This window comes from Aegilops tauschii, chromosome 2 (genome assembly GCF_002575655.3).
Source record: "Aegilops tauschii subsp. strangulata cultivar AL8/78 chromosome 2, Aet v6.0, whole genome shotgun sequence".
Taxonomy (NCBI): Eukaryota; Viridiplantae; Streptophyta; class Magnoliopsida; order Poales; family Poaceae; genus Aegilops; species Aegilops tauschii.
In genome coordinates this window covers 93715170-93859348 of record NC_053036.3, presented here as the reverse complement: position 1 = coordinate 93859348, position 144179 = coordinate 93715170, and positions in this window count along the sequence as shown.

Here is a 144179-nt window from a genome sequence, read left to right as displayed (position 1 = left end):
ACAGAGGAAAGCCCGTGCGGACCAAAAAGAACCTGAACCGAATGCAGTGCAAATCTTCAAGGATTGCCACACCAGCAAGATGAAGGGCATGAGCACACCAGTTCAAGCCGCTGTTGTAAGTCCTTACTCCTCCTGCCTTGAACTGATTGGTACTGTGATGTGTTCATTTAACTACTTGGTTTGCAGCCAATGTCAGTTACTCTGTTCACTTTTATTCACAGTTGTCTTAACGTATCATTTCACCTTACATGGTTTAAAAGAGATGAATGATATTCTTTTGGTCTTGATCTGTAATCTAGTTGTTATGTTCACGTGCGCACACAATGATAAAATAGCCTGTTTGTTTCATATCTGTTTGCCCATGATATGAATGATGTCATACTATGTTCATCCTACGTTAAACCATGTCTCTTTATCCTTAGATGTCAACGAATGTGAGGAAATAGATAATACAGTGGGCATGCTACATGGACATATGTTCCGAAAGTGATTTTATTATGTAGTTGGCACTACAATACATGTTAATGTATTACAGTAGTTCACCAAAATAAGTTATGTATAAACGTTTAACCTACTTTGTTTGTTTTTGTCTCATTAGTAACTTATCTGGTACACTAATCTACAAGTTCAAACTTTTAGGAAGCTATGGAACAAATGATTGAACAGCCACAACCACCTGAAGGTGACAAGGCTACTACATGCACAATGTCACCTCTTGCTGTAGTGCATCAGTATCTCTCCACTAACAGTGCAAAAAGCACCTTCCTGCGTAATTCTGGGTTGGTTGTCAAGGTAACCTCGTCCAAATCGCCTACTGAACAAAATCTTCCTGCTAGACAGAGTGATATATCTGTGCTCCAGACACAAGTCCAATCCCTAATGGACGTTGTTTCAGAAACAAGAATAGTGGTTGAGAAATGTCGTCAAGATATGAATGGTTTTGAAACCAGACTATCTGACATTCTCTTCGTTGTTCAAGAGCAATGGCGGAAAAAGGTGGAGATCGTGCTGCTCCATCAGATTCTACAGCCCGAAACATTAGCACTCAGGTCAAATGATCTGTGCTTCTATACATCTGATGGTGCTTTTATCTGGAAGGACTGTAAACTTTATGCCAACAGGCCTTTTGTTGTATGGTTGGAATTTATTTTGTTGTGATACAACATTTATGATGCTGCCTCAGGCTGCAGTAATTACAATGCTATTTTTGTATAGTGTAGGTTTATCTTAGTAATGTATTCGGCCGAAAGCTTCGTAGGAGCCCAACATGCCAACATTCGTCGGGCCCATTCCAATTGGGCTAAAAACGATTACGGGCCGAAATTGGCATGTAGCCCACTAAAAATATCTGGGCCTAAATCAGCATAAGCTTTCATATTTTTCTGGTAGGCCTGTGCCCAAAGTGGGCCTTTAACAGGCCTAAACATAATTTGGGCCCTCAGTAAAAATAGGCCATTTACAGGTGTAAATATCTCGAGCCCATAAAAAACATGGGCCTTTAATAGACCGAAAGTGAGATTGGGCCCTGATTGTGCCAAATAACCCACTGGACTTAGTAGGCCGAAATGGTGGCCCATTTACGATGTGGATCTTTGACAGGCCAAAATTCAGACGGGCCGTAAATGCGCCGACCTAATACACGGGCCTTTAACAGGCCGGAACTTCGGTCGGGCTAGATAATCGTCATTTTTATATGGGCCGTTAATGGGCCCGATATGACGTTGGGCCACATATGGCCCATGGTTTACGTCCGGCGTTAACAGGCCGAAAATGACAACAGGCCGAAAGTGGCCCAAAGCTATAGTGGGCCTCTAACAGGCTGAATGTTAGACATGGCCGAATATGACCCAAATCCTTCACGGTCGTTTATGGGCCGAAAGTTTTGATGGCCTGTAAATGGGCCCAAATGAAGCCGAACCTTTAACAGGCCGGAAATACACCGGGCCGTAATTCGACCCAATTACTTAGCGGACTGTTAACGGGCCAGAAGTGACCATGGGCCGCGTTGATGACAAGTTTAGGACAGGCTGTTGACGGGCCGATTTGACAGAGAATGTTGGGCCTTTAGCTGGGCCGGCCCATTATGGTCTGTAGAATCTTGTGGGCCTTTAGCTGGGCCGGCCCATTGTGGTCCGCAAAATCTTGTGGGCCTTTAGCTGGGCCGGCCCATTATGGTCTGCAAAATCGTGTGGGCCTTTAGCTGGGCCGGCCCATTATGGTCCGCTAAATTTTGTGGGCCTTTAGTTGGGCCGACCCATTATGGTCCGCTAAATCTTATGGGCCTTCGGTTGGGCCGGCCCATTTAAACTTTGTGGGCCACTTTTGGGCCGGTCCATGTGTCAACATATCATAGGCCCATCTCGACCGTTGGATGAGTGATACCTGTGCCAACGCGGAGCTGACGCGTGGATCCATCAGCCAATGAGAATTTTACACATGGAAAATCGGCATTGGTCGTGGCTGTTAACGGGTTATCGGATCCAAAATCCGACCCGATAGCTTAACGACGTTCCGTTACGGTGGATGCCACGTGTCGGTCACCCTTGACGAAAGCACTTCTGTGACGCGTGATTTATCGTCATGGAAGTGGACACTTCCATGATGATAATTTTGGCAATGTCATGGAACACTTCTACGACAGCACAGGTATGACTATCTTGATTCTGTCATAAATTTGTCATGGATGTACATGCATGACAGAAAACGCGACCTACTGTGACAAACACGTATCATCACGGAAGTGTATTTTTTTTGTAGTGTTGAAAAAAAATCTTATCAAGCGTCTTTGATCTATCTTTATAGATCTTGATGCTCAATCTGTAAGCAGCTTCACCGAGGTCTTTCTTTGAAGAACTCCTTTCAAATACTCCTTTATGCTTTCCAAAAAATTCTACATCATTTCCGATCAACAATATGTCATTCACATATACTTATCAGAAAGGCTGTAGTGCTCCCACTCACTTTCTTGTAAATACAGGCTTCACCGCAAGTCTGTATAAAACTATATGCTTGATCAACTCATCAAAGCGTATATTCCAACTCCGAGATGCTTGCACCAGTCCATAGATGGATCGCTGGAGCTTGCACATTTTGTTAGCACCTTTAGGATTGACAAAACCTTCTGGTTGCATCATATACAACTCTTCTTTAATAAATCCATTAAGGAATCCAGTTTTTTTTATCAATTTGCTAGATTTCATAAAATGCGACAATTGCTAACATGATTCGGACAGACTTAAGCATAGATACGAGTGAGAAACTCTCATCGTAGTCAACACCTTGAACTTGTCAAAAACCTTTTTGCGACAATTTGAGCTTTGTAGATAGTAACACTACTATCAGCGTCCGTCTTCCTCTTGAAGATCCATTTATTTTCTATGGCTTGCCGATCATCGGGCAAGTCAACCAAAGTCCACACTTTGTTCTCATAAATGGATCCCATCTCAGATTTCATGGCCTCAAGCCATTTCGTGGAATCTGGGCTCATCAGCGCTTCCTCATAGTTCGTAGGTTTGTCATGGTCAAGTAACATGACCTCCAGAATAGGATTATCGTACCACTCTGGTGCGGATCTCACTCTGGTTGACCTACGAGGTTCGGTAGTAACTTGATCTGAAGTTACATGATCATCATCATTAGCTTCCTCACTAATTGGTGTAGGAGTCACATGAACAGATTTCTGTGATGAACTACTTTCTAATAACGGAGCAGGTACAGTTACCTCATCAAGTTCTACTATCCTCCCACTCACTTCTTTCGAGAGAAACTCCTTCTCTAGAAAGATTCCATTCTTAGCAACAAAGATCTTGCCTTTGGATCTGTGATAGAAGGTGTACCCAACAGTCTCCTTTGGGTATCCTATGAAGATACAATTCTCCGATTTGGGTTTGAGCTTATCAGGATGAAATTTTTTCATATAAGCATCACAACCCCAAACTTTAAGAAACGACAACTTTGGTTTCTTGCCAAACCACAGTTCATAAGGTGTCATCTCAACGGATTTAGATGGTGCCCTATTTAACGTGAATGCAGCTGTCTCTAATGCATAACCCCAAAAACGATAGTGGTAGATTGGTAAGAAACATCATAGATCGCACCATATCTAATAAAGTACGGTTACGACGTTCGGACACACCATTACGCTGTGGTGTTTCTGGTGGCGTGAGTTTGTGAAAATATTCCAGGAGAGGAATTAAAAAAACAATCTTAGTGATAAATAAGAGATGCTAAGTCTCTAATCATAGTAAGAGTAGCTCAGATGGCATGGCTGTTACGATTGTATAATGTGGAAAGACGGAAAGCTAATCCGTATAATGCTTGGTCTTTCTAAAGAAATCTACCTACACGGTATCAAATAAATAGAGTTTAAATCATCCCAAGACATGGATCTAATTATCATTATTTATTTGATATTCCTAGATCATGCGTATGTTTCTTTGTGAGGACGTCACTACCTATATCTGAGAGTATCTCTTCCAATTACAGAGATTGCGGATACTGACTTCTAAGACATGGCAGCAGAGCCCCCATTTTTCTCCTTATTGTTATACTTGGTTACATTTATGATGTAAATTTTTTCATAGGAAATAAAGAAATATTGAATGCGACACTACGTCTATCACAGGACAAACCTTATATGACTCAAAATTCACATTCCACGAAGTAATTTCAAGCGCCACATCATTCCATATGCAGCTGGTAGTAATTGTTATAGTAGATCAGACCAGAGTAAATACCATTTCCAGATATGGAGCTTAATGGACTTGTTGTCGATGGGCATCATCCTGTCTTCCGACTCGACGACCTTTATGAGTTAGTGCCAGGCTGCGATGAACCGCAGTAGCAGGCATGACTTGTCATTTGCCAGAAGCTTCATAGCCATCTAATTTCACCATCGATGTCCCCAAACCCGAGAGCGCCCAGAAGCTGCATGGAACCATTCATTTCCAGAATGTGTGACAAAGATTTACAATATACTCAGCAAACAAGTTCAAGCTTAACTAAGGTTGTGCCTTTAGATTAGCATTTTCAATATATTGTGAATAAATTAGAATAGGACATTATAATGGATACAACAGACTCATGCAAAAAGAGGGAGAAGGGGAACCTATAAGCTGAAATATGTATAATGAAATGCTAAAAATCAAAGAATTGATAAAAAAATGATCAGATGCTTTGGCCTGGACGGGTTTTTGAAACCATACAGAAAACACTCTATCTAGGAAAATTGGTACTACAGAATCAAGGAAAATTGGTACTACAGAATCTATAAAATCATTTCAATGAAAATAAAAAAACTGCTAGAGGCATCAAATTATCATCGCATTGGCATCTCACTAAGACATGGCATCTCAGCTTTTAGTCTACAAGGAAATCAAGATTGAGACCTGTAGGTCATCAGTAGTCACTTCGACAAATCTCCCATGGATGCCATCGTCCTTCTCGTTGGTGTGGCGGAGGTTGTGCCTCTCCTGCTGAGAACCAAGTGGCAGAAGCTTAAGTTGGGAACAACACTGTCAAGAGCACAGCAGCGGTAAGAGAAACGGGGAAGGAGAAGCTGCAGGAGAGAGCCGAGTCGACATCGCCAGGACGTACCTCGAGGATGAAGCTGCTAGACGACGTCCTCCCTGATGACGAAACGATGCAGAGGGCAGCTGCCTGCTCGCCGACAAACTCCATGGTGAACCAAAGCTCAGCATTGTGTCAGAGGCGAGTACATTATCATTCACTAATACACCATACAACGCGCAAAAATGGAACTACCTATATATTGCTGATTAACAAAGTAACAGGACGTAGCTGTAGCGACCCGACCTCAAACGGTCAAGTCTCTGTGCTTCCGTGTCATCCCTGGATCAGTAATGCTGACACACACAGTACTCGAAGGATTTATAACAGAGTAGCAGTCACACACTTATTACATTGAATGTCTCAAAAGAGAACTTATTACAATAAATATGGCTTAAGGCCATTTAAAACGATAACAACGGAAGGCTTGGAAGATAAGTGAGTCCATCAACTCCAACGACATAGCTGAGATGCACAACAACGACCTATCGCACCTTTACTCGTCGTCTGAAAAGTCTGCAACATAATACGTTGCAGCCCGAAAACGGGTCAGCACATGGAATATGCTGGTAATATAACACACTAGAGCAATGCGTAAATAAAGGCTATCACTACATGCATATTTGGCTGGTGGTAAGGCTCTATGGTTATATTGTTTTGCGAAAAGCCAACTTTTTCCTACAACAAAGGAATATATTTTATTTAACTATCATGGTAGTTGAAACATCATTGCGAAGGTTCCTCCAACTCAATCCCAATTAAAGTAATCATTAACCCAACCAATTAAATTAGAGTGATGAGATACATATGATAATCCAAGTACTAGATACTCAAGATGTCCATAACCGGGGACACGGCTAACCATGATTAGTTTGTACACTCTGTAGAGGTTTGCGCACTTTTCCCCACAAGACTCGATCTCCTTCATTGGATTTCTCGCACTTCATGATGTTTGAGAAACGGATGACCGAGACACAGTCTTTCAGAAGCATTAACTCTAACCCCGGGTAGACAGTACCAACCTACATCCCTCTACATCTGCTAGCCTACCACTGGAAGAGGTCATGCAACTTACTCCACTATGCTAGAGCCCATAATAGCTTGTGGCTGCACACGGAAGTTTCTAGCCTGAAATATCTCAGAGCCCTTTGAGCCTGGGTGGCGGACCGTAGGATTATCACACGAGTACTCCGGGATATCCTAGGACAACATTGGATTCTCCAGGTGCCCAAACAAGCAATCCACCCAGATGTGTATTAAAGTTGCCACCTTAAGTTGAACCATTAAATAATCATCTCACATCTGTCATAGATTCACTCACCCAAACCACGTCTACGAGCATAGCATAACAATATAAGCATAACGTAGAAGTAACTCCCAAGGGTTTGATAATAAATAGGGCAATAGGTTCTACCTCATTAACTACTTCCCAATACCCACAAGTTAATCACATCCTAATCATGCAGTGTTTGAGGATTGTAACTAATGCATAAAAACTGGGTATAAAGGGATATGATCAAAGTGTTACTTGCCTTGCTGACGATCCGCAAAACCTAGAGACTCGTAGTAGCACGCTTCGCACTCCGGGAATTCTATCGCAAAAAAACAATAGCATACATAAGCAATCAAGCAAGGATGCACAGGTAAAACTCAAATAAGAAGATCTAACTAGAAAGTTCAACATAAGAACTCCGGTTTGCAAAAAGAATCAAATCAAACGGAGCAACGAAACTCAAACCGCGGATGAAACAAGATCCGATTACTAATCTGGACTAAAGTTAAATTTTACAATACCAAAATCTTGTTCAAGTTGGTTAAACAGAAAGAGAACTTCGAGACAAAGATCTAGGCGCTTGAATCGCCTGATTGCGATAAACGAGCGAAAAGTTATACTAGAACGAAGATTAGGGCAGAACTCGCGATTGAAAATAATCGCGGAAAACCCTGGAAAAAGAAAAACTGACGAAAAACGTTCGCTGTCTGTGACTAACGGGTGAACGGTGTTCGTTAAAATGAACGTACGGATGAACGTCTGCAAAATAACTAAACCAAAAAAACCGAACGAACCGATCTAAAAAAAAGATCTAGGGTTTGAAATAAACCGAACGGTTTTCTAGAAAAAAAAACGACGAACGGCGCGGCGGCGGCGGCGCGGCGCGGCGCGACGGCGGCTGTTGGCGGCGGCGCTAGGGTTTCGGGGGCGGGCGGCTGGGCCTCGGGGGTCGCGGGCTCGGCTTATAAAGCCGGACGGGCTAAGTGTCCTAGCCGGACACGACCCGGTAAGGTGGTTCACCTTCTTTAAAAAAAACGTGTCGCAGAAAAACGAAGAAAAGAAATACTAAACGGATTCCAAAAATCCTGAAATAGATTTTCCCCATCCTCTAAAAATCTACCGGACAAGGTGAACATTTATTTAGGACTCTAATGCAATTTTGAAAAACGCATATTTTCCTAATTCAAATAAAATAGCAATAAAATCCAATAAAAATGTTTATTTGTTTTTAAATATTTTTCCTCCAATATTTCATTATTTTGGGGAAGTCATATTATCCCCTCTCATATATTTTGGTATGAAATATTTTCGGAGAGAAAAAATAATTAAAACAAATGACCCTTGTTCCAATATTTGATAAAATTCAAATATGAAAATGGTGAAATCCCCCAACTCTCTCCGAGGGTCCTTGAGTTGCTTAGAATTTCAAGGATCACGAAACAAAATGCAATAAAATATGATATGCATGTATGACCTATGTATGACATTCCAAATTGAAAATTTTCGATGTTACAATAGCAAAACAAAATCAAATGTTTCTCATGCTCGTTATTTCACTGATGGATATATCACCAGGTTGTCATTTCCTAATCAAATACAAATAGACAATGTAAATAAAAGCAGAACCTCACTATGATTTCTTACATATCCCAAAGGCCTAATCATAAAAAAGAACACTATGACGGCAAACCGCTCGAACACACTCTCCAGCAAAGGCAGTTGATGAGGTATGTACTGCAGAATAAAATGTGTAACGATCATAAGCCTTCAGAAATTGTAAGTAAATGTCACACATCAGCTATGTAGGACTGATCATGCATGCACCTGGGAAAGAGCTACCAACAGTATGATCTCTGGAAGTACAATTTTGATACATTTCGCGACCTACATAGCAAATCCATACTGCTATGTGATTGTTTTCCCCACTGCTGTCAACTATAGCCAGACAGAATTCAGAAGTGCAGATTTGTGTATGCACAAGATAAAAAGTCTTACACCTGGGAATCCAACCTAGAGCGCGACGAGCGGCGCGGCCGGAACCGACGGCCGTAAGCCGCGACGGTCCCCTGTCACACAGTCCCAAGAGGCCCCGAACACGGGCCTCGAAGCCGGCAGCATCACGGCGCGGCACAGCGCCGGCGGGAGGGCTGGCCCCGCAACACGGAGGGATCCAACGTTGGGAGCATGGGTCTGCGCCAATGTCCAGGCCTCCTCATTCACACAGTTGACAACAACTAAAAAGACACAGGAACATGGAATGAAAATCTTGAAAATCAATTGTTTTTTCAGGAATGAGCTGATCAAAATGACAATGTCTCGGAAGTCAATAGTTGTCAGATGGTATCATCGCAGCAACAAAACTAAAAATGACAACCAAGAACAAACAGACATGAGATAGTGACTCTTTGGCACAACATATCAGTTGGACGCAGATAACATGTATATGGCCACAAAAATTCAAAAGAGGAAAGGAAGCAAATTACACAACATCATGTCAACAATCGTACCTCACTCCAGGCTTAACCACACAAAATTCTAGTGGAATTGCTATGATTATTCGTAGGTTCAATAATTGACTGGACACTGTTCTTCGATTGAGCTGATCCAAAACTGTGGCTAACCGCCTAGGCCCACGCCACCAAATCAGAGCAGTAGTACTACTAATGCCAAAGATAGCATAGTTGAAAGACAAAAACTAAAGACATAAATATATTTATCAATGTGACGCAGACTAATTATCATATTGTTCAATGGACACAAATAAGTTAATTCTCAAGTATATTTATCAAACAAATTATCATGCTATTCAATGGACCAAATAAGTTCGAACCAACCACTGCAGATTACAGAAACCTTGATGATAATTAGAAACATTTTTTTCTTTTTGCGGGGAATCAACACTAATGAATTGTTAAACTGGTTGTTTCTGTCGATGGAATCAGAAGAAGGAAGATTCTGGCAGCACTTAATTTTGGCATTGCCGGAGTTAACAGAATTGGATATCTTTTTATGGATGGGATGGAAGGGACTAGAATATTAATGAAGTCCTAAAAACCAAAAGCCCAGGTTCCTTTTCTTTTCAGCAAACCACAAGCATCCAAATATATGTATACCAGAAAAGGGTAGCACACAAACTTTAGGGTACTGAATCAACATCTAGTCAGTTATAACATATGTTGCCCAGGTCAGGTTTATCATTCCTCCAAAATGTGAATGAAAGAACAACTGAAGCAATTAAGGAATAACCAGAAAAATGCCAATGCACACCGTACAAAGGGACGAACACATGCGATATGAAATAAACAGAAACAAGAACAACCATATAACAAGCAACTAGAAATAAAGCAGGGCACAACTTACCCTGTGAACTGAACAACACCACCAGTCAGCAGCTCCAACAACACAGCGGACTCGGAGACCTCATTGTAAACTGAAACAAGATGTGAAATAGAAGTAAGAACCAGGAAACAAAACAAGGCAAACTAATAAACAGAGCTAGCCATATGTAGAAGCAATCAACCCTGCAATTGAGAAGTGCAGATAATCACTAAAGCAGAGAAGTAACATAACAAACATATCTCAGAGTACCAAACCAAAACAAGTAGAGCAGATGGACATAGCAAGCTTGAAGTGCATCCAAGAGCACATGCTCAACACTCAAAAGCATAGAATGAAGTCCTACAACATGGACACCAGAACTGATGGATCTCATACCCAAAAACCAACAACAGACACACCCCAACAAGCCCTTTCACCTAGTGGAACCACTACTTTAATTAGGGTCACCACCACTTTAATGATAAAATCACCTAGCGGAACCAGAATTTGACCAAAGCCTCACACTTTTAACCAAACTTAAACTAAATATTCGTATCTGACCATATGGTACATTCTGCAGCCGAAATAAAACAAAATAGTCCAAGCATCAATTATATCGTGACAAAATCAGCATGTAAATTAGCACTAAGGATAGCTGATGAGACCATTTCCAACAACAGGGCCCACCCACAGTCCATCTCATACCCTTAAAAGAGATAGAAGTATACCTGTAATGTGGTCGTGGTGAACCTCAAAGATAAAGAATCGGTAACCAATTACCCTTGCAAGCTCGTGATCAGCAATCTCTTTGGAAGCTGCATAACATGACCGTGTGAACCATGTAAAAACAAAGGAGCAGATGAAGATCATGTTTATATTTTTATATCCAACATACAAACAAACATCCCTCTTACTTGGAACCTAGCTAGACCACTAATTCCAAACAAGCTAGCCTTTCATGCACAAAAGAACAAGACTACCAGCATTCCATGCACAAAGAAACAACAACTACAGGTCTTACCAGGATCCAGGCAAGGAACAAAGGCATAGAGGTACACTCCACAAAACAAGCAAATAGAATAATACTCTTGCCTTTACCAGAATCAAGACAAGAAAAAAGGCCATCATTGGCCAGCCCGCACACCAGTCATATCACCATACAACCGTGCACCTAACCCTGGAACCGAAGAGGAGTGGAAAGGAGGAGGAGAAAAGGGGTTGACTTGCAGAACCAATTCACCCCCTGTCGATGCTGTCATTGGTGATGGCCGCTGCTGCCGTCCGAGGCTAGGGTTCGCTGCTGGACGCGTGCGAGCACCTGTGTACCAAAAGCAGCAGCAACATGAGGGGAGGGGAAGGGCCAAAAACAGTAGTAGCATGAGGGGAGGGGAGGGGCCAAGAGCACCTTGACCAGCAGCAGCAATGCTAGGGTTAGGGTTGGAGCAGGGGGAAAGGGCGGCGTCTCGAGCAGGCCATGGCGTGAGAACACTCAGAGGCCGAGGTCGGACGACGGCGCCGACGGATCTGCAAGCCCTTGGCCGCCGCCGAACCAGCTCGCTCTCCCTCTTTTCTTCCCTTCCCTTCTGATGACGGGAGGGGGGAGGTTGCGGGCGACGTGGCGCGAGGGAGACGAGGAGAGAGGTCCACCGCGGCATGGTCTGAGGGGCGTCGGCGATGTGGGCGGGGCGGCGAGGTCTGAGGGAGGGAGAGGGGGAGGAGAGGGTGGGGCGAGCGGGGGCATCCAAACGGGGCGGCGAGGACTGAGGGAGGGAGAGGGAGAGGAGAGGGCGGGGCGATGCGGGCGGGGCGGCGGCGATGCGGGCGGGAGAGGGAGAGGAGAGGGAGGGGTGATGCGGGCGGGGCAGCGAGGACGAGGGAGGGGGCGCGAGTGCGGGTTGGGGAGCGGCTAGGTCGTCTCCACGCGGGTGGTCAAGTTTTATACACCTGGAGGCGAAATGATGAAAATGCCCTCGACGGGGCAACGAATTTACATGCGGTGGCAGAAACGAGAGGTAACTATTCATTCCTACTGTCGCACGGGTTCGATCCTACGGCCTGCGTCCTCCCGAGGCTCGATCCGACGGCCTAGATCTCATCAAGCAAACAAGATGGACGGTCGGATCTTCCAAATCGCTGAGGAGGCTTGTAGGAACTTTCATCTCTTATTTCTGGAATCTGTCTTGGCTGTAATTTCCCTTCAAAACAAAAATATATGCAACCAGTGTGCAATTACATGCCGCTAATCTTTCTGGTCACTGAAGAGGTAAATAAAACACGTGTTGAAAACATGATGTGGACGGAGAGATCCTGCGAATACACCATTGACTATTGTCGTGTTTGTAGGGTGTGGCTTTTCGAAGAATCAAGGGCGTGTTTGGTGAGGAACAAATTGAAATGAAATGCCATGGTTACATTCTATCGGAATGGGCCGGTTTCGTTTCTGTGTTTGGTTGAGGACGATAGGTGGAATGGAATGGTGATGTTTCGGTGTTTGTTCTAAAGACGGAATGTAATAAGTTTGGTTTCAATCTGCAATTTATCATAGATCTATAGTGAATTGAGGATGACACGGACACTTGTTAGTATGATTATATAACCACCTCCTTTTGCACCACAACATATTTTGCAAGTTAAAAAGAATAACTAGGTAAGTATAAGCACTAAAGTCGGGGTTAATGTAACGAACTACTCCATTTGTCTCGTAATGTAAGGCGTTGTTACATCTCATGAGATGAAGGGAGTAGTTGGCTCGTTGTCATTGAGTTGTATATTAGAGGAAGAACAGAAAGTGTGAAAGATCGTGGATGTCGCCTAAAGAGGGGTGAATAGGCGCTTTAAAATAATTACGGTTTAGGCTTGAACAAATGCGGAATAAAACTAGCATTTAATTTGTCAAGCACAAAACCTAAATCAACAAGGCTCACCTATGTGCACCAACAAAATTATGCTAAGCACGGTAAACAACTAAGTGATAGCAAGATATATAACATGTCATACTATGGCTATCACAAAGTAAAGTACATAAGTAAAGGGCTCGGGTACGAGATAACTGAGGCACGCGGAGACGACGATGTATCCCGAAGTTCACACCCTTGTGGATGCTAGAGCGGTGTGGAGGCACAATGCTCCCCAAGAAGCCACTAGGGCCACCATAATCTCCACACACTCTCGCACAATGTAAGATGCCGTGATTCCACTAAGGAACTCTTGAGGGCGGTCACCGAACCCATACAAATGGCAACCCTTGGGGGCGGTCACTGAACCTGTACACTTTGGCAACCCTTGGGGGCGGTCACCGGAACCTGTACAAATTGCTCGGGGCGATCTCCATAACCTAATTGGAGACCCCGATGCTTGCCCGGAGCTTTACACCACAATGATTGAGCTCCGAAGCACCACCAACCGTCTAGGGCGCCCAAGCACCCAAGAGGAACAAGCTCTAGGGTACCAAGCACTCAAGAGTAATAAGCTTCTCAACTTTTCACTTCCACGTATCACTGTGGAGAACTCAAACCGATGCAACTAATGCAATGGCAAGGGCACACAAAGTGCCCAAGTCCCTCACTCCCAAATCCGACCAAAGCAATGAAAGCTATGGAGGAAAATGAGAGGAAGAACAAGAAGGAGAACACCAAGAACTCAAGGATCTAGATCCAAGTGGTTCCCCTCACATAGAGGAGAAAAGTGATTGGTGGAAATGTGGATCTAGATATCCTCTCTCTTTTCCCCCAAAAACTAGCAAGAATCCATGGAGGGATTGAGAGATAGCAAGCTCCAAGAGGTCAACAATGGTGGGGGGGGGAACTTGCATAGATTTCTTAGGTTGGAGGAGGAAGAAGGGGGTATAAATACCCCAAAAAAATATGACCGTTGTACCCCGGGCACCCGGACAACCCAGAGAAAAAGCCACTAAACTCCGGGCACTCGGGGGGGAAACCCCGGGCACCCGGACGAACAAGGGAAGCACGGGACAGGGGGGCTGGGCACCCGAAGGGGGCCGAGAGGAGGAGGCGGAGGAGCCCGGGCACCCGGGGTGATCAGAGGAGGTGAGGGAGCGCCCCGGATGACCTCGGGCACCCGGGGGGCGAGACTCCGGGCACCCGGACCGGCCAGAGAGGTCATTAAGGAGGGGCTCGGGTGACCCGGGCACCCGCACTAGGGAGAGAGAAGCGGGAACCGGTAAAATTGAAACAACCACAACTTTTGCAAACGAACTCCGAATTTGATGAAACCAAGTTTGTTGGAAAGCTAAAGACAAGGGCTAACACAATCTTGATAGAAATATCAAGAAATAGCAGTTGAGAAAATACCGAAAATAAAATGGTGAGAACTCTTTCTCAAATAAGACCGGTAAAACTCAAACACCGAAAACGCAAAAGAAGATGCATAGGAAATCAGGTTTCGATGAACTAGAGCTTGTCACAAGATAACCACAAGCTCTAAAACCTCACAAAGAGAATATATAAACAAGAACCAACAAATATGATGATGCCAATAATGCAATGGTTTGAGCTCTCACCGAACGATATGATCAAGCTACTCACTCGAGAGCCCCCCTTGATAGTACGACTATCGATCCTATAATCCGGTCTCCCAACTAACACCATGAGACCGGTAAAATAGAAAACCTATCAACGACAAACCTTTTCCTTGCACATAGTCCACTTGAGCTAGATGATGAAGGTCTTGGCTCCCTCAAGTTGGACCACCTTTCTTGATTGCATTGGCTCGATGAAGACTAGTAGATTGCTCCCCCATACTCCACTATGGGTGAGCCAGTCTTCGGAATATCTTCACAAGTCCATTGTCACCACAATGGACGCCAAGCTTAAAGCATGATCTCTTCGTGATGCTCCACTCTTCGAGATGCTCCACTTGAACTTGCACACCGCAATCTTGATGACGATCACCACTTGATGTCATCCTCCATGGGTCGTATGAGATCTTCCTCTTGACGCAAGCCCATGGAAACATACCATACCATGGGATCACTTAATCCCTTTCGGTACATCTTCTACGCTTTGCGTGTTGATCAACTTGATTCACACTTGACTTAGTCTTGATCAACCTTGTATCATGTCTTCTACTCGACCAATCTTTGGATAATTCCTTGAATAGCACCTTGGTCAACACATAAACTCCTTGAAACCAACACATGAACTTCAAGAAAAACCTATGGACAAATTCTTCAAATATAACTCAAGGCTCCATAGGGAACGTCATAAGTTACCAAAACTGAACATGGGGGCACCACATGTTCTTTCAATCTCCCCCATTTTGGTAATTGATGACAATCACTTTCAAGAGAGTTTATATAAGGAATTATGCATCACCATGCAATGCAACAACCAATAATGCATGCCTATGAGATGCAAAAGTTTACGACCAAAACCAAAGCAAGAAGAAATAACTCTCTAAACTTCTCCACAAAACTCTCTGAAACTTCTCCCCCATTGGCATCGATTGCCAAAATGGGCGAAAAGCTTAGAAGGCCAATATAAAATGCGTTCCTCAATAGATTGTGTGTTTCTCAAAAGGAGTGGAATGAAATACACATATCCAAAGATAAATACTAGGAGGAAGACAAACTATATTGAGGATCCAAAGATTGCTAAAGGATGATATGTCACAAAGACATAACAAAGAGAGAAACAAGCAATCAAAAGATACCAATTGAACCAACTAGGCCAATGATCCTACGAGCCACATGAATAAAAGATATTATGATATGAGCATAGGAGTGTTCTAAAGAAACTAGAGAAGATCCCCATGATTTGTGCATAAATAAGAATTTTTTAATTTGGATACAAAGTGCACAAAATAAGATCATCACTCCTCCAAAATCAATAGAACCTCACAACAAGTGCAAGCGGGCATGTAGGAAACTAAGCCTATTACTTGCAACAAACAAATGGTTGACCAACATATAAAAGAGGCAACTTAGAAATAGGCTCAACCAAAATGATGTGTGTGAGTCATGCCAAAGCACTTGAGAAGACTAATATAAGGATGAGCATTAAGCATCAACATAGTCTTGAATAAATAAGATACAAGGTGCAAGACATGTACTTCCCACACACATCAAGTGTAACATCCCAATTTTCAATTTGGATGTTATACATAGGTCATCATATGCATATCATATTTTATTTGCATTTTGGTTGTGATCCTAGAAATCTTAAGCAACTCAAGGACCCAAGGAGAGAGTTGGAGGTTTCACAAATTTTCATATTTGAATTTAATTCAAATTGAAAAGAGGATCAATTTGATTTTAATATTTTCTCTCCAATTATTTCTAATAACAAAAATAAAAGAGAGACGATAAAATGACTTCTTCAAATAGAGGAGAAATATTGGAGAATAAATTTAAAATCAAATTATTTTATTTGTATTTTATTTGCTATTTTATTTGAATTAGAAAAAATATGCATTTTTGAAAATTGCATTTTTAGTCCAGAAAAATGTTCATCTTGTCCTAAATATTAGGTTTGGACGGTGAAAATTGTTTCTGGATTTTTTAATATTTTATTAGGATTTTTGTTCGCGGCGAAATTTATTTTTTAAAAAAATTCCTGGGCCGGCCGAGCCGAGCCGGGCCTTGGCCCAGCTAGCGCCGCCGCCTTCCCTCGCCGTCCCGCCGCCGGACTCCAGGAGGAGTCCGAGCCGGACTCGCCGCCCCTAGGCTTTATAAGTCGACCCCCCGGCCCCCTCCTCCTCACCTCGAGCCGCCGCCACCGCCAAGCAGTAGCAGCAGCCAGCAGCCGCCGCCGCGCCGCTGCCGCTGCCGCTGCCGCCGCCGCCTGCGCCGTCCGCGCCGCCACCCTGCCCCGCGCCGCCCACACCGCTGCCGGAGTAGACGACGTTGCCACCGTCGGTTTTCGAGAACCGAACCGCCCGCCTTTTTTTTCTAATCTTGGTTTATTTCATTAGATCGGTTTTATTTTTAGGGTTCGCTAATTAGCGAACGTTCACCCGATCATATATGTTAACGAACGAATTTCGTTCGTTAGTCTCTGTTAGCGAACGTTCGTTCGTTATATTTTTTTATTTTTGGTTTTTTTTTGGCTAGGGACCTATCCATGAATAATTTTCTTACAGATTAGTCCCTGATTTTCAAACCCTCGTTACTTTTTGCTCGTTTGTCCAAATCCAGTGAAACCAACGCCAAAATCTTCGTCTCGATCCCCTCTGGTCAGATAATCAACTTGAACATGGTTTTGACAATTTAATATTTGGTTTCAAGCAGATTTGAATTTGAACTTCTTTTGATCGTAGTTTGAGTTTCGTAACTCCAATTTAATTGATTCTTTTTGCAAATCGATGCTCTTCACTTGGACTTTCAGTTGAGATCTTTTTGTTTGAGTTTTACCTTTGCATATTATGCTTGAGTGCTTATGTATGCTATTGTTTGTTCATGATATAGTTTCCGGAGTGCGAGGCTTGCTACTACGAATCTCTAGGGTTTTCCGATCGCCAGCAAGGCAAGTAAACTTTGATCATATCCCTTTACTACCCAGTTTTTGTGCATTAGTTTCAACCCTCAAACATTGCATGAGTAGGATTTATAACATGCGGGTATTGGGAAGTAGTTGATGAGGTAGAACCTATTGTCTTATATTCAAACCCTGGGGAGTTACTACGTTATGCTTATACCGCTATGCTATGCTCGTAGACGTGGTTTGGTTTGAGTGATTCATGACAGAAGTGAGTATTATTATTAATTAAGTTATAACTTAAGGTGGCTACTTTAATACACATCTGGGTGGATTGTTTGTGGGCACCTGGGGAATCCAGTGTTGTCCAAGGAAATCCAGGGGAACCCGTGTGATCATCCTGTGGTTCGCCACCCAGGCTCAAAGGGATCATAAGATTATTCATGCTAGAAACTCCCGTGTGCAGCCACAAGCCATTATGGGCTCTGGTATAGTTGAGTATGTTGTGTGACCTCTTTCAGTGGTAGACTAGCAGATGTAGGGGATGTAGGTGGTACGGTCTACCCGTCGAAAGAGTTAACGCTTTTGAAAGACTGTGTCTCGGTCATCTGTTTCTCAAACATCATGTAGTGCGAGAAATACAACGGAGGAGATCAAGTCTTGTGGGGAAAAGTGTGCAAACCTCTGCAGAGTGTACAAACTAACCATGATTAGCCGTGTCCCCAGTTATGGACATCTTGAGTATCTAGTACTTGAAATTATTGATTTGATCTCATCACTTTACCTAATTAATTTGTGGGGTTTTTAATTATTATTGCGGAATTGAGATGGGGTTACCATTCTCAATGTTTTCAACAAACTTTGTAGTTAAATAAAATATATTCCTTTGTTGTAGGGAAAAACTTGCTTTACGCAAATGATAACCATAGAGCCTCCACCAGCCATATATGCATGTTGTGATAGCTGTTATCTGTTCATTGCTCTATAGTGTTATTTTGCCAGCATATTCCATGTGCTGACCTACACAGGCTGCAACATATTATGTTGCAGAGTTTTCAGACGAAGAGTAAGGTGCGCTAGGTCGTTGTCATGCACTCAGTTTTGCCGTGGAGTTGGATGGACTCTTCTACCTTCGAAGCTTCCGCTGTTATCTTATTTAGATGGCTTTTAGCCATATTATTATAATAAGCTCTCCTTTGAGACATTCGATGTAATAAGTGTGTGATTGAACTCTGTTATAAATCCTCGAGTACTGTGCGTGTCAGCATTACCGATCCAGGGATGACACTTAAGCACATAGACTTGAAATTCCGAGGTCGGGTCGCTACATCAAGCAAAGGCTCACAAGCACACTCAATATGCAAAAAGAATAACCAACGCTCGTGACAACCCATGGTGAAGAAATAAAATGATAGCATTGTCAAGAGGAGGGATACCAATCAAATGGCAAAAGCCTCATCGAGACAAGCAAGAGAAAACAAGTATCTTCACCACACAAGAGTGCATCAATATGTAATGAGATAAGACCCGCACATAAGGCACACACTTTCACGGAGCCACCAAAGAAATAATACAAGAAGGAAAAGGTGGACGTGAAAGAAAGGGATATCAACTAGATATGCAACTTCTCTCAAGTGTATAAGATTCTGGGTAGATGAAGATCATGATGATATCAATCCACAAAGAAGGATGTAAACACGACAAAAAGGAAAGAATAAGATATCCCAAGGAAGTCATAATATACCAATAAGATATTTGCTTGAAAGCATAGCACATGGCTAGATATGGTCTTATTGTATATAAATGAATTGTAACCACACAAACATCAAAGACATCACAACTAGCAATAAGAGATCATTGTTGGGGTGCTTTGAGAAAGGAAACAAGTATCACAAGAAAGAATGAATTACATGCCATGATATAACCTACACAAGGTTGATGCAAGAAATGTGTGCATGAAGTAGATGATGATACTTGTTACCGAGATAGCATTGGAAGGATGTAGTAGATACCAATTGAAGGTAGATAGCAGTTCATTGATCATCCTAGCTTGACTCCAATAAGCACATGGTGACAACACCTTCCTTGTGAGTGAGCCGAGCATCCAATGCATCTCCAATTGCTCCTAGAACAACAACACAAACTAAATGGTACCCAAACTCATTGGGACCAAAGAGTTAGAAACACCAATACATAGGACAAACTCCATATAAATATGTGCACATAGATATGAAAATAAATTTCATGCACATCTCATTCAGTTTGAGACTTGGTGGAGTTCCCCTTATATATTGGGTTAAATAAACAAAGCATGCCAAAGAAAATACATGAAGTAAATATGCATGCTAAAGACTTTCAAGAACCAATACCAAATGGAAAAAAATACCAAGTGAAAATGAGATACCAATGAAGAAAGTCATCACTTGGAAGATATCAATTAAAAGATACATCAAGGAATGAGATATCCATTGATACATGCAAAATGAAAGGTATCGAACTCCCAAAAGAGAGGATGGTTCCGAACAAACCAAGCCCTCTACAAAGTTTCATGATGGCACAAGTACCAAAAAGAAATGGCATGTCTTCCACCAAATCACACTTGATAAGGATCACAAGATGAGTGTTCTATAGAAAATAGGATAGCTCCCCCAAGAGTTGTGCAATATAGAGAATTTGCATTTGAATAGAAAATGCACATGGAGGGATCACCACTTTCACTGTATCTAGAAAACACTAGACAAGATCAAGAAATCAATAAGATCCACAAGTGTACGGACGGCAATGGGAGTTAACACAATCCTTGGCAGGAGATAAGGCAAATAAAAGCAAGAGCCAATCTTAAGATGGTCAACAGTATCTACCACATAAATTATTACCAATTGTCAAGAGAAGAAGTATTTGGAATAATTCCCGGTGGTAGATTGCAAAGGTATCCAACATCATCTTCACACCAAACACAACAACAAATTGCAACTTGTAGAGCTAACGTGCCACCTAGGAACAAGATAATTTACAATACCAATTCAATGTGACAATATCTCAAATGTACACATTTTCTAGGCTTGTAGTATGCACATAGCACATTACTCCCCCATAATGTGATACCAAAGAAAACTTAACAAGAGGCAATAAGAATCCAACAAGAGATAATTAATGGACTATTTAGAATTTGAATTTCTCATGAGAAGACATACCACATAGAGACTAGATAATCTTGTAATATCGCTACTAGGTGGTATTCCTCATGTACACACATTTATAGGATCATGAAGTGCACAAAGCACGTCACTCCCTCAAAATGGGATGTTCCATTAATCTCTCACAAGATCCAACTAAGATACAACAAGATGCAAAAAGGCTCAACACAACTCTCACACGTATATGATGTGACCATCATACACACTTGATTACTCAAGTTAAGCAAATTGGAAGCACAACATATACAAACACATGCAAGGTACAAAACCAAAACATGCAAGGGGGCAAGTAACTTTCAATGTAAACAATTTAAGTACAAGTTACCGCAAGGAGGCACATTAGATATAAGATAGAAACCCAATTGACTTGGCTTGAGACAATATGAATGATGAAGACCCCTTAATCTTCATGATGTAGCCAAGTTTCCAATGCCCTCCAACAACACCTATTGATCAAGTTCGAGCTTGTTGGTCCCCAACCAAGTTGGGTCCTAAGAGATTAGTCACAATAGACTTGGCTACCCAAATGGTTCTTTTCTTAACACCACTTTGAGTTCCAACAAATTTGGAAAACATATTGCCAACCTTATCCTTCCCAAGAGAAAAGACATCATCAATTAGAATAGGGTTGGATAAGGTACCATTCGTGCATGAAGAAGCGACATGACCTTTCTCACGACATAGGTAGCAACGTCTACTCTTCACTTTCTTCTCACTTGATTTCTCAACTTGAGAAGTATTAGCTTGAGTCTTCTTGGGAAGAGGCCTTTCTTCAACTTGAGGTTGAGCGTGAGAGTGAACTTGCGATCGCTTTCCTTGTTTCTTGTCACTAATGAGCTTCTTCTTCAATGGGCAAGATCTAACATGATGCCCTTCAATTTTGCACTTCAAGCAAACAATATTGGCCGAATTCTTGACTTGTTCTTGGCCCTTCTTCTTGTTCATCTTGGACTTCTTCTTATTGGAGTTGAATCCAAGTCCACCTTTGTCATTGGGGGATTTTTGCACACTCAAGATATTGTTGAGTGTGACTTCCCTTCATGACACTTTTGCAAGTCAATCTTCAAAGAAGTGACTTGGGCCTTAAGCTCTTTGATTTCCTCTACATGGTTAGTCTCAACAAAAGTACTAGACGAAGTATAAGCTTCAACATTAGAGCAACAAGGCAAGGAAAGTAATTCATCACAAGATGTAGCAACATTATGAGTGGATGAATTACGAGGACTAGCACATGGCAATATGGCATTTAGACTTGAAATAGCGCTAGTATCAACATGAGGCTCACTAGATGTTACCTTAGTCATCATAGCCTCATGAGCTATCTTTAGCACATTATGGGATACTAGAAGATCATCATGAGAGCTTGTGAGCTTTACATGACTTTCTTCCAATTTCTCATAATTGATAAATAGCAACTCAAGTTGAGCCGCTCAACATTCTCCTTCAAAATGGATGCTTCACAAGAAATAGAGTTAGTAGCACAAGCATCATCATTAACAACAAGAGGAGAAGGCAACTTGGCAAGCTCTTTTGAATATGAAGCTTTAAGTTGTGCATGAGACTCGGTGAGTCCGATGAGCTCAATCTTAATGACCCTTGAGCCATTTTCGAGGTGCCCAAAGTCCTCAAGGAGTTTAGCATGCGCAAATTCAAGCTTCTCACTTTTAGTTTCAAAATCATTGGCCACCTCAAGAGCTCTATCATGAGATTCCCTCACTCTAGATAATTCTAGATCAAAAGTCTCCTCAAGATATTCCTTGGTGGTTTGTTCAAGTTCAAGAGCTTGAGATAGGTCCGCAATCTCATTAGCGTAATCACGCTCATGACCTTCCATTTTCTCAATGGTTACCTCATGCTCCTCGAGATGAGATTCCAACTCCTCAATGTATTTCTTGCCCTCAATGGCAATAGACATGATTTCCATGAAGTCGCAACAAGCAATTTTATTCTTATGAAGAGCTTTAAAAATCATTCCCCCTTTAATTTCTGAGGAGGCAACATTATCATTATCTTCATCAATATTCTCATCCTCATTAGCATCAACATCATCATCAAGAGATATGTTGGGATTTAAAGTAGGAGATACCTTCAAAGCCTTTGCCATAAGGCAAAAGTGAGAAGAAATAGATGATGATGTAAGATCCCTTGAAGCACCAATCAAGACCACATCTTGTTCCATGGAGTGTTGGGTTTCCTCTACATTGTTAGCACAACAACTAGAGGAAATAGAGGCATTTTTATCAATGCAACAAGACATAGCAAGCATACCATCATGTGATTTAGTCAAACAATTTATACATGATATGCAAGGACTATCAACACAAGCATGTGAAATATGTAGGGTGCTCGAGGTGTCAACGTCCAAAGATGAAGCATTGCAATAAGATAGTGATGAAGAATCATCAACAATATGCACACTATCATCATTGTAATGACCAACAGTACTCACCGTATCTTTACCTTGTGGCAATACACATGTAGGTGAAGTAGAAGAAATTGAGAAGACAACACGGCCTGAGGTGGAGGGAGAACCATCATCCCCACAAAACTTGGACACACCATATTTATCTTGAAGCTTTGTACACAACTCATGAGCATCCCGGAACGACATGAGTTGAAATATAACTACATTGCTCAAAGCATCGAAAAGCACATTAGAAGCCTGAGCATTGAGATAAGAGTTTTTCTCATCCTCTAAATATAATCTTTGGAGGAGAAAACCCATATCTACAATTCACTCTAAATTTGGGTCCATGACCCTAAAGAGATTAAGCATGCGAATTACCCAAACATCAAAATTTGTACCATCAAAACTAAGAGTGTCAGAGAATCCTAATCCCCTAGTCGACATCCTTACTCTCTAGGCGGTTAAACCTAATAAAAAGAGACGAGGCTCTAATACCAACTGAAAGATCGTGGATGTCGCCTAGAGGGGGTGAATAGGCGCTTTAAAATAATTACGGTTTAGGCTTGAACAAATGGGGAATAAAACTAGCGTTTAATTTGTCAAGCACAAAACCTAAATCAACTAGGCTCACCTATGTGCACCAGCAAATTATACTAAGCAAGATAAACAACTAGGTGATAGCAAGATATATAACATGTCATACTATGGCTATCACAAAGTAAAGTGCATAAGTAAAGGGCTCGGATACGAGATAACCGAGGCACACGGAGACAATGATGTATCCCGAAGTTCACACCCTTGTGGATGCTAATCTCCGTTTGGAGCGGTGTGGAGGCACAATGCTCCCCAAGAAGCCACTAGGGCCACCGTAATCTCCTCATGCGCTCGCACAATGCAAGATGCTGTGATTCCACTAAGGGACTCTTGAGGGCGGTCACCGAACCCGTACAAATGGCAACCCTTGGGGGTGGTCACCGAACCCGTACAAATGGTAACCCTTGGGGGCGGTCACCGAACCCGTACACTTTGGCAACCCTTGGGGGCGGTCACCGGAACCCGTACAAATTGCTCGGGGCGATCTCCACAACCTAATTGGAGACCCCGACGCTTGCCCGGAGCTTTACACCACAATGATTGAGCTCTGAAGCACCACCAACCGTCTAGGGCGCCCAAGCACCAAAGAGGAACAAGATCTAGGGTACCAAGCACCCAAGAGTAATAAGCTTCTCAACTTTTCGCTTCCACGTATCACTGTGGAGAACTCAAACCGATGCAACTAATGCAATGGCAAGGGCACACGGAGTGCCCAAGTCCCTCACTCCCAAATCCCACCAAAGCAATGAAAGCTATGGAGGAAAATGAGAGGAAGAACAAGAAGGAGAACACCAAGAACTCCAAGATCTAGATCCAAGTGGTTCCCCTCACATAGAGGAGAAAGTGATTGGTGGAAATGTGGATCTAAATCTCCTCTCTCTTTCCCCCCCAAAACTAGCAAGAATCCATGGACGGATTGAGAGATAGCAAGCTCCAAGAGGTCAACAATGGTGGGGGGAAAACTTGCTCGGATTTCTTAGGTTGGAGGAGGAAGAAGGGGGTATAAATACCCCAAGAAAAATATGACCGTTGTACCTCGGGCACCCGGACAACCCAGAGAAAAAGCCACTAAACTCCGGGCACCCGGGGGGGGACCCGAGGCACCAGGACGAACAAAGGAAGCACAGCGGCAGGGGGGCGGGCACCCGGGGGTCCCAACCCCGGGCACCCGGAGGGGGCCGAGATGAGGAGGCGGAGGAGCCCGGGCACCCGGGTCCAAGACCCCGGGCTCCCGGGGTGATCAGAGGAGGTGAGGGAGCGCCCCGGATGACCCCGGGCACCCGGGGGGCGAGACCCCGGGCACCCGGACCGGCCAGAGAGGTCACTAAGGAGGGGCTCGAGTGACCCTCGGGCACCCGCACTAGGCAGAGAGAAGCGGGAACCGGTAAAATTGAAACGGCCACAACTTTTGCAAACGAACTCCGAATTTGATGAAACCAAGTTTGTTGGAAAGCTAAAGATAAGGCCTAACACAATCTTGATAGAAATATCAAGAAATAGCAGTTGAGAAAATACCCAAAATAAAATGGTGAGAACTCTTTCTCAAATAAGACCGGTAAAACTCAAACACCGAAAACGCAAAAGAAGATGCATAGGAAATCGGTTTTCGATGAACTAGAGCTTGTCACAAAGATAACCACAAGCTCTAAAACCTCACAAAGAGAATATCCAAACAAGAACCAACAAATATGATGATGCCAAGAATGCAATGGTTTTAGCTCTCACCGAACGATACAATCAAGCTACTCACTCGAGAGCCCCCCTTGATAGTACGACTATCGATCCTATAATCGGGTCTCCCAACTAACACCATGAGACCGGTAAAATAGAAAACCTATCAACGACAAACCTTTTCCTTGCACATAGTCCACTTGAGCTAGATGATGACGGTCTTGACTCCCTCAAGTTGGACCACCTTTCTTGATTGCATTGGCTCGATGAAGACTAGTAGATTGCTCCCGATACTGCACTATGGGTGAGCCAGTCTTCGGAATATCTTCACAAGTCCATTGACACCACAATGGACATCAAGCTTAAAGCATGATCTCTTCGTCATGCTCCACTCTTCGAGATGCTCCACTTGAACTTGCACACCGCAATCTTGATGACGATCACCACTTGATGTCATCCTCCATGGGTTGTATCAGATCTTCCTCTTGACTCAAGCCGATGGAAACATACCATACCATGGGACCACTTGATCCCTTTCGGTACATCTTCTACGCTTTGCGTGTTGATCAACTTGATTCGCACTTGACTTAGTCTTGATCAACCTTGTATCATGTCTTCTATATGACCAATCTTTGGATAATTCCTTGAATAGCACCTTGGTCAACACATAAACTCCTTGAAACCAACACATGGACTTCAAGAAAAACCTATGGACAAATCCTTCAAATATAACTCAAGGCAACCATTAGTCCATAGAGAACGTCATCAATTACCAAAACCAAACATGGGGGCACCGCATGTTCTTTCAAAGTGGCTGATGCGGATTGTAATATTGAGGAAGAACCGGGAAAAACATTGTGCTCATGCTTGCCACTGAGGTCAGCTTTCCATCACGCCAAGCAAGTAAGGTCGCTATTGCCCCTCCAAGAGATTAGGCCGTTGCCGCCCTCCAGCGGATCCGACGCCCCCAATAGGCATGGTAGCAGCTGAGGAGAATTCCCAATATCTTCCATGCTAGGTAAATCATAGGTGGTTCCCAAACCTAAAATAAAGTTTATTCCCTTTCCACCATTCGTTCACAATCCATGGCTAGCCGTATCCACAAGCGTCTTCCATACCAACACTTTCCAAGGGATTTATTATGAACAACATAAATAAAAAAAATTCATTCTAGGAATGGGCATCCCTATTACCTGCCACATTCTTGTGCAATGACAAGTGAATAAACACTCATCTTGAGAATAACCTACCTAGCATGGAAAAAATTGGACACCCCTACCACTTCATGAGCGGTACGGGCACACAAAAAGGAAATTCATTTTGAAAATTAGAGTTGGTACATACAAATTTACTTGGAATGGCATGAAAATACCGCATATAGGTAGGTATGGTGGACTCATTTGGCACAACTTGGTTTAGGATTTGGATGCACAAGCAATATTCCCGCTTAGTACAAGTGAAGGCTAGATAATAGATTGAGAAGCAACCAACCAAAAAAGAAAACGATCATAAACAAGCATTGAACATAACTAACATTGAATAATGCACCACAAGTAGGATGTAACTTCATTGCATAACTATTGACTTTCGTGCTTGCACAGGGAATCACAAACCTTAAACCAATATTCTTACTAAAGCATAATTACTCACCAACATGACTCACATATTACTATCTCCATATCTCAAAACTATTGCAGGGAATCAAGTTTATAATATCCAATGATCTTCATGAAAGTTTTTATTATATCCCTCTTGAATATCTATCACTTTGGGACCAAATTCACATTTTGTGCAAATTATCATTGCAAATAACAAGCTCTCAAAAAGATTTAAGTGAAGCACAAGAGCATAAATATTTCTTAAAAAAATTCATATCTCAAAATAATATAAGTGAATCATGAGAGAACATTTCTTAAAAAAAACTAACTCTGAAAATAATCTAAGTGAAGCATGAGAGTATATTTCTTCAAAAAAAATCTAACTCTCAAAATGATCTAAGTGAAGCATGATAGCATATTTCTTCAAAATTTAATAACTCTCAAAATAACCTAAGTGAAGCATGAGAGCATTTCTTCAAAAATTAAACCACCACAGTGCTAAAAAAGATATAAGTGAAGTACTAGAGCAATTCCATAGCTAAAACAATTTAAGTGAAGCACATAGAGCAATTCTAACAAATCATAGCATCATTATGGCTCTCTCAAATAGGTGTGTTCAGCAAGGATGATTGTGACAAACTAAAAAGCAAAACAAGCAAATACATATAATACAAGACACTCCAAGAAAAACTCATGATATGTGATGAATAAAAATATAACTCCAAGTAAAATTACCAATGGTCGTTGGAAGAAAGAGGGGATGCCTTCTGAAGCATCCCCAAGCTTAGTTGCTTGGTACTCCTTGAATATTACCTTGGGGTGCCATGGGCATCCCCAAGCTTAGGCTCTTTTCACTTCTTATTCCTTCATCCATCGTGATCTCACCCAAAACTTGAAAACTTCAATCACACAAAACTTAACAAAACCTTTGTGAGATCCGTTAGTATCATAAAGCAAATCACCACTTTAAGTATTGTTGCAAACCCATTCATATTTTGTTATTGCATTATAACCACTGTATTCTAACTTTACCATGGCTTATACCCCTGATACAATCCATAGAATCAAAATAAGCACACAATGCAACGAAAACAGAATCAGTGAAAAACAGAACAATCTGTAGTAATCTGTACGTTAACCATACTTCTGTAACTCCAAAAATTCTGAAAATTAGGACAACATAGGCAATTTGTATATCAATCATGTGTAAAAAATCAGAATTTTATCACGCTCCAGTGAGTTTTAACAATTCTGCTACTAGACGCAAAAGTTCATTTTTTCCAACAGGATCAAATCAACTATCACCCAACATGATTCTAAAGGCTTTACTTGGCACAAACCTAATTAAAACATAAAAACACAATCATAGCATTAGCATAATTGTGTAAACACACAAGAACATAAATAAAAAGTGAAAAATTATTTTATTCATTGGGTTGCCTCCCAACAAGCGTTATTGTTTTATGCCCCTAGCTAGGCATAATGCATAGATTCAAGTATTGTCCTCTTTAGTTTCCAACTCCTCAATCATACATCCATAATTACTTAAGGATCTAGCATGCATATTTTCAATGATCACACTCCTAGGGATAAATTTAAAGAATTCACTCTTGCAAGTAGGTCTCTTTATCAACTCAGCAAAGTCGGGGTGAACACTAATCATTTTAAGATCTTCATTGTTGCTGCTAGAAATGGCACCTTTGTTCTTAGTAACATGGGTAGACTTGCAGTTTTTACTAGGAGGAGTCTTTTGAATAGTTTTAACAAAAGAACAAGCCAAGCTCAAGTTACTAAAAATTTCTTCCAACTTATCAATTCGAGAGGGGCTCTCTTCTACCCTCTCATTAACTACGGGTCTTCCCTCTTATAATGTTTTAAGAGTATCCCCTATCCTTGACCCAATTTGAGTAGCATGATTATGGATCTTTTTATCCAAATTTTCAATATGCTCTACGATGAGCATTTTCTTTTCGGTAGCATCTAGCCGTTGCATAACATGCTCAAGAGTTAAAATTGTTTCATTGATAATGATAGGTGGTGATCCCACTAAACTTCCCATAGCATTCATAGCATCAAAAGTGGGACAATTCAAGAAATTCCCCCCAGTAATAGTATCAAGAACGAATCTATACGAAGTAGTAATGCCCACATAAAAATTGCGAAGAAGGATCATGGTGGATTGCTTATGAACAGATCTATTATGAGCATTGCAAATTCTATACCAAGCATCCTTTAAATTCTCTCCCCTCTTTGCTTAAAAGTGAGAACTTCATTTTCAGGGGTGAGCGAGACAAGGGAGGAACTAGCCATAACGTCAAGGCAAAAAAAGAAACGACCAAGAAAAAGGTGGACAAAAATATTTTTGTATTTTTGTAAAAAACTTTTTAGAAGTGGGGGAGATGAAAACGAGAGGCAAATGGCAAATAAAGTAATTGCAAGGAGATGAGAGTTTATGCATAGGTACTTGATAGATGTTGATGATGTCTCCCTGGCAACGGCGCTAGAAATTCTTCCTGATTGCTTGTAATCTACGTTGGTAATTCTCCGAAGAGGAGAGGATGATGCAACATAACAAAGGTAAGTGTTTCCCTCAGTTATGAAACCAAGATTATGAATCCAGTAGGAGAACCAAGCAACACTATGTAAACAACACCTGCAGCCAAACAACAAATACTTGCAACCCAACGCGTGAAGGGGTTGTCAATCCCTCAACGGTATTGAGATAGATTAAATTGTATGAGATTTGATAAATAGATCTAAATAAAACACAAAATAAAATAAATAAAAGAAAATTGTAGCAAGGTATTTTTGGTTTTAATATGATAGGAAATAGACCCAGGGGCCATAGTTTTCACTAGAGGCTTCTCGAGAAAGTAGCATATGGTGGGTTAACAAATTACTGTCGGGCAATTGATAGAAAATCAAATAATTATGACGATATCCAAGGCAATGATCATGTATATTGGCATCACGTCCAAGATTAGTAGGCCGAAACGATTCTGCATCTACTACTATTACTCCACACATCGACCGCTATCCAGTATGCATCTAGTGTATTAAGTTAATGAAAAAAAGAAGTAAATCAATAACAACGATGACATGATGTAGACAATAAACTCATGTATGAATGAACCCCATCTTGTTACCCTTAATAGCAACGATACATGCATGTCATGTCTCTTTCTGTCACTGAGATTGAGCACCGCAAGATCGAACCCATCATAAAGCACCTCTTTCCATGGCAAGATAAATCAATCTAGTTGGACAAACCAAACCAATAAATAAAATAAGAAATACGAGGCTATAACAACCATGCATAAAAAGAGTTCAACAGAGACTCAAATAATATTCATGGATAGAACTGGTCATAAACTCACAATTCATCGGATCCCAACAAACACACCGCAAAAAAGAGTTACATCAAATAGATCTCCACAAACATCATGGAGAACATTGTATTGAAGATCAAAAAGAGAGAAGAAGCCATCTAGCTACTAACTACGGACCGGTAGGTCTGTGGTAAACTACTCACGCGTCATCGGAGGGGCAACAAGGATGATGAAGAACCCCTCCGTGATCGTTGCCCCCTCCGGCAGAGTGCTGGAAAAGGCCTCTAGATTTGATCTCATGGTTCTGGAACTTGCGGCGGCGGAGGCAAAAGTATTTCTTCGACTCTCCTAGAGTTTTTGGGATTTTAGAGTATTTATAGAGGCTCAGGTAGGTTAAGGGGGTGCTCGTGGGCCCCACTACCCACTAGGGCGCGTCGGAGGCCCCTGGCATGCCCTGGTGCCTAGTGGGCCCCATGAGCGTTCCCTCGTGCCCTCTAGAAGCTTCCTGGGTGTATTCCTGCCATAAAAAATCTCCAAAAGTTTTGTGGCATTTGGACTTCGTTTGGTATTGATATTCTGTAAAGTAAAGAACAAGCAAAAACAGCAACTAGCATTGGGCACTATGTCAATAGGTTAGTCTAAAAAAATGATATAAAGTTGCTAGTAAATGTATATAAAACATCCAAGATTGATCATATAACAACATGGAAGAATAAAAAATTATAGATACGTTGGAGACGTATCATGTCGCTAAGCAAAATTGATTTGTGCAATGTTCGGCTTCGCCTCGCAGTAGCAGATGAGGCTGCCACCGGCAGCCACTGTGAAGGAAATATGCCCTAGAGGCAATAATAAAGTTGTTATTTATATTTCCTTATATCATGATAAATGTTTATTATTCATGCTAGAATTGTATTAACCGGAAACGTAGTACATGTGTGAATACATAGACAAACGGAGTGTCCCTAGTATGCCTCTACTTGACTAGCTCGTTAATCAAAGATGGTTAAGTTTCCTAACTATAGACATGCGTTGTCATTTGATGAACAGGATCACATCATGAGAATGATGTGATGGACAAGATCCATCCGTTAGCTTAGCATAATGATCGTTTAGTATGTTGCTATTGCTTTCTTCATGACTTATACATGTTCCTCTGACTATGAGATTATGCAACTCCCGAATACCAGAGGAACACCTTGTGTGCTATCAAACGTCACAACGTAACTGGGTGATTATAAAGATGCTCTACAGGTGTCTCCGAAGGTGTTTGTTGAGTTGGCATAGATCAAGATCAGGATTTGTCACTCCATGTATTGGAGAGGTATCTCTGGGCCCTCTCGGTAATACACATCACTATAAGCCTTGCAAGCAATGTGACTAATGAGTTAGTTGCGGGATGATGCATTACGGAACGAGGAAAGAGACTTGCCGGTAACGAGATTGAATTAGGTATGAGGATACCGACGATCGAATCTCGGGCAAGTAACATACCGATGACAAAGGGAACAACGTATGTTGTTATACGGTTTGACCGATAAAGATCTTTGTAGAATATGTAGGAGCCAATATGAGCATCTAGGTTCTGCTATTGGTTATTGACCGGAGATATGTCTCGGTCATGTCTACATAGTTCTCAAACCCGTAGGGTCCGCACGCTTAATGTTTGATGACGATTTGTACTATGAGTTATGTGATTTGATGACCGAAGTTTGTTCGGAGTCCCGGATGAGATCACGGACATGACGAGGAGTCTCGAAATGGTCGAGAGGTAAAGATCGATATATTGGAAGGTTATATTCGGACACCGGAATGGTTCCCGAGTGATTCGGATATTTTTCGGAGTAGCGGGAGGTTACCGGAACCCCCCGGGGAAGTATTGGGCCTTAATGGGCTTTAGTGGAAAGGAGAGAAGGGCCACAAGGGGAGGCAGCGCCCCCCCATGGCAAGTCCGAATTGGACTAGGGAGGGGGCGGCGCCCCCCTCTTTCCTCCTCCCTCTCTTCCTCCTTCCCTCTCTCCCCCTCTTGGAAAAAGGAAGGGGACTCCAACTAGGATTGGGAATCCTAGTTGGACTCCCCTATGGCGTGCTCCCCCCTTGGCCGGCCTCCTCGTCCCCCCTCCTTTATATACGTGGGGAGGGGGCATGCCAAAGCACAACAGACAATCTCTTAGCCGTGTGCAGTGCCCCCCTCCACAGTTTAACACCTCGGTCATATCGTCGTAGTGCTTAGGCGAAGCCCTGCGCCGGTAACTTCAACATCACCGTCGCCACGCCGTCAGTGGAACTCTCCCTCGTCCTAACCTGGTTCAAGAGCCCGAGGGACGTCATCGTGCTGAACGTGTGCTGAACACGGAGGTGCCGTACGTTCGGTACTTGGATCGGTTGGATCGTGAAGACGTTCGACTACATCAACCGCGTTACTAAACGCTTGCGCTTTCGGTCTACGAGGGTACGTGGACACACTCTCCCCGCTCGTTGCTATGCTTCTCCTAGATAGATCTTGCGTGATCGTAGGAATTTTTTTGAAATACTACGTTCCCCAATAGTGGCATCCGAGCCAGGTCTATGCGTAGATGTTATATGCATGAGTAGAACACAAAGAGTTCTGGGCGATAATAGTCATACTGCTTACCACCAACGTCTTACTTTGATTCGGCGATATTGTTGGATGAAGCGGCCCAGACCGACATTACATGACTGCGTTCATGAGACCGGTTCTACTGACATGCTTCGCACACAGGTGGCTAGCGGGTGTCAGTTTCTCCAACTTTAGTTGAATCGAGTTTGACTATGGCAGGTCCTTGTTAAATGTTAAAACATCACACTTGACGAAAAATCGTTGTGGTTTTGATGCGTAGGTAAGAACGGTTCTTGCTAGAAGCCCGTAGCAGCCACGTAAAACTTGCAACAACAAAGTAGAGGACATCTAATTTGTTTTTGCAGGGCATGTTGTGATGTGATATGGTCAAGACGTGATGATATATAAATTGTTGTATGAGATGATCATGTTTTGTAACCATTATCGACAACTGGCAGGAGCCTTATGGTTGTCGCTTTATTGTATGAAATGCAATCACCATGTAATTGCTTTACTTTATCACTAAGCGGTAGCGATAGTTGTAGAAGCAATAGTTGGCGAGATGACAACGATGCTACGATGGAGATCAAGGTGTCATGGCGGTGACGATGGAGATCATGACGGTGCTTTGGAGATGGAGATCAAAGGCACAAGATGATGATGGCCATATCATGTCACATATTTTGATTGCATGTGATGTTTATCCTTTATGCATCTTATTTTGCTTAGTATGGCGGTAGCATTATAAGATGATCCCTCACTAAATTTCAAGGTATAAGTGTTCTTCCTGAGTATGCACCGTTGCTACAGTTCGTCGTGCCAAGACACCACGTGATGATCGGGTGTGATAAGCTCTACGTTCACATACAACGAGTGCAAGCTAGTTTTGCACAAGCAGAATACTTGGGTTAAACTTGACGAGCCTAGCATATGCAGATATGGCCTTGGAACATTGAGATCGAATGTGAATCATATAGTAGATATGATCAACATAGTGATGTTCACCATTGAAAACTACTCCATCTCAAGTGATGATCGGACATGGTTTAGTTGATATGGATCACATGATCATTTAGATGACTAGAGGGATGTCTATCTAAGTGGGAGTTCTTAAGTAATATGATTAATTGAACTTTAATTTATCATGAACTTAGTACGTGATAGTTTTTTGCATGTCTATGTTGTTGTAGATCAATGGCCCGTGATACCGTTCCTTTGAATTTTAATGCGTTCCTAGAGAAAGCTAAGTCGAAAGATGATGGTAGCAATTACACAGACTGGGTCTGTAACTTGAGGATTATCCTCATTGTTGCACAGAAGAATTACATCCTGGAAGCACCACTAGGTGTACCACCTGCGCCAGCAACTGCAGACATTGTAAATGCCTGGCAGTCGCGTGTTGATGACTACTCGATAGTTCGGTGTGCCATGCTTTACGACTTAGAATCGGGACTTCAAAGACGTTTTGAATGTCATGGAGCATATGAGATGTTCGAGGAGTTGAAGTTAATATTTCAAGGAAATGCCCGAGTTGAGAGATATGAAGTCTCCAATAAGTTCTATAGCTGCAAGATGGAGGAGAATAGTTCTGTCAGTGAACATATACTCAGAATGTCTGGGTACCACAACCACTTGACTCAACTGGGAGTTAATCTTCCTGATGATAGTGTCATTGATAGAGTTCTTCAATCACTGCCACCAAGCTACAAAAGCTTCGTGATGAACTATAATATGCAAGGAATGGATAAGACAATTCCCGAGCTCTTCGCGATGCTAAAGGCTGCGGAGGTAGAAATCAAGAAGGAGCATCAAGTGTTGATGGTTAACAAGACCACTAGTTTCAAGAAAAAGGGCAAAGGGAAGAAGGGGAACTTCAAGAAGAACGACAAGAATGTTGCTGCTCAAGTGAAGAAGCCCAAGTCTAGACCTAAGCCTGAGACTGAGTGCTTCTACTGCAAAGGGACTGGTCACTGGAAGCGGAACTGCCCCAAGTATTTGGCGGATAAGAAGGATGGCAAAGTGATAGGTATATTTGATATACATGTTATTGATGTGTACCTTACTAATGCTCGTAGTAGTGTTTGGGTATTTGATACTGGTTCTGTTGCTCATATTTGCAACTCGAAACAGGGGCTATGGATTAAACGAAGATTGGCTAAGGACGAGGTAACGCGTGGGAAATGGTTCCAAAGTCGATGTGATCGTCGTCGGCACGCTACCTCTACATTAACCTTCGGGATTAGTTTTAGACCTGAATAATTGTTATTTGGTGCCGACGTTAAGCATGAACATTATATCTGGATCTTGTTTGATGCGAGACAGTTATTCATTTAAATCAGAGAATAATGGTTGTTCTATTTATATGAGTGATACCTTTTATGGTCATGCACCTTTGATGAGTGGTCTATTTTTGTTGAATCTCGATTGTAGTGATACACATATTCATAATATTGAAGCCAAAAGATGCAAGGTTAATAATGATAGTGCAACTTATTTGTAGCGCTGCCGTTTAGGTCATATTGGTGTAAAGCGCATGAAGAAACTCCATGCTGATGGACTTTTGGAATCACTTGATTATGAATCACTTGATACTTGCGAACCATGCCTCTTGGGCAAGGTGACTAAAACTCCATTCTCCGGAACAATAGAGCGAGCAACAGACTTGTTGGAAATAATACATACTGATGTATGCGGTCCGATGAGTGTTGAGGCTCGCGGTGGGTATCGTTATTTTCTGACCTTCACAGATGACTTGAGCAGATATGGGTATATCTACTTGATGAAACATAAGTCTGAAACATTTGAAAAGTTCAAAGAATTTCAGAGTGAAGTGGAAAATCATCGTAACAAGAAAATAAAGTTTCTAGAATCTGATCGTGGAGGTGAATATTTTAGTTATGAGTTTGGTCTTCATTTGAAATAATGTGGAATAGTTTTGCAACTCACGCCACCTGGAGAACCACAGCGTAATGGTCTGTCCGAACGTCGTAACCGTATTTTATTAGATATGGTGCGATCTATGATGTCTCTTATCGATTTACCACTATCATTTTGGGTTATGCTTTAGAGACGGCTGCATTCACGTTAAATAGGGCACCATCTAAATCCGTTGAGACGACATCATATGAACTGTGGTTTGGCAAGAAACCTAAGCTGTCGTTTCAAAGTTTGGGGCTGCGTTGCTTATGTGAAAAAACTTCAACCTGATAAGCTCAAACCCAAATCGGAGAAATGTGTCTTCATAGGATACCCAAAGGAGACTGTTGGGTACACCTTCTATCACAGATCCGAAGGCAAGATATTCGTTGCTAAGAATGGATCCTTTCTAGAGAAGGAGTTTCTCTCGAAAGAAGTGAGTGGGAGGAAAGTAGAACTTGATGAAGTAATTGTACCTGCTCCCGAATTGGAAAGTAGTCCATCACAGAAATCAGTTCCAGTGATTCCTACACGAATTAGTGAGGAAGCTAATGATGATGATCATGAAACTTCAGATCAAGTTACTACCGAACCTCGTAGGTCAACCAGAGTAAGATCCGCACCAGAGTGGTACGGTAATCCTGTTCTGGAGATCATGTTACTTGACCATGATGAACCTACGAACTATGAGGAAGCGATGATGAGCCTAGATTCTGCGAAATGGCTTGAGGCCATGAAATCTGAGATGGGATCCATGTATGAGAACAAAGTATGGACTTTGGTTGACTTGCCCGATGATCGGCAAGCCATAGAGAATAAATGGATCTTCAAGAAGAAGACTGACGCTGACGGTAATGTTACTGTCAAGCTTGACTTGTTGCGAAAGGTTTTCAACAAGTTCATGGAGTTGACTATGATGAGACCTTCTCACCCGTAGCGATGCTTAAGTCTGTCCGAATCATGTTAGCAATTGCCGCATTTTATGATTACGAAATTGGCAAATGGATGTCAAAACTGCATTCCTTAATGGATATCTTAAAGAAGAGTTGTATATGATGCAACCAGAAGGTTTTGTCGATCCAAAAGGTGCTAACAAAGTGTGCAAGCTCCAGCGATCCATTTATGGACTGGTGCAAGCCTCTCGGAGTTGGAATATACGCTTCGATAGTGTGATCAAGGCATATGGTTTTATACAAACTTTTTGAGAAGCCTGTATTTACAAGAAAGTGAGTGAGAGCTCTGTAGCATTTCTGATATTATATGTAGATGACATGTCGTGGATTTGTCACGGCAGATGTCCTAGTGTGAGGACTTAGTCGTGAGGCCAACACATCTATGTGGTAGCTTGAGAGGGGTTGATTGGGATGAGAGACGCGAGGCGGATCAACACACAAGACAAGGGTTTAGACAGCTTCGAGCCCCGGGAAACATCATCCGGTAATAACCCTACATGCTGTTTGTGGCTAGGTCTCATTATCATCACCAGGGAGTCGCTGGTAAACCGGCTCTTTGTGTCTAGCCCTAGAGATTGTTTCTTCTTGCCTCTCCCTCTTTGGGGAGCCCTGCCCCTCCTTATATAAGTTGAAGGGGCGGGTTAGATGTGGAGTCCTATTAGGATTAGGACTAGTCTACCTTCTAATACAAACCGGATACAAGTCCTGGTCTTAACTCCTTATAAGGTAAATATTCCTCATGCCTTTCCTCTTAAACCGGCCCACCATTACCATAAACCGGCCTTCTAGGCCTTGGGCCTTGTCATCCGTCTGACCCGCCCGTCGGGTCACCAGTGAATCATAATGACTAGGCGGGTTGCTTGTAAACCGCCAGGTCAGGGCGGGTCGCCGGTGAATCGCCAAGTATCAGCCGGGTCTCAAGTAAGCAGCTAAGTCCGGCCGGGTTATACTTCCGGCCGGTTTACGCCGCGGGGTATATCCCCAACATGACATATTGTTGATCGGAAATGATATAGAATTTCTGGATAGCATAAAAGGATACTTGAATAAGAATTTTTCAATGAAAGACCTCGGTGAAGCTGCTTATATATTGGGCATCAAGATCTATAGAGATAGATGAAGACGCTTAATTGGACTGTCACAAAGCACATACCTTGATAAAGTTTTGAAGAAGTTCAAAATGGATCAGTCAAAGAAAGGGTTCTTGCCTGTGTTACAAGGTGTGAAGTTGAGTCAGACTCAATGCTCGACCACTGCAGAAGATAGAGAGAAAATGAGAGTCATTCCCTATGCCTCAGCCATAGGTTCTATCATGTATGCAATGCTGTGTACCAGACCTGATGTGTGCCTTGCTATAAGTTTAGCAGGGAGGTACTAAAGGAATCCAGGAGTGGATCACTGGACAACGGTCAAGAACATCCTGAAATACTTGAAAAGGACTAAGGATATGTTTCTCGTTTATGGAGGTGACAAAGAGCTCATCGTAAATGGTTACGTTGATGTAAGCTTTGACATTGATCCGGATGACTCTAAGTCACAAACCGGATACATATTTATATTGAATGGTGGAGCTGTTAGTTGGTGTAGTTCCAAGCAAAGCGTTGTGGTGGGATCTACGTGTGAAGCGGAGTACATAGCTGCTTCGGAAGCAGCAAATGAAGGAGTGTGGATGAAGGATTTCATATCCTATCTAGGTGTTATACCTAGTGCATCGGGTCCAATGAAAATCTTTTGTGACAATACTGGAGCAATAGCCTTGGCGAGGAAATATAGATTTCACAAGAGAACCAAACACATCAAGAGACACTTCAATTCCATCCGCGATCAAGTCAAGGAGGGATACATCGAGATTTGCAAAATACATACGGATCTGAATGTTGCAAACCTATTGACTAAGCCTCTTCCACGAGCAAAACATGATCAGCACCAAGACTCCATGGGTGTTAGAATCATTACTGTGTAATCTAGATTACTGACTCTAGTGCAAGTGGGAGACTAAAGGAAGTATGCCCTAGAGGCAATAATAAAGTTGTTATTTATATTTCCTTATATCATGATAAATGTTTATTATTCATGCTAGAATTGTATTAACCGGAAACTTAGTACATGTGTGAATACATAGACAAACAGAGTGTCACTAGTATGCCTCTACTTGACTAGCTCGTTGAATCAAAGATGGTTAAGTTTCCTAGCCATAGACATGAATTGTCATTTGATTAACGGGATCACATCATTAGAGAATGATGTGATTGACTTGACCCATTCCGTTAGCTTAGCACTTGATCGTTTAGTATATTGCTATTGCTTTCTTCATGACTTATACATGTTCCTCTGACTATGAGATTATGCAACTCCCGAATACCGAAGGAACACCTTGTGTGCTATCAAATGTCACAACGTAACTGGGTGATTATAAAGATGCTCTACAGGTGTCTCTGAACGTGTTTGTTGAGTTGGCATAGATCAAGATTAGGATTTGTCACTTCGTGTATCGGAGAGGTATCTCAGGGCCCTCTCGGTAATGCACATCACTATAAGCCTTGCAAGCAATGTGACTAATGAGTTAGTTGCGGGATCATGCATTACGGAATGAGTAAAGAGACTTGCCGGTAATGAGATTGAATTAGGTATAAGGATACCGACGATCAAATCTCGGGCAAGTAACATACCGATGACAAAGATAACAACGTATGTTGTTATGCGATTTGACCGATAAAGATCTTCGTAGAATATGTGGGAGCCAATATGAGAATCCAGGTTCCGCTATTGGTTATTGACCGGAGATATGTCTCGGTCATGTCTACACAGTTCTCGAACCCGTAGGGTCGGCAAGCTTAACGTTCGATGACGATTTGTATTATGAGTTATGTGATTTGATGACCGAAGTTTGTTCGGAGTCCCGGATGAGATCACGGACATGACGAGGAGTCTCGAAATGGTCGAGAGGTAAAGATCGATATATTGGAAGGTTATATGTGGACACCAGAATGGTTCCTGAGTGATTCAGATATTTTTCGGAGTAGCGGGAGGTTACCGGAATCCCCCGGGGAAGTATTGGGCCTTAATTGGCTTTAGTGGAAAGGAGAGAAGGGCCACAAGGGGAGGCAGCGCCCCCCATGGCAAGTCCAAATTGGACTAGGGAGGGGGTGGCGCCCCCCTCTTTCCTTCTCCCTCTCTTCCTCCTTCCCTCTCTCCCCTCTTGGAAAAAGGAAGGGGACTCCAACTAGGATTGGGAATCCTAGTTGGACTCCCCTATGGCGCGTGCCCCCCTTGGCTGGCCTCCTCCTCCCCCTCCTTTATATACATGGGGAGGGGGGCATGCTACCTCTTGAGCATGCGTTGGTTTTCCCTTGAAGAGGAAAGGGTGATGCAGCAAACTAGCGCAAGTATTTCCCTCAATTTTTGAGAACCAAGGTATCAATCCAGTAGGAGATTACACGCAAATCTCCTAGTACCTGCACAAACAATCAAGAACCTTGCAACCAACGCGATAAAGGGGTTGTAATCCCTTCACGGCCACTTGCAAAAGTGAGATCTAATAAAGATAATAAGATAAATATTTTTGGTATTTTTGTTGTATAGATTGAAATGTAAAGATTGCAAAATAGTAAAACGAGATGTGATGTAAATAAAAGAGATGCAATATAATAAGAAAGAGACCCCGGGGCCATAGGTTTCACTAGTGGCTTCTCTCAAGATAGCATATATTACGGTGGGTGAACAAATTACTGCCGAGAAATTGATAGAAAAGCGCATAGTTATGAGAATATCTAGGCATGATCATGAACATAGGCATCACGTCCGTGTCAAGTAGACCGAAACGATTCTGCATCTACTACTATTACTCCACACATCGACCGCTATCCAGCATGCATCTGGAGTATTAAGTTCATAAGAACAGAGTAACACATTAAGCAAGATGACCTGATGTAGAGGGATAAACTCAAGCAATATGATATAAACCCCATCTTTTTATCCTCGATGGCAACAATACAATACGTGTCGGTTCCCTTTCTGTCACTGGGATCGAGCACCGCAAGATTGAACCCAAAGCTAAGCACTTCTCCCATTGCAAGAAAGATCAATCTAGTAGGCCAAACTAAACCGATAATTCGAAGAGACTTGCAAAGATATCAAATCACGCATATAAGAATTCAGAGAAGAATCAAATATTGTTCATAGAAAATCTTGATCATAAACCCACAATTCATCGGATCTCAACAAACACACCGCAAAAAGTATTACATTGAATAGATCTCCAAGAACATCGAGGAGAACTTTGTATTGAGAACCAAAGAGAGAGAAGAAGCCATCTAGCTAATAACTATGGACCCGAAGGTCTGTGGTAAACTACTCACACATCATCGGAGAGGCTATGGTGTTGATGTAGAAGCCCTCCATGATCGAATCCCCCTCCGGCAGATCGCCGGAAAAGGCTGCAAGATGGGATCTCACGGGTACAGAAGGTTGCGGCGGTGGAAAAGTGGTTTTTGGCTCCCCTGGATGTTTTTAGGGTATAAGAGTATATATAGGCGAAAGAAGTAGGTCGGTGGAGCCACGAGGGGCCCACTAGGGTGGGGGCGCGCCTACCCCCTGGGCGCGCCCTCCTGCCTCATGGCCGCCTCGTTGCGTCTCTGACTTCCACTCCAAGTCTCCTGGATTGCGTTTGTTCCAAGAAAGATCCGCGCGAAGGTTTCGTTCCGTTTGGATTCCGTTTGATATTCCTGTTCTGCGAAACACTAAAATAGGCAAAAAACAGCAACTGACATTGGGCCTCCGGTTAATAGGTTAGTCCCAAAATTAATATAAAAGAGCATATTAAAGCCCATTAAACATCCAAAACAGATAATATAGTAGCATGGAACAATAAAAAATTATAGATACGTTGGAGACGTATCAGCATCCCCAAGCTTAATTCCTGCTCGTCCTCGAGTAGGTAAATGATAAAAACAGAATTTTTGATGTGGAATGCTACCTAGCATATTTATTAATGTAATTCTCTTTATTGTGGCATGAATGTTCAGATCCGAAAGATTCAAGACAAAAGTTTAATATTGACATAAAAATAATAATACTTCAAGCATACTAATAAAGCAATCATGTCTTCTCAAAATAACATGGCCAAAGAAAGTTATCCCTACAAAATCATATAGTCTGGCTATGCTCTATCTTCATCACACAAAATATTTAAATCATGCACAACCCCGATTACAAGCCAAGCAATTGTTTCATACTTTTGATGCTCTCAAACTTTTCAACTTTCACGCAATACATGAGCATGAGCCATGGACATAGCACATACCTTGGGTTGCCTATGGGCACTACAAGGCCGACTGTAACTGACCTCATGCCTCTCGTTGCGTCGGTCGAACGAAAGCTCTCTTCGGCGGCCGCCTTACTGGATCTCGGGTTAAAACTCACATTGGTAAACTCGGTGATCACTTCTCTTATGATATATGCCATGTGCTCCATCAAGATCCCGCCAAAAGTCCTTGATCATCTTGACAAAGTCCGGAGATATTGCCTCTGGGCCAAGAGCTCGGATGATGGCACAAAGGCTGTCCCCCTGGCTGCATGGGAGCTGGTTTGCCGCCCCAAAAACAAAGGAGGGCTGGGAGTGATCGATCTCAAGATTCAAAATCAAGGCTTGCTCCTAAAGATGATGCACAAATTCTACAATCGCATGGACTTGCCCTGGATCAAACTAGTCTGGTCGGCATACTATGTGGACTCGAAACCGCATGCAACCGACCCATGTGGCTCGTTCTGGTGGCGTGATGTCATGCAGCCGGCGCCGATCTATCGTGGGATCACAACGGTGGAAGTGGGTGATGGAAGCACGGCTCTTTTTTGGAAGGACATGTGGCACAGTAACATTCTATCTGACAGTCACCCCCGGTTATACTCGTTTGCCAAGGATGAGGACGTGACAGTACGCGAGCTACTAACTGCGCCTGCCCTAGGCCAAAACTTCAATCTCCCGCTATCAATCCAGGCCAGGGGCGAACTCATGATCTCCAAACTAGCTTGGCCGAGGTGGAGTTGACAGACTCCAGGGATGCTTGGAAATGTGTTTGGGGCTCTGAGGGCTTTTAGTCCAGTAAATTCTACCTCCACTTCTTTCGTGACAAAGTGGCGGACAAGAGCTTCGAGTGGATCTGGAAATCCAAGTGCACCAACAAATGGAAGGTCTTTGCGTGGCTCCTGCTAGCTGACAGGCTAAACACACGCAACTTATTGAAAAGGAAAGGTATGAAACTCAGGGATGATGATTACACCTGCTTACTGTGCTCTAACCGTCTAGAGGAAACGGTTGAACATCTCTTTTTCGAATGTGAGTTCAGTAAAATGTGCTGGGGGAGTTGAGAATCACGTGGCCAGCAGGTGGCAATAGACTACAGCTTGTGCATGCGGCGAGGGACGTGTGGACACGACCCATGTTCATGGAAATCTTCATCGTGGCGGCCTGGAGAATCTGGAAGGAACCTAACAACAAAAATTTCAGAGGGATCGCTCCTACGAGGAGTGGATGGCGCCAGAGATTCCAAGGTAATTTTGGAATGATGAAGCACCGTGTGAAAGAAGCCCCGTGGCCTTTTATTGAGCAGGTGGTCGGTTCGATTTAACCTATCGTGTGGTGTTCTTCTATAACAGTTGTACCTCTCCTATACCCTTGCTGTATAGGGATCATTCTTACTCCTTAGGCCCATGTAAACTTTCTTATGTAACCTTGTGTGTGCTGGTCTAATATAAAAGTCAGTGAGGGGGTGCCCTCACTGTCCATTTGCCCTAAAAAAATGGTGGTTGTGGAGAAGACAAAAAGGAGAAGATAGTCTCACATCAACTAGGCGTATCAATGGGCTATGGAGATGCCCATCAATAGATATCAATGTGAGTGAGTAGGATTGCCATGCAACGGATGCACTAGAGCTATAAGTGTATGAAAGCTCAACAAGAAACTAAGTGGGTGTGCATCCAACTCGCTTGCTCAGGAAGACCTAAGGCAATTTGAGGAAGCCCATCATTGGAATATACAAGCCAAGTTCTTATAATGAAAATTTCCCACTAGTATATGAAAGTGACAACATAGGAGACTCTCTATCATGAAGATCATGGTGCTACTTTGAAGCACAAGTGTGGTAAAAGGATAGTAGCATTATCCCTTCTCTCTTTTTCTCTCGTTTTTTATTTATTTTATTTGGGCCTTTCTCCTTTTTTTATGGCCCCTTTTATTTTTTTATTTTTCGTCTGGAGTCTCATCCCGACTTATGGGGGAATCATAGTCTCCATCATCCTTTCCTCACTGGGACAATGCTCTAATAATGATGATCATCACACTTTTATTTACTTACAACTCAAGAATTACAACTCGATACTTAGAACAAAATATGACTCTATGTGAATGCCTCCGGCGGTGTACCGGGATGTGCAATGAATCAAGAGTGACATGTATGAAAGAATTATGAAGGTGGCTTTGCCACAAATACGATGTGAACTACATGATCATGCAAAGCAATATGACAATGATGGAGCGTGTCATAATAAACGGAACGGTGGAAAGTTGCATGGCAATATATCTTGGAATGGCTATGGAAATGCCATAATAGGTAGGTATGGTGGCTGTTTTGAGGAAGGTATATGGTGGGTGTATGATACCGGCGAAAGGTGCGCGGTATTAGAGAGGCTATCAATGATGGAAGGGTGAGAGTGTGTATAATCCATGGACTCAACATTAGTCATGAAGAACTCACATACTTATTGCAAAAATCTATTAGTTATCGAAACAAAGTACTACGCGCATGATCCTAGGGGGATAGATTGGTAGGAAAAGACCATCGCTCATCCCTGACCGCCACTCATAAGGAAGACAATCAATAAACAAATCATGCTCCGACTTCATCACATAACGGTTCACCATACGTGCATGATACGGGAATCATACGTGCATGATACGGGAATCACAAACTTTAACACAATTATTTCTCAATTCACAGCTACTCAACTAGAATGACTCTAATATCACCATCTTCATATCTCAAAACAATCATAAAGAATCAAACTTCTCATAGTATTCAATGCACTTTATATGATAGTTTTTATTATACCCATCTTGGATGCCCATCATATTAGGACTAATTTTATAGCCAAAGAAGATTACCATGCTGTTCTAAAAGACTCTCAAAATAATATAAGTGAAGCATTAGAGATCAATAATTTCTATAAAATAAAATCACCACCATGCTCTAAAAAGATATAAGTGAAGCACTAGAGCAAAATTATCTAGCACAAAAGATATAAGTGAAGCACATAGAGTATTCTAATAAATTCCGATTCATGTGTGTCTCTCCCAAAAGGTGTGTACAGCAAGGATGATTGTGGTACACTAAAAAGCAAAGACTCGAATCATACAAGACGCTCCAAGCAAAACACATATCATGTGGTGAATACAAATATAGCCTCAAGTAAAGTTACCGATAGACGAAGACGAAAGAGGGGATGCCTTCCAGGGCATCCCCAAGCTTAGGCTTTTAGTTGTCATTGAATTTTACCTTGGGGTGCCTTGGGCATCCCCAAGCTTAGGCACTTGTTACTTCTTATTCCAAAATCCATCAAATCTTTACCCAAAAACTTGAAAACTTCACAACACAAAACTTAAACAGAAAATCTCATGAGCTCCGTTAGTTTAAGAAAACAAGCCACCACTTTAAGATAATGTAATGAACTCATTATTTATTTATATTGGTGTTAAACCTACTGTATTCCAACTTCTCTATTGTTCATACCCCCCGATACTAGCCATAGATTCATCAAAATAAGCAAACAACACACGAAAAACAGAATCTGTCAAAAACAGAACAGTCTGTAGTAATCTGTATCAAACGTATACTTCTGGAACTCCAATTTTTTTGAAATAAATTGGTGTACGTGAGGAATTTATCTATTAATCATCTGCAAAAAGAATCAACCTAAAAGAACTCTCCAGTAAAAAATGGCATCTAATCTCGTGAGCGCAAAAGTTTCTGTGTTTTACAGCAAGATTGCAAAGACTTCAGCCATGTCTTCCCAAAGGTTCTACTTGGCACAAACACTAATTAAAACATAAAACCACATCTAAACACAGGCTAGATGAATTATTTATTACTAAACAGGAATAAAAAGCAAATAACAAAAATAAAATTGGGTTGCCTCCCAACAAACGCTATCGTTTAACGCCCTTAGCTAGGCATTGATAGTTTCGATGATGCTCACATGAAAGACAAGAATTGAAGCACAAAGAGAGCATCATATAGCATATGAAAAACACATATAAGTCTAACATACTTCCTATGCATAGGAATCTTATAAGAAAATAAATTATCAAGACAAGCAAAAACTAGCATATGCAAGAAAGAAGTGAGAAACATAACAATCTCAACATAACGAGAGGTAATTTAGTAACATGAAAATTTCTACAACCATATTTTCCTCTCTCATAATAATTACATGTGGTATAATATTCAAATTCAACAATATAGCTCTCACATAAATTTTTCTCTACATGATCCACATGCATGCAAATTTGACACTCTTCCAAAATAGTGGGAATATCATTAACTAAAGTCACGACCTCTCCAAACCCACTTATATCAAAAACTTCATAAGATTGAACATTATCAAAATATGTGGGATCTAAAGTTGACACTCTTCAAACCCACTTTAAGTATTATTGCAAACATTATTATCAATCTCATATTCATCATGGGGCTTAAATAAATTTTCAAGATTGTAAGAAGAATCACCCCAATCATGATCATTGCGACAAGTAGTGGACATAGCAAAACTAGCATCCCCAAGCTTAAGGTTTTGCATATCATTAACACAATTGACATTAATATAATTTATAATAATATCATTGCAATCATGCTTTTCATTCAAAGACCTATCGTGAATCACTTCATAAAGTACTTCATCACAATTTTCAGATTCACGGATTTCAAGCAAAACTCCATAAAGATAATCTAGTGCACTCAACTCACTAGCAATTGGTTCATCATAATTGGACCCTTTAAAAAGATTAGCAAGTGGATGGGGATCCATAAACTCTTAGCAAGCGAAGATGCAAGCAAAAATAAGGCACATGGTAACACAAGATCGAAAGGAGGAAGGGCGAAGAAAAGGCAAATGTTTTTTGAAAATCGTTTTAGAAGTGGGGGAGAGGAAAACGAGAGGCGAATTGCAAATAATGTAATGCGAGGGAGAAGAGTTTATGATGGGTACTTGGTATGTCTTGACTTGAGCGTAGATCTCCCCGGCAACGGTGCCAGAAATCGGCACGTTGACGGGAGATCAAATCTTGACTTGACTTGGTGTAAACCTCCCCGGCAACGGCGCTAGAAACCCTTCTTCACTACAAAAAAATACACTTCCGTGATGATACGTGTTTGTCACAGTAGGTCACGTTTTTTGTCATGCATGTACATCCATGACAAATTTATGACAGAATCAAGATAGTCATACCTGTGCTGTCGTAGAAGTGTTCCATGACATTACCAAAATTATCATCACGGAAGTGTCCACTTCCATGACGATAAATCGCGCGTCACAGAAGTACTTTCGTCAAGGGTGACCGACATGTGGCATCCACCGTAACGGAACGCCGTTAAGCTATCGGGTCGGGTTTTGGATCCGATAACCCGTTAACAGCCCCGACCAATGGGGATTTTCCACGTGTAAAATCATCATTGGCTAGAGGAAACACGTGTCGGCTCATCGTTGGGATAGATGTCATCCACTCACTGGACAGAAGGCGCCTATGATACGTCGACACGTGGCACGGCCCAACAGTGGCCCATTCCTGTGAAAAGGCCGGCCCGTTTGACTTGGTCAAAAGCTGGCGGGCCGGCCCATGGAAAGCCTGTTAATGGCCTGTTCACATATAGCCCATTTACAGCCCGCTAACCCAAGGTCCGTTACGCCCTATCCGAATTAGGCCCAGTAGCGTCATCTGGGCCATCCTATATGTTTCCAGCCCGTTTTCACTTCTGCCCATGTATAGCCCATGACGTCTTTCGGCCCATATGAGGCCCTTTGTAACTCTTGGCCCATTAGCGACCCGTGCTGAAATTGGCCCGTAATGAACAGTGTATTACTTTGCACCCATTAACGGCCCATGGTGAAACTGGCCCGTAATGAACAGTGTATCACTTTATACCCATTAACGGCCCATTATTCCGTTAGGCCGTTTCCAGCCCAAGTTAACTTTCGGCCTTCTGAGGGCCCATTTATTCTTGGGCTCATTTGCAGCATTCGGTTACTTACGGCCCATTACTGTCATTTTCTGCTTGTGGGCCAAATTCAGCCCGTCGTTACAGTCGGCCCGTTTGTGGACCGTTAGTCTGTTGGGCCATTTTCATAGCATCACCAAATACGGCCTATTAACGGCCCGTTATGGTCAGCCCATAAAACGTACGATTTCCATTAAAGGCCCGTCTACGGCCCATTAAAGGCCCGTACAAGACCCATAAATGAGTCGGCGGCCCATGGATCCTACGAGACGTAGAAGGCCCATGGATCCTACGAGACGTAGAAGGCCCATGGATCCTACGAGACGTAGAAGGCCCATGGATCCTACGAGACGTACAAGGCCCATGGATCCTACGAGACGTAGAAGGCCCATGGATCCTACGAGACGTACAAGGCCCATGGATCCTACGAGACATAGAAGGCCCATGGATCTGACGGCCCGTGAAGGGCCATGGTCGGGCGAGTTGGCCCCCGTTTGAACGATATAGCATATTCAAAGAATTATCCTACTCAATACTATCTCCTCTAAAAAGCATACACTATACAACAAAGAGATCAAGGCATAGAAAGGTAGAATAATCCTACACTATACAATAAAGAAATTACAGCAGATTATACCCACTGGGCATTATGGTTCGGCACAGGTGATAATAAAGCATACACAAATAGCAAATTACATACACTGGGCAAATACAGCTCATACATCATGGACGCGCATCAACTTAACTCCACTTGAACTATAATCTCTTCAGAAAATAGGATTGGCCGGATTCAGATAGCACAAATTTCAGTCTGCAAAATCTCCAATTCCTTCATGGTTACCTCAGTGTCTTGTTTCATTTTTTTGACTCCTGCATCTAATACCTGCATGTCCAGTCTCAACTTGTTGATTATACGTTGACAATCATGTACACGTTGTCTTGCCACCTCTAGTTGATGCTCGAGAACATCAGCACATTCCAATTCCAATCCATAATCATTCCATAACGTCCATGCCGCACTGCTCGCAGATCTTTGTGTTGATGTCACTTCATCCTGAAATGTTTCTGTAAGTACACATGACTAGGGAAAAAATATAGTTACAACAGTCAAGCGAACAAGACACTATTTTGTACTACATGGCAAAACAGGACTAACAATAATGTTACACGTCACTTAAAAAAAATGTTACACGTCATGAAGCATAAGCAGGTGATATTTTAAAATTATAAAAAAATAGTTTGTGCAGCCTGCATACAGAAATCCCTCTTAGCTCACCAGAGGAGCATGATGTTGGGGCCCAATCGAAAACACAGACAAGTTACAAATTTAGACAGCACATTGCGTATAAGTAAGCAAGCAGTTGGCCATTCTGTGCCTCAATTAAAGTCTTAGGGAGCATAATGAACAGCAGAGGGTTTCATACAAACATACTACAACAGGCAAAACTATGCAATCATTAGCGTAGTATAAACTAGATTGTGAGCCTCATGCAATAATAGTTGGTTAATAAACTTCAAAGCTTCAGGCACACTTCGGCAGAGTAATTAAATGGTAAGGCCTTTAATTATGTCAACTAATAGTGATACAAGTACCGAACATCAGGCATGATTATTTGGGCATCTCATTAACTGAGGACAAATAAAGCAATTGAAAAGAGAAAATTAACTATGCCTGAAACAAACAAGGAATTGAACTGTTGAGTTGCATACAGTGACTTACCTTAGCAGGTTGAAGAGGCTCAGCGCAGCTCCCACTTCTCTTCCAAGGCTCCTTCCTAACATCTTGTACTTGGAAATCCTCAATCTTATCTTCATTGCACCCCCTCTGCAAGGTGACACAAACTAGTTACTCGTCTCCTTGGAAGATAAATATGCATACTTTCCAGTCTGTGAACACAAAAGGATGAGATTATAACAAAACAACACCACATAATGAAACATGCCGCATCTCTTGCACTTGCACACAATGAAATGAGCATTTACTATGTCTGCACTATGTAAAAACTAGGCATACCTTCGAACTGGATCTCCAGGTACTCTTGGAGAGCCTACTGTAGTGTACAGCCAAACCTTTATGTCACCTATGAGTTAGACAAGGCCCCACTACAGCAGCCCTTAGTGTTTAAATCATTGACAAGCTCTGTTAGAGTGTTAGGTCAAGAACAGCAAGTAATCAAAGCAAACAGTCCTAGTATGGCTGGCTGATGCAGACAAGCAATTGAACAGATGTCTGAGCAAATCTTACATATCAAGAAAAGAAGCAAAGAAGGAGGCTTAAAGACCATCACTTGACTGACCAGATTTAAGGGGCATTTAAACATCATGTGCAACGTATGAACTAACATAAACATTGCATATTCCAGATTCTACAATGGAATGCACATGTATTAGGTTATGCCATGTATGATGATGCCTAAATGTACAGATAGCAGGCATGAGTGATTCATCATTGCACGCACAATTGAATTGCAGGTTAAGGGCCAGTTCGATTCTGCCTTTTCAGGGCATATTGTCAAAATAAGCCATAAAAGATGTAAAGAAGTCATTTTTGAGTTATGGGCTTGGGCTTAACTAATTTTGCTTTGGAGGGGGGTGTTTCGGGTAGAACCTCACTAAAAATTGAAGGGAAGGGGAATAGTGAAATGACTCTGTTGTCTGCCTATATTACACTCAAAATGCAACAGCTGACACCCGTGTCACACCTGACCCTCAAGTAAAAACAAACACGCAAGCATTCATTGCCCTGCCCGCTTGCATCTCCTCTCCCCTTTCCCTCTACCTCGATCCCCTGCCTGCAACACTAGGGTTCCTCCAGCGAGCCGTCGCCACTGGTCCCATCTGGCCTGGTCCTCGACAATGCTATGTCCAGCTAGGCTACATGGCCGGCGGGTAGGGGCAAATCTCCCTAGCTGCTCCTCCCTCTGGCGCTGCCCCTCATTCTCATGGTCTCCAGCAGCTGCTCCACTGTGGTTCGTCCAACGCACTACTCCGGCGGGCGCTGCACAACTATGGCTGATGCCACACTGCGGCAGAAGGCACCTTATTCCCCCTCCCCTCCTCCCAGGCCATGGCCTTGAGGTGCTGTTGAAGGATGAGCTCATCCAACAAGGTGAGAATCTCCTCTGATTTTTTGCCAAATTTTCATTCTGATCCACTATACGATGAATTGCTATGAGCTGCTTCTGCGGCTGCTATATGATGCATTGCTATGAGCTGCTCCTGCTGCTGCTATATGATGAATTGCTATGAGCTGCTGCTGCTGTATGATGAGTTGCTATGAGCTGCTGCTGCTGCTATATGATGAATTGCTATGAGCTGCTGCTGCTGCTGCTATATGATGAGTTGCTACAAGCTGCTCCTGCTGCTGCTATATGATGAATTGCTATGAGCTGCTCCTGCTGCTGCTATATGATGAATTGCTATGAGCTACTCCTGCTGCTGCTATATGATGAATTGCTATGAGCTGCTGCTGGTATATGATGAATTGCAGACTGCTGCTGCTGTATGATGAGTTGCTATGAGCTGCTGCTGCTGCTATATGATGCTTTCAGGTGGTGCTGCTATACGATAATAACCAGCCACTTGGACCATCGAATTTCAATAAATAATTGTTCTTCATTTAAATGTGGGTCATGCGTTCTTCGTTTAAATTAGGCAATGGGATCTCTATGGAAAACATTGACCAAAGTAGATTATGCCAAGTAGATGGTATCTTTGTATTTGCATTTTGAGCAAATAGTGATGGTCTGTTTTCCTATCATATTAATTACTGCACTGGGTTCAATTTGTGATGTTTGCAAGTCAAATTAATTTCCATATGGGCAGCAAAATGAAAAAAATATAATGCAATTTAGACTTTCCACTGATCATACCAAAGATAAGCTGAAAACGCAATGAAAAGAACTGGTTGGCTTATTACATGGAGCTTATACTCACAGGTGCTTATTTTCTTAGGATAACTCGTAATAACTGTCCCTAAGAAACTTGGCTAACAGAACTGGCATACAAATAACATGTCACGATGATTGCAATGGAGGAGTGACGTACCATAGCACACTGTATAGGTTCACCGCTGCCTCTCCTTTTTTTGCGACGTTCCATGAAATTACCACATACATCTTGTACTTTTTCATTGTGTAACCCTATCTGCAAGTTGACACGGCTAATTTCAGACATCTCTACATGATACTACATTGCATATCCCTTGCGCATATTTAAACCACCAATTAACGATTGTGTGCGTACCATAAACTAGCCATGACTCTGTATGTTGGACTAGCAGGCACTCTAAGGGAGCCTAATGTAGTGCACTGGAATTCCTACATGCCACCTACGATTTTGTGTAATGTACTGCCCCTGTTCCTAAATATATGTCTTTGTAGAGATTCCAGTATGGACCACATACATTTGTATATAGATGCATTTTCGAGTGTAGATTCACTCATTTTGCTCTGTATGTAGCCTATAGTGGAATCTCTAGAAAGACTTATATTTAGGAATGGAGGTACGAGGTAGTATCATGTATGACATCTACATATCTAATTTAGCAGCCAGTAGTAGAAATCATTGTCTGCATAAAGGGATTACTGGTCGAAAATCCTAGCAAAGCACACTGGCAGGCACAGAACAATACAAGAGAGAGAGAGAGACGCGCTTACAAGATCATAGCAATGCCTCAGTCCAGGATCTTGGTTGGCCAAGCTATTAGATCCAGAAGAAACATCGTCCTTGTAGTTTTTGCCAGCTGCATAACAGGTAACAGCGACCGGTTAGTATATTTGAAGTACATCGGGCAAGTGATGATGGACGGGTTTAAAGGTGACAAGTACCTAGGCCGTGGCGGGTGCTTGGCATCTCTCCAGACGGTGGGAATCAGGTTAGAAACATCGAGGGTGATGACGCTGCGCTGGCTGTCGGGCTCCGGTAAGGAGATCTAGAACCGTCGAGTAGGGTGTTTGTGGAGCGGCTCCGGTAGGGTGGACTACGGTGTGGGCGAAGCGGATCTGTGGCCGTGGACGAGGGCGTAGGTGAAGCTGCTCCGGTGGTCGGGTTAAGGATGGTGTCGATGACGCGGATCTGCGACCGTGGACGGGGCGTCAGAAGCTGCTCCGGTGGTTGGGTTAAGGATGGTGTCGACGATGCGGATCTGCGGCCGTGGACGGGGCATCAGAAGCTGCTCTGGTGGTTGGGTTAAGGATGGTGTCGATGATGCGGATCTGCGGCCGTGGATGGGGTGTCAGAAGCTGCTCCGGTGGTTGGGTTAAGGGTGGTGTCAACGATGCGGATCTGCGGCCGTGGACGGGGCGTCAGAAGCTACTCTGGTAGGTTGAATGAGGGTGCGAGGAAGCGGATCTGAGGCCGTGGACTTGTGAGTTGGCAAAGCGGCCCCGGTAGGGTTGAGAATGGTATAGGCGAAGCTACTCCGGTAGTGTTGACGATGGTGTCGGCGAAGCGGCTCCGGTAGGGTTGAGGAAGGTGTCGGCGAAGCGGCTCCGGTAGGGTTGAGGAAGGTGTCGGCGAAGAGGATCAGAGGCCGTCGACGGGGGCGTCGGTGGGGCGGCTCCGGGGGGTGTGGACGAAGCGTCTCCAGTGGGGAGTACGAATCAGCCGCTGCAGATGCGCGGCGGTTGACGAGAGTATCGGCGAAGCAGATCCGGCGCCGTGGACAAGGCCGACACTGAATGGGCTATGGTACAGTGGTGGATGAGCAGTCTACTTGTTTCTAGGGGAGGTGGGAGGGGTAGATGCGGCCGCAGAAGCAGATCCGGCGAGGTGGACGCCGCTGGTAGTGAATGGGCTATGGTACGCGGGTGGATGAGCAGTCTAGGGTTTCGAGAGGGCAGGGGAGAAAGGGCGATGAAGTACGGACGGCGTGATGTAAGATGCTCTAGTGCTGTGGAGTTAGTCGTTTTTGCGGGAGGGGGAGAGGAAATGGGGGTGCCGTGTAGTGGGGGAACCGGAAGTTACCAAAGTAGCCCCGACCTGTCATGTAGATGAGGGCGGTATTGTAACTGTTGGTCTCCGTGCACCAAGGACAAAAGGGGGATTTCGCATGCTAAAGACTAAGGTGGCGGAAATTTTAGAAGGAGGCGGGAGATTTTGCCGCCCGCGGGATCGTTCGTATCCAGTTTCAACTAATTTTTGGACCGTGCTAGCGGGAAGGTCATGCTAGACTGTGTACACGGGGCACGCGTCAGCAGTTAATAACTGGTGTGAAGTCCACCCTAGAAAAAAAGACAATAACTCGGGATGATGCGCCGATAACTTGGACGTTCACACGGGCGCGGCCAATCGTACGGGTGTAGTGGCGCGTTCACAAAAAAAGGGATCAAACGCTCAGCCTATGTATTTCTCGTGTAAATAGATAATTTAGTGCCATTGGTTATTTACTTTAAACATAATGCATTGACGTGTTAGTGTAGAGGCGCACAAAAAGAAATGGATGTTGTAGTCAGCTACTTAAAAGTGTTACCTCATATGATTACATAGCCTCCATTTCATAAATTGCGTACCCGTTGAATTCATATATGAATATTACATATATTACTTCAAAATAGAAACTTAAATCATCCAAGACTGATGAATTTGAATGTAAGAGTAACAATGGTGCATATACATGATGGCTACATTGGTTGTTTGAAGAAACATCACTGTAACTTTGGCATGGACAACTGAAAAGGTTTATTTAAATAGAAAAAAATGTGATATGTGAGTGTCCAATCTTTATAGCGTTAAATCGATATTGTACCTTTGGCCACGATACGAAGTAGATATTGACTTATGTTCAAGCGATGCACGTCCACGATCGCTAGATAGTGATACGTGAATGAATTGTGCAATCTCTCTCACACGCATACATATCTCATTTCCCTGTGGGCATCGGAATCACACACGCGCACTTCATGTATTTCTCTCCCTCCGCCAGGGTTAAATTCGTCTTTCTACCCCGTCCTACAAGTCTCTCACACAGAAACACACACGCTCTCTATGTCTAACACGCCCACCCCTTTAATTCCGCCCACCCACAGCCACTAATGTCTCAAAGTATAATAATGTCTCTCACACATATGCTATATACCTATCCCTTAATATAGCTAGATATGTGTCACACAAACTCCTTCTCCCTACTAGCAAGATGCCCATGCGTTGCACGGAACATCAAGATGCATTTGTATGAGAAGTTTATCTTGTGGGAGAAAAGGATGAACGAGGGAATGCCTTATTTGCAAATGCGGAGAGGGGTGTGGGTATCTTTTTGAAAAATTGCCATAGTTTCCTTCCTGTCCATCGGATATAAATCAGATGGCCTATATTGCAGGATGGCAGGAACAACATCATCACCAACTCTGTTTTTTTATAAGAGTAGAGATATGTGAGTGTCACTGCCCCCCCCACACACACCCACACTTCCCAACACCGAAGGAGTAGGGTGACACCTCGATCTTGATACTAATCTATCGACTGGCTTCTCTCTCAAACATACACACACACACACTACCCGGCACCGAAGGAGTAGGGTGGCACATCGATCTTGATAATAATCTATCTACTCCTCTTTCAAACACACACACACACACACATGCTAGTTGTGCCTCTGTGCCTACCACGCACACTCTCGATACGTCTTTCTCTCCCTCCCCCCCAACAATGACAGCAGAAGGGTGACAACTCGATCTGATCATAATCTGTCAATTGGTTTCTCTCTCAAACATTGTGTCTCGATGCCTCGCTTGGTAGCCCCCTCGATATGTAGACTTCTCGCGCGCGCACAGCTGTAGTGACGATGACGCTGAACCCAGTGTGCCTTGTTTTTACCGGCCTCATGTGATAGTTTTCACCCTATTTTCTGTTAATTAACAAGGCAACCTTTTCTTTGTTACTACTAGTGAATCTGAAATCATTCGGGGTAGACATAAAATATATCACTTCAACCCAATTATCGCAGCAACTATTTTAAAAGAAATTAGCTAGCTGCCCGTGCGTTGCACGGAACATCAAGATGCATTTGTATGAGTAGTTTATCTTGTGAGAGAAAAGGTTGAACGAGGGAAGGCCTTATTTGCGAACGTGGAGAGACGTGTGGGTATATTTTTGCAAAATTGCCATAGTTTTTTCCTATCTATTAGATATAAATCCGACGGCCTATATTGCAGGATGGCACGCACACCATCATCACCAACTCTGTTTTCTACTCCCTCCGTCCGAAAATACTTGTCATCAAAATGGATAAAAAGAGATGTATCTGAAAGTAAAATACGTCTAGATACATTTCCTTTTATCCATTTTGATGACAAGTATTTCCAGACGAAGGGAGTATTTGTCTTTTTAGAGATTTCAACAAGTGACTATGACCGGACCTTACCAACATACTCAAAAAATTAGTCCATAATTTTGATGTTACCCTCTTTTCTTGGCGGTGCAGTGCCATCTGGATACCTCATAAATAAATCAAGGACAAATCTGACCCCTTCCTGAAAAGACATATGGAGCAAAATGAGTGAATCTACACTCTAAAATATGTCTACATACACATCCGTATGTGGTAGTCCATTTGAAATCTGAAAAAGACAAATATTTAGGAACGAATGGAGTATATATAAGAGTAGACATGGAGATATATCTCCAGCATGGTCTACAACAAAAATGTGCTGGGCTGGTTAGCGCCGGATGCTCGCAACGCGATGACATGAGTTCGAATTCTGTATTTTAACTTTATATTTTTATATTATATATTACTCTACTTATTTAATATATACTTCTTTCGCTACTGTACTGACAGTGGAACCCACAGAGTACTTAGAATACAAGATTAAAGATGGACTTGTTTCTTTTTAACTTTCTGTATGAAGCTGTAGCCACCCTGCAAGTCACGTGTACACTGTACATGCAATTAACTTTTTATAGAGGGACAATCATACATGCAATTAACCCAAATGGATTGGATGTCACTCTATTATTTCCAGCATAAAGAGCATCTCCAACGGTAGCCGGCAAATTTCCTCCCGCTTCCTTAAGCGGAGGACGACATCAAATGCCAGCGGCAAACATTTTTACAACTCTAACCAACTAGATGAAATTCGTGCAAACACGGACTGATTTCATATAAGCATGAAGGATTTCGTATAAAAAAGCCGGATCTTCATATAAACATGATGGATTTCATTACATTTACATGAACTAAGAGGTGCCAATCCGGCTCTCTTGTATAATTAATACTCCCTCCGTCCGGAAATACTTGTCCTAGAAATGGATGTATCTAGACTTATCTTAGTTCTAAATGGCCGCCCGCGGATCCCTTTGTCTTCCTCATGTCCGTCAGACACTTGCGGGGTCGATAAAGGTCCTCGGAAGAGACGAAGCAGCAAAGAAACCACCTGAATCCGCGGTCGTCGCCTCGGCGGTGGCCTTCATGGGTCCCAAGTGGCGGCGGCCTCCCGTGTTCTACTTCTCATCAATGATGGTGGCGGACACGGAGAAGCTGGCCACCGACTCGTCGCTCTCCACGCACCCGGCTTCTGTCTCTACCTGCATGGCATTGCCACAGGCACGGGAGGCGCGGCCACCGCAGACACTGGTGGCGCGGTACGACGCGACAGCGACGGCGCCCGTACCAGCGTGCTAGCCGCCGTGCCGGCGTGGAGCAACTCGCCACTCCTCATTGAGCTGAACTGGAGCGGCAAGTTGCTGAACCACGCGCCTGCTTGGGGCGGCTACTGGCTCCGTCGGGCTAAGCGAGGTTGGTGAAGCACCGAGCGGCCTCGCCCGTATCCGGAGGGCTCGGCGGGCCACCCAGCCGGGTAATATGCTGGAGAACGGCTCATCGGAAGCCATCGGAAGAGTGGAGAAAATGGTGAAGGAGGAGATGGGGGAGCGGTGGAGGGGTGCGATTCTTGCCCGCTGTCTATCTGGCCTCGTGTAAATAGAGGGCGGACGGTAGGAGCTTGGCCGACGTCTGGCCTTGTTTAAAATGAGGGCGGACGGGAGGAGCTCGGCCGGTGTTGCGTTTAATTCTGGCCCGCTCATGAACGGACGTGTGGTAGGAGTAGGATTCTCGGTTTGCATGCGGGTTTAACGGAGGGGTTTAATGGAGGCGCCGGGCGTGCAGCGGGCGGCGCAGTACTATTCAATTTGACAGCGGTAATGAGCCGTCAAATCACAAAGGCCCTCGCCTCTCGTGAAACCGACCGAGCTAGACTGCCCCGCCCTCTAGCCTTTTAAAAAATCTATATACTCCACTTTTGTACAGTTGTAGTATCGATGGATTGCGCCATGGAGCAAAACTTGAAATTAAAAAAAAAGGTGGTACATATAGAGAGCGCTCGTCGCCAAATTATGCATATAGTACTATTAAAAAGGCTTGTCACAATAATGGTGTCCAGCACAAGTGCACAACCCACCCCTCAAATAAAACTAAGCACCCTGGAATTCTTTGACAAAACTAAGCACCCTGAAATTCTTTGACAACTAAACTACTGGCTATATGATGTTGGCCATATATATTGTACGTGTATAATGTGAAGAAACGAGTGGTAGTACTATACCAACTAAAAGATGAAATGTAAGAAATACTAGTATGTACGTACTGAAGAGTTAAAGTAACAAGAAGAAACATAACATAGTTCTGCTGGGGGCTCAGCACAACACACCCCTCAAATTAAATTAAGCACACCTGAAATTAAACTTTGCAACTATTCCGGTAGACACTGCATTAGAACCACCATGAGCAACGACACTGCCACCTTACTCGGAGTCCTCATCCACGTCCTCGACTTCGTCCTTGTCCCTCTTCCTCTTGGCCGATACTTCTTTGCTTGAACCGCACAGTTGGCTGTTGCTCTTCATCCAACCCTTGTAGATATTGAAGCAAAGGTAGCCATCCATTGCAGCGTAGTGGATGTGGTCTATATCTAGTACATTCCGCTGCCATGCATGACGATGAAACGTGTATGGAGGTTTCTCCAGTTTACCGTACGAAGGATGAACCATGGCTCCTGCCAGGGTCAGCATTGAAGGCTGACGAGAGCACACCAGCCGATTCTTCTGGAGGTCGAAGGTGTTGCCTACAATGAGGCCTATCCGACGCAGGACTTCTTTGTCGTTACCAAAGTCTACAGTAACGAATTTGACTAGGTTGCTCTCGAGGAAGTCCTTAAAATCCTGGCACTCAACGTCGGCATGGCATATGTGGTAGACCAAGCATAAGTCATGCACACAAACCTGGATCACGGGCTTCTTCCTCTCTTCGTCCTTTAGATCCTTCTCTCGTCCCAGGACTGTGGTGTACTCAACATCTAGCCCAGCGACCCACTCATCCTCTGAGTCTTCGAACATGCGTCTGAAGCGAGAAAGGCATCCTTTCACCGTCGCGGAAGAACGGGTGTAGATGACGTCGAACTCATCGCCGGTGATGATTCTAACCTTGTACTCACCGCCGATCGGGGAGATTTGGGACGCCATGGATTTGGGAGGAGGGTTAGGATTAGTGGAACTGCCGTAATGTGAATGGACGGGACGACTAGGAGCGAACCGCCGTAGTATTGAAGGACGTGCGGGGACGAGTAGGAGTGAACTGCCAGCGTGCGAACGACAGGGTAGTGGCTTTCCATTCTCCCATGATACGGGCTTCCGAGAGCCCTTGGATCTGAGATCGAACGGTTGCATGGCATGATTCTAGACCTATGGGTGAATATCCTATCCTGGAGGGTTATTCTGCAAATTTTCAGCAACTTAGCATGCGACCGTTTGATCTCAGATCCAAGGGCTGCCAGCAGCCCGTATCGTGGTCGCGCCTACCACGACCGTCGCGTCGCTCGTGCGGTCGCGCCCTTGGAGATTTAACACGGTGCGTTAGGCTATCTGATGTTGGCATGTCATACATAGTCATCACTTAGTCACTCATACTACAACAAGGTTTTGGCTATAAGGTTGGCTATAAGTGTATTTTTTTACTTCTCTCTATCTCTTTCTTCGTACTCCCTCCGTCCCATAATATAAGAACGTTTTTGACACTAGTGTAGTGCCAAAAATGTTCTTATATTATGGGACACAGGGAGTACTAGTATTTATTGCATTTGCCAAGGAGTGACCTCTTCCAATGAAATGGTGTTGCTAAGTTTGCTTCATTTAATTAGCTACAGACTCAAAATTGTCTTTTCACCTAGGTACACGTGCTTAGCACCGTTTCTTCCTTGGGTCACCAAACTAGTCTCTCTCTTCTTGATTAACTTGCCACATCAGACTTTATGCCTATGTGGCAAGCTTAAGCACCTGTAGGAGCAAGTAAGTACAATAGTGCACTTTACATGGCATTTTTGCATATGTGGAGGAAAGAGAGGCAAGGAAAAAGTGGAGAAGTGGGCTCTCATGCAAGAGCCAGCCTCTACTACATGGTGGAGCATTGAGAGAGGCACCTGTATGGAGGTGGTCAGGAATCGGGAGACTCACGCCGGTCGTAGCGCCGCAGTTAAAATGATAATGGCAAGTCAAATCACGGGGCCCCACCTGTCCAGCAGTAACTCGCTGTCAAATCACACAGCCCTACGTTTGCAGCAGCCTACTCCCTCATCTTCTCGCATCTCTGTCGAACCGACTAGGCGGAACTGCCCCGCCTACCGCCCAGGAAAAGCCCGCGCAGTATACTCCCTCCGTCTAGGTGACCAAGGTGGAGAGGAAACGAGAGAACTTAATGTTTAGTATTTGCTAAGGCTGGTTGTAATGGTACTAGCCTTAGCAATTTTGATGAGGTGTCATATAATTAAATGAAGAAAGAGAGAGAGTTGAGTACTATGTGTCATACATGGCAATAAATAAAGTACTACATGATACTAATATATGATACATGGCGCAGGAGTACTAAGTATTATTAATATAGTTTTGCTAGAACTCATCTAGATGAGATATTATTTGGTCTCATTCATCTTTTATAGCCATTGGATGTGATGCTATATAAGATGCGTGTGTGCTGACGTGGGTTGTATTTGTTCTTGTGCAACGAACTTACCACTGCATGTCATGTTTGATAGTCTCAAGTCATTAAAAGCATACAAGCCCCACATCTCTTCTTGGTTGATTCCTCTATTTATGTTAAAAAAAAAGAAACAACATGAGAGTTAATGCACCACACCTATGTGTTTACTATTTGGTTTTCGTAAGATGACTTAATACTCACCTAGACGGAGGGAGTATTCGATTTGACAGCGGGCGGCGCAGTTCCCGATACGGCTTTAATGCAGACGAGGGAGGGAGTAGCGGTTCCCGATATGTTGAACGGCCAATGCATCCTCCTTCAATTAATGCATGAGGGAAGTAATGGGAGGAGGTCCGGGAAAAGAGGCTGCACGATGTGAATGCAACGCAGTTTGCCCTCATTGCCCTCATATAAAGACGCCCCTCCATTCCAATGCATCTACCACATCGTACGCACCTAAGCATTTGCCTAAGCACCTACACTAAGCGCAAAAGAGCTCACTCCAGACCCATGGCGGCGATGCGCATGAGCGGCCAAAGGCTGCGCCAGATGGTCCACGACGCCGGCCTGCGGCATGGCGCCGAGGATCGTCTCCAGACGGTGTTGGAGACCAGCTGGTGGATGGCCGCCGTCGATGCCAACTACGACTCTCAGTTGGACCAGATGATCGTTGCCACCAGCAACAAGTTCACCGTCCTCAAGAAGCTCGCGGACGACATCGCCGTAATCCTCCAGCCCACGCGCCCGGGCTCCTCATTGCCTGCCACCCTAATCGGCCTCCATGGCCGGAACCTCTTTCAAGCACTGGTGGCCCTGCGACTGCCCGCCGACGCCACGAAGAATGTCCACCTGGAGGTCACACTCGCCGCGAGGCGCCTCGCCCTGCAAGAATTCGTCGACCTACACATCCACGTGTACGAGCAAATCGTGTACATAGGTATCTACAAGGCCAGTGAGGACGCTACGACGTTGGCCTTCCTCAACCGGCTGGAAGCCTTGGATGCCTTTGCTGAGAAGCACCTCGACCTCGCCACAAAAGCCGCCGCTCCTTAGCCGCCGGTCGGTGGCCCGACGCACTAAGTTGAGGAGGAGGAGGTCGTACGTTCGTGGATCCATCTTTCTTCTTGCCTTCTGTAACCACCACTGCGATCGCATCATCGTGGCCTTAATTCTTATTGTGTTGTTGCATTCTCGTTCTAGTCAATACCGACATGTGCGATCCCTTTGCTTAATTATATGCATCACTGTAACTAGTACTCCATCCGTCAATTTATAAGTTGTGCTTACCTTTTCCATCAACTTCGTGCAACACGCGGGCATCTTGCTAGAAACACTAGAATATGTCTATATAATCCGTATGTGATAGTCCATTTGAAATCTCAAAAAAGACAAATATTTAGGTACGGAGGGAGTAATATATTAGGAGTATATCAAAACAATAGTGATTTCTTTCAAGTTTGTGAACAAATACGACTATTCTACTACTTTGGACCCGTCGCAACGCACGGGCACATTGCTGGTAAAAGGAAAAGGCCTGCCGCGTTCGCGTCGCACCCCCACACGCCCGGGAATCGGGAGTACAACACGGCCCGTCCGGCACGACACATAGCTTAGGGAAGGCGTGTTGCCTAGCATTTTCACTTTCATGTGGGACCGCCGTTGAGCAAACCGACACCCCGCCCGCCGCCGGGTTGGAAAACAGAAACGAGGGGAAGATCTAGCTGTAGCACGAAAGCCAAGAAATTTGGTGTCAGACGGGGCTCGTTGATAGAGTAGGAGCATTCCGTACTAGTACTACTCCTACTAGTACCAAGTTTGTACTCCTAATACTATATTACTAGTACTACCACTATACAACTAGTAGGTACGTGCACGGCACAACATCGTAGGAACAAAAAACGGGAAGATCTTGTTTTGGGTGATTTATCTTTTTTTCAATCAACGTAGTATGAATAATACGATGTGGGGGGCACCCATGAAGCTTATGTGGCTTGGTTGCATGGCTACAGAAGGTTAGAGAAAAATAATTAGATAATGTGTTTAGAGTGCACTCCACTAAATAGATATACTTTGGATCCATTGCAACGGACCGGCACATCTATATCTATACCCCCTATATAGTGTGTGAAGAACTTTGAAAGTTGGTCGTTGGATGAAGCCAATCCGATGGTACAAAGATGGCAAATCCGAGCACTACTGGCCGTTGGATATCATCCACCAGATTCTGCCACATGTATAATCTAGAAGACTCCATGGTCGAACTTAATTTATGACTAACTTTGCCACAACTAAGCTTAGGCAAAGTTATTAGTTCTTCAAAATGAGAGCCACAAGTTGGCAAGCCTAAGGGAATCTTGCCACATTTTTTGTGTGTATGTCATGTGGGGCCTTAGTGTGGCTTGCCTAAGGTGTGGCTTGAACCAAAGACTCACCTAAGTTAATCAAACTTGCCTAACCTTACATTCCACCAGATTTTGCCACATGTTAGAATCCAGAAAGCTCCACATGTAGAAGCATAATGCACAAACCACCAGAATCTCATGCGTGCAATGCACGTGTACCTTACTAGTACTAGTTGGTAGTAGTAAGAAACAAATTCCAGTTTTGGCAGGAGCTCGTACTGCGGGAGCACCACAAGGCCTGCCGCGGGAGTTACATTTCCCTCTCGGGGCCCATGGGACCGAAATTCAGTGGCTTAGTGCCCGGCCTGTGAGTCAATGACATGCAGACCTTAAATGCGGCTGGCCCACATGTCATTCTCATGGTGGTGGCGTGGTTCGCGACGCACTCGTTCGAGATGAACCGGCCGGTGGTGGCGTGGCCGTGGCGAGGGTGCCACAGCTGGGCGTCGGGGCGTTACGAGGTGTAGATGGCCACACCGGCGGGTACTACCTGTAGTACATAAGTACTCCAGCTGAGGATTGATGCCCGGGACGAAATGTGTCACAGCCGCTGGATGAAAATTCGATGGTGCGGGAGTACGGATCGGAGCACAACAGCGGAGCAGGCAAACCGCGTCCAATCGGGTGTGTCTGTGGTAGAAAGTTGATGGTCGCCGCAGTTCAGCTGGCCCGCATGTCATGCACACAAAGGCAGAGGAGCGGTGGGGCCAAGAGGGATGAGGGGCACGTCGGGGGGATGAGGATCCCCTGACACGAACAATCCTACCATTCTGTCACTGACATGTGGGACCCATAAGCGTGGGTCCCACCTGTCAGTGAAGGAAAGGCAGGGCAAGGCAGTGATAGCCACGTCAGAGGATCCATGTCCACGTCGGGGGACGTCATGCCGTGGGTTGGAGCAGCGTCGTGGGAATCGCGTGTGGGTGTGGCAGTGGTAAAAACAAGAAACGTGATGGTCGCCGTGGTTCAACTTCCATGGACAAGCTGTCATGTCTGCTGACACATGTATATCAAAACTAGAGTGTTTATATTTGTCGTGGGATTCTCACGGGGGGCTTGCGAGTCGACAGATGCCACAAGGGCTTAGTGTGAGGGTAAGACTGCTGCTGATAGGCCCGGGAGCGGGTATGCGAGTAGCACGCGCTAGTTTACCCAGGTTCGGGGCTCTCCGGAGAGATAATACCCCTACTCCTGCATGTATGAATATCTGTAGTATATCTGGTACAGAGTGCTCCTAGAGTTGTATCTGAGATCAGTGCCAAGTGCATCTGATCTGGTATATGCATGCGTATGGCCGGCTCTAGTGGCCATGTATGGCCATGGCTTGTGGCCATGAGTGGACTTGTGGCCACGTGAATGTGGCGTGAGTCCCCCCCCCCCCCTGATGGATGGATAGAGCTAGCTATATATAGTGTGAAGTAGCTTAGGATGTAAGCTAGGTAATGGCATGGGCAAGGTATGGTGGGGTGTCACACTTGTTCCCTGGGTCACTTCACAAATAGTGCCCAGGGACAAGTGACACTATACATGATGGCGTCGTGGTACAGCTGTCTCGTCCGCGGTATGGCCGTCTCGTCTGGGTCTTGTCGGTGTCGGGTCGGGCTGCAGTCGGCAGCCGGCTGGTCGGCGCAGTCAGTAGCCGGCAGCCGACCGGGTAGAGCAGTCGGACGGGGAGCCGGCAGGAGCAGCCGGGCAGTCGGACTGAGGGGCTTTGCTAGCCCCGATGTCTTGAATTGTTGTCTCGCCGTCTTCGGGGTATCCGTGGCCAATTACTCCGACAGTAGCCCCCAAGCCTCCGGGCAACTTGGAAAAGTTGGGCGGAGGTTTTTTGGCGGGTGTTCATGGACATGATCATGCAAAAAGACAAAGTTAGTCCACGCAGATATATCAAATGATTGCTTTTAGCATTGCAAGTTTTATGCGGAGGGTGCCGACTCGGTTTCGTCCGAGCCCCCTTCAATCTTTTTCGTGTTCCCTCCGCTCTTTGGCTTGTGCTCTCGCTTGCCGGACAGCCACTCTGCGGTCTGTGGCTGAGAGTGGGCCGCGGAGTGGAGTGTATAATATTCAGACTCTGGGAGCGAATTTAACCGAGCAGATACTCATAAAGCGAACGACCGGGTCGCCCAAACCGTTTTTCTTCCCGGACGTTTTTCGCGTGGGTGGCCTCTAGCGTTCACTCTTGCTAGCCGGACAGCCGCTCTGTGGTCTATGACTAAGAGTGGGCCTTTGGTACCGCACACGCTACTAAGCCGTCTGTGGGAACAAACGTCTCAGGCCAAGCGGCCAGCCCCCGGGCCAACTCTGGCTGGCGCCGGGGCGAACAGTGCTGCAACTGTAATAAAATGCAGAGATATCCCCCGAGCATCGCTCGGGGTTATCTGTGCTCTCGCGGTGAAAAAATATGCGGGTGAGGAGCTCACATTGATTTTCGTGTAGCCGAGGCGGAGGCCATCGAAGACAGCCGGCGCGGCTCGGCGCTCGCGGAGCGCATCGGCGCACCCGCTGGGTGTAGCCCTCGAGCCTCTAGGCGCTCGAGGAGGGTCCAGCCGGTCGGGCCTGACCGGCCAGGCGGCAAGCAGAACGCAGCCGAGCCGGCCTGGCACAGCCGGCCAGGTGGCGAGGCGTCTGGCAGCGCCCTTTTTCTTCTTTCTTCTCTTGTTTTTGTTTCTTGCAATCTTCCGTGGGGGCGCGCCAGCGCACCCATTGGGTGTAGCCCCCGAGATTCGGGCCGACTGCTGAGCAGTCGGGCCGGATCTCCCGGCAACCACTTTGTCTTCTTCCTCGCGGGGGCGCGTCAGCGCACCCGCTGGGTGTAGCCCCCGAGATTCGGGCCGACTGCTGAGCAATCGGGCCGGATCTCTCGGCGACTATTTTGTCTTCTTCTTCGCGGGGGCGCGTCAGCGCACCCGCTGGGTGTAGCCCTCGAGATTCAGGCCGACTGCTGAGCAGTCGGGCCGGATCTCCCGGCAACTACTTTGTTTTCTTCTCTTTTTCTCGTCAGCCGGCTGTGCGTAGCCGGACCGGCTCGTCGGTCGGCCAGGCAGCGAAGTGGGCAGACGAACCAGCCGGCCGAGCGGCAACGCGGGCTGTTGACCAGAGCAGTCGGTTGGACTGCAGTCTGCAGAGTCGGATCCTCCCTCTTTTTTTTCAGTCGGCCGACTGGGCACCCGGCCACTTCTTTTCTCTTTGCTTCAGCCGGCGCACTGTGCTGAACCAGCTGGCCTCTCTCTTTTTCTGTCTATCCGACTCCGCGCGAGCAGTCGGATGCACAAATTTATTTCTTTTTCTTTTTTCTTCAGTCGGCCCTTGACTTTTCTTCTGGACGAGATGGGGAGCCGGCTCCCTCTTCTTTTCTTTCTGCCTGGGGCAGCCGGCGTGGAGGTCGAGCCGGGTCGGATGGCAGGCGGCCGCGGGCGGAGGCGACCGGACGGGGGAGCCGTCGTGGCGGAGCCGGCTAACGGCGACCGGAGCCAGCACACGAGCGCGCAGCCAGGCGGGAGCGGCGCGAGGCAGCAGAGCTGCTAGCGGCGCGGGGCAGCGCCAGGCCAGCCGTAGTGGCGGAGGTGGCGACGGGGCAAGCCGGCATGGGGCCACGCAGGCGCGGGGCAGCAGCCGGCCAAGGGCGACGCGGGCGGACGGAGCAGCCGGAGCGGCCAGGCACGGGACTCGGCGTCCGGGTGCGCGGCGCGATGCAGGCGCGGCGTGGCAGTCGGCCAAGGGCGACGCGGACGGAGGAGTCCGGGTTGTGAGAAGCCGGAGCCGGCGCAGAGGACCCAGCGCGGAGCACCCAACGGGGAGGAGCCGGCGCGGAGAGGCCGGAAGCGGGGCCAAGCGGCGCCAGCGATGGGAGTCCGAGCTTGGGGCTCGGGTGGACGGAGCGAGGCGGCGACCCGCCAGGCGGCGATGCGGGTGACGAGGCGGTCCCGGTGCTGGTGGAGGGGCGTCCGGCCGGGTGCGCGCGGGAAGCGGAGCAGCGGCGCCGGCAGAGTGAGTGCTGCGTCAGGGACGCGTGACTGCGGGAGGGAGCTGCGCGAGCTTTTGCGCGAGGCCAGCAGAGGGAGGATGCGGTGGAGACGGCCCGGGAGCGGGCGCGGAGTCGCGCCACGCGCGAGGACCAGGGCGGCTGCGCGGGTGCTCGTGGGGACGACGCAGGTGCCAGCGATGCTGACCGCAGCGGCGCACATGCGGCCAGGCCACAGCAGCAGCATATGAGTTAGCAGCAAACGAAGCTCGTGTTTGGAGTAGTATGGCTATGGTTTGACCATTGTCTGACTTGCATCTAGCTAGCTCGCAAAGATGGTATGTGGAGGAGTGAACATGCGTTTCAGCCGAAGCAAGGCGCAACGCGGAGGGGAGCATACGCGAACGGTGTGTGGATGGATGCGGCCGACCGAAGCGAGGCACCGCGCACGGCGCGCGCGGACGGACGTCTGGCGTCGCAACGGTGGTGATGACGAAGGCGGCGAGGCCGACGACGAGGATGCGCCGTCCCGCGCGGCCGCTCCGGGGCGGGTCGAAGTCGAGCCCCCGAGCGCTACCGGAGAGACGGCGGGACGCGCGCAGCGGTGATGGCGAAGATGGTCCCGCCCGGACTGGGAAACCAGCAGCAACGTGGTAGCATAGTAGTAGTACCGCCCCACGGTGGGCGCCAACTGTCATGGGATTCTCACGGGGGGCTTGCGAGTCGACAGATGCCACAAGGGCTTAGTGTGAGGGTAAGAATGCTGCTGATAGGCCCGGGAGCGGGTATGCGAGTAGCACGCGCTAGTTTACCCAGGTTCGGGGCTCTCCGGAGAGATAATACCCCTACTCCTGCATGTCTGAATATCTGTGGTATATCTGGTGCAGAGTGCTCCTAGAGCTGTATCTGAGATCAGTGCCGAGTGCATCTGATCTGGTATATGCATGCGTATGGCCGACTCTAGTGGCCATGTATGGCCATGGCTTGTGGCCGTGAGTGGACTTGTGGCCAAGTGAATGTGGCGTGAGTCCCCCCTGATGGATGGATAGAGCTAGCTATATATAGTGTGAAGTAGCTTCGGATGTAAGCTAGGTAATGGCATGGGCAAGGCATGGTGGGGTGTCACACTTGTTCCCTGGGTCACTTCACAAATAGTGCCTAGGGACAAGTGACACTATACATGATGGCGTCGTGGTACAGCTGTCTCGTCCGCGGTATGGCCGTCTCGTCGGGGTCTTGTCGGTGTCGGGTCGGGCTACAGTCGGCAGCCGGCTGGTCGGCGCAGTCGGCAGCCGGCAGCCGGCCGGGTAGAGCAGTCGGACGGGGAGCCGGCAGGTGCAGCCGTGCAGTCAGACTGAGGGGCTTTGCTAGCCCCGATGCCTTGAATTGTTGTCTTGCCGTCTTCGGGGTATCCGTGGCCAATTACTCCGACAATATTTCAAGCACGTGAACAAGTATTATTCTACTACTTTGGATCCATTGCAACGCACGGGCCAGCACATTGGTAGTAGTAGTGTCCATCTCTATCTCTAGAGGCCTTCCCTCGTTCATCCTTTTCTCTCACAAGATAAACTACTCATACAAATGCATCTTGATGTTCCGTGGAACGCACGAGGATGTTTCCTTGGGGGTCTCTCCAGCGCGGCGTGGCCGTAGTTGCAAGTTGACGGCCCTTGAGATGCCGACGTTGAGGGGCACTCGGATTTCCTCCGATGAGCAGGTAAGATGAGTTTGATCACGTAGTAAATGCATTCTAAAGACTACTTCCGTGTCCATTTCCTAATTCTCCCCCTGCCCACTGTTTCACAGGTTAGGCTCGGTGCGAGTGGAGATTGGCTTGCATATGTACGGGAGGGTACCGACATCAATTTGCACAACATTTACAACGGTGACATCGTCCCCGTAGAACCTTTGTCCAACATTGGGATTAGCCATGCAATGGGCCACCGCATGAATTGGTACGATGGAACCACGGTGAGATTGAATAAGATAGCACGAACCTTGCACATGGCGGTCAAAGGCGGACCATGCTGTCTGCGGCCGATTTGTTGCCGTACGAGTAGGAAGACGCTGTGCTCCTTTCTAACCGCATCTTCGCGGTGACAAACCAGGGGACTTATTTTGTATGGGACACATCCTACGATATACTCCCTCTCTCCCAGTTTATTTGTTTTGAATATTTTCGTTTTATAAGTTTCAAATTCAAATTTAGAGCTCCCCATCACATGTTGAGATTACAATGTCCATTAAATCGTTGCGTGCATGTATAGTAAAGAAACAAATCTCGAGTTTGGCACGAGTTCGTGCTGCGGGAGCACCACAAGCCCTGGCGCAAGAGTTACATTTCCCTCTCAGGGCCGTCGGGACTGTGCTTCAGCGCCTTACTACACCTACCTTTGAGTCAATAACATGTGGACCCGATAGGTGACTGGTCCACATGTAATGCTCCCGTAGGCAGAGGGGCAGTGGGGCCAAGAGGGGTGAGCCGCAGGTCGGGGGACGTGTGGTTTCATGGGTTCGAGCGGCGTCGTGGGAATCACGGGTGGCTGTGGTAGAAACTTGATGCTCGCCACATTTTAGGTGGCCCACATGTCATGCACACAAAGGCAGAGGGGCGGTACGGCCGAGAAGGGTGAGGCGCACGTCGGGGGGTGTGGTGCGGTGGGTTGGAGAGGTGTCGTGGGAATCGCGAGATGAAACGTGATGGTCGCCGTAGTTGAACTTCCATGGACAAGCTGTCATGTCTACGGACACATGCACTGCATACCGATCCCTGGAAGGAGTAGCAAAGAAAGCTATATATGCGGATAAATAGTTCCTTATAGTCAAGCGGACCCACGCTACTACTCTGTTCCAAAGACATGCACACCATCGAAATAGTCCATCTATATCAATATACACCGAGAGGGAATAATTTTTTTTACAAGAGATGAAATAGTTCATCCATCCATAATGCCCTCCTGCTGGTGCAGCCTTTTCTTCTTCTTCTTCTTCTTCTTCTTCTTCTTCTTCTTGTTCTCATTCTCTGTGGGAGACGGCTTCGCAACAAGCTCTTTGGACCTTGCAGCTATCTCGAAACTCACACGGGCATCGATGGCAGCATATTTTATCTGCTCGTACGTCAAGGGATAATTCTCCCATCCAGACGACCTTAATGCCACCGTCTCGTCACCCTTCTGAAGATTTGTACCGAGCACAAAATTTGCTACGTCGAATAGGGATGGTGTCTGTTTATCACAATCTTCTACAGGAATTTTGATTCTGGTTTGTAGGTCAGCGATGCTTTTCAAATCAAGGTTGTACGGATCCAGCTTCTGTTTGTCCCCTTCGATGGCTGCCCCACAAAAGTATACGTCCTCCCGAGACAAGAAATCGTGAAGCTCACCTGGTATGGAGGGCGAGTGTATGATGTGGTACACCAAAACATCATCTTCGAGGCACAGCTGAAGGACGGCGGCGCGCTGGATCTTCCCAGGGGCACGCTCCGTGTACTCTACGTCGAGACCGATGACCCTCGTCTCTACCTTTTCGAGGGAGTTGGATACATTGTTGATCCACTGCCGAACAACCTTTGGGTGGACGGTGACGGTGGCAACTATGCGCATCGAGCCTTCGACGAGGACATGTTGGACGCTAAAAACCTGCATCTCGATCTCTTTCGCCATTTGGAACCGCTGGAACGGAGGGCTATGGTTTGGAGAATTAGGATTAGATGGCTAGTCTAACTGAAGTAGTAGATGATTATTTAAAGAGGTTAAAACAATGTGAACGCAGTGGGGTTTGGATGCAAATGAAGACGAAGGGGAGGTGAAGAAGCCGAGGAGAATCGGTTCCCGATGGAGAAGTAAATGGGAGAAGTGGCGTGCAGGCAGTTGATTAGACGGCTAGGTAGACTAAACGAAAAGGCTATGCGGGTAGACTAATGAGTCATACTTGTTCGTGTATGTGCCCATCCTTCCTGATAGGTGGGACCTATGCAAACAGATAAAAAAATGTGTCGTAGTTTTTTTTTGAGCGCGTGAGTGGGAGACACAACATTCTCTGGTTAAGGAATACTCCCTCCATTTAGGTGAGTATAAGTCACCTTATGAAAATTAGGTTTTCCCAAAACCTTTAGGCGTGGAGCATTAACTTCCTGCTCGATCCCCTCCCAGCCTCGTTAGCCAGCGTTCTCTTCCTCTGCTGCCGCATTCTACCTTTCCATTTTTCCTCTTCTCAAGTGTGGAACGATCTGCATGCCATCCTTGATGCACCAGAATGACCACTGCATGCATCGCGACAGGGAGTTGATTGGGCATGCATGAGAATTTGGTTCTGCTCGCAATATGGATGATACCTGAACGATGAAGTGAACAGGCATGCTAGCACGGGAGACCTATTTCCGCTATACAATACTGGAGTACTCATGTTCCTACTACTAGTAGTAGTACAACTATGGTACTCCCTCCGTCTAGGTGTGTAAGTCATCTTACGAAAACCAAATAATCCCAAAACACTTAGGCGCGGTGCATTAATTTCTATCTCGTTTCTTGTTTCTTGACATATCAACCAATAAGAGATGAGGGGTGTGCAAGCTTTTAATGACTTGAGACTACCAAACACAACATGCAGTGGTTAGTTCATTGCATGCAATGCTATTAATTAGCAAATAAACATTAAGGTCTCTCGTTTTCCCCTCCTCCTTGGTCACGGCGCACAACCTAAGATGACTTACTCACCTAGACGGAGGGAGTACACTTGATGGTCAAAATACTATTCATCCGGTCCTCACAGTGAAGTGACAACACCCTGCGCCTGACACTAGTCCAAGCGGCGTGTTCGGGTTACCAAAGTCAGCCTCACCCTGTGCACTGTGCAGTCTATCACCGCCGCTGTACAACACATTGGCGCCTCGCCTCGTCTCCCTCTCCGCTCCCATAGCACCACTCCATCTCCATCTCCTTCTCCGTCTCCGTCTCCATCTCACCGTGCCCCCGTGTACCGTCGCCTCACTCGCCTCCCCCAGTACCACTATTCCCTCGCTAGCCGCTCCAGCACCGACATCCTTCTCCCCCGTAAATCAAGCCCCCTTCCAAACTCCACCATGGCTGAACGCGAACCGCACAGCATCCATATGAGCCGCGATTGGAGCAATCTCCCCAGTGACATCCTCGACCTCTGTTGTTCGTGTATGCATATGTTGAGTGCCCTGCGGCTGGCTGCATGCTCGAGGGACATGCACACGACCATCGTCGAAGCGAGGCCTAAGCTTTTCAAGACACCCTGCTTGCTGCTATCTGGTCTTGCGAGATTGGCTCACCATGATACAGAGGCGTGCATGATGCCCCTCGACTTCAATCCGATCTCCATTAGCCGAAACTTCTTTGCAGATATGTAGTGGGTCGCCGTACATCATTCCCCTCGACATCGATCCGATCACCATCGCCCGAAACTTCTTGGCAGGTATGTACTGGGTCGGCATGAACTCCCACTGGATGGCTGCCTTCAGAGAAGACGGTAAAAAGTTGGTGCTCGTGAACTTCCAGACCTCCCATGAGATTATCCTTCCTCCGTTGGATTATATAGAGTATTACCATCGCGGTCCAAGTCATCTAGATTACTACGTCAGTTGGACGGACCTTGTTTTGCAGAAGATTGTAATCTGCCAAGTGCCCACACGACATGCGAATTACGCAGACTTCAAGCTAATTGCCTTGTTCGACCGCGGACTCGCCTATCTTTACGCCGGTGCCTTGTTTAGCTGGAGACAACTCGGCTCGCAGTGGATCATCATCAAAGCTGATACACACTTTTGTGATGCTATTGAACACAATGGCATCTCTACGCGATCGACAAAGCAGATGGCACCATGTATTGCTGGGACGGTGCGTGTAAGTTGTTTCCGTCTCATGTTAATGATGACGCCATGACACTGTTTGAACTTTTTGTGATGATTGGCATATCCCTGTTTGAGCAGAATTTGAGTAGAACTATGGCAATGTATTAGAGACACCGTAAATCAGCTATATTTGGAATGAGTTAATTCATGCGATTGTGACCATGTCATTACACCCAATTTGTACCCTGAATAATCAAATGGTTAGGAATATATGGATATTATCCTTATTTTACAGTAATCTATATACTACTACTAAATATGAGTGTGTATCAAAGGCCATGTTAGTTTCCTCATTTTCATGATGTAGAAACATGCACCACACTGTTGGTTTCATCTAACCATACATTAGGGAAGTAAATGTGCATATGGAGAACTCTATATTTGGAAGTAGTGAAATCCTGCAATGCTTACCATGTGTACATACCTATATTCGCCCTTCAGCAATCAATGGCTAGAATAATATCCTCACAAAATTTTTGCCCACAGAACACGAGTATATAACAATGCATGGTATGTTAGTTACCTTGAAGAATTTGTTTGTGAGGACAGAACATGATTACTCCCTCCGTTCCCAAATATTTGTCTTTCTAGAGATTTTAACAAGTGACTACATACGGAGCAAAATGAGTGAATCTACACTCTAAAATATGTCTACATACATCCGTATGTTGTGTCTATTTGAAATGCCTAGAAAGACAAATATTTGGGAACGGAGGGAGTACATAACATGCATGACATGGTAGTTTCCTGTGAAGAATCGATTGCGAGATAACATGAGTATAACCATGCATGGCACTTCTATATTTTCGAACCCAGTATACATTTCCCTGTATTTTCCTCCCAGTTCCAACAGGGACATATCAATGCTGTTTCTTGCATTATCCTACTCATACTCTGAACAATGCTGATCTTACATTAACAATGCCTGTCCTTTTTGATATGATGCAGTGTCCCTACAGTTACTGCCCTTTGTAATCACACCACCTTTGCCAAAAATAGGGAAGCACAACTGGTTCCTCGCTCGATCAGACGACAGCAAAAGACTGATGATCATTCGGACACATGAGCCGGAAAAGTTATATTGCAAAAACCCCACTGTATACAAGCACCGTGTAATACGTGAGTATCCGGACAGTGGCTGTTACGTCTATGAGCAGGATGCCAGCTTGTTGGGGCCTTTAGGATTTCTTAGTTGGAGGCGGGTAAACAGCGTTGGTTCACACTCTCTGTTTCTCGGACTCAATTATCCGATTAACCAGGAGATCACCGTTGGCAAGGACCTTGATGGCAGAGAGGCTCTGTTTGCTATGGAAAACTGTGTCTACATGGCGAGCCCTAGGAGTTCGGGAGCAAACTTCCCTGATTGTCAACGATACAGCCTGCAGCCAAAAGAAGGTGAGAATGAAAAATGCATCCGGATTAACTTTGGTCCTTGGATGTCTCAATTACGACAGGCAGTGATGTGGTTCAAGCCTTCAGGTTGATAGGTAATTGGGCTGTTGCATCAAAAGGGTGGAGTACCGGTGTCTCCGGATCACTGGTCGCTGAAGCGGGGCTGCAAATTATGATGGTGTTGGATCATCTCTTCGAATGACTTTGTTGTCTTTGCTGCTGGTTCTGGATGGGTAGTTCTTTCTTTTGTTATGCATATTCCTTGTCATTTGGTCATCCTCGTCTATGTCACTCTTACTATGTAATAGTTGCTTCTGTTTAGAATGCCATTCTCGTCTGGATCACGAGAGTCTGAGCGCTGCAGATGGGTGCGTTTTGGTGGTGTAGCAAGACTTCTTATGAACTATCATGTCTTGCTGTTTAGTCAGTAGTAGTCACTAGTCAGTGTTTGAATGTTGTATATATCGTTGTTTCTAACTGTTTATTGTCTCGAACTACTGGTGGGCTAAATGAGGGCATCACCATTCTCCAATGTTCAGAGTATATCTCCTTTTTTCAAGTTATATAATTTGAGCTCAGTGTCTTTTCGATGATGTACACTTGTTTGGGCCAGTGAGGTGTCGTTGAATATGGGCCGAGTAGTAACGCAATGCCAAACAGGTCATTTAGGACTCTCAGGCCGGGCTCTCAAAAGATCCTGAAAAAAGGCCGGGCTCTCCAAAAAAGAAAGAATAAGGACTCTTAGGCCGACATGTGGGCGCCACCGGTGTTTTCGTGCGCTTGCGCACCGAGAGCATATTGGCGCGTGCTCGAAATTCATGCTACCTTTTCATCCCCAGTCTCCCGCCCCTCCCCCACCTCTGGAATCTTGATTCCTACTCCAGTTCCCCCAAATCCCCCTCCTGTACTCCCTGTACTAAAGTGCACTATCATGTCGCCGGTCAACGCGGATCTTCGAGCCGGAGATCCTGAGGTCCGTCCTGCCTTCGGTCGCTGCGTGCTGTCGCTCAACAGTGGCATGGCGGCGCTTGACGACAAGCTTGCCGGCAAAGTGCTGATGGTAACCATCAACAGCGACCGGCCTCCCGTCTCGCCGGATGACATTGTCAAAGCTCTTGGCATTGCGCATGGCATCCAAATAAGTGACTTGCTCGTCGAAGTCTATCCGCCACCGGCTGATTTCTTCGTCAGGTTCCGGACAACTTTCGACTGCAGTCGTGTGTTCGAATCTTCCCGGCGTTTGTTCTGCGATGGCGCGCCGGTGAGCTTTGATCGGTGGCACCCAGGATGGGGCTCGGTGCCCTCCGAGCTTTAGTTTTTAACAAAGCTTACCTTCCACGGCATGCCTCGATGTGCTTGGAACATCAAGTCCATGAACGAGCTTATCAACGACCTTGGAGGTGAGCTCGTAAGTATGTTTGTTCCTCCAGACAGCTGGGGTCTGACGGTTATGGCATGGATGAAGAAGCCATCCACCATACCGAACGTGATTGGTGTTGAGATACCGGTGCAGGAACCGGGGTTGTACTATTCATCGTCACCAAGGCCGCCGCGGACCACGTTAGGGATGTACCTGTATCGAGTTTTCGTGCATGTCGAAGAAGTGGTCAATCCATCAATCGAAGTCCTGCCGCCGCCGCTGGTGCCAGGGTCTGTCGACGACGTCCATTACAGGAGTCAACGTCAAACTTTTCCCGTGTTGCTCGGAACGATGGATGGCACAGGGCCTACTCCATCGCGCGGCGGAGGCCACTGCTTCTTTGGGAGAAGAGGCAGGGCTGGCTGCCTGGATGTGCTCTAATTTGAGGTAACAACTGAATCTTGTCAGATACTAGTTAAATCCGAGCTATGGGTGTGAAGCACTGATATGCCAGTACATTTGATTGCGACCTATTCTAATTTTGTACCTAAACTTTTTTTAGAAAGGGTTGTACGTCAACTTAATGTGCTAGCAGAACTTATTGTGTTGTCCGTCTGTTTTCTTTGCACAACATTCAAGATATTTCCCCGTCATTGATAAAGACGATGAACCATTATGTACGACTTCGTTGGTTTCAACATAGCCCTTCCCGTAGCGATCCACTGCTTCCATCCTGATTGTGTCGCCCGCGTGAAATTTTTGTATGCAATTTCAGTGTGCTATGATGTTCTATATGATTGTGTCAACTATATAAGTTTTTACTGAGCATCAGCAATGCATATGGCTGAAAGATGTATTTACGAGCATCGACCGATGGGTCTCTCTCTCTATCTCTCTCTCTCTCTCACACACACACACACGCACACGCACAAGTGGGACCCGTTGAATTATTTATTTGCTCGTGACAGCTTTTAATTAGGTTCCACTGTAATCTAACTTTTTTCTTAAGTTATTAATTGAGCTCAGTGACTTCAAAAAGTTGTACAGAAGCCTTGTTTGGGCCTTTCCGGCGTCGCTGAATGTGGGCTGAGTAACCATGTTAGGTTGTACTGTACTACACAGGCCTTTTTTTCAACATCAGCAATGCAACTGGGCCGACAGTTATACACAATATCCGGGTCAACTTGTTATTCTCCGCCCCGCTGGGCTGCAAACTTTCCTAGGAGGTATGCATTAGGCTTAACAAGAAAATGGACTTTAAGAAATAATAAATGGGATGTAATTATAATAACTGGACAATTACTATGCACCAAACACGTAATTAGTTTGAAAAATATATTATTTTTGGAATTTGAAAATTTTAATTTCATTACTTGTTGCGCCCGCAATATTTCATTGGATTTTAACGTAATACAACTTTATTTTGAAATTATATTTAACCTGACTAGAAATTTCGGATAAAAATATTTCGGATCCCATCAAAATGTGGGATTTTTTTTTGAATTCTGTTTTGAACGGTTGTTTGAAATTATTAATCGTTGTCCTAGCTAGAAGTTGGGCTGTACTTTTAACAAACTGTAAATGGGCTGTAGTAAATTCCATTAGAATTTAAAAAATGCAATGTACATTCTTACAAATCGCAAATGGACTATATGTTCTCTGCCAAATCCGAGCTGTGGGCCTACTAAGTTGACGCGTACCAAGGGCTTTGTCAACTTAGTCAATATAAACGATTGTAGCTGCAGTGATCATACGATGTCCATCCAACGGCCGTAGTGCTTCTTCAACCTCTGGTCTTCTTGCTCCAGCCGCCCAAAGCAGCGCCGGTCGTGTCGCGTGCTCCTGCCTCCCGTGGCCGGTTGTGATGCCGCGGAAGCCTCACCGCCCCGTACTACTCCCACCGCTGGCTAGGCCATCCCTCTACTCACCCACACCCCCTGTTATTCTGCGGCGACGGCAGCCTCACACCGCAGCCGAACCAGTGAACCCTCGTACTCCTCTCCGCGTGGGCTTCCACTGCTGCGTCTTCCCCGGCTCCGCGTCGTCCCCTTCCTAGGCCTCGCCTCGTCCAGACCACCGCCTTGGTGCTCTCGGCGCGGCGTGGTGAACATGGTCAACGACCAACTTCCATCGGAAGAGTACTGTACATGGAGAGGCTGACAGCTGGGTCCAGGCGGCCGCAAGGAAGTGCCTCCTTATTACGCGCAAAATAATTATTCCTCCACCTGACAGCAGGGACCCACCGGACGGGCCACCTATTTCGCGAAAAAAACGTTTCCCCCCTGACTGCTGGGACCCACCGGACGGGCCAGCATATTTCGCGAAAAAAACGTTCCCCCCGCTGTCAGCTCGGACCCACCGGAAGTGCCTCCTTATTACGCACAAATAAATGAATACTCCCCCTGCTAGCTGGGATCAACCATGGTGGGAGGCTGACTTGTGGGCCTACTAAGTTGACTGGGACGGGGGCCTTTGTCAACTTTAGTCAATATGAACGATTCTAGCTCCAGTGACCGTACGAGGTCCATCCAACGGCCGTAGTGCTTCTTCAACCTCTGGTCTTCTTGCTCCAGCCGCCCAAAGCAGCGCCGGTCGTGCTGCATGCTCCTACCTCCCGTGGTCGGCTGTGCTGCCGCGGAGGCCTCACTGCCCCCTACTATTCCCACCGCTGGCCAGGCCCTGCGGCGACGGCAGCCTCACACCGCAACCGAACCAGTGAACCCTCGTACTCCTCTCCGCGCGGGCTTCCACTGCCGCGTCTTCCCCGGCTCCCCGTCGTCCCCTTCCTAGGCCTCACCGTCGTCCACCGCCCTGGTGCTCTCGGCGCGGCGTGGTCAACGTGGTCAAGGAATGACTTCCGTCGGACGTGGACTGTACGCGGAGAGGCTGACAGCTGGGTCCACGGCCGCAGCAAGGAAGTGCCTCCTTATTACGCAGAAAATAATGATTCCTCCACCTAACAGCTGGGACCCACCGGATGGGCCACTGTATTTCATAAAAAAATGTTTCCCCCTGACTGCCGGGACCCACCAGCTACATCTTCACACGCAAGGAAGTGCGTTCGGGCAAAAAAAAAACGATTCGCCCCCTGACTGCTGGGACCCACCAGCTACATCTTTGCAGGCAAGGAAGTGCCTGACAGTCGGGACCCACCTGGTTGAAGCGTACGTAGCGTTGTCATTCTGGTCGCGAACGTGTACGTACATATATACTGGTGGATGTAGAGGCGCGCACGTGTCGTAGTAGAGGCGCGTACGTGTCGTAGTAGAGGCGCGCACGTAGCATGTACACGTACGTATAACGGCCAGGGTGCAAAAAAGAAAATACGGCCACGTATGTGTACATACGGGCGGGGTCTCGAACGCCTACTCGCGCATAAGTACGGCCAGGGCTCGTGTACATGGCTTGGTCGGAACGGAGAAACAACGTCGTCGTCGTGTTCATGGGGAGGCAATGGAATGCGTCGTGTTCATGGGGAGGCAACGGAATGCGTCGTGATCATCGGGAGGCAACGGAACGCGTGGGAGCCAACCTACTGGGTCGGAATGGAATGCGTGGTCGTGTTCATTGGGAGGGCTTGGACGGAACAGGCAATGGAAACGAGGCCTGGCGTACCGCACAATGGAGGAAACAGACCTCCTACGTTCGGAACGGGGTTCTGTTGATCGGGAGGGGTCTGGCGTACCGCAAAACGGAGGAAACGGACCTCCTACGGTCGAAATGGGGGTCCTGTTGATCAAGAGGGGTGTGGCATACCGCAAAACGGACTAAACGGACCTCCTACGGTGGAAACGGGGGTCCTGTTGATCGGGAGGGGTGTGGCGTACCGCAAAACAGACGAAACGGACCTCCTACGGCCGAAACGGGGGTCCTGTTCATCGGGAGGGGTGTGGCGTACCGCAAAGCGGGACGCCACGGGATACTGTTCATCTCCACCGTCAACCTCCTCCAGCCTCCACGGGCTCCTGTTCATCCAGCCTCCATCGCGCGCTACTCCACTGGCTACTGTTCAACCACCCCTCCACGGGCACCCCTCCACCGTCTACTGTTCATCCAGCCCTCCACACCACGGGGTCCTGTTCATCCAGAGGTAATGCCACCACTCACTGTTCATCCAACCCCCCCGGCAACGCTCACTGTTCATCCAATCAATCGGCTTCAGTTAGCAGCAGTAGCGAAGGAATCGCTCGATCGGGTTCAGTTAACAGCCATCGATCAATCGCTCGGGTTCAGTAACGCGTAGCCTGCAGTGCAATCGCTCGGGTTCAGTTAGAGCCCAACGCCTCGCTCGGGTTCAGTTAGAGCCAACGCCTCGCACACACGCGCGTACGTGTACGAGAGAAACGCGCATCGCTCGGCCCCCGACCTTCCACCGTAACCGGGAACTCCCCAAAATTTTCCTCCCCCTCGCTTCTACCACGGTTTTTTCCATCATGGACGGCCCAAAGAATGTCATGCAGTTGCGTCTCCGGCCTGCCCAGGATGAAAAGCCCAGTTTCTGTCATGATTTTTTGTCATAGAAGTAGGAGCCCACCACATCTATGATGATACCGGGTTTTGTCACAATTATCGTCATAGAAGTGTCATATGTATGACAGAATTTTTTTTCGTTCGGCCCAAAATGTCACGGATGTGTCTTTTTTTGTAGTGCTTGCTACCTCTTGAGCATGTGTTGGTTTTCCCTTGAAGAGGAAAGGGTGATGCAGCTGTTGGGGAACGCAGTAATTTAAAAAAAATCCTATGCACACGCAAGATCATGGTGATGCATAGCAACGCGAGGGGAGAGTGTAGTCCACGTACCCTTGTAGACCGTAAGCGGAAGCGTTATGACAACGCAGTTGATGTAGTCGTACGTCTTCACGATTCGACCGATCCTAGTATCGAAAGTACGGCACCTCCGCGATCTGCACACGTTCGGCTCAGTGACGTCCCATGAACTCTCGATCCAACTGAGTGTCGAGGGAGAGCTTCGTCAGCACGACGGCGTGATGACGGTGATGATGAAGTTACCGGCGCAGGGCTTTGCCTAAGCACTGCAACGATATGACCGAGGTTGATTATGGTGGAAGGGGCACCACACATGGCTAAGAGATCAATGATCAACTTGTGTGTTCTAGGGTGCCGCCTTCCCCCGTATATAAAGGAGCAAGGGGGGAGGCTGGCCGGCCCTAGGGCGCGCCAAGGAGGGGAAGAGTCCTCCTCCTAGTAGGAGTAGGACTCCCCCTTTCCTAGTCACCCTAGGAGGGGGGAAGGGGGAAGGAAGGAGAGGGAGAGAGGGAGGGAAAGAGGGGGCGCCACCCACCTCCTTGTCCAATTCGGACTCCTCAAGGGGGGGCGTAGCCAGCCCTAAGGCCCCCTCCTCTCTCTCTCACAAGGCCCATGTTGGCCCATTAGTTCCCCCGGGGGTTCCAATAACCCCCCGGCACTCGGATAATTATTCGGTGACCCCCGGAACTCATCCGGTGTCCGAATATAGTCATCCAATATATCAATCTTTATGTCTCTATCACTTGGAGACTCCTCATCATGTCTGTGATCACATCTGAGACTCCGAACTATCTTCGGTACATCAAAGCACATAAACTCATAATACCGATCATCACCGAATGTTAAGCGTGCGGACCCTACGGGTTCGAGAACTACATAGACATGACCGAGACTCATCTTCGGTCAATAACCAATAGCGGAACCTGGATGTTCATATTGGCTCCCACATATTCTACGAAGATCTTTATCGGTCAAACCGCATAACAACATACGTTGTTCCCTTTGTCATCGGTATGTTACTTGCCTGAGAATCGATCGTCGGTATCGCAATATCTAGTTCAATCTTGTTACCGGCAAGTCTCTTTACTCGTTCCGTAATGCATCATCCCGCAACTAACTCATTAGTCACATTGCTTGCAAGGCTTATAGTGATGTGCATTACCGATAGGGCCCAGAGATACCTCTCCGACAATCGGAGTGACAAATCCTAATCTCGATCTATGCCAACTCAACAAGTACTATCAGAGACACCTGTAGAGCACCTTTATAATCACCCAGTTACGTTGTGACGTTTGGTAGTACACAAAGTGTTCCTCCGGTATTCGGGAGTTGCAAAATCTCATAGTCATAGGAATATGTATAAGTCATGATGAAAGCAATAGCAACATACTAAACGATCAAGGGTTAAGCTAACGGAATGGGTCAAGTCAATCACATCATTCTCTAATGATGTGATCCCATTAATCAAATGACAACTCATGTCTATGGCTAGGAAACTAAGCCATCTTTGATTCAACGAGCTAGTCAAGTAGAGGCATACTAGTGACACTCTGTTTGTCTATGTATTCACACATGTACTAAGTTTCCGGTTAATACAATTCTAGCATGAATAATAAACATTTATCATGATATAAGGAAATATATATAACAACTTTATTATTGCCTCTAGGGCATATTTCCTTCAGTCTCCCACTTGCACTAGAGTCAATAATCTAGATTACATAGTAATGATTCTAACACCATGGAGTCTTGGTGCTGATCATGTTCTACTCGTGAGAGAGGCTTAGTCAACGGGTCTGCAACATTCAGATCCGTATGGATCTTGCAAATCTCTATGTCTCCCTCCTTGACTTGATCGCGGATGGAATTGAAGTGTCTCTTGATGTGCTTGGTTCTCTTGTGAAATCTGGATTCCTTTGCCAAGGCAATTGCACCAGTATTGTCACAAAAGATTTTCATTGGACCCCATGCACAAGGTATGACACCTAGATCAGATATGAACTCCTTCATCCAGACTCCTTCATTTGCTGCTTCCGAAGCAGCTATGTACTCCGCTTCACACGTAGATCTCGCCACGATACTTTACTTAGAACTGCACAACTGACAGCTCCACCGTTCAATATAAATACGTATCCGGTTTGTGACTTAGAGTCATCCGGATCACTGTCAAAGCTTGCATCGACGTAACCATTTACGACGAGCTCTTTGTCACCTCCATAAACGAGAAACATATCCTTAGTCCTTTTCAGGTATTTCAGGATGTTCTTGACTGCTGTCCAGTGATCCACTCCTGGATTACTTTGGTACCTCCCTGCTAAACTTATAGCAAGGCACACATCAGGTCTGGTACACAGCATTGCATACATGATAGATCCTATGGCTGAAGCATAGGGAACAACTTTCATTTTCTCTCTATCTTCTGCAGTGGTCGGGCATTGAGTCTGACTCAACTTCACACCTTGTAACACAGGCAAGAACCCTTTGTTTGCTTGATCCATTTTGAACTTCTTCAAAACTTTATCAAGGTATGTGCTTTGTGAAAGTCCAATTAAGCATCTCGATCTATCTCTATAGATCTTGATGCCCAATATATAAGCAGCTTCACCGAGGTCTTTCATTGAAAAAATCTTGTTCAAGTATCCTTTTATGCTATCCAGAAATTCTATATCATTTCCAATCAACAATATGTCATCCACATATAATATTAGAAATGCTACAGAGCTCCCACTCACTTTCTTGTAAATACAGGCTTCTCCAAAAGTCTGTATAAAACCATATGCTTTGATCACACTATCAAAACATTTATTCCAACTCTGAGATGCTTGCACCAGTCCATAAATGGATCGCTGCAGCTTGCACACTTTGTTAGCATCCTTTGGATCGATAAAACCTTCAGGTTGCATCATATACAACTCTTCTTCCAGAAATCCATTCAGGAATGCAGTCTTTACATCCATTTGCCAAATTTCATAATCATAAAATGGAGTAATTGCTAACATGATTCGGACGGACTTAAGCATCGCTACGGGTGAAATGTCTCATCGTAGTCAACTCCTTGAACTTGTCGAAAACCTTTCACAACAAGTGGAGCTTTGTAGACAGTAACATTACCGTCAGCATCAGCCTTCTTCTTGAAGATCCATTTATTCTCGATGGCTTGCCGATCATCGGGCAAGTCAACCAAAGTACACACTTTGTTCTCATACATGGATCCCATCTCAGATTTCATGGCCTCAAGCCATTTCGCGGAATCTGGGCTCATCATTGCTTCCTCATAGTTCGTAGGTTCGTCATGGTCAAGTAACATGACCTCCAGAATAGGATTACCGTACCACTCTGGTGCGGATCTTACTCTGGTTGACCTACGAGGTTCAGTAGTAACTTGATCTGAAGTTACATGATCATCATCATTAGCTTCCTCACTAATTGGTGTAGGAGTCACCAGAACAGATTTCTGTGATGAACTACTTTCCAATAAGGGAGCAGGTACAGTTACCTCATCAAGTTATAATTTCCTCCCACTCATTTCTTTCGAGAGAAACTCCTTCTCTAGAATGGATCCATTCTTAGCAACGAATGTCTTGCCTTCGGATCCGTGATAGAAGGTGTACCCAACAGTCTCCTTTGGGTATCCTATGAAGACACATTTCTCCGATTTGGGTTCGAGCTTATCAGGTTGAAGCTTTTTCACATAAGCATGGCAGCCCCAAACTTTAAGAAACGACAACTTGGGTTTCTTGACAAACCACAGTTCATAAGGTGTCGTCTCAATGGATTTAGATGGTGCCCTATTTAACGTGAATGCAGCCGTCTCTAAAGCATAACCCCAAAATGACAGCGGTAAATCAGTAAGAGATATCATAGATCGCACCATATCTATTAAAGTACAATTATGACGTTCGGACACACCATTACGCTGTGGTGTTCCGGGTGGCATGAGTTGCGAAACTATTCCGTATTGTTTCAAATGAAGACCAAACTCTTAACTCAAATATTCTCGTCCACGATCAGATCGTAGAAACTTTATTTCCTTGTTACGATGATTTTCCACTTCACTCTGAAATTCTTTGAACTTTTCAAATGTTTCAGACTTATGCTTCATCAAGTAGATATACCCATATCTGCTCAAATCATCTGTGAAGGTGAGAAAATAACGATACCCGCCGCGAGCCTCAACATTCATCGGACCACATACATCAGTATGTATGATTTCCAACAAATCTGTTGCTCGCTCCATTGTTCCGGAGAACGGCGTTTTAGTCATCTTGCCCATGAGGCATGGTTCTCAAGTACCAAGTGATTCATAATCAAGTGATTCCAAAAGTCCATCTGTCGTGGTATTCTCACGGGGGGGGGGGGTGTGAATCGACAGATGCCACAAGGGCTTTGTGTGAGGGTAAGGCTGCTGCTGATAGGACCGGGAGCGGGTATGCGAGTAGCACGCGCTAGTTTACCCAGGTTCGGGGCTCTCCGGAGAGATAATACCCCTACTCCTGCATGTCTGTGTATATATAGCTGGGGTGTACATCGGGCAGTACAAAGCGCTCCTAGAGCTGTATCTGGGGGCAGTACCGTGGGCATCTGCCTCCATATATGTGTGCACAAGGCACGCTTTAGTGGCCGGCCATGAGCATGGCCGTATGTGTGCTTGGGCATGCTTGCCCGAAGGAATGGATGGATGGATGGCTAGCTAGCTCTCTTGCTAGCTAGCTTGCTTGTTGTGTGTACGTGTGTGTCCATGCATGGATGGATGGATGTGTGCCTCCTTTTATAGGAGAGGGTAGCTTAGTATGTAAGCTAGCTAGTGGGCATGGGTAAGGCATGGTGCATGTCATGCTTGTCCCCTGGGTCACTTCATAAATAGTGCCAGGGGATAAGTGACACTATACATGATGGCGGGGATGACACGTGAATAGTGCTCGGGTACGACCGTCTCGTCGGTGTCTTGTCGATGCCGGGTCGGACTGTAGTCGGCAGCCGGCTAGTCGATGCAGTCGGTCAGCTGGCAGCCGGCCGGGTGGAGCAGTCGGACGGGGAGCCGGCAGGAGCGGCCGGGTAGTCGGACTGAGGGGCTTTGCTAGCCCCGATGTCTTGAAATATTGTCTCGCCGTCTTCGGGATACCCGTGTCCAATTACTCCGACAGTAGCCCCCAAGCCTCCGGGCAACTTGGCAAAGTCGGGCGGAGGTTTTTTCGCGAGTGTTCATGGAAATGATCATGCAAAAGACAAAGTTAGTCCATGCAGATATGTCAAATGATTGCTTTTTAGCACTGCAAGTTTTATGCGGAGGGTGCCGACTCGGTTTCTTCCGAGCCCCCTTTAATCTTTTTCATGTTCCCTCCGCTCTTTGGCTTGTGCTCTCGCTTGCCGGACAGCCGCTCTGCGGTCTGTGGCTGAGAGTGGGCCGCGGAGTGGAGTGTACAGTACTCAGACTCTGGGAGCGAATTTAACCGAGTAGATACTCATAAAGAAAACGGTCGGGTCGCCCGAAGCGTTTTTCTTCCCGGACGTTTTTCGCGTGGGTGGCCTTCAACTTTCACTCTTGCCAGTCGGACAGCCGCTCTGCGGTCTGTGACTAAGAGTGGGCTTTTCATACCGCGCACGCTACTGAGCAGTCGGGCCGGATCTCCCGGCGACTACTTTGTCTTCTCTCCTCGCGGGGGCGCGCCAGCACACCCGCTGGGTGTAGCCCCCGAGATTCGGGCCGACTGCTGAGCAGTCGGGCCGGGTCTCCCGGTGACTACTCTGTCTTCTCTCCTCGCGGGGGCGCGCCGGCGCACCCGCTGGGTGTAGCCCCCGAGATTCGGGCCGACTGCTGAGCAGTCGGGCATCGAGGCGGACCGGCAGGCCAGGTCGCGTCCGGCCGTCCGAGTGACGAAGCAGGCGGACGGATAGACGGAGTTTTTCCTTTTCTTTGTCCCAGCCGACCTCTTTCTTTCCTTCTCTTTTTTTTTTGCACCTTGACTTTTCAGTCGGACTCCTCCTCCCTTTCTCTATTTCTTGTCCGCGCGTGGCAGCCGGCACGGTAGTGGAGGAGGAGCGCAGCCGGCCACCGCGCTCGAGCCGGCTGAGCAGCCGGCCGGATGCGGAGAAGGGGGGAGCCGGCCTTGGAGCAGGAGGTCGGGCAGGCGACGGGCATGGGTGTAGGCGGAGCCGCGAGTCGGCGCGGAGCGGAGGAGGCCCGTGGCCGAGCTGGCGGGGCCGGCGAGCGGCGAGCCGGCCCAGCGCGCGCGGGGGAGGCGGAGGCGGGTCGGAGTCGGCCGAGGCGGCAGGCGAGCCGGCGAGGTCGTCTGGCGTCGGGGCCGTAGTCGGCCGGGGCGGCGGGCGAGCCGGCGGGGCCGTCTGGCGTCGGGGCCGTAGTCGGCCGGGGCGGCGGGCGAGCCGGCGAGGCGGACGGCCTCTCGCTCGAGGCGGCGCACGGGGAAGCCGGCACGGGGAGGAACCGGCGCAGGGCGGGCCAGCGTCGGGGAGTCGGCCCAAGCGCCGGGAGCGGGACGAGGCCGGGCGGACGCGGAGCCGGCGTGCAGGCGGAGTCGAGCCGACGCAGGCGGCAGTCGGAGGCGACCCGGCGGGAGCTTCGGGGACAAGGCCGGCCCCTCACCCAGACGGCCGAGGGCCGAGACGGCGCCAGACGCGGAGCCAGCCCGGGCGGAAGGCGGCCGGCGTAGCCGACGCAGCTGGTTCTGGCGGCCGCGAGGGCGAGGCGCACCAGTGATGTCGTAGGGGAGCGGCCAGCCCACAGGCGTCGTCCAGTGGCAGGAACGCCGGGCGCGGGCGGAGCCGCGGCGACGGACGACGGCGCTGGCGAGGTCGCCTGGGCACAGCAGCATGCGTGCGCACGGAGCTGGTCGAAACAGCGAGTGGAGGAAGTGCAGGGGCCATACCCCGACGGGAAGCCGTGCTGCGGGCCTGGGGGCGGGAGCCGGCCGCGGGGCGGAGCCGCGAGGGCGTACGCGAAGGGACCCGAGGCCGGGGTGGAGCAGAGCGGAGGCGATGCTGCGTGAAGAAGGCGCAGCCGATGACGAGGACGCGCCGCCCCTCGCGGCCATTCCGGGGGCCTGTCGATGTCGAGCCCCCGACCGCTATCGGAGAGACGGCACGACGCCGCGGTGGTGATGGCGAAGATGAGGCCGACGGCGAGGACGCGCCGCCCCTTGCGGCCATTCCGAGGGTGTTTCGACATCGAGCCCTCGGCCGCTATCGGAGGGACGACGCGACGCCGCGGTGGTGATGGCGAAGATGGTCCCGCCCGGACTGCGAAACCAGCAGCAGCGTGGTAGCATAGATAGTACCGCCCCACGGTGGGCGCCAACTGTCGTGGTATTCTCACGGGGGGGTGTGAATCGACAGATGCCACAAGGGCTTTGTGTGAGGGTAAGGCTGCTGCTGATAGGACCGGGAGTGGGTATGCGAGTAGCACGCGCTAGTTTACCCAGGTTCGGGGCTCTCCGGAGAGATAATACCCCTACTCCTGCATGTCTGTGTATATATAGCTGGGGTGTACATCGGGCAGTACAAAGCGCTCCTAGAGCTGTATCTGGGGGCAGTACCGTGGGCATCTGCTTCCATATATGTGTGCACAAGGCACGCTTTAGTGGCCGGCCATGAGCATGGCCGTATGTGTGCTTGGGCATGCTTGCCCGAAGGAATGGATGGATGGATGGCTAGCTAGCTCTCTTGCTAGCTAGCTTGCTTGTTGTGTGTACGTGTGTGTCCATGCATGGATGGATGGATGTGTGCCTCCTTTTATAGGAGAGGGTAGCTTAGTATGTAAGCTAGCTAGTGGGCATGGGTAAGGCATGGTGCATGTCATGCTTGTCCCCTGGGTCACTTCATAAATAGTGCCAGGGGACAAGTGACACTATACATGATGGCGGGGATGACACGTGAATAGTGCTCGGGTACGACCGTCTCGTCGGTGTCATGTCGATGCCGGGTCGGACTGCAGTCGGCAGCCGGCTAGTCGATGCAGTCGGTCAGCTGGCAGCCGGCCGGGTGGAGCAGTCGGACGGGGAGCCGGCAGGAGCGGCCGGGCAGTCGGACTGAGGGGCTTTGCTAGCCCCGATGTCTTGAAATATTGTCTCGCCGTCTTCGGGATACCCGTGTCCAATTACTCCGACACCATCAGAATGGAGTTTCTTCATGCGCTTTACACCAATATGACCTAAATGGCAGTGCCACAGATATGTTGCACTATCATTATCAACTCTGCATCTTTTGGCTTCAATATTATGAATATGTGTGTCACTACTATCGAGATTCAACAAAAATAGACCGCTCTTCAAGGGTGCATGACCATAAAAGATATTACTCATATAAATAGAACAACCATTATTCTCTGATTTAAATGAATAACCGTCTCGCATCAAACAAGATCCAGATATAATGTTCATGCTTAACGCTGGCACCAAATAACAATTATTCAGGTCTAAAACTAACCCCGAAGGTAGATGTAGAGGTAGCGTGCCGACTGCGATCACATCGACTTTGGAACCATTTCCCACACGCATCGTCACCTCGTCCTTAGCCAATCTTTGCTTAATCCGTAGTCCCTGTTTCGAGTTGCAAATATTAGCAAAAGAACCAGTATCAAATACCCAGGCACTACTGCGAGCATTAGTAAGGTACACATCAATAACATGTATATCACATATACCTTTGTTCACCTTGCCATCCTTCTTATCCGCCAAATACTTGGGGCAGTTCCGCTTCCAGTGACCAGTCCCTTTGTAGTAGAAGCACTCAGTCTCGGGCTTAGGTCCAAACTTGGGCTTCTAAACTTGAGCAGCAACTTGCTTGCCGTTCTTCTTGAACTTCCCCTTCTCCCCTTTACCCTTTTTCTTGAAACTGGTGGTCTTGTTGACCATCAACACTTGATGCTCTTTCTTGATTTCTACATCCACAGCCTTTAGCATTGCGAAGAGCTCGGGAATTGTCTTATCCATCCCTTGCATATTATAGTTCATCACAAAGCTCTTGTAGCTTGGTGGCAGTGATTAAAGAATTCTGTCAATGACACTATCATCAGGAAGATTAACTGCCAGTTGAATCAAGTGATTGTTGTACCCAGACATTTTGAGTATATGCTCCCTGACAGAACTATTCTCCTCCATATTGCAACTATAGAACTTATTGGAGACTTCATATCTCTCAATCCAGGCATTTGCTTGAAATATAAACTTCAACTCCTGGAACATCTCATATGCTCCATGACATTCAAAACATCGTTAAAGTCCCGGTTCTAAGCCGTAAAGCATGGCACACTGAACTATCGAGTAGTGATCAACTTTGCTCTGCCAGACGTTCATAACATCTGGCGTTGCTCCTGCAGCGGGTTTGGCACCTAGTGGTGCTTCCAGGACGTAATTCTTCTGTGCAACAATGAGGATAATCCTCAAGTTACAGACCCAGTCCGTTTAGTTGCTACCATCATCTTTGAACCTAGCTTTCTCTAGGAACGCATTAAAATTCAACAGAACAACAGCACGGGCCATCTATCTACAACAACATAGACATGCGAAATACTATCAGGTACTAAGTTCATGATAAATTAAAGTTCAATTAATCAAATTACTTAAGAACTCCCACTTAGATAGACATCCCTTTAATCATCTATGTGATCACGTGATCCATATCAACTAAACCATGTCCGATCATCACGTGAGATGGAGTAGTTTTCAATGGTGAACATCACTATGTTGATCATATCTACTATATGATTCACGCTCGACCTTTCGGTCTCATGTTCCGAGGCCATATCTGCATATGCTAGGCTCGTCAAGTTTAACCTAAGTATTCTGCGTGTGCAAAACAGGCTTGCACCCGTTGTATGTGAACATAGAGCTTATCACACCCGATCATCACGTGGTGTCTCGGCACGACGAACTTTCGCAATGGTGCATACTCAGGGAGAACACTTGTACCTTGAAATTTAGTGACAGATCATCTTATAATGCTACCGCCGAACTAAGCAAAATAAGATGCATAAAGGATAAACATCACATGCAATCAATATAAGTGATATGATATGGACATCATCATCTTGTGCCTTTGATCTCCATCTCCAAAGAACCGTCATGATCACCATCGTCACCGGCTTGACACCTTGATCTCCATCGAAGCATCATTGTCGTCTCGCCAACTATTGCTTCTACAACTATCGCTACCGCTTAGTGATAAAGTAAAGCAATTACATGGCGATTGCATTTCATACAATAAAGCGACAACCATATGGCTCCTGTCAGTTGCCGATAACTCCGTTACAAAACATGATCATCTCACACAATAAAATTTAGCATCATGTCTTGACCATATCACATCACAAGATGCCCTGCAAAAACAAGTTAGATGTCCTCTACTTTGTTGCTAGTTTTTGAGGGAAAAGAGAGAGGAGATCTAGATCCACATTTCCACCAATCACTTTCTCCTCTTTGTGAGGGGAACCCCTTGGATCTAGATCTTGGAGTTCTTGGTGTTCTCCTTCTTGTTCTTCCTCTCTTTTTCTTCCCTAGCATTAGTTGCTTTGGTGGGATTTGAGAGAGAAGGACTTGGGCACTCCGTGTGCCCTTGCCATTGCATTTGGTGCATCGGTTTGAGTTCTCCACGGTGATACGTGGAAGTTACAAGTTGAGAAGCTTATTACTCTTGGGTGCTTGGTGCCCTTGAGCTTGTTCCTCTTGGGTGCTTGGGCGCTCTAGACGGCTGGTGGTGTTCGGAGCTCAATCATTGTGGTGTAAAGCTCTGGGCAAGCGTCGGGGTCTCCAATTAGGTTGTGGAGATCGCCCCGAGCAATTTGACGGGTTCCAGTGACCGCCCCCAAGGGTTGCCAAAGTGTACGGGTCCGGTGACCGCCCCCAAGGGTTGCCAAAGTGTACGGGTTCGGTGACCGCCCTCAAGGGTCCCTTAGTGGAATCACGGCATCTTGCATTATGCGAGGGCGTGAGGAGATTACGGTGGCCCTAGTGGCTTCTTGGGGAGCATTGTGCCTCCACACCGCTCCAAACGGAGATTAGCATCCGCAAGGGTGTGAACTTCGGGATACATCGTCGTCTCCGCGTGCCTCGGTTATATCTTACCCAAACCCTTTACTTATGCACTTTACTTTGTGATAGCCATATTGTTTCTTGTCATATATCTTGCTATCACTTAGTTGTTTATCTTGCTTAGCATAAGTTGTTGGTGCACATAGGTGAGCCTAGTTGTTGTAGGTTTTGTGCTTGTCAAATTAACCACTAGGTTTATTCCGCATTTGTTCAAGCCTAAACCGTAATTATTTTAAAGCGCCTATTCACCCCCCCTCTAGGCGACATCCACGATCTTTCAGTCGGAATATAGGTGAAGAGGGATAACTCAAAGGAACATATAAATTTCTGAGTTGTGGATGCATAGGTTAGTAGGTCGAGCAAGCTCAACTTCTTTCTTCCGGATAACCCATGCAGAAAGGTAGGACTGGCAGAGTCTCGGCCATAATGGAGAACTCATCAAGAGCACTTTTGTTATGATCTCTCAGTTCGAGAGAACTCCTGCCATAAGCAGTTCATGGTATTTGGAAGAAGGATATACCACGGACCTCGAGGACTATCGCAAAGGTTACTAATATCCTAAAGGTACGAGCAACACTATCAACACGAGGTAAGTAGAGTGAATCTTGGGCTCAAGAACCCAGAAATAGAACTCCTACTAACTAAATGGCATCACAGGATGCTTTCGAGAATAATGGCCAGAATCATCACATTGGGAACACTAATCATGGCTAGATTACTAGGTGGTTCTCTAAGACACCTAGGGTCATAATAATAGCTCCAACATATATGTAGAGGCAATGGAGTACCTCAACTCAGCAATTAGTGTGGTCAATCTGGCCCAAAAGGATCATCGGGAATGGGAAGAAGGGAATTGCAAATGCATCAGACTATTTCGAAACCTGGGATGAATCGGACAGCATAACGGCTGTAAATGCTCAAAAAGATTTGAGACATCCTGCAAATGGTGGCATAACCACTCAAGATCACCATATCAAGGTTCCGAGATCAACTGTCAACACACGAAAATAGTAGGAACCGAACTAAGAATTGAATCCATCATTCCTATAAGTCTACGGATTAGTAACACGTGATCCTGATAGAAAGAAGAGAAAGCCTAGTTCCTTAACCCCGTAGGAAAGATAGTATGACTCGGATCAGAAGGGCATAAGGTAAAGGAGTAAAAAGAGCCTTATGTTCCCTTCCACAATCAATTCCCTTATATAACTAAAGCATTTATAGACTCAACTTCGACCGGTTTGGCTTGGTAAACCTACAGGCAGTCAGGCTCTGATACCAAAGCTGTCAGGACCCCGATCCTAAGTCACACCGATCTAGCATGTAACACATCATATCACTTTGCGGCCTCACACACGGTATTCCCACAGGTGCCACCTTACCTGGCTCGGGACCGTTTGCGCCTTTTGGGTCATGTATATGATAGTGTCGCTAGCATCCATATGATAGAGAACCCGAGCTGACATGACTAGTCGTAAACCCAAAGTGGCACTAACTTACAGGGACAGGCATACATGACCCAGCAACGAACGTGTCGGTCATCAGCGGGTGAATCCGGGCTGTAGCAGCTGGGCTAACAGGACTCCGGAGAATTCGGGCTGTAGCAGGCTAACAGGACTCCGGTAGACATCGCGTGACATTTCCCCGAAGGGACAGACACAGGAACGAAGAAGGACACATGCCGGCCAGCCTAAGTGTTCCGGAGCAGTAGCAAGCTACCATGGCTCAGTGGAAGCACTAGGAGACATTTCCCGGTAAGAGAGGCTACTAAGGATAAACAACTAGGTTGCCGAATCCCACACATACCAAGCATTTCAAATCATACACACAATATGCTCGATATGTGCAAATACAACATGGCATCACAACAAAACTCTACAACTCAAAGTATTTAATCATTAGGCTCCGAAGAGCCAGATATTACAAACATGGGTCTGATGACCCGACAATCAATTCATACAAGCAACAAGCACATGCGGAAGCTTAACTTGTCTGAGTACAGACAACTACAAATGAGAAGGCTGAGAAGCCTGACTATCTACAAGACCCTGCCGAGGGCACAAGATCGTAGCTGAGGTAACAAACTAAACGTCGAAGTCCACGCGGAACTACTAGCGAGACTAAAGTCTCTCTGCAAAAACATAAATTAAGCAAACGTGAGTACAAATGTACCCAACAAGACTTACATCAGAACTAGCTACATATGCATCAGTCTCAACAAAGGGGGTGGTGGAGTTTAACTGCAGCAAGCCAGCTTTGGCTGTGGCTACCCTGAACTACGACTGCAAGTAACTCTTTTGAGGTGGCGCACACGAGTCCACATATTCACCAATCAATACACCACTATGTATCCGCTCCCGTCTCCATACGAGAACGCCATCCATAGCACTCACGCTTATCTTGTGCATTTTAGAGTATCCACTTTTACTTGTCTATGAACTGTACAGGCAACCCAGAAGTCCTTTACCGCGGATGCGGCTATTCGAATAGATGATGTTAACCCTGCAGGGGTGTACTTCTTCACACACGCTCTCGCCACTTACCACCATGTACACGTCGTGTATCTCGGCAACCTTCAAGGGGAAGGCTGGCGAGAGAGTCGGCCACGACCTGACTAACCACGCAAGTCTCTAGTCCAGGTTTATTGCCTATTCGGGTTTCATCCACAAGGAGATCCGGCCGGGGTGTCGCTCACGGCCCCAAACGATGAGAGCAGGGTTCCCAAGAGCACCGTCCGGGTGTCCCTGTACACCGTGCCTCGTGTCTCTACCGCACATAGCCCGCCCCTAGGGCCAGCGCTACGCACGGCCCCAACACATAACCTACAAACACCAGAAACTAGTTGCAACTCCTGGACAGATATCAAGGCGATTAATAAGCCGAGAGGGGTCGAGTTACCAGAACCCAATGTGTGGTAGTAACTGTTCATGGATCACAAACACATAACTCAATTCCTGAGGACGGCTTCAATGAGACAACCCACCATGTACTCCTACATGGCCTCTCACCGATACCTTTACCAAATCGTGTTCACGCACTTAGCTCTCAACAGTAGGACATGTTCACACATTCCAATTCATCCCCCATGAATCAGACCTGACTCAACTGTGAGCAGTAGCAGGCATGACAACAAGCATGAATGAGTAGGCACATCAGGGCTCAAACAACTCCTACTCATGCTAGTTGGTTTCATCTATTTACTGTGGCAATGACAGGTCATGCAGAGGAAAGGGGTTCAACTACCGCAGCATGTAACAGTTGAATCGTTGTTGTCCTAATGCGGTAAAAGAGAGCAGGAGCGAGAGAGTGGGATTGTATCGGAATGAACAAGGGGGTTTTGCTTGCCTGGCACTTCTGAAGATAATATAGCTCTTCATCAGTGTCATCGATCTCATCGTCGGAACCACGTCTATCGAGAGGGAACAAATACCGGCAACCAAGGAAGAATACAATCAATGCAATGCAACAATTATGATGCATGATAATGACATGGCAATATGGGTGTGTTGGGCTAATGCAACTACAACCAGATGGGTTTGGGTCATTTTGAACCAAAGGTTCAACCCCAAACTCAAATTATGAACTTAAATAGTGCTTTAACATGTTTTGAACTAAACAGCAAGGTTAAATTGTTTAAACATGCATGAAACCAGTACATATGGATAGATTGGATTTTTCTGATCATTTTTCATATATAACTTATTTCATTTGGAGTTACGGTTGAATTTCTATGAATTTTAGAAGTTTTGGATATTTTCTGAAATAAATAAATCATTTCTGATTTATTTAAATCCCAGAGAATATTTACCGCGTCAGCATAGAGTCAGCCTGACGTCAGCAAGTCAACTCGGCCAACAGGGTCAAACCTGACCAGTGGGGCCCACTGGTCAATGACCCAGTGTCGTTTGTGTCACGGACAGGTGGGTCCAGTCAAGGGCCACGTCAGCTTGGTCAATGCTGACGCGTGGGGCCATTGTGATTAAATTAAACTAAACAGGAATTAACTATGGTTAATTAAGGGCGCGGGGCCCATGTGTAAGTGGGTCAGTGGGCAATTAAGCTGGGTAATTAGTCCCTAACGACGGTGCCATGTCATCACGTCGGAGACCAGCCGGTGGCGACCACAGGACACGGCAAGGGCACGCCGGATTTGCGGTAGAGGCGTCAGCTTGGCGCGTTGAGGGCACTAGGGGATAGCCCTTGCTCTCGCGCATCCAGAGGACCAAGTGGGAGGTCGCGGGGCCACCGGAACTCATGCCGGCAACGAGCTTTGGCGGCGGTGGTGTTCGGTGGTGCACGGGCGCGTCGCTACGGTGCATCAGTGAGCAAATGGAGAGGCTGGGTAGCACCTGCTAGACACGGGGAGCACTAAGAGCAGCACGGTGAGGCCAGGGGAGCATGGAGGCTATGCGTGCAGCAGCAATGGCGGACGGCAGCTTCGGTGCTCGTGGGGAACGATGCTACGGCATGGGGGCGAGCATGCTGAGTTAGGGGAGAAGGTTAGTGGCTCACGGTGAGTCGCCCGGTGCAGACGGTGGGGCCGGGGAAGCTCTGGATGCGACGAATCAAGCGGCGGGGATCGCCGGCGCTGAGGTTGAAGAAGACGTCAGGGACAGCGATGCGGTGCTTCCCTGGTTGCTTGGCTCGGCGTGGACGAAGAGGAGGACGATGCGGAGCTCGGGGACACGTCGGAGAGGCGAGGGGTGGCTCTGGCTATGGGTACGGTGATCGGCGTCGGCGAGCTCGCTCGAGCATGAGGTGTAGAGCGAGAGAGAGGAGGGGATGAGGACAAAGGAGTGGGCGAGAGGGTCCGGGGTGATGCCTGTCGTCGTCCAGACGCGTCGGGGTATTGGCGGGAAGCAGGAGGTGGCGGGGTGCGTGCTCGCGCGCGGCGGCCACGCGCGCGCTGTTCTCCTGGCGGGAGGTAGGTGGTGACTGGCAGAGGCCAGTGGGCTGGGCCTCTGCTGGGCGGCCAGGTAAGCCCAGGTGAGGTTCCTCTCTCTCTCTCATTTCTTTCTGTTTTCTATTTTCTGTAATTTGTTAGATTTGATTTGAAGCATCAAATCATTTAGAACTTTCTGTAATTTTTTATGTGAGCTCAGGAAACTAGTCCAAGGACACATGCAAACTTACAAAAATTATTTGAACTTTATCTCTTATATAACAGAAATAAGTCCAACTGAAATATGTTATTGATTTAATTCAAAGGCCCAAAATAAATATTTTAAAGCCTCCAAAAATATTGGTTTGAATTTTATTCTTGCCAATATTTTTCAAGGTTTAACAGGAACATTTTCTTGGGCTTCTTTGAGAAGATTTTAATGTTGATCATTTTTAAAAGGTTTCTGAGGCTTTGAAAATTCCTCAATTCAAATTTCATTTGAATTTAAACATGATGACATGAAGATCAAGCAAAGACAACAGGGGTTGAGCTAGGGCTGTGACAATTTGACTACGGCCGGTCCTTGTTAAAGGTTAAAACATCACACTTGACGAAAAATCGTTGTGGTTTTGATGCGTAGGTAAGGACGGTTCTTGCTAGAAGCCCGTAGCAGCCACGTAAAACTTGCAACAAAGTAGAGGATGTCTAACTTGTTTTTGCAGGGCATGTTGTGATGTGATATGATCAAGACATGATGAGATATAAATTGTTGTATGAGATGATCATGTTTTGTAACCGTTATCGGCAACTAGCAGGAGCCTTATGGTTGTCGCTTTATTGTATGAAATGCAATCGCCATGTAATTGCTTTACTTTATCACTAAGCGGTAGCGATAGTCATAGAAGAAATAGTTGGCGAGACAACAACAATGCTACGATGGAGATCAAGGTGTCATGCCGGCGACGATGGAGATCATGACGATGCTTTGGAGATGGAGATCAAAGGCACAAGATGATGATGGCCATATCATGTCACATATTTTGATTGCATGTGATATTTATCCTTTATGCATCTTATTTTGCTTAGTACGGCGGTAGCATTATAAGATGATCCCTCACTAAATTTCAAGGTATAAGTGTTCTCCCTGAGTATGCACCATTGCTACAGTTCGTCGTGCTGAGACACCACGTGATGATCGGGTGTGATAAGCTCTGCGTTCACATACAATGGGTGCAAGCCAGTTTTGCACACACAGAATACTCGGGTTAAACTTGACGAGCCTAGCATATGCAGATATGGCCTCGGAAAACTGAGATCGAAAGATCAAACTTGAATCATATAGTAGATATGATCAACATAGTGATGTTCGCCGTTGAAAACTACTCCATCTCACGTGCTGACCGGACATGGTTTAGTTGATATGGATCACGTGATCATTTAGATGACTAGAGGGATGTCTATCTAAGTAGGAGTTCTTAAGTAATATGATTAATTGAACTTTAATTTATCATGAACTTAGTACCTGATAGTTTTTGGCATGTCTATGTTGTTGTAGATCAATGGCCCATGCTACCGTTCCTTTGAATTTTAATGCGTTCCTAGAGAAAGCTATGTCAAAAGATGATGGTAGAAATTACACGGACTGGGTCCGTAACTTGAGGATTATCCTCATTGCTGCACAGAAGAATTACGTCCTGGAAGCACCGCTAGGTGTACCACGTGTGCCAGCAACTGCAAACATTGTGAATGCCTGGCAGTCCCGTGTTGATGACTACTCGATAGTTCGGTGTGCCATGCTTTACGGCTTAGAATCGGGACTTCAAAGACGTTTTGAACGTCATGGAGCATATGAGATGTTCTAGGAGTTGATGTTAATATTTCAAGCAAATGCCCGAGTTGAGAGATATGAAGTCTCCAATAAGTTCTATAGCTGCAAGATGGAGGAGAATAGTTCTGTTAGTGAACATATACTCAGAATGTCTGGGTACCACAACCACTTCACTCAACTGGGAGTTAATCTTCCTGCTGATAGTGTCATTGACAGAGTTCTTCAATCACTGCCACCAAGCTACAAAAGCTTCGTGATGAACTATAATATGCAAGGAATGGATAAGACAATTCCTGAGCTCTTCGCGATGCTAAAGGCTGCGGAGGTAGAAATCAAGAAGGAGCATCAAGTGTTGATGGTTAACAAGACCACTAGTTTCAAGAAAAATGGCAAAGGGAAGAAGGGGAACTTCAAGAAGAACGGCAAGCAAGTTGTTGCTCAAGTGAAGAAGCCGAAGTCTGGACCTAAGCATGAGACTGAGTGCTTCTACTGCAAAGGGACTGGTCACTGGAAGCGGAACTGCCCCAAGTATTTGGCGGATTAGAAGGATGGCAAAGTGATAGGTATATTTGATATACATGTTATTGATGTGTACCTTACTAATGCTCGTAGTAGCGCCTGGGTATTTGGTACTGGTTCTGTTGCTCATATTTGCAACTCGAAACAGGGGCTACGGATTAAACGAAGATTGGCTAAGGACGAGGTGACGATGCGCGTGGGAAATGGTTCCAAAGTCGATGTGATCGCCGTCGGCACGCTTCCTCTACATCTACCTTCGGGATTAGTTTTAGATCTGAATAATTGTTATTTGGTGCCGGCGTTAAGCATGAACATTATACTCTGGATCTTGTTTGATGCGAGACAGTTATTCCTTTAAATCACAGAATAATGGTTGTTCTATTTATATGAGTAATATCTTTTATGGTCATGCAACTTGATGAGTGGTCTATTTTTGTTGAATCTCAATTGTAGTGATACACATATTCATAATATTGAAGCCAAAAATTGCAAGATTAATAATGATAGTGCAACTTATTTGTAGCACTGCCGTTTAGGTCATATTGGTGTAAAGCGCATGAAGAAACTCCATGCTGATGGACTTTTGGAATCACTTGATTATGAATCACTTGATACTTGCGAACCATGCCTCATGGGCAAGGTGACTAAAACTCCGTTTTCCGGAACAATAGAGCGAGCAACAGACTTGTTGGAAATAATACATACTGATGTATGCGGTCCGATGAGTGTTGAGGCTCGTGGTGGGTATCGTTATTTTCTGACCTTCACACATGACTTGAGCAGATATGGGTATATCTACTTGATGAAACATAAGTATGAAACATTTGATAAGTTCAGAGAATTTCAGAGTGAAGTGGAAAATCATCGTAACAAGAAAATAAAGTTTCTACAATCTGATCGTGGAGGTGAATATTTGAGTTATGAGTTTGGTCTTCATTTGAAACAATGTGGAATAGTTTTGCAACTCACGCCACCTGGAACACCACAGCGTAATGGTGTGTCCGAACATCGTATCCGTACTTTATTAGATATGGTGTGATCTATGATGTCTCTTACCGATTTACCACTATCGTTTTGGGGTTATGCTTTAGAGACTGCTGCATTCATGTTAAATAGGGCACCATCTAAATCCATTGAGACGATACCATATGAACTATGGTTTGGCAAGAAACCTAAGCTGTCGTTTCTTAAAGTTTGGGACTGCGATGCTTATGTGAAAAAGCTTCAACTTGATAAGCTCAAACCCAAATCGGAGAAATGTGTCTTCATAGGATACCCAAAGGAGACTGTTGGGTACACCTTCTATCACAGATCCGAAGGCAAGATATTCGTTGCTAAGAATGGATCCTTTCTAGAGAAGGAGTTTCTCTCGAAAGAAGTGAGTGCGAGGAAAGTAGAACTTGATGAGGTAATTGTACCTGCTCCCGAATTGGAAAGTAGTTCATCACAGAAATCAGTCCCAGTGATTCCTACACCAATCAGTGAGGAAGCTAATGATGATGATCATGAAACTTCAAATCAAGTTACTACCGAACCTCGTAGGTCAACCAGAGTAAGATCCGCACTAGAGTGGTACGGTAATCCTGTTCTGGAGGTCATGGTACTTGACCATGACGAACCTACGAACTATGAGGAAGCGATGATGAGCCCAGATTCCGTGAAATGGCTTGAGGCCATGAAATCTGAGATGGGATCCATGTATGAGAACAAAGTATGGACTTTGGTTGACTTGCCCGATGATCGGCAAGCCATAGAGAATAAATGGATCTTCAAGAAGAAGACTGACGTTGACGGTAATGTTACTGTCTACAAAGCTCGACTTGTTGCGAAAGGTTTTCGACAAGTTCAAGGAGTTGACTATGATGAGACCTTCTCACCCGTAGCGATGCTTAAGTCTGTCCGAATCATGTTAGCAATTGCCGCATTTTATGATTATGAAATCTGGCAAATGGATGTCAAAACTGCATTCCTTAATGGATATCTTAAAGAAGAGTTGTATATGATGCAACCAGAAGGTTTTGTCGATACAAAAGGTGCTAACAAAGTGTGCAAGCTCCAGCGATCCATTTATGGACTGGTGCAAGCCTCTTGGAGTTGGAATATACGCTTTGATAGTGTGATCAAAGCATATGGTTTTATACAGACTTTTGGAGAAGCCTGTATTTACAAGAAAGTGAGTGGGAGCTCTGTAGCATTTCTGATATTATATGTAGATGGCATATTGTTGATCGGAAATGACACTACAGGAATCAGGATCTTTGCCGTCAGCCAACTCTTTGCCGTCTGCTAGCTGACAGCAAAGAAGGTCTTTGCCATCAGCATGCAGAAAGCCGACGGCAAAGAAAGAGCTGACGGCAAAGATCATGTTTGCCGTCAGCCAGCTCTTTGCCGTCTTCTAGCGGACGGCATAGAAGCTTTGCCGTCTGCTAGCAGACGGCAAAGAGGGAGGGTGGCCCACTAGAGAGAACCACCTAACGGCCACTTTCTTTGCCGTCTGCTAGCGGACGGCAAAGCTTCTTTGCTGTCTGCTAGCGGACGACAAAGCATGTGGCCAACCTAATGTCCGTTAGCTAGGCTCTTTGCCGTGTGCTAGGAGACGGCAAAGAGCCGTGCCTAACTAAAAAGCGGCCAGCGCCCGCGCCCCACCCCTCTCTTTGTCCGCTCTCTCTCTCTCTCTCCTGCCTGAGCTGCCGCCGCCCCTCACCCGCGCCGCCTCCATGCCCGAGCGGCCGCCACCCCGTGCCACCCCCGTCGCCGGCCGCCCCGCCCCGCCCCCACTGCCCCCGCACCCGCACTCGCATCTCCCGCGCCCTAGGGTTAGCCACCGCCACCGCCCTTATTCCGGCGAGCTCCGGCGGCCATGGTCGGTGCGCAGCACACTACCGAGCTCACCCCGCCCCGCTGTGTCGATTCCTCCGGCAAGACCCCCCCTGAACGCTGGCGCCCAACCCACCCCACGCTCGCGCGCCCGACTAGACGAGGTGTCTGGCTGCCCGTCCGACTCTCTCCTCCCTGCTGCTCCTTCTCCCACTCCCCTCTTGCCGCTGCTTCTTTGCCTCGCTGCTGTTCTTCTTCTTCCTTCCCCAGCTGCTGCTCAGTTTCTGCTGCTCCTCCTCCTCTCAACCTCTCCTCTTCCTGAACCTGCTACTCCTCCTCTCAACGCCCTGCTGCTGCATCTCCCTTGCCATGTCCCCACGCTGCTTCTACTTCTCTCTACCTCCAATTCTGCCCTTCTTCTCTGAATCTAAACTGCTGCCGCTTCTCTTCTCTCTTTACTTTTTGCAAATTTCTGAAAACTGTTATGTGAATATGGTGCACTGTTCTGCACACATTATTGGTGCTATGGTCTGCTATAATTTCAATGCACTTGTGTAAAACTATACAATATTCAGTTTCTAGTGTCTGAATCCTTGCGTCTATTACTGTTGCACTAATTTTTGTCAACGTGAATTGGCTAGTGTGTCGCGAGCCCAGCAGTATTGTGTCTTGTGTAATCCAAATCATGTGTGTTTTGTGTGTGTGACTAATTGTCAGCTAGTTGCTTTTAATAATTCTTATTGTTTCTTGTGAATTTTGTGTTACTTTCTGTACAAGTGAGATGCAAGAACTTTTAATTTTCAGTCTATGTGATAGCTATGTACCAGTGACGTGTGTATGTGATGTTAAACAGTTGCATTATGTCCATAATCTTGTTCCTTCCCTATGACTTATACTTGCTAGTTATATATACGTATATGTGTTTCAGTCTTGTTAATTCCCTTGGTTGAGGATGCTGGCTGTGTAGTTTCTAATTTCTCAAGCCTAATAAAAATACCAAAAAGATAGAGTAAAGACAATCTTCATCTCCCTTTGCTTCTTCGTCATTTTCTTTGTTGATGATCTTAGTTAGTCTAGTTTAATATTCTGTTTTTATCACTCAACATTGTGTGTTCTAGCTTTAGTCTTGCACCGTCGCGGTCACCTAGTCCCTGAGGAGAACACGACACTCACAGTTTGGGCGTGAAAACCCTGCTGTATTTACAATGATCACATTGCTCTGTTGTAGCCTAGTTCGTTTCTATGCTGCTGGTTGTGAAACCAAACTAGGTGGGTGGGTGTGTGATGAGGTCATGTATATACTAGGCTAGTTGCACTTTGGTTCTATCTATTTCAAATCATATTTGGTCCTGTATGTATGATGCATGTGTGCTTCGATTTGGAGCAGCAGTAGGACGACGACGAGAGGACGAGTACCTCAACAACGACGACGACCAGGAGGATGAACCCACCCACAAGGGCGCCGACGCCGGCCATCAGAACGACGACTCCTGCACCACCTCATGTTGCGGCGGCTACAGGTAATTTTTTGGGGATTGCCTCTGTTTCAATCCTATGGATCCACTGCATGCATGGTACTACCTGCAATCTGCCTTTCAAGTAGATCCAATCAACATCCAAGTTTCTGAAAATTCAGTTTAGAATTCTATGCAATCCAATCAGTAGAGAGAGGGAGAAAGGGGGTCCATGGTCTAAACCTACACATCATCTGCAATGCAATTGAGAGAGAGGGGGAGAGAGGCACCAGCTAAGTGTGGATGAATTTCCTGAACCTAATAGGCAATGCCGACTTGTTTCTTGAGCCACATGCTTCCTGATAGGTAAACTCAAGAAGGTTCCATTAGTGTTGGTAGTTTGCACTTGTGTTATTCAAGAGGTTGTATTATTTTGAGAAGGCAAGAGGCTATATTTACAGTATGTTTCATACATCCTACAATATGTACAGCTTCCCATCTCGATTATTTTCAGGATTGCGATCCTTTTGACATATTTAATTTTCCTTTAATCATTGGGACTAGGCATGGGTTTGAGCTCTCTGTTTTGCGCACTGGTTTTAGCTCATTTACGCTGCCTAAATTCTTCTTTACTTCCAAACGCAACACACTAATTAGTGCATGTACAGGGTTAGTGAAGGAAAGTTTGCAGTTGCAGCCGTCACTCTAGATGATTATCTTTTGATGCAAAGTACTGAAGTGAAAAGTTGGTGACTTGCTTTCTAAAATATGAAAGCATTAGTTTCTTGTTCTATTCATTTCATCATAGATTTGGTAGCACAAAAATGGCATACTTAGATAGGTTAACTCTAAAATGACACAAATAATGAATAAGATGAAGAAAAACAAGGAAGAGGAGGAAAAGAAGGAATAGGAAGATCAGAATGCTACTGTTTAGATGTTAGATGTTTGATGTATTGGATATTTGTGAAACTATGTATATATGAATTGGATGTATGATGTTTGATGTTTGATGACGATGGTGAAACTATGGTGAAACTATGTTTGATGTATGATGTTTCATGTTTGAAACTATGTGATTCTGAATATATATAGATATGTGTGTTTGAATTTCTGTGAAAATGGATTGATATAACAAAAAATAGAAAAATAGGGGCTATATAGCCACTTTGCCGTCTGCTAGCAGACGGCAAAGAAGTTTGCCGTATTTGGGCTGGCAGACGGCAAAGATGCAAAGGTCTTTGTCGTCTGCTGGCAGATGGCAAAGCACGCCGTTAACCCCCTAACGGACCTATGCTGCCACGTGTGCCGTACAGGTCCTTTGCCGTCTGCTGACGAACGACAAAGACCATTTCATCTTTGCCGTCCGCCAGCAGACGGCAAAGTGCCCTTTGCCGTAGCTTATTCAGCCGGACCTGATTCCATCTGCTAGCTGACGGAAAAGGTCTTTGCCGTCTGCCAGGCACGCCTTTGCCGTCCGCCATGGCAGACGGAAAAGTTCCTGATTCCTGTAGTGTGATATAGAATTTCTGGATAGCATAAAAGGATACTTGAATAAGAATTTTTCAATGAAAGACCTCGGTGAAGCTGCTTATATATTGGGCATCAAGATCTATAGAGATAGATCAAGACGCTTAATTGGACTTTCACAAAGCACAGGCCTTGATAAAGTTTTGAAGAAGTTCAAAATGGACCAGTCAAAGAAAGGGTTCTTGCCTGTGTTACAAGGTGTGAAGTTGAGTCAGACTCAATGCCCGACCACTGCAGAAGATAGAGAGAAAATGAAAGTCATTCCCTACGCCTCAGCCATAGGTTCTATCATGTATGCAATGCTGTGTACCAGACCTAATGTGTGCCTTGCTATAAGTTTAGCAGGGAGGTACCAAAGTAATCCAGGAGTGGATCACTGGACAACGGTCAAGAACATCCTAAAATACCTGAAAAGGACTAAGGATATGTTTCTCTTTTATGGAGGTGACAAAGAGCTTGTCGTAAATGGTTACATCGATGCAAGCTTTGACACTAATCCGGATGACTCTAAGTCACAAATCGGATACGTATTTATATTGAATGGTGGAGCCGTCAGTTGGTGCAGTTCCAAGCAAAGCGTCGTGGCGGGATCTACGTGTGAAGCGGAGTATATAGCTGCTTCGGAAGCAGCAAATGAAGGAGTCTGGATGAAGGAGTTCACATCGGGTCCAATGAAATTTTTTTGTGACAATACTGGAGCAATAGCCTTGGCGAAGGAATCCAGATTTCACAAGAGAACCAAACACATCAAGAGACGCTTCAATTCCATCCGCGATCAAGTCAAGGAGGGAGACATCGAGATTTGCAAAATACATACGGATCTGAATGTTGCAGAACCGGTGACTAAGCCTCCTCCACGAGCAAAACATGATCAGCTCCAAGACTCCATGGGTGTTAGAATCATTACTATGTAATCTAGATTGTTGACTCTAGTGCAAGTGGGAGACTTAAGGAAATATGCCCTTTGGTAATAATAAAGTTGTTATTTATATTTCCTTATATCATGATAAATGTTTATTATTCATGCTAGAATTTTATTAACAGGAAACTTAGTACATGTGTGAATGCATAGACAAACAGAGTTTCCCTAGTATGCTTCTACTTGACTAGCTCGTTAATCAAAGATGGTTAAGTTTCCTAACCATAAACATGTGTTGTCATTTGATGAACGGGATCACATCATCAGAGAATGATGTGATGGACAAGACCCATCCGTTAGCTTAGCATAATGATCGTTTAGTTTTATTGCTATTGCTTTCTTCATGACTTATACATGTTCCTCTGACTATGAGATTATGCAACTCCCGAATACCGGAGGAACACCTTGTGTGCTATCAAATGTCACAACGTAACTGGGTGATTATAAAGATGCTCTACAGGTGTCTCCGAAGGTGTTTGTTGAGTTGGCATAGATCAAGATTAGGATTTGTCACTCCATGTATCGGAGAGGTATCTCTGGGCCCTCTCGGTAATGCACATCACTATAAGCCTTGCAAGCAATGTGACTAATGAGTTAGTTGTGGGATGATGCATTACAGAATGAGTAAAGAGACTTGCCGGTAATGAGATTGAATTAGGTATGAGGATACCAATGATCGAATCTCGGGCAAGTAACATACCGATGACAAAGGGAGCAACGTATGTTGTTATGCGGTTTGACCGATAAAGATCTTGGTAGAATATGTAGGAGCCAATATGAGCATCCAGGTTCCGCTATTGGTTATTGACCGGAGATATGTATCGGTCATGTCTACATACACTACAAAAAAAATACACTTCTGTGATGATACGTGTTTGTCACAGTAGGTCACGTTTTTTGTCATGCATGTACATCCATGACGATTTTATGACAGAATCAAGATAGTCATACCTGTGTTGTCATAGAAGTGTTCCATGACATTACCAAAATTATCATCACGGAAGTGTCCACTTCCATGACGATAAATCGCGCGTCACCGAAGTGCTTTCGTCAAGGGTGACCGACACGTGGCATCCACAGTAACAGGTCGCCGTTAAGCTACCGAGTCCGGTTTTGGATCCGATAACCCGTTAACAGCCCGGACCAATGGGAAATTTCCACGTGTAAAATTCTGATTGGCCGGAGGAAACACATGTCAGCTCGTCAGTGGGTCAGATAGGCGCCTATGATATGTCGACACATGCGACGACCCACCACTGGCCCTTTTAGCTTACAAAGGCTGGCCCGTTTGACTTGGTCAAAAGTTAGCGGGCCGGCCCATGAGAAGCTGTTAACGGTCTCTTCACAAATAGCCCATTTTACGTCCCGGTAACTCACGGCCCGTCAGGGCCTACACGAAATCGGCCCAACAACGTCATGTGGGCCGTCAAATATAACACCAGCCCATTTCACTTTTGGCCCATGTATGGCCCACGACGTCTTTCGGCCCATATGAGGCGTTCGTATCTTTAGGCCCTTTAGAGGCCCACGGTGACTCTAGTCCATAATGAATAGTAAATTTCTTTGTACCCGTTAACGGCCCATGATTCACATGGGCCGTTTCCAGCCCGTATTAGCTTTCGGCCTACTGACGGCCCATACATTCTTGGGCTCCTTTTCGGCCCTCGATTACTTCCGGCCCGCTACTGGCCTGTTCCCCTAATGGGCCAAATTCGGCCCGTGGTAAGAGTCGGCCCGTTTCTGGCCTAATAACCTGTTGCGTCGTTTCCAGCGTCCTATATTCTGGCCCATTAACGACCCGTTATGCCTGTGACAGAATTAAGCCTTTGCCGTCCTCCGGCCTGTTAACGGCCCGTTACCGTGCTGGGCCGATACCAATTACGCCCGTCTACGGCCCATGTAGACCCATGTAACGACCCGAACTTGATAAGATTCGATGTCTCTGTGCTCACTGTGCTAGTCCCTGGATTGACTCGCTAGCACACACAGTACATATGAATATCAAATAACAAGTGCATCATTTACTATAACGTATGATCCAGAATTCATAAAGTATTACAAACCGAATAGCACATAGCTAACTTCATTCAATAATAACAGTGGAAAAGTAGCATAATAAACGATGAGTCCATTAATGCCCACTGGAGAATATGTTGAGTGAAGACTCGCGACCCTACTGTATCTCACTGATCATCTGAAAATCCTGTAACATGATAGGTTGCAGCCACAAGGGTCAATACATTGAATGTATTGGCAAATCACACAATATGATATAGCAAACCTACATCCACAAAAGCAATGTATGACAAACAAAACACACAAGTTAGTTTGGAGAAGAATGTCTTCACCTACCTCCACTACCTGAACTCACAACCGTCTCTAATTTACTCGCCCAAGATAACCCAAAGATTCTAAATAAACATGACAAGAACTTCAGAAGTATCTCAAGTGCGCTCTGTCAATGGCGCATTCTCTAGGAACAATAGAGCGCTCCGCCAAGGACGCATTCACCTTATTTATGTTCCGAAAACTATACCTCGCCTCAAGTGCGCTCTGTCAATGGCGCATTCTCTAGGGATAATAGAGCGCTCTGCCAGTGACGCATTCACCTGGTTAATGATCCCGAGCCTACGGCTATAAACACTCACCACTTTCATGGATCACTCGACACATGCCCGTGTCTACCATAGCAAGTTGATCACACCATCACATACCACAATCAAAACAAAACATGGTACACACGGAATACACATATCAAGCCAAACATATAACATAGCATAAAACCACACACGCATAGCAGAATATAGGATAAGCAAAATCAAAAGTGCAAACTTGCCTTGAACGGTGTAGAAGTATTCTAACGCTCAATTCTGATCCGCTTCACACTTCGGGCAATCTATACGATAACGAAGGCACTGATAAATAAACCGTACTCACATAACACCACATTAAAGTCAACAGCAAGGAATTCAAATTAAAACTTAAATAATAGAACATATCAGTAGGTATATATTATCTACATGCTAGTAGGATCACAATGCAAAAAGAATCAATTAAATTGGATAAGCGGTTTGAAAAATATGGCCTCCGGATGTTTGAATTCAAATTTAAACAAATTCAAATTTGAATAGTTCAAAAATGTGAAATTTTGGTTCTGCGGTATTCGCCCGGTCTCTACGAGTACACAGGAAAAAGAATCGATGAATTTGGACATAAGAATCTCAAGATATACCTAAATGAACATTTGATATGAAATCTGCCCAAAAAGAAATGTGCCAAAACAGTGTTCCTGGAAGAACTACTGTGGCAGCTGTGGATGTGCCACGTGGCGCATTACGACTGACTGTGATGTGTTCGCTGTGTAGGTTAAACAACGGACGGCTGCAACTTAACAGATAACGGTTCGGCTAAAATAAAAAAAATAGATCTAATCTAGACCGTTTACAGAAGATCGGGCGGCTGTCGTTTGCTCACCGGAGAAGGAGGGCTCGTGGCCGCCGGAGTTGAGGAAGACGGCATGGTGCGGCTCGGACTTGGAGCGTAAGCTCGCTGGAGTGTCCTGCTAAGCTTGGGGACGAAGGGAAGATGTGCGGAGAGAGGCGCCGAAGTCAAAACCGTCCACGGGAACGGCCGGGGCTTCTGCTAATGTCGGTGAGGTCCGGCTGGAGCGGCGACGGCGGCTTCTGCTTCGGGCGGAGGTCCTAGCGCTCGTTCTAGTCCTCCCCTGCGATAACTAGTAGGTGAGGGAGGGAGAGGAGGTCAAGGCAAAGACAACCGAGGGTAAGGGGCGCTGGGAACCTTCTGCGTCGACGGAAACGACCGGCGAAGGAGCTTCTGCGGCGGAACTCCGGCGAGATCCAGCAGCGAGTTCTAGGGCACGGGAGGTCTCCATTCTGCGAAAAATCAGACGAGTTAGAGGTGCTTGATATTTATGAGAAGTCAGGACGGGGCGAGGGGCAGCAGATCGATCGAAATCGATGGCAATTTGGACCGGGAATAGTGTCCAGGAAGAACACGGGAAGGAGAGGGATGACAGGTGGGTCAGCCACGTCAGTGAGACAGAGAAAAGGAAAAAAAACAAAGAAGGAAGAGAGCTGCGGGGTGGGCTGCGGTCAAGCGGGCAAATGGGCCGCCTACTGCTGCTGCGCACGCAGGCGAGGCCCCGACTGGGCCACTGTGCAGCCCAACTGCACAGTGCGGGTAGTTTCTCTTTTTTTTTAAACCTTGCTACAGAAGTAAACTATAGCTAAATAAAATCTAACAAAAATACCAGAACACATATTATAACATTACAATTACTCTCTAAAATAGTGAACGTTTTTAACAACACAAAAGCATTTTTGGAAAATAATTTCATGCAACAAAAGCACATAAAGAGCATTATAATAACAACTATCAAATAACTTTGAGTTTCGACAACTCCAAAAGTTTTAAATAATAGCAGAATTTATCTAAGATCAATCAACACAAGAGAGTTTTGAATTACTCCTATTTAAATAATTAACATTCCAAAATTCAAAATTTTGGGATGTTACAACCCATTTATCCGCCCGAGGCCCACCGATTCTACGGCCGTGTTGGAGGCCCATTTAAAGATGGCCCGTTGGAGGCCCATGGATCCTATGGCCCGTAGCAGGGTCAAGGTTACCATGGTCCGTCTATGGCCCATAGTTGTTGCGGCCACTAGCAAACCAGGGAAAAAGAAGACGAGGAAATAAATAAGCCCGAAACAAACGCTAGGCTATTAGGGCGATTGCACAGATTACATCCACTAGGCATCAAAGATCGCCACCAGTGCAAATATAGGGAACACCCTACACTCAAAAATGGCTTGCTGTTTTCTTCAGCCGGTGGCTACACGTTAAGAACAAATTTGTATCGCAACAAAACAAATTACAACTATAAAACAAAAGGAAGGTTGGCATATGATAACCCACAAGTATAGGGAAACACAACAGTTTTCGAGGGTAGAGTATTCAACCCAAATTTATTGATTCGACACAAGGGGAGCCAAAGAATATTCTCAAGTATTAGCAGCTGAGTTGTCAATTCAACCGCACCTGGATAACTTAATATCTGCAGAAAAGTATTTAGTAGCAAAGTAGTATGGAAGTGATGGTAACGGTGGCAAAAGTAACAGTAGTAGTTTTGTAGTAATTGTAACAGTGGCAACGGAAAAGTAACTAAGCAAAGATCAATATGTGAAAAGCTCATAGGCATTGGATCAGTGATGGATAATTATGTCGGATGCGATTATTCATGCAACAGTTATAACATAGGGTGACACAGAACTAGCTCCAATTCATCAATGTAATGTAGGCATGTATTCCGAATATAGTCATACGTGCTTATGGAAAAGAACTTGCATGACATCTTTTGTCCTACCCTCCCGTGGCAACGGGGTCCTAGCGGAAACTAAGGGATATTAAGGCCTCCTTTTAATAGAGTACCGGACCAAAGCATTAACACATAGTGAATACATGGACTCCTCAAAATACGGTCATCACCGGGAGTGGTCCCGATTATTGTCACTTCGGGGTTGCCGGATCATAACACATAGTAGGTGACTAATGACTTTTAAGATAGGATCAAGAACTCACATATATTCATGAAAACATAATAGGTTCAGATCTGAAATCATGGCACTCGGGCCCTAGTGACAAGCATTAAGCATAGCAAAGTCATAGCAACATCAATCTCAGAACATAGTGGATACTAGGGATCAAACCCTAACAAAACTAACTCGATTACATGATAAATCTCATACAACCCATCACCGTCCAGCAAGCCTACGATGGAATTACTCACGCACGGCAGTGAGCATCATGAAATTGGTGATGGAGGATGGTTGATGATGACGATGGCGATAGATTCCCCTCTCCGGAGCCCCGAACGGACTCCAGATCAGCCCTTCCAAGAGAGATTAGGGCTTGGCGGCGGCTCCGTATCGTAAAATGCGATGAATCCTTTCTCTGATTTTTTTCTCCCCGAACACGAATATATGGAGTTGGAGTTGAGGTCGGTGGAGCTCCAGGGGGCCCACGAGGCAGGGGGCGCGCCCAGGGGGGCAGGCGTGCCCCCACCCTCGTGGACAGGGTGTGGGCCCCCTGGTCTTGATTCTTTTGCCAGTATTTTTTATTATTTCCAAAAATAATCTCCGTGAAGTTTTAGGTCAGAAATAACACCATGGCAATTCTGCTGAAAACAGCGTCAGTCCGGGTTAGTTCCATTCAAATCATGCAAGTTAGAGTCCAAAACAAGGGCAAAAGTGTTTGGAAAAGTAGATACGTTGGAGACGTATCAACTCCCCCAAGCTTAAACCTTTGCTTGTCCTCAAGCAATTCAGTTGATAAACTGAAAGTGATAAAGAAAAACTTATACAAACTCTGTTTGCTCTTGTTGTTGTAAATATGTAAAGCTAGCATCCAAGTTTTCAGCAAGGATTATGAACTAACCATATTCACAATAACACTTAGGTCTCATGTTTACTCATATCAATGGCATAAGCAACTAGCGAGCAATAATAATAAATCTCGGATGACAACACTTTCTCAAAACAATCATAATATGATATAACAAGATGGTATCTCGCTAGCCCTTTCTGAGACCGCAAAACATAAATGTGGAGCACCTTTAAAGATCAAGGACTGACTAGACATTGTAATTCATGGTAAAAGAGATCCAGTCATAGTCATACTCAATATAAATTAATAGTAATGGATGCAAATGACAGCGGTGCTCTCCAGCTAGTACTTTTTAATAAGAGGGTGATGACTCAACATAAAAGTAAATAGATAGGCCCTTCGCAGAGGGAAGCAGGGATTTGTAGAGGTGCCAGAGCTCGATTTTGAAATAGAGATAAATAATATTTTGAGCGGTATACTTTCATTGTCAACATAACAACCAAGAGATGGCGATATCTTCCATGCTACACACATTATAGGCGATTCCTAAACAGAATGGTAAAGTTTATACCCCCCTCCACCAACAAGCATCAATCCATGGCTTGCTCGAAACAACGAGTGCCTCCAACTAACAATAGTCCCGGGGGAGTTTTGCTTGCAATTATTTTGATTTGATTTGCATAAAGCATGGGACTGGGCATCCCGGTGACCAGCCATTTTCTCGTGAGTGAGGAGAGGAGTCCACTCCTCTTGAGAATAACCCGCCTAACATGGAAGATACAGACATCCCTAGTTGATACATGAGCTATTCGAGCATACAAAACAGAATTTCATTTGAAGGTTTAGAGTTTGGCACATACAAATTTACTTGGAACGGCAGGTAGATACCACATATAGGAAGGCATGGTGGACTCATATGGAATAACTTTGGGGTTTAAGGGATTGGATGCACAAGCAGTATTCCCGCTTAGTATAAGTGAAGGCTAGCAAAAGACTGGGAAGCGACCAACTAGAGAGCGACAACAGTCATGAACATGCATTAAAATTAATCAACATTGAATGCAAGCATGAGTAGGATATAATCCACCATGAACATAAATATCGTGAAGGCTATTGATTTGTTTCAACTACATGTGTGAACGTGTGCCAAGTCAAGTCACTTAAATCATTCAAAGGAGGATACCACCCTATCATACCATATCACAACCATTTTAACAACATGTTGGCACGCAAGGTAAACCATTATAAACTCATAGCTAATCAAGCATGGCACGAGCAACTATGATCTCTAATTGTCATTGCAAACATGTTTATTCATAATAGGCTGAATCAGGAACAATGAACTAATCATATTTACAAAAACAAGAGAGGTCGAGTTCATACCAGCTTCTCTCATCTCAATCGGTTCATCATATATCGTCATAATTGCCTTTCACTTGCACGACCGAACGATGTGAATAATAATACTAGTGCACGTGCATTGGACTAAGATGGAATCTGCAAGCATTCAATAAACAGGAGAAGACGAGGCAATACGGGCTCTTGGTTAAATCAGCAATATTGCATATAAGAGCCACTTTAACAATTTCATCATGGTCTTCTCCTATCGACCCCCAAAGAAAAGAAATAAAACTATTTACACGGGAAAGCTCCCAACAAGCAAAAGAAGAACAGGAAATCTTTTTGGGTTTTCTTTTTAATTATTACTACAAGCATGAAAAGTAAACTAGCTAAAAGCTACAACTAATTTTTTTAGTTTTTTCATAAAGTTTTTCAAACACACAAGAAGAAAGCATAAAAAGGAAAAATAAACTAGCATGGATAGTACAATGAAAGAGTATGAACACCGACAACTAGCGTGGGTGTGTGAATATGAATGTAATGTCGGTGAGAAATACGTACTCCCCCAAGCTTAGGCTTTTTGCCTAAGTTGGTCTATTGCCACGGCTGGCCTGGCAGATATCCAAAGTTGTAGTTGGGGTCGTACTGAGATGCAGCGGCTATTGCATCGTGGGCTGCAGCTTGGAGGCGAGCTGTCTCAGTCCTCCTCTCATACTCGTTCGCCTCCTCCCTGGTTATAACATGTCTCCCTTTTGCCTGAAAGGCAAAGAAAGTAGGAGCAGGGAGAGCGATGTGATAGGTGCGTCGTCTGTCAAAGATTAGTCGGTACTGGAGGAACTGATCGTTCCTCTCAACAAACTAATGATGAACCATAGCCTCATAATCTAAATAAACATGAGGCAACTCAATATCATACTCACGTATGGGTATATCAAGAAAATTAGCTAAACGGGTTGCATAAATTCCACCAAAGAAATCTCCATTAATTCTATTATTATGCAACCTACGTGCAACAATGGCTCCCAAATTATATTGTTTATCTCCTAATACAGCACTCCTGAGAACACTGAGGTTAGGGACACACATGTGACATGCTTCATCCTTACCATTGATGCACCTACCTATGAAGAGAGCAAAATAATGTATAGCAGGAAAATGAATGCTCCCTATGGTAGCTTGTGTTATATCTCTAGACTCCCCCACAGTTATACCAGCAAGAAAATCTCTAAACTCAGATTTGCGAGGCTCACTAGTGCTACCCCATTGTGGAAGTTTGCAAGCAGTGGTAAAATCCTCTAAGTCCATGTATAAGAATTTTGATAGAGATCAAACAGGACGGTTTGAGAATTGCGTGATGATGAAAATTCAAACCTTCTCACAAAGGAATCAGTGAGATAGTGATACTGACGGCACTTATCTGCCTCGAAGCTCTCAAGATCAGTGTTACGCACATATGTGTAAAATTCTTCCTTGATTCCCGCTCGATCCATGAGGTCCTCTGAAGGCCATTCGCAAGCCCGCACTTGAGCTTCCCTCGGTGGTTCATCGTCAGCATTGCGCATTGCGAGCCTGGGTCCTTGCTTCCTTGAAGGACCACCTTGGTACATTTTCCTAAACATATTTCTTCCTCTGAAAAATTTCTGAAAATTTTAGTAACTTCAAATAAAAGTGAACCAAACTCAACAAAATTGATAGCAACTACTCTTACAAGTGCCTAGAGACTATATCATGCATTAGAACTACTTGGGACCATATAAATTTGACATGCAAGCTCAAGAACCTGGTCACCTAAGCAGCAAAAAATTGCAATAAATAAAGCACTAGAACAAAAACTAATTGGACCATTGGAGGAGTCACATACCAAGGAACAATCCCCCAAAGCAGTTTTGTGAGAGGAGCTTTGAGCTAGTAGATCGAAAATTGTAGCAAAATGAGCTAGAACTCGTGCTTGAGCTGGTTGGTGATTTTTTTGGGAGGAAGAAGAAGTGTGTGGTGGCTGGAATAAGTGGAGGGGAGCCACCATGGGCCCACGAGGTAGGGGGCACGCCCAGGGGGTGGGCGCGCCCTGAACCCTCATGGCCAGGTGCCAGCTCCCCCTGATGTGTTCTCAGTGCCAGATATTCTCAAATATTCCAGAAAAAATCATATTTAAATTTCAGGGCATTTGGAGAACTTTTATTTTCGGGGTATTTTTATATTGCACGGATAATTCAGAAAAAACAGAAAATACTATTTTTACTTTATTTCAACTAAATAACAGAAAGTAAAAGAAGGGTACAGAGAGTTGTGCTTTGTAACTTCATCCATCTCATGCTCATCAAAAGGAATCCACTAACAAGGTTGATCAAGTCTTGTTAACAAACTCATTCCGAATTGCATGAAACCGGAGAATTTTTGAATAGCACGAAGTTACCTCAACGGGGATATGCACGTCCCCAATAATAAGAATATCATATCTCTTTTTGACAGTAGGAAGAGGAAATTCAAAGCGTCCAATAATAATCGATGGAATTTTTCCAATAGAGTTTATACTATGAACTTGAGGTTGTTTCCTCAGAAAGTGTACCGTATGCTCATTGCCATTAACATGAAAAGTGACATTGCCTTTGTTGCAATCAATAACAGCCCCTGCAGTATTCAAAAAGGGTTTTCCAATAATAATAGACATACTATCGTCCTCGGGAAGAATAACAAAGTCCGTTAAAATAGTAGCATTTGCAACCACAACAGGCACATCCTCACAAATACCGACAGGTATAGCGGTTGATTTATTGGCCATTTGCAAAGATATTTCAGTAGGTGTCAACTTATTCAAATCAAGTCTATGATATAAAGAGAGAGGCATAACACTATGACCGGCTCCAAGGTCACATAAAACAGTTTTAACATAGTTTCTTTTAATGGAGCATGGTATAGTGGGTACTCCTGGATCTCCTAACTTCTTTGGTATTCCACCCTTAAAAGTATAATTAGCAAGCATGGTGGAAATTTCAGCTTCCGGTATCTTTATTTTATTAGTAACAATTTCTTTCATATACTTGGCATAAGGATTCATTTTGAGCATATCAGTTAATCGCATATGCAAAAAGATAGGTCTAATCATTTCAGCAAAGCACTCAAAATCCTCATCATCCTTTTTGTTGGATGGTTTGGGAGGAAAAGGCATCGATTTGTGAACCCATGGCTCTCTTTCTTTACCATGCTTCCTAGCAACAAAGTCTCTCTTATCATAACGTTGATTCTTTGATTGTGGGTTATCAAGATCAACATCAGGTTCAATTTCTATATCATTATCATTGCTAGGTTGAGCATCATCATGAACATCATTATTAATATTATCACTAGGTTCATGTTCATTACCAGATTGTGTTTCAGCATCAGAAATAGAAATATCGTTGGGATTCTCAAGTGTTTCAACAATAGGTTCACTAGAAGAATGCAAAGTCCTATCATTTTTCTTTTTCTTCCTTTTAGAAGGACTAGGTGCATCAACATTATTTCTCTGAGAATCCTGCTCAATTCTCTTAGGGTGGCCCTCTGGATACAAAGGTTCCCGAGTAACTTTACCCCCTCTAGTTGCAACTCTAACAGCAAAGTCATTATTCTTACTATTCAATTCTTTGAGCAAATCATTCTGAGCTTTAAGTACTTGTTCTACTTGAGTGGTAACCATAGAAGCATGTTTACTAATGAGTTTAAGTTCATCTTTAACTCTAGACATATAGTCACTCAAGTGTTCAATCATGTAAGCATTGCGTTTTATTTCTCTACCAAAATAAGCATTGAAGTTTTCTTGCTTAACCATAAAGTTATCAAACTCATCCAAACATTGGCCAGCAAACTTAGTAGGAGGGATTTCAGCTTTATCATATCTATTGAGAGAATTTACCTACCTGTGTCGGGTTATCAAGACCTTGTGTTTCTTCAACAGGCGGTGAATTAAGACCATGTATTTCTTCAACAGGAGGTAAATTCTTAACATCTTCAGCTTTTATACCTTTTTCCTTCATAGATTTCTTTGCCTCTTGCATATCTTCAGGACTGAGAAATAGAACACCCCTTTTCTTCGAAGTTGGCTTAGGAGTTGGTTCAGGAAGTGTCCAATTGTTTTCATTGGTCAACATATTATTCAATAGAATTTCAGCTTGATCAAAAGTCCTTTCCCTGAAAACACAACCAGCACAACTATCCAGGTGGTCTCTGGATGCATTGGTTAGTCCATTATAAAAGATATCAAGTATTTCATTTTTCTTGAGAAGATGATTAGGCAAAGCATTAAGTAATTGGAGAAGCCTCCCCAAGCTTGTGGGAGACTCTCTTCTTCAATTTGCACAAAATTATATATTTCCCTTAAAGCAGCTTGTTTCTTATGAGCAGGGAAATATTTAGCAGAGAAGTAATAAATCATATCCTGGGGACTACGCACACAACCAGGATCAAGAGAATTAAACCATGTCTTAGCATCACCCTTTAATGAGAACGGAAATATTTTAAGGATATAGTAGCGAATTTTCTCATCATTAGTGAACAGGGTGGCTATATCATTTAATTTAGTAAGATGTGCCACAACAGTTTCAGATTCATAGCCATAGAAAGGATCAGATTCAACCAAAGTAATTATATCAGGGTCGACAAAAATAGGTGAAGTAGCATAAGCAGGATCAAATTTCATTCTAGCATTCAGAGTTTTTTGTTTCAGCTTAGCTAATAATTTCTTAAGATCACTTCTATCATTGCAAGCAAGAAAGTTCTAGCAGTTTCTTCATCCATAACATAACCCTCAGGCACAACAGGAAATTCATATCTAGGGGGAGAATCTTCATCATCACTTTCATCAATATTATCAGTTTCAATAATTTCATTCTCTCTAGCCCTAGCAAGTTGTTCATCAAGAAATTCACCAAGTGGCACAGTAGTATCAAGCATAGAAGTAGTTTCATCAAAAGTATCATGCATAGCAGAAGTGGCATCATCAATAACATGCGACATATCAGAATTAATAGCAGAAGCAGGTTTAGGTGTCGCGAGCTTACTCAAAACAGAAGGTGAATCAAGTGCAGAGCTAGATGGCAGTTCCTTACCTCCCCTCGTAGTTGAGAGATAAATTTTAGTTTTCTCGTCTTTCAAGTTCTTCATAGTGGCCAGCAGATACAAATCCCAAGTGACTCAAAGAATAGAGCTATGCTCCCCGGCAACGGCGCCAGAAAATAGTCTTGATAACCCACAAGTATAGGGAATCGCAACAGTTTTCGAGGGTAGAGTATTCAACCCAAATTTATTGATTCGACACAAGGGGAGCCAAAGAATATTCTCAAGTATTAGCAGCTGAGTTGTCAATTCAACCGCACCTGGATAACTTAATATCTGAAGCAAAGTATTTAGTAGCAAAGTAGTATGGAAGTAACGGTAACGGTGGCAAAAGTAACAGTAGTAGTTTTGTAGTAATTGTAACAGTGGCAACAGAAAAGTAACTAAGCGAAGATCAATATGTGAAAAGCTCGTAGGCATTGGATCAATGATGGATAATTATGTCGGATGCGATTATTCATGCAACAGTTATAACATAGGGTGACACAGAACTAGCTCCAATTCATCAATGTAATGTAGGCATGTATTCCGAATATAGTCATACGTGCTTATGGAAAAGAACTTGCATGACATCTTTTGTCCTACCCTCCCGTGGCAGCGGGGTCCTAGCGAAAACTAAGGGATATTAAGGCCTCCTTTTAATAGAGTACTGGACCAAAGCATTAACAGATAGTGAATACATGGACTCCTCAAACTATGGTCATCACCGGGAGTGGTCCCGATTATTGTCACTTCGGGGTTGCCGAATCATAACACATAGTAGGTGACTAATGACTTGCAAGATAGGATCAATAACTCACATATATTCATGAAAACATAATAGGTTCAGATCTGAAATCATGGCACTCGGGCCCTAGTGACAAGCATTGAGCATAGCAAAGTCATAGCAACATCAATCTCAGAACATAGTGGATACTAGGGATCAAACTCTAGCAAAACTAACTTGATTACATGATAAATCTCACCAACCCATCACCGTCCAGCAAGCCTACGATGGAATTACTCACGCACGGCGGTGAGCATCATGAAATTGGTGATGGAGGATGGTTGATGATGACGATGGCGACGGATTCCCCTCTCCAGAGCCCCGAACAGACTCCAGATCAGCCCTCCCGAGAGAGAGTAGGGATTGGCAGCGGCTCCATATCGTAAAACGCGATGAATCCTTCTCTCTGATTTTTTTCTCCCCGAACACGAATATATGGAGTTGGAGTTGAGGTCGGTGGAGCTCCAGGAGGCCCACGAGGCAGGGGGCGCGCCCAGGGGGCAGGCGCGCCCCCACCCTCATGGACAGGGTGTGGGTCCCCTGGTCTTGATTCTTTCGTCAATATTTTTTATTATTTCCAAAAATAATCTCCGTCAAGTTTCAGGTCATTCCGAGAACTTTTGTTTCTGCACAAAAATAACACCATGACAATTCTGCTGAAAACATCGTCAGTCCGGGTTAGTTCCATTCAAATCATGCAAGTTAGAGTCCAAAACAAGGGCAAAAGTGTTTGGAAAAGTAGATACGTTGGAGACGTATCAGCATAAAAGTTAACAGTCTGGTAAATAAATGCACCGCCAGAAGTTCAGAAGCTCAGTTCATTTGACCTGAATTTTATGTTTTCATGCTGTATTGTCCGATGGAGCACCATAACCTTTGCCTTCATTTCTCCTAGGCTCCTGAACAACATAGCAAATGTCTGATAGTCTGGTTTCAAAACCATGCATATCTTGACGACATCGAACAATGTCTGTCCTTGTTTCACAAAGGGTCTCTGTTAGGGAATGGTCTTGTGTCTGGAGCGCAGATATAACATTGTTTTGAGCTTGAATATCTTGATCATGAGGCAGTTTGGATGAGATTGCCTTAACAACCAACCCAGCATTATGCAGGAACATGCTTTTGGCATTGTTAGTGGACAGGTACTGACCCACTGCAGCAAGAGCTGACATTGCGGTTATAGTTGCCTCGCCACCTTCAGAAGGTGGCGGTTCCACCATTTTTTCCATAGCTTGCTGAAAAGTTGAGTTTTTACATTAGTAGTACCAAGAGAGAAGATATTAAGGAGGTAGCAAAACCAAACAAAATAGCTTTGGTCTATATACATAACTTATTCTGGTGAACCCATGTAAAATATTAGTTGTATTTTACTGCAAAGTACATAATAAAACCAGGTTCCAAACATATGACCATGTACCTTGGCTAATGTATTGTCTATTTCTTCACATTGTATTGACAACTAAGGATAAAGAGACAAAGTTTATAATACGGTAAGCATAGTATGACTTCATTCATATCACAAAACAACCGAGAATAGACAAACAGGCAATTGTAACATTGTGTGGGAAACTCCAGCACAGAACTAGATTACAGGTCAAGATCAAAGGAACATCACTCCTCTCTTTTAAACCTTGTAAGGTGCAATGATACGCTAAGACAATTGTGTATAAAATTGAAAAGAGTAATAGACATTGGCTGCAAACCATGCAGTTCAAGGCACAAGTCAGAGTAAGTAGTAGTTAAAAGGCATGAGGATTAAGGACTTACAACAGCGGCTTTGACTGGTGTAGTCATGCCCTTCGTCTTGCTGGTGTGACAGTCCTTGAAGATTTCCACAACAATTGGTTCAGGTACTTTTTGGTCCTTGCAGGCTTTCCTCTGCATTTGGAACAAGTCAATATAGATCTGCTAATATGGTACAGCGAAAAGAGTGAAACAACAGCTAATTACAAGAGCCTCGTAGTGTGCAATATAGCTACGAGATCCTGCCGTCTGTTGAATTTCACTTTCATACGGTTGGCCTTGTTCTTTGAATAGTTCACCTACAAGAAGATAGATTTGTGTGGCACATGCGTAAATAGGACTTCAATATGTGATCTGATCACATATATATAATGTACCTGATACTTCGGATCAGACCAGTGTTTAACAAGGCCTCTCCAGTCTTCATCCGATATATTTTCCACTGGAGATGTTTGGGTAAGTTCACTGTTAGCCTTGCCTTCAAAGTGAGTTTTCCTCAAGTTATACCGATACTGTCGCAGAGCAGACTTGAAAACATGGGTGCAAGCTTGTCTGGTTGCATCATCTTGGCTATCCAACTTGAACCTCATTTGTTGAAAATTATGGGAGTCTCATTATCAGCAACCTAGGAAGTATTGGACGGAGCAAGACGATATTACTAGTTTCCATACATAACCATACTTACAGATAAATGGTCAAGGAAGGTGTTGAACTGGGTTTCGTCTTTGTCATTCCTGTACTGAATCCATGTTGGGAGGATACGTACATGACACCTAACGGCAACCGCTGCCTCTGATACTAACTTGACTGACTCTGTAGCATCACGTGGCCTTTTTAAACCTGCCTCAAAACGGATCTCCATTCTTCCTCCTCTAGACTTAGTTAACCTATCGAGCATTATCCCTGATGTTTGTTTCCTCTTGCGCCTAGGTGCTAATCCAACAACGAACATAGGAAGTGTTAGTGTACATCAAACTGTGAGACTACATATAAAGAAGCATGCAACTGTAACTTGACTCCAGCAACTACCTTCTTGTTGTTGAAGCTCACAAAGTTCATCTGATCTTGCCAACTCATCTTGTGTCAAGAGTGCTTCGTAAGTAGTGTCAGGTGGCAAGGGAGCTTGGGAACGTGCTGCTAGCTGAGTTGGCCAACGAGTAAATTGTGCAGTTGGTGGTACTGTGGAAGGTGTTGCAACAACTAGGGATGTCTCTGCTTGTTTGGTGGCAGCTATTTGTTTCTGTTTGGCTTGTTCTACAACTCGTGTAGCATGGGATACCCTGTCGGTACAATTTTCCGCTGGACTTTGACCTTCTATTGCACCATCAGTACGAGCAGAATCTGCAGGATTCTTCCGCTTTCATTTCCCTGTCGTTTTGTGTTGCTTCCTCTTTCTCTGTGCCATGTTAAGTCAAGCCGACAAGAAAAATGAATAACAATTTAGTTCTTCAGAACAAATTGATGCGTGATACAGACGAACTGAACTTTGATGTTAGACAACCACATGATAGGAGGATGTAATATGTATGAAAAACATGACGACATGAGATAACCAGAACTATGATGTGTAAACTAAGCAGAAGACATTTCACTAAATTAGAAGCAATGCAATGGAAGGTAGACACCATATGAAAGATGCTACAAATATCGCTCTGCCAAGTTAACAGTGTCTCATCATAAATGCCGTTTAAACAAATGTGAAGCAGTACAAGAAATAAATCATATGCAAGATGCAAACAACATCACACTACCAAGTTAAAGGTCTCTTGTCATTAGTGCCATTGCATATTCACAGCTTATGATGTGTAAACTAAGGAGAAGGCATTTCAACAAATTAGAAGCAATGAAAGCTAGACACCATATGAAAGATGCAACGAATATCACTCTACCAAGTTAAAAGTATCTCGTCATAAGTGCCATTTCAATAAATTAGAAGTAGTACAAGCTAGAAAAGAATGCGAGATGTAACCTATATCACACTCCCAAGTCAAACGTGTCTTATGGTAAGTGATTGTTGCAAGTTACACAACAGTAGTACTTTGATGTAAGAACATGGTGTGATAGACAGATAGTGTATGTTCTAGAAACAGGAACACATGTCTTAGTCACAAGTACAATGTGTAAAGTAAGCAGATGAAATTCAACAAAATTGGAAGCAATACAAGCTAGACATCATACATAACATGCAACCACATATAACAGTGCCAAGTTAGAGGGAGCACCTGTGATGGTGCACTAGGGGAGACGTGCTCATCACCAACACAGCTACGTTGAGTGTCTATGCATGTGTTGTCTTGGAAATCATCTTGGGGGGATGAAGGAGTAGAATCTGTAGAGGACCTCCGTTTTGAAGGAGCACCTTCATCCGCTGCCTTGCTAACTTCCTTCCGCTTTATTGATTTTGAATTGTCAAGTAAAACCGACAAGAAAAAGCAATAAAATTCACTCTTCAGAACTCATTCGTGCATGATACTAACAATCGCTACTTTGATGTAAGGCAAACACATGATTCCAAGATGGAATAATACGAAAAATAGGACGGCATGGCATATTCACAAATGTTTGTGTAAACTGATGTCTACTACGCAACCTTTTCCTTGTAGACGTTGTTGGGCCCCCAAAGTTTCTACCGGAGAGTCAAGACGAAAAAGTGTGCCAACCCCTATGCATAAGTTCACAAGGTCACTGAACCCGCAAGTTGATCACCAAAACATACATCAAGTAGATCACATAAATATCCCATTGTCACCACAGATAAGCACATGCAAGACATACATCAAGTGTTCTCAAATCCTTAAAGACTCAATCCGATAAGATGACTTCAAAGGGAAAACTCAATTCATTACAAGAGAGTAGAGGGGGAGAAACATCATAAGATCCAACTATAATAGCAAAGCTCGCGATACATCAAGATCGTGCCAAATCAAGAACACGAGAGAGAGAGAGAGATCAAACACATAGCTACTGGTACATACCCTCAGCCCCGAGGGTAAACTACTCCCTCCTCGTCATGGAGAGCGCCGGGATGATGAAGATGGCCACCGGTGAGGGATCCCACCTCCGGCAGGGTGCCAGAACAGGGTCCCGATTGGTTTTTGGTGGCTATAGAGGCTTGCGGCGGCGGAACTCCCGATCTATTCTGTCCCCCGATGGTTTTAGGGTATATGGACATATATAGGCGAAAGAAGCCGGTCAGGGGAGCCACGAGGGGCCCACGAGGGTGGAGGGCGCGCCCCCTGCCTCCTGCCTTCCTCGTTGCTTCCCTTACGTACACCCCAAGTCTTCTGGATTGCTTCCGTTCCAAAAATAACTCTCCCGAAGGTTTCATTCCGTTTGGACTCCGTTTGATATTCCTTTTCTGCGAAACACTGAAACAAGGGAAAAAACAGAGACTGGCACTGGGCTCTGGGTTAATAGGTTAGTCCAAAAAATAATATAAAAGTGTTTAATAAAGCCCATAAACATCCAAAACAGATAATATAATAGCATGAATGCTTCATAAATTATAGATACGTTGGAGACGTATCAGCATCCCCAAGCTTAATTCCTGCTCGTCCTCGAGTAGGTAAATGATAAAAGAAAGAATTTATGAAGTATGAATGCTAGCAGGTGCACAAGTTTGATCAATGATAATTTCATTCACCTTTTCTAGCATCATCATATATCATAACAGCAGCTCATCTCATAAAACTTTGCATGAACAAGTAACAAGCTATTCATATGTTAAAGTATAGATCATAAACTTTCTTGAAAACTAACAAACCGTGTTATCAGTCATCAAACAATTACAATTCATCTTATTTTCAGGAAGAGTCTATGTCAGAGCTTTGATTTAGCAAACTCCACACACTCAACTATCATTTAGTCTTTCACAATTGCTAACACTCACGCGATATTTATGGGTTCAAAGTTTTAATCAGACACAGAGAAAGATAGGGGCTTATAGATTCGCCTCCCAACCTTTTACCACAAGGGTAATGTCAACAATAATAGCTCATGATGCCTTACATCCAATTGGATATATATATATATATATATATATATATATATATATATATATATATATCAGAATCTTTCCAACACAATGTGCTTGCCAAAGGATAAAATGTAAAAAGGAAAGGTGAAGATCACCATGACTCTTGCATAAGGTAAAAGACAAGAATAAAAGAGAGGCCCTTCGCAGAGGGAAGCAGAGGTTGCCATGCGCTTTTATAGTTGGATGCACAAAATCTTAATGCGAGGGAACGTCACTTTATATTGCCACTTGTGATAGGGACCTTTATTATGCAGTCCATCGCTTTTATTGCTTCCATATCACAAGATCATATAAAGCTTATTTTCTCCACACTAAAAGATCATACATATTTAGAGAGCAATTTTTATTGCATGCACCGATGACAACTTACTTGAAGGATCTTACTCAATCCATAGGTAGGTATGGTGGACTCTCATGGCAATACTGGTTTAAGGGATGTTTGGAAATTTGGCTAGCATGAGGGGGAAAGGCAAGCTCAACGTGTTGGGTGATCCATGACAATATACTTTATTTCGGATATAAGAAAACATAACCCATTACGTTGTCTTCCTTGTCCAACATCAACCTTTTAGCATGTCATATTTTAATGAGTGCTCACAATTACAAAAGATGTCCAAGGTAGTATATTTATATGTGAAATCTCTCTTCCTTCAATATTTTTTCATGAATTGTTCAAATGACCAATACAATGTTTGCTAACCTTCAATAAATTTACCACCTCTACTTCTTATATGTAAAGTCATTACTCCCCATGGGATAAGCATATGAAACATGTATAATTTCAGATTTATGGCATTCAAATCATTCAACCATTTACTCATAGGATATAAGTGAAGCACACGAGTAAATGACAAACTACTCCAAAAAGATATAAGTGAAGATCAATGAGTAGTTAAATAATTATGTAGCTATGTGAAGACTCTCTCTCATCTAAGAATTTCAGATGTTGGTATTTTATTCAAACAGCAAGCAAAGCAAAATAAAATGACATTTCAAGGATAGCAAACATCACGTGAAGAAGCAAAAACTTAGGATCAACCGAAACTAACCGATAGTTGTGAAGAAGAAAGGTGGGATGCCAACCGGGGCATCCCCAAGCTTAGACGCTTGAGACTTCTTGAAATATTATCTTGGGATGCCTTGGGCATCCCCAAGCTTGAGCTTTTGTGTCTCCTTAATTCCTCTCATATCACGGTATCCTAAATCTCAAAAGCTTCATCCACACAAAACTCAACAAGGACTCGTGAGAATAGTTAGTATAAACCAATGCAAAAAAAACTTACCATACTCTACTGTAGCAAATCACTAAAATTATTATTCAACATTGCATACTAAATGCCTCTGCATATTTAATAGTCCTATCCTCAAATAGAATCATTAAACAAGCCAACATATGCAAACAATGCAAACATAACAGCAATCCGCCTAAACAGGACAGTCTGTAAAGAATGCAGCAAGATCCATACTTCCCTAGCTCCAAAAATTATGAAATAAAATTCCCACTTTAGTAAATTTATCAGATCTTATTATGCAAAAGGTTTCAACATTTTATCACATTCTTAATTTTCTAGGGAATTTTTGCAACAGCGGTAAACTTTCTGTTTTCAAACAGCAACATATATATTTGCAAAATAAGCATGGTAAAGGCTATCCTTGACATTTTTATTGAAAATAGAGATGCAAAACATTATTCTAAATAACAGCAAGCAAATACTAACTAAATAAAATGACGCTCCAAGCAAAACACATATCATGTGGTGAATAAAAATATAGCTCCAAGTAAAGTTACCGATGAACGAAGACGAAAGAGGGGATGCCATCCGGGGCATCCCCAAGCTTAGTCTCTTGGTTGTCCTTGAATATTACCTTGGGGTGCCTTGGGCATCCCAAAGCTTAGGCTCTTGCCACTCCTTATTCCATAGTCCATTGAATCTTTACCCAAAACTTGAAAACTTCACAACACAAAACTTAACAGAAAATCTCGTGAGCTCCATTAGCGAAAGAAAACAAAACACCACTTCAAGGTACTGTAATGAACTCATTATTTATTTGTATTAGTGTTAAATCTACTGTATTCCAACTTCTCTATCGTTTATAACCTATTTTACTAGCCATAGATTCATCAAAATAAGCAAACAACACACGAAAAACAGAATCTGTCGAAAACAGAACAGTCCGTAGTAAACTGTAACTAACGCAAACTTCTGGAACTCAAAAAATTCTACCAAAATAGGAAGACCTAGATAATTTGTTTATTGATCTACTTCAATCGGAATCAGTATTTTATCACTTTCTGGTGAGTTTTAACAATTGTTTTCGTGAGCATAAAGTTTCTGTCTTTTTCAACAAGATCAAATAATTATCATCCAAGGAGACCCTATAGGTCTTACTTGGCACAAACACTAATTAAAACATAAAACCACATCTAACCAGAGGCTAGATGATTTATTTATTACTAAACAGGAACAAAAAGCAAGGAACACAAATAAAATTGGGTTGCCTCCCAACAAGCGCTAACGTTTAACGCCCCTAGCTAGGCATGATGATTTCAATGATGCTCACATAAAAGATAAGAATTGAAACGCAAAGAGAGCATCATGAAGAATATGACTAGCATATTTAAGTCTAACCCACTTCCTATTCATAGGGGTTTTGTGAGCAAACAACTTATGGGAACAAGAATCAACTTGCATAGGAAGGCAAAACAAGTGCAACTTCAAAAATTTCAACACATAGAGGGGAAACTTGATATTATTGCAATTCCTACAAGCATATATTCCTCCCTCATAATAATTTTCAGTAGCATCATGAATGAATTCAACAATATAACCAGCACATAAAGCATTCTTTTCATGACACAGAAACATAGAAAATTTATTACTCCCCACATAAGCAAAATTCTTCTCATTCGGAATAGTGGGAGCAAATTCAAGAAAATAACTATCATGGGATTGAAAATTGAAATCAATATGACAAGTTTCATGGTTATCATTATTCTTTATAGCATACGTGTCATCACAATAATCATCATAAATAGGAGGCTCATCATAATAAATTTGCACATCAAAACTTGGGGGACTAAACATATTATCTTCATCAAACATAGCATCCCCAAGCTTGTGGCTTTGCATATCATTAGCATCATGGGTATTCAAGGAATTCATACTAACCACATTGCAATCATGCTCAACATTCAAAAATTTAGTGCCAAACATTTTAATGCATTCTTCCTCTAGCAATTGAGCACAATTATAAGAATCCTTATTTTCACGGAAGACATTAAAAAGATGAAGCATATGAGGCACCCTCAATTCCATTTTTTGTAGTTTTCTTTTATAAACTAACTAGTGATAAAACAAGAAACAAAAAGATTCAATTGCAAGATCTAAAGATATACCTTCAAGCACTCACCCCCCCCGGCAACGGCGCCAGAAAAGAGTTTGATGTCTACTACGCAACCTTCTTCTTGTAGACGTTGTTGGGCCTCCAAGTGCAGAGGTTTGTAGGACAGTAGCAAATTTCCCTCAACTGGATGACCTAAGGTTTATCAATCCGTGGGAGGCGTAGGATGAAGATGGTCTCCCTCAAGCAACCCTGCAACCAAATAACAAAGAGTCTCTTGTGTCCCCAACACACCCAATACAATGGTAAATGTATAGGTGCACTAGTTCGGCGAAGAGATGGTGATACAAGTGCAATATGGATGGTAGATATAGGTTTTTGTAATATGAAAATATAAAAACATCAAGGTAACAAGTGGTAAAAGTGAGCACAAACGGCATTGCAATGCTAGGAAACAAGGCCTAGGGTTCATACTTTCACTAGTGCAAGTTCTCTCAACAATAATAACATACTTGGATCATATAACTATCCCTCAACATGCAACAAAGAGTCACTCCAAAGTCACTAATAGCGGAGAACAAACGAAGAGATTAATGTAGGGTATGAAACCACCTGAAAGTTATTCTTTCTGCTCGATCTATTCAAGAGTCCGTAGTAAAATAACACGAAGCTATTCTTTCCGTTCAATCTATCATAGAGTTCGTACTAGAATAACACCTTAAGACACAAATCAACCAAAACCCTAATGTCACCTTGATACTCCAATGTCACCTCAAGTATCCGTGGGTATGATTATACGATATGCATCACACAATCTTAGATTCATCTATTCAACCAACACAAAGTACTTCAAAGAGTGCCCCAAAGTTTCTACCGGAGAGTCAAGACGAAAACTTGTGCCAATCCCTATGCATAAGTTCACAAGGTCACTGAACCCGCAAGTTGGTCACCAAAACATACATCAAGTAGATCACGTGAATATCCCATTGTCACCACAGATAAGCAGATGCAAGACATACATCAAGTGTTCTCAAATCCTTAAAGACTCAATCCGATAAGATAACTTCAAAGGGAAAACTCAATCCATTACAAGAGAGTAGAGGGGGAGAAACATCATAAGATCCAACTATAATAGCAAAGCTCGCGATACATCAAGATCGTGCCAAATCAAGAACACGAGAGAGAGAGAGAGATCAAACACATAGCTACTGGTACATACCCTCAGCCCCGAGGGTAAACTACTCCCTCTTCGTCATGGAGAGCGCCGGGATGATGAAGATGGCCACTGGTGAGGGATCCCCCCTCCGGCAGGGTGCCGGAACAGGGTCCCGATTGGGTTTTGGTGTCTACAGAGGCTTGCGGCGGCGGAACTCCCGATCTATTCTGTCCCCCTATGGTTTTAGGGTATATGGACATATATAGGTGAAAGAAGTCGGTCAGGGGAGCCACGAGGGGCCCACGGGGGTGGAGGGCGCGCCCCCCTGCCTCGTGCCTTCCTCGTTGCTTCCCTTATGTACACTCCAAGTCTTCTGGATTGCTTCCGTTTAAAAAATAACTCTCCCGAAGGTCTCATTCCGTTTGGACTCCGTTTGATATTCCTTTTCTGCGAAACACTGAAACAAGGGGAAAAACAGAAACTGGCACTGGGCTCTAGGTTAATAGGTTAGTCCCAAAAATAATATAAAAGTGTTTAATAAAGCCCATAAACATCCAAAACAGATAATATAATAGCATGAATGCTTCATAAATTATAGATACGTTGGAGACGTATCAGCATCCCCAAGCTTAATTCCTGCTCGTCCTCGAGTAGGTAAATGATAAAAGAAAGAATTTATGAAGTGTGAATGCTAGCAGGTGCACAAGTTTGATCAATGATAATTTCAATCACCTTTTCTAGCATCATCATATATCATAACAGCAGCTCATCTCATAAAACTTTGCATGAACAAGTAATAAGCTATTCATTTGTTAAAGTATAGATCATAAACTTTCTTTAAAACTAACAAACCGTGTTATCAGTCATCAAACAATTACAATTCATCTTATTTTCAGGAAGAGTCTATGTCAGAGCTTTGATTTAGCAAACTCCACATACTCAACTATCATTTAGTCTTTCACAATTGCTAACACTCATGCGATATTTACGGGTTCAAAGTTTTAATCAGACACAGAGAAAGATAGGGGCTTATAGATTCGCCTCCCAACCTTTTACCACAAGGGTAATGTCAACAATAATAGCTCATGATGCCTTACATCCAATTGGATATATATATCAGAATCTTTCCAACACAATGTGCTTGCCAAATGATAAAATGTAAAAAGGAAAGGTGAAGATCACCATGACTCTTGCATAAGGTAAAAGACAAGAATAAAAGATAGGCCCTTCGCAGAGGGAAGCAGAGGTTGCCATGCGCTTTTATAGTTGGATGCACAAAATCTTAATGCGAGGGAACGTCACTTTATATTGCCACTTGTGATAGGGACCTTTATTATGCAGTCCGTCACTTTTATTGCTTCCATATCACAAGATCGTATAAAGCTTATTTTCTCCACACTAAAAGATCATACATATTTAGAGGGCAATTTTTATTGCATGCATCGATGACAACTTACTTGAAGGATCTTACTCAATCCATAGGTAGGTATGGTGGACTCTCATGGCAATACTGGTTTAAGGGATGTTTGGAAGCACAAGTAGTATCTCTACTTGGTGCAAAGAATTTGGCTAGCATGAGGGGGAAAGGCAAGCTAAACATGTTGGGCGATCCATGACAATATACTTTATTTCGGATATAAGAAAACATAACCCGTTACGTTGTCTTCCTTGTCCAACATCAAACTTTTAGCATGTCATATTTTAATGAGTGCTCACAATTACAAAAGATGTCCAAGATAGTATATTTATATGTGAAATCTCTCCTCCTTCAATATTTTTTCATGAATTGTTCAAATGACCAATACAATGTTTGCTAACCTTCAATAAATTTACCACCTCTACTTCTTATATGTAAAGTCATTACTCCCCATGGGATAAGCATATGAAACATGTATAATTTCAGATTTATGACATTCAAATCATTCAACCATTTACTCATAGGATATAAGTGAAGCACACGAGTAAATGACAAACTACTCCAAAAAGATATAAGTGAAGATCAATGAGTAGTTAAATAATTATGTAGCTATGTGAAGACTCTCTCTCATCTACGTATTATAAACTAAGCAGAAACCATTTCAACAAAAAGAAGCAATGCAAGCTAGACACCACATGAAAGATGCAACCAATATGACTCTGTCAAGTTAAAAGTGTCCCATCATAAATGGCATTTCAAAAAATTAGAAGCAGCGCATGCTATAAATCATATGAAAGATGCAACTAATATCACACTGCATATACTAAAGGTGTCTCGTCAAATTGATTTATGCGGGATACAAAAAAATAATAGTTTTATGTAAGGACATGCTTAATAGACAGATGTACTATGTACTAAAAACAGGAAGGCATGTCACATTAACAGGTATAATGTATAAACTAAGCAGAATAGCACATGCAATTTAACCAGATTGGAAGAATTACAATCTAGACACCATATGCAACATGCAACCACATATCACGCTGCCAAGTCAGAGCAAGCACCTGCGATGCTAGTGTAGGGGAAATGCGGTAATCAACTATAGAGCTACATTAACTATCTTCATCTAGCCTTGTTGTTTCTTGAGAATCATGTGGGGAGGCTGACGCTACATTCTTTAAATGAGGATCTTTTATCACAGTAGTCCACTGGCCTGACTGCCTCATCATAAGTGATTGATGAGGGATACACAAGAACATTAGTTTGATGTAAGAACATGGTTAATAGATAGATGTGCTAGTATGTACCAAAAACAGGAAGGCATGTCATATTCAAATGTATAGTGTGTAAGCTAAGCAGATGCAATTTAACTAAATTGGAAGCGATACAAGCTAGACATCCGGCTGGAGTGGTGAGCATGATCATCTAGGACCTGAGAGCCTGGTGGGAGGCGGGCTGCTTCGCCACCATCGTGGCTTCTTAGTTGGCTTCCAGGTGATGCATGTCTATGCTGGGCTTGTCACTGGCTCGGCCAGTGCCTTGACTAGCTATTTGTTTTCTGGTGCTCCCGGGATGGTGGTTCATGTAAAAAATATCTTTCCTTATCTTGATAAAGACCAACTTCGGCCTTTCGAATACAAGCTAGACACCATACGCAACATGCAACCACATATGACAACGTGAAGTTAAAGCAAGCACATGGGATGGTGGTTCACGGTGAGTGAGATCATCAACTCCAGAGCTACGTTTACCGTCTCCATCTGTTAAACATCCAACCTTTAAAGCGAAAACACGTGTCTTGCCTGCCCGCATAGCAAGCAGGAGTGACTTCTCTCTTTTCTTTTCTGCTTCTGTCAAGGCAGAGTCTGAAATACCCTTGCATAAAGACACAATAGTGAGAGTATGGGTGAAGTGTGTGTAGAACTAGTGCACAGTAAAAGTAGCAGATAGCAGGTGGCTGAAAAATAAATGATAGGAGACATATGATAGCTCTACAACATTGCATGGCAAACAAAATTAGATTCTACTCTGTATGATTTTGTAATATATGAGCACAGGAAATGCAGGTACTCCTCCAGCACACCACCACATGTGGTCCTATCAAGATAACAGTCGACTGAAAATAAATGGGTCAGTCGATTTTTTTATGAACCGTCCGATCTATAAGGAATAGGCAGATGGCCTTCGTCTACCTCCCGCCAGTCACTGTTGACGATCTTTCTCGAACCGCCAGCGACCACCGGCCCAGATCCCTGCCTCCGCCGCCCTGCCCTTCCCTCGACCTCCGTGCTTGGCAGCGCCCCCAGGCCATCCCTTTAATCCTGGCCGACCTCCAGATTGGGCGCCAGCAGCTCTAGGCTCCACACGCCCCTAAGATAAACACCGAGGCGCTGCTTCCCTGGCGTAAGAGGCGGACTAGCGCCTGTTACGCTGGGGAATGCTTCCGTTAATTGGGAATCAACTAACCAGGAATTGAAATCCAGGAGGGCGACAGACCTCTAGCTAAGGTGAAATAGTATATGAGGAGAAACCTTGTGCATCGCGAGTTACTAGGAACATCTAGTATCAAGAAGAAGCGGTCAACTAGTGTCTTCTATGGGATGAATACCGTGCAAGCAGACACGTAAGATTTGCACGAATAAGGGAAGAGGAGTACCAGTTTTGGTTGCCGGTGTGGTCTCCTCCATATGTCGCGGCGATCTTCTTCTTTTTGCCAAGGGAACCGATGTTTCGGAGGAGGGTGCAGGCTTGGACGAACCCGTGGCCAAATTGTTGACTGTGTTGCCGTGGCCGTATGTCAGCGGAGGGGAAGCAGATCCAAGGCGGCGAAGGACGACATAGCAGGAACAACTCCGGTGCGGTGGACGGGGTGAAGTTGGAGCAGCAGCGGTGAGGCGCAGGACGACGTGGTTGAACTGGCTCGGGTATGGACGGCTCAGTCTCGGTTTCAACTACTAGCCATGGAGGGCGTTGCAGTTGAGGTTGTGGTGGACGACGACGTCGGGGTATCGGCTCTAGCGTGATGGAGGAGGGCGGTGGTTGATGGGTGGGATGGGGTGGCGGACGGAGGACGCCGGGGTTTTGCGGCTGGTGGAGAGGTAGTTTTGGCGCCGACGGAGTACGAATGGGGAATCGGACGGGGGGGAGCTAAGGGAGAACCATGTTTTTGGTCTGGGATGCGCTTGTTTTTGGCTTTTTTGAACAGATGGGATGCACTTGTTTCAAAATTGGGGAAAGTACAAACTTTACCCCCCTCTTAAAATTTGGACCTACTGCGGGTTGGGGGTAGGATGGTAATCCCAGGTGTCCCAAATAGTGGGCGGGAGCGATTTCGGCCACGCGCATGTGTGCTTAGGCGGCCATTGTGTATGAATGTTTCGGAGGCGGTTGCATGGCGTCTAGATGAAGCTACAAACCTACCCCAGTTTAGACCTTTGGACGTCGGGTCGGTAGGTTTCACGGGTCGGAGTTAGAAAAGTAATTTCCTTCTACTACCAAACATTGGTCTCACGCGGTTTCGGGCGAGTAGAGGCTCTTTTGGCGCTTCCTTCGAAATTTTGAAACAGAAGCATTCACGTTTAGAGTACTCTTGAACTTTGAGGATTGACCTAAATAGACAATGTTAAATTTGACCTTGTATGTTTGAAAACCTCATTAAATTATCCGCTTCTTTTTGAAATTTTGACACTTGAAAATCCTATAACTACGATTATTTTGGAATGGAGGAGCTAAATTTGAATCTATTTTGTACACGACTATATATGCTATTATGTACAAAATCAGAGCAAAGATTGGTGCCCCCATAATTTAGGTATGATCTCCTAATGCCATGATATCGAATTCAAATAATTGAATGGACTTCATGTTGAATTCGATTTTTTTAAAGCACCTTAAGTTGAATTCAAATGTATGCTAGTTCATAGCTGGCTATTTATAATGTTGATTGTGTAACTTTGATACGTCTCCATCGTATCTACTTTTCCAAACACTTTTGCCCTTGTTTTGGACTCTAACTTGCATGATTTGAATGGAACTAACCCAGACTGACGTTGTTTTCAACAGAATTGCCATGATGTTATTTTTGTGCAGAAATAAAAGTTCTCGGAATGACCTGAAACTTCACGGAGAATATTTTTGGAATTAATAAAAAATACTGGCGGAAGAATCAAGACCAGGGGGCCCACAACCTCTCCACGAGGGTGGGGGCGCGCCCCCTTGTCTTGTGGGCCCCCTGAGGCTCCACCGACCTCAACTCCAACTCCATATATTCAAGTTCAAGGAGAAAAAAATCAGAGAGAAGGATTCATCGCGTTTTATGATACGGAGCCTCCGCCAAGCCCTAAACTCTCTTGGGAGGGCTGATCTGGAGTCCGTTCGGGGCTCCGGAGAGGGGAATCTGTCGCCATCGTCATCATCAACCTTCCTCCATCACCAATTTCATGATGCTCACTGCCGTGCGTGAGTAATTCCATCGTAGGCTTGCTGGACGGTGATGGGTTGGATGAGATTTATCATGTAATTGAGTTAGTTTTGTTAGGGTTTGATCCCTAGTATCCATTATATTCTAAGATTGATGTTGCTATGACTTATCTATGCTTAATGCTTGTCACTAGGGCCCGAGTGCCATAATTTCAGATCTGAACCTATTATGTTTTCATGAATATATGTGAGTTCTTGATCCTATCTTGCAAGTCAATAGTCACCTACTATGTGTTATGATCCGGCAACCCCGAAGTGACAAAAACCGGGACCACTCCTGGTGATGACCGTAGTTTGAGGAGTTCATGTATTCACTAAGTGTTAATGCTTTGGTCCGGTACTCTATTAAAAGAGGCCTTAATATCCCTTAGTTTCCAATAGGACCCCGCTGCCACGGGAAGGTAGGACAAAAGATGTCATGCAAGTTCTTTTCCATAAGCACGTATGACTATATTCGGAATACATGCCTACATTACATTGATGAACTGGAGCTAGTTCTGTGTCACCCTATGATAAAACTATTGCATGCGGAATCGCATTCGACATAATTATCCATCACTGATCCAATGCCTACGAGCTTTTCACATATTGATCTTTGCTTAGTTACTTTTCCGTTGCCACTGTTACAATTACTCAACTGCTAATACTTGAGAATATTCTTTGTTCCCCTTGTGTCGAATCAATAAATTTGGGTTGAATACTCTACCCTCGAAAACTGTTGCGATCCCCTATACTTGTGGGTTATCAAGACTATTTTCTGGCGCCGTTGTCGGGGAGCATAGCTCTATTCTTTGAGTCACTTGGGATTTATACCTGCTGGTCACTATGAGGAACTTGAAAGACGAGAAAACCAAGATTTATCCCTCAACTATGAGGGGAGGTAAGGAACTGCCATCTAGCTCTGCACTTGATTCTCCTTCTGTTTCGAGTAAACTTGCGACACCTAAACCTACTTCTGCTATTAATTCTGATATATCGCATGTTATTGATGATGCCACTTCTGCTATGCATGATACTTATGATGAAACTACTTCTATGCTTGATAATACTATGCCACTAGGTAAATTTCTTGATGAAAAACTTGCTAGGGCTAGAGAGACTGGAATTATTGAAACTGATAATATTGATGAAAGTGATGATGAAGATTCACCCCCTAGATATGAATTGCCTGTTGTGCCTGAGGGTTATGTTATTGATGAATAAACTACTAGAGATTTTCTTGCTTGCAATGATAGATATGATCTTAAGAAATTGTTAGCTAAGCTGAAGGAAAAGTATTTGAATGCTAGAATGAAATATGACCCTGCTTTTGCTACTTCACCTATCTGTGTTACTGATAAGGATTATGATTTCTTTGTCGATCCTGAGATAATTACTTTGGTTGAATCTGATCCTTTTCATGGCTATGAATCTGAAACTGTTGTGGCACATCTTACTAAATTAAATGATATAGCCACCCTATTCACTCATGAGGAAAAAATCATTACTACTATATCCTTAAGTTATTTCGGTTCTCACGGAACTAATGTTGATGCACCTAGTCCTTCTAAAAGGAGGAAAAAGAAAAATGATAGGACTTTGCATGCTTCTAGTAAACCTGTTGTTGACACACCTGAGAATCCCATGATATTTCTATCTCTGATGCTGAAACACAATCTGGTGATGAACATGAACCCAGTGATAATATTAATGATGATGTTCATGTTGATACTCAACCTAGCAATGACAATAATGTAGAGATTGAACCTACTGTTGATCTTGATAACCCACAATCAAAGAATCAACGTTATGATAAGAGATACTTCGTTGCTAGGAAGAAAGGTAAAGAAAGAGAACCATGGGTTCAGAAACCCATGCCTTTTCCTCCTAAACCATCCAAGAAAAAGGATGATGAGGATTTTGAGCGCTTTGCTGAAATGATTAGACCTATCTTTCTGCGTATGCGTTTGACTGATATGCTTAAAATGAACCCTTATGCTAAGTATATGAAGGAAATTGTTCCAAATAAAAGAAAGATACCGGAAGCTGAAATTTCCACCATGCTTGCCAATTATACTTTTAAAGGTGGAATACCTAAGAAACTAGGAGATCCAGGAGTACCAACTATACCATGCTCCATTAAAAGAAACTATGTTAAAACTGCTTTATGTGATCTTGGCGCCGGTGTTAGTGTCATGCCTCTCTCTCTATATCATAGACTTGATTTGAATAAGTTGACACCTACTGAAATATCTTTGCAAATGGCCGATAAATAAACTGCTATACCTGTCGGTATTTGTGAGGATTTTCCTATTGTGATTGCAAACGTTACTATTTTAACGGACTTTGTTATTCTTGATATTCCCGAGGACGTTAGTATGTCGATCATCCTTGGTAGACCCTTTTTGAATACTGCAGGGGCTATTATTGATTGCAAAAAAGGCAACGTCACTTTTCATGTTAATGGTAATGAGCAAACAGTACACTTTTCGAGGAAACAACCTCAAGTCCACAGTATCAATTCTATTGGAAAAAATCCAATGATTACTATTGGAGGTTTTGAATTTCCTCTTCCTACTATCAAGAAGAAATATGATATTCTTATTGTTGGGGACGTGCATGATACGTGTCCAACGTATCTATAATTTTTGATTGTTCCATGCTATTATATTATCCGTTTTGGATTTTTATGGGCTTTATTAAACACCTTTATATTATTTTTGGGACAAACCATTAACCCAGAGCCCAGTGCCAGTTCCTGTTTTTTCCCTTGTTTCAGTGTTTCGAAGAAAAGGAATATCAAACGGAGTCCAAACGGAATGAAACCTTCGGGAGAAGTTATTTTCGGAAAGAAAGCAATCCAGGAGACTTGGAGTGCACGTCAGGGGATCAACGAGGAAGGCACGAGGCAGGGGGGCGCGCCCACCCCCCTGGGTGCGCCCTCCACCCTCGTGGGCCCCTTGTGGCTCCCCTGACGTATTTCTTCCTCCTATATATACCAATATACCCTAAAACCATCGGGGAACAGAATAGATTGGGAGTTCCGCCGCCGCAAGCCTCTGTAGCCACCAAAACCCAATCGGGACCCTGTTCCGGCACCCTGCCGGAGGGGGGATCCCTCACCGGTGGCCATCTTCATCATCCCGGCGCTCTCCATGACGAGGAGGATTAGTTCACCCTCGGGGATGAGGGTATGTACCAGTAGCTATGTGTTTGATCTCTCTCTCTCTCTCTCGTGTTCTTGATTTGACACGATCTTGATGTATCGCGAGCTTTGCTATTATAGTTGGATCTTATGATGTTTCTCCCCCTCTACTCTCTTGTAATGGATTGAGTTTTCCCTTTGAAGTTATCTTATTGGATCGAGTCTTTAAGGATTTGAGAACACTTGATGTATGTCTTGCATGTGCTTATCTGTGGTGACAATGGGATATCACGTGATCTACTTGACGTATGTTTGGTGATCAACTTGCGGGTTCAGTGACCTTGTGAACTTATGCATAGGGGTTGGCACACATTTTCGTCTTGACTCTCCGGTAGAAACTTTGGGGCACTCTTTGAAGTACTTTGTGTTGGTTGAATAGATGAATCTGAGATTGTGTGATGCATATCGTATAATCATACCCACGGATACTTGAGGTGACATTGGAGTATCTAGGTGACATTAGGGTTTTGGTTGATTTGTGTCTTAAGGTGTTATTCTAGTACGAACTCTATGATAGATTGAACGGAAAGAATAGCTTCGTGTTATTTTACTACGGACTCTTGAATAGATCGAGCAGAAAGAATAACTTTGAGGTTGTTTCGTACCCTGCAATAATCTCTTTGTTTGTTCTCCGCTATTAGTGACTTTGGAGTGACTCTTTGTTGCATGTTGAGGGATAGTTATATGATCCAAGTATGTTATTATTGTTGAGAGAACTTGCACTAGTGAAAGTATGAACCCTAGGCCTTGTTTCCTAGCATTGCAATACCGTTTGTGCTCACTTTTACCACTTGTTACCTTGATGTTTTTATATTTTCAGATTACAAAAACCTATATCTACCATCCATATTGCACTTGTATCACCATCTCTTCGCCGAACTAGTGCACCTATACAATTTACCATTGTATTGGGTGTGTTGGGGACACAAGAGACTCTTTGTTATTTGGTTGCAGGGTTGCTTGAGAGAGACCATCTTCATCCTACGCCTCCCACAGATTGATAAACCTTAGGTCCTCCACTTGAGGGAAATTTTCTACTGTCCTACAAACCTCTGCACTTGGAGGCCCAACAACGTCTACAAGAAGAAGGTTGCATAGTAGACATCAAGCTCTTTTCTGGCGCCGTTGTCGGGGAGGTGAGTGCTTGAAGGTATATCTTTAGATCTTGCAATTGAATCTTTTTGTTTCTTGTTTTATCACTAGTTTAGTTTATAAAAGAAAACTACAAAAAATGGAATTGAGTTTACCTCATACGCTTCATCTTTTTAATATCTTTCGTGAGTATGATGGGAAGGAAAATTGTGACAAATGTTAGAAGAAGAATGCATTAAAATGTTTGGCACTAAATATGTGAATGATGAGAATGATTGCAATGTTGTTAGTATGAATTCTTTGAATACCCATGATGCTAATGATATGCAAAGCCACAAGCTTGGGGATGCTATGTTTGATGAAGATGATATGTTTAGTCCCCCAAGTTTTGATGAGCAGATTTATTATGATGAAAGCATGCCTCCTATTTATGATGATTATTGTGATGACACATATGCTACAAAGAATAAAGATAACCATGAAACTTGTCATCATGATTTTAATTTTCAATTGGATTATGTTTCACATGATAGTTATTTTGTTGAGTTTGCTCCCACTACTATTGATGAGAATAAATTTGCTTATGTGGAGAGTAGTAAAATTTCTATGCTTGTAGATCATGAAAAGAGTGCTTTATGTGCTGGTTATATGGTTGAATTCATTCATGATGCTACTGAAAATTATTATGAGGGAGGAATATATGCTTGTAGGAATTGCAATAATATCAAGTTTCCTCTCTATGTGCTTAAAATCTTGAAGTTATGCTTGTTTTGCCTTCCTATGCTAGTTGATTATTGTTCCCATAAGTTGTTTGCTCACAAAATCCCTATGCATAGGAAGTGGGTTAGACTTAAATGTGCTAGTCATATTCTTCATGATGCTCTCTTTATGTTTCAATTCTTATGTTTTATGTGAGCATCATTGAAATCATCATGCCTAGCTAGGGCGTTAAACGATAGCGCTTGTTGGGAGGCAACCCAATTTTATTTTTAGTTTTTTGCTTTTTGCTTTTGTTTAGGAATAAATTTTTGTTCTAGCCTCTGGTTAGATTTTTTTTATGTTTTAATTGGTGTGTGTGCCAAGTAAGACCTATGGGATCTTCTTGGATGATAGTTATTTGATCTTGCTGAAAATTCCAGAAACTATCTGTTCACGAAAACAATTGTTAAAAATCACCAGAACGTGATAAAATATTGATTCCAATTGCAGAAGATCAATAAACAAATTATTTAGGTCGTCCTATTTTGGTAGATATTTCTGAATTCCAGAAGTTTGCGTTAGTTACAGATTACTACAGACTGTTCTGTTTTTGACAGATTCTGTTTTTCGTGTGTTGTTTGCTTATTTTGATGACTCTATGGCTAGTAAATCACTCCCTCCGTTCCAAATTACTCGTCACAGAAATGGATGTATCTAGAACTAAAATACATCTAGATACATCCATACCTGCGACAAGTAATTCGGAACGGAGGGAGTAGTTTACAAACCATAGAGAAGTTGGAATACAGTAGGATTAACACCAATATAAATAAAGAATGAGTTCAATACAGTACCTTGAAGTGGTGTTTTGTTTTACGCTAACGGAGCTTACGAGTTTTCTGTTAAGTTTTGTGTTGTGAAGTTTTCAAGTTTTGGGTAAAGATTCGATGGACTATGGAATAAGGAGTGGCAAGAGCCTAAGCTTGGGGATGCCCAAGGCACCCCAAGGTAATATCCAATGACACCAAAAAGCCAAAGCTTGGGGATGCCCCTGAAGGCATCCCCTCTTTCGTCCTCGTTCATCGGTAACTTTACTTGGAACTATATTTTTATTCACCACATGATATGTGTTTTGCTTGGAGCGTCATTTTATTTTCTTTTGTTTTGCTTGCTGTTTGAATAAAATACCAAGATCTGAAATTATTAAATGTTAGAGAGTCTTCACATAGTTGCATAATTATTCGACTACTCATTGATCTTCACTTATATCTTTCGGAGTAGTTTGTCATTTGCTCTAGTGCTTCACTTATATCTTTTAGAGCATGACGGTGGTTTTATTTTGACGAAATAGATGAACTCTCATGCTTCACTTATATTATTTTTAGAGTCTTAAACAGCATGGTAATTTGCTTTAATTGTGAAATTAATCTCCCATATTGTGTTCATTGAATATCATGAGAAGTTAGATACTTGATAAGTGTTTTGAGATAAAAAGGTGGTAATACTAGAGTGTGCTAGTTGAGTAATATTGAAATTGAGAAATACTCGTGTTAAAGTTGGCAAGTCCCGTAGCATGCACGTATGGTAAAAGTTGTGTGACAATTTTGACACATAGGTGTTCTTTTATTTCTTTCCTTATGAGTGGCGGTCGGGGACGAGCGATGGTCTTTTCCTACCAATCTATCCCTCTAGGGGCATGCGTAGTAGTACTTTGCTTCGAGGGCTAATAAACTTGTGCAATAAGTATATGAGTTCTTTATGACTAATGTGAGTCCATGTATTATACGCACACTTACCTTTCCGCAATTTTCTAGCCTCTTCGGTACCGTGCATTGCCCTTTTCTCACCTTGAGAGTTGGTGCAAACTTCACCGGTGCATCCAAACCCCGTGATATGATAAGCTCTATCACACATAAGCCTCCTTATATCTTCCTCAAAACAACCACCATTCTATTCCACCTATAGTGCTATGTCCATGGCTCACGCTCATGTATTGCGTGAAGATTGAAAAGGTTTGAGAACATCAAAAGTATGAAACAATGCTTGGCTTGTCATCGGGGTTGTGCATGATTTAAATATTTTGTGTGATGAAGATAGAGCATAGCCAGACTATATGATTTTGTAGGGATAGCTTTCTTTGGCCATGTTATTTTGAGAAGACATGATTACTTTGTTAGTATGCTCGAAGTATTATTATTTTCATGTCAATATTAAACTTTTATCTTGAATCTTTCGGATCTAAAATATTCTTGCCACAATAAAGAAAATTACATTGAGAATTATGTTAGGTAGCATTCCACATCAAAAATTCTATTTTTATCATTTACCTACTCGAGGACGAGCATGAATTAAGCTTGGGGATGCTGATACGTCTCCAACGTATCTATAATTTTTTTATTGTTCCATATTATCTATTTTGGATTCTTATGGGCTTTATTAAACACTTCTATATTATTTTTGGGACTAACCTATTAACCCAGAGCCCAGTGCCAGTTCGTGTTTTTTCCCTTGTTTCAGTGTTTTGAAGAAAAGGAATATCAAACGGAGTCCAAATGGAATGAAACCTTCGGTAGAAGTTATTTTCGGAAAGAAAGCAATCCAGGAGACTTGGAGTGCACGTCAGGGGATCAACGAGGAAGGCAGGAGGCAGGGGGGCGCGCCCACCCCCCTGGGCGCGCCCTCCACCCTCGTGGGCCCCTCGTGGCTCCCCTGACGTATTTCTTCCTCCTATATATATACCAATATACCCTAAAACCATCGGGGAACAGAATAGATCGGGAGTTCCGCCGCCGCAAGCCTCTGTAGCCACCAAAACCCAATCGGGACCCTGTTCCGGCACCCTGCCGGAGGGGGGATCCCTCACCGGTGGCCATCTTCATCATCCCGGCGCTCTCCATGACGAGGAGGGAGTAGTTCACCCTCGGGGATGAGGGTATGTACCAGTAGCTATGTGTTTGATCTCTCTCTCTCCCTCTCTCTCTCTCGTGTTCTTGATTTGACACGATCTTGATGTATCGCGAGCTTTGCTATTATAGTTGGATCTTATGATGTTTCTCCCCCTCTACTCTCTTGTAATGGATTGAGTTTTCCCTTTGAAGTTATCTTATCGGATTGAGTCTTTAAGGATATGAGAACACTTGATGTATGTCTTGCATGTGCTTATCTGTGGTGACAATGGGATATCACGTGATCAACTTGATGTATGTTTTGGTGATCAACTTGCGGGTTCAGTGACCTTGTGAACTTATGCATAGGGGCTGGCACACGTTTTCGTCTTGACTCTCCGGTAGAAACTTTGGGGCACTCTTTGAAGTACTTTGTGTTGGTTCAATAGATGAATCTGAGATTGTGTGATGCATATCGTATAATCATACCCACGGATACTTGAGGTGACATTGGAGTATCTAGGTGACATTAGGGTTTTGGTTGATTTGTGTCTTAAGGTGTTATTCTAGTACGAACTCTATGATAGATTGAACGGAAAGAATAGCTTCGTGTTATTTTACTAGGGACTCTTGAATAGATCGAGCAGAAAGAATAACTTTGAAGTGGTTTCGTACCCTACAATAATCTCTTCGTTTGTTCTCCGCTATTAGTGACTTTGGAGTGACTCTT